Source organism: Panthera leo, chromosome C1 (genome assembly GCF_018350215.1).
Source record: "Panthera leo isolate Ple1 chromosome C1, P.leo_Ple1_pat1.1, whole genome shotgun sequence".
Lineage (NCBI taxonomy): Eukaryota > Metazoa > Chordata > Mammalia > Carnivora > Felidae > Panthera > Panthera leo.
In genome coordinates this window covers 75,415,507-75,530,986 of record NC_056686.1, presented here as the reverse complement: position 1 = coordinate 75,530,986, position 115,480 = coordinate 75,415,507, and the positions used below count along the sequence as shown (strand labels likewise).

The following is a 115,480-nucleotide window of genomic DNA, read 5'->3' as shown; positions in this document are numbered from 1 at the left end:
GGCCATGGCCACTAGAGGGCTGCCCCATCTCGTCTGGAGCCCAGGCTGATTCATACGCAGGGAAGACAGTGGGACTGTTTAAAATCCAAGTCCTGCTGGTCCCTGGAACTTCATGAGAGCCTGGGTTTACAACGGTTGATTTTCATTGAGACAGAAGGTTGGAAGGTCTCCCACGCACTGACGATGGCTGGAAGTGGCCTAAGAGGTGGTGATAAGTTACGGAGTGCTGGTGTGGGTGCCCAGGCCGCCAGGGGAACAGGAGGGCAGGAGGAGGAAATCTCAGGTTTGAAGATATCCTGGTCGCGGAAGACAGAGAACTTGCACAGTTGAACCGCAGCCGGAGCGGATGTGTGTGCCCATGTGCGTGAGTGTGGGGATGCATATGGGCGGTACCTGTGTATGAGTGAGTGTACGTGTCGATGCATATACGTGCATGCGTGAGAGTGTGGATGGGTGAGTATGCGTGTGCACGTGTGCGGGTGTATACATGTATGTGTAAACGTGTGCATGCCTGGGAGAGCGTGGCACATGTGGGCAGGCTTCCAAGTGTCTGTGTGTGTCTGCTCCGCAGGGGGGGAATGTTCATGTTTGTTGCTTGGCTGCAGCCCAAAAGACAAACAATGAGGTGAATGGAAATGAACTGGAGTCTCTGCTTCAGCAGTGATTAGCTCCCATCAATTCTGACCAAGAGGAGGTACAACAGGCACCAAGGAGCAAACACTGGGAAACTCAGAGACCTGGGTTGTGCAGGGGTCTGCAAAGCCACTCGGCAGCGTCCTTGGACAGCAAAGCTCTCCTCTGGAGCCTGGAGCGGGAGACGGGTCATTCCTGCCCTCAGACACAGATCTGTGTGCTATTCCATCCTGGCCAGTGGCTCTTCGGTCTGGCCTTGGTCTTACTAAACATCACTTTACTTTCTGATGGGTGGACAGCTACCTACCTCACCTTCCCCTGGCAGTTTTCTCGTTCTCTTTGTCAGGCTGGCCTCCGTCTCTTCCCAGAGATGAGGTGAGAGCCCTCTTTCCAGCTGCTCAGAGGAGCCCGGCTTCATGCTGTGTTCGCACTTAGTCAAGTTGCCTTGTCCTCAGGCTCCCCTCTTGCCACCTGTCAGGGGTTGGAAGCAGAATAGTGAAGGCAGAAACACAGACTGTCTGGTGGGTTGGTGAGAAGGAGTTGTTCCTTATCTCTAGACCTGTGCACATATTTATGTGTGAGCGAGTGGGAAAGGTGGTGGTAGGGAGGGCATTAGAGGACCCTGGGGCAGGCCTTCAGCCCTCAGAGCTGGGGTCCCTGGCTGTGGGTTCCCCGAGGCCCAGAGACACTGGTTTAGCTGGGGACATGAGTGTCTGCCAACCTGCTAAAGTGCATGCCCTGTCCTCACACAACAGGGTCTTTCCTGGGCTCTCACAATCCCTCATGAGCACGTCTCAGAGGGCGTCAGGCCCCTCAAGCAGCATGGCTATAAGAATTTAAAAAAAGCTCTGCATACCCAGCAGGTTCTCCTTATGCTTGTATACTTGGGTGTGTGGGGAGGGTACTTCATCATTCATTCACATCCTAATAAATCTAGAGTAGTTGCTTCGTAGAAATCACTTATTGGGTGCCTGGGTGGCTCCATTGGTTAAGTGTCTGACTTCAGCTCAGGTTGTGAACTCAATGGTTCGCAGGTTCCAGCCCCGCAATGGGCTCTGTGCTGACAGCTTGGAGCCTGGAGCCTACTTCAGATTCTGTGTCTCCCTCTCTGCCTCTCTCCTGCTCACATTCTGTCTCTCTCTCTTTCTCTCTCAAAAATAAATAAACATTAAAAAAGAAATTGTTCATAACACTTCCAGTTTGTTTTTAGTCTTTAAATAGTTCCTGTTCTCATTTGCCCCCTCAGGGCACAAGTGGCCCAGTCCTGATTTTCTTTCTAATGCAGTTCTTGTTTTATAGTTCACTAGATTGAATAGCTGTGGGAGTTCTCAAGCTTTAATATTAAAAAAAAAAAAAAAAATCTGAGGAGCTTGTGTTATTTTTTTTCACTGTTAATTTTTAACATATTTTTTTTTTAAATAAATTCTAGGGGCACTTGGGTGGCTCAGTTGGTTAAGTGACCAACTCTTGGTTTTGGCTCAGGTCATGATTTCACTGTTTTGTAAGTTCAAGTCCCACATCAGGCTTCATGCTGGCAGCGCGAGCCTGCTTGGGATTTTCTTTCTCCTCTCTCTCTACCCCTGCCCCACTCACGCTGTCTCTGTCCCTTTCAAAATAAATAAATAAACTTAAAAAAAAAAAGTAAATTCTACCCCCAAAGTGGGGCTTGAATTCACAACCCTGAGCATTGAGATCAAGAGTAGCATGCTCTACAGACTGAACTAGACAGACATCCTGAGTAGCTTGGTTTAAAGGCAGATTTCTCAGGCCCCGTTTAAATCTATGGAATCAAAATTTCTGGAATGAGACACAGGAATTTGCATTTTACCAATCCCTCCCCCACACCCAAGATCCTAAGTTAGGTGATCCACAGAACACATGCTGTGAACCACGGTGTGGAAGGATGCTTGGATCCATTTTTTTTTAATGTTGAGTTTCCAGAGTCTTTATATATTCTAGACACAAGGCCCTTGTTGGTTGTGTGATTTGTAAATCTTTCCTCCTAGATTGTAATTTGTTTTTTCATCTTTTTACAGGGACTTTCACAGAGGAAAAGTATTAAATTTTGATAAGGTCCAATTTGATGAGGTCAACTCTGCTGAGCCCTAGGTCCCAAAGATATCTTCCTGTGTTCTTTTCTAGAAGTTTTGTAGTTTTATGTTTACATGTAAGTCCATGATCCATTATGAGTTAATTTTTTTTTTAATGTTTATTTATTTTTGAGAGAGAGAGACAGACACGAGCAGGGGAAGAGTTGACAAAGAGAGGGACACAGCATCCAAAGCAGGCTCCAGGCTCCGAGCTGTCAGCACAGAGTCTGATGTGGGGCTCTAACTCACAAACCGTGAGACCATGACCTGAGCCAAAGTTGGGCACATAACTGACTGAGCCACCCAGGCGCCCTGTGAGTTAGTTTTTATATTAGGTGTGAGGTTTATGTCCAATTTTTCCAGCACTAATTATTGAAAAGGCTGTTTCTCCTCCATTGGATTGCTTTCATTTCTTTATCAGAGTTAGTCAGGGACATATTTGTGTGGCTCTAGATCTGGGTTCTTTATTCTATTCCACTGATCCATGTGCCTATTCCCTCCACCAGCACCATGCTGTCTTGATACGGGAGTTATGCATTAGGCCTTAATGTTGAGAAGAGTGGTTTCTCTCACTTCATTCTAGTTTTTCAACATTGTTTTGGCTATTCTTTTTTTAAGTTTATTTAATTTATTTTGATAGAGAGCATGTGTGTGAGCGGGGAAGAGGGAGGGAGGGAGGGAGAGAGAGAGAGAGAGAGAGAATCCCAAGCAGATGCCATGTTTTCAGCACAGAGTCTGATGGGGGGCTCGATCCCACGAACTGTGAGATCATGAACTGACCCGAAATCAAGAGCTGGATGCTTAACCGACTGAACCACTCAGGTATCCCTGTTTTGGCTATTCTGGGGCCTTTTCCTTTCCAAATAAATTTTGGAATAAACTTGTCAAGGCCTACAAATTAACTTGCTCAGATTTTGATGGGAATTACATTAATACTGACCAGTTTTAGAAAAGGACTGTATTTTTTTTTTTTTTTTCTTGCACCAGAATTTTGGGAGAGCAGGGTTTCACCAAAGCAGTTCTGAAGTCTTACCTTGTTAAATGTTTCTTGTCTGGGATATACTTTTACTTCCAGTCACTACAATCTCTTGTCTGGCTGCAGAGAAGAAACCATGTGGAAAAACTGGGCAGCTACAGTTGGTGCAAGGTTCACCAATAAGCTTTGGTCCAACCTAGAATCCTAGAAATTAAGCATACTCAGTGCTCTAAATTGTCTCTTTAAGGGCACATTGTAGCTTCTTGGGATTCATCTGCTGTCTTTAGGAAAATGGAATAGAGATATCTTAAGAGAAGTAGGTTGTGGGATGCCTGGGTGGCTCAGTTTGTTAAGCTTCCAACTCTTGATTTCTGCTCAGGTCATGATCTCGTGGTTCATGGGATTGAGCCCTGAGTTGGGTTCCACACTAACAGCATGGAGCCTGCTTGGGCTTCTCTCTCCCTCTCTCTGCCCCTCCCCACCTACTCTCTCTCAAAATAAAGAAGTAAACTTCAAAGAAAGAGAGAGAAGTAGGTTGTACTTCTTGAGTCTGTGAGGTCCAAATGTTTACTTCATTCACTTGATCCTCACCTCTGCTTTGCCAGAGAAGGAAGATTGAATGGACTTGAGGGGTTACTGGGAACATGCATCTCACCAGCACCACCAAGCACTATTCCAAGGGTGCGAGAAGATGTGGTGACTCAAAAAGAGGATGGTTTTGTGGAAGGTCTTTTTTTTTTTTTTTAACGTTTTTATTTATTTTTGAGACAGAGAGAGACAGAGCATGAACAGGGGAGGGTCACAGAGAGAGGGAGACACAGAATCTGAAACAGGCTCCAGGCTCTGAGCTGTCAGCACAGAGCCCGACGCGGGGCTTGAACTCATGGACTGTGAGATCATGACCTGAGCTGAAGTTGGACACTCAACCGACCAAGCCGCCCAGGTGCCCCTTGTGGAAGGTCTTTAAACTTAACCTCACACTCTGCAGTGCCTGCTCGTGCGCTCTTCCCATTTCTTATCCTCCCGGGAAGCAGCTGTCAACATGCGATCCTAATGTTCTCGCACCCTTTTCCTCACATCGCTCTTCCCACCGCCCCCCCCGCCCCCCCAGTCACACCCTTCAGTTCTCCAATCGGTTATTTGTAGCCAGTGACTCAGATGTTTGGCACGTTAACGTTCATTTCAGTTAACAGCAGACGAAGTGAACCCAGTTTCATTTCTGTCCTCATCTAAAAGTTGGCCCCAGACTAGTTCACAGAATCTCTGCAGTTTTCCTTGGCCGGTGTAAGCTACGTGTGTCCCTTTAGTGATCTGATTGACACTGGCCTTTGTGGTGGATGTCACATCCAGAGAGCTGCAAGGACACACTTGATAAAAGGGACTACTTACCTGGAATTTACCCTCAGAACACCATAATCTTGACAATGACAGTTTTGTGCACCTCCAGTGCTTTGAGGGGTTCTTCTAATTCTGAGTTGTACAGAGGCAATCAAAAGATTTCTTGAGAATCACTAACTCCCCATGTGGAATGAGAACTGTACGCAGTGAAACAGTTAATTGTACCGATAGCATCTAAATGTGGTATCCACACAATAAGCTTCAAAAAGCGTCCAGTGTGTCGTAACCTAAAATGCCCCTATCTTAGAGAATTAGCAATACCCTTAGTCGGATCTGGCTAGAGAAATGACTTTACTGAAGCCTTAAAACCTCTTTGCCAAGTTCTCCCCCCGCCCCCAGTTTTCTTTATTCTTTATGCCTTCCCTACCCTCTTATGTCTTCTGCCATGTTACATTGGGATGGTTCCTTCTACATGCAAATGGTAACTGATGTGGTCATTGGGTTCCATGTCCCTCAGTAGTTCCCTCCAGGAACTATGTGAGAGCATACCCAGGGCCTGAGGGCTGGAACACAAAGAAAATGAAGGTGGAGTGTTGCTGAACTAATCCAAGAGCTATATATTCTTTCTGTATTTTTTCCTCGGTCAATGAGAGCACACAGCTGCCTTGCTTAAGGATTACAGAAGCTTGTAAGGCTGGGCTCAGGGCTATGGAAACAGTAATACCCATGGGACTAAGGCATCCATTGTCTGTTCTTTGCTAAACTCACTTCCATCACCAATGCAAACATTACGGTCATCCTCTTTTTCCCCCATCACTTCTGCCGATCACCACCCCCCCCCCCCCCCCCCCACCATCACCTCTTCCTAGGCTGGCCAGATGCTTCTGCCATTTGCCGGAGGAAGAGGGGATATTTTTTGGTATGCACAGGAGAGCCCTGGTTTCCTAGTTACACTATTCTGTCCTTCCTTGTCCCAAACTCCTTCTACTAACTGCAGAGAGCTCTCAGTTCACAGGGGCTGCTGCTTTCAGTGCTTGCTCCCTGAAGGAGCATGCCTAGCTGCTGTTTGGGGGATGGTATCCTCCACTGACATCTGCATGGACTCTGTCTTTGTAGGCTGCAGGGATGTGAGGGATGAGGTTTTTAGAAGAGTGGCTTTTCTGATAGGAAGGGAGAAGCTTCCAGACTGCATCTAACCTAAAACAGGTTTTCCTCTCTGAACAGAAGTCATCGATGCTTCCCGTGTTGCAGTAACAGCAACCACGACCGTCCTAGCTGCTGCTGGGTATGGGTTTGAGTGTTGAATCCCCTTGGGCTCATTAGGGATGTGGGGCTGGGAGAGTGCAGTGGGAGGTGGGGGCCACCCTTTCGCGTTGGCTCCATCTACAGAACGTTTCCCGAAGATCCCTTCCTGCTTCTATAATCTTGGCAGAACAAAGCGGCCACTATTTCTCTTTGCCGAGCCCTGTCTGTGCTCAACACCTCCTGTGCCCTCTCTAATTTCCCTCTTCCTCACGCAATCCAGCTGCCTGTTGAGGCTTCTCTCCCTGTATTTACAGCCATCTAATCAGCTGGTAATTTACTTTCAATCAGTGCCAGATTGTGTTCCTCAGATTCATATCTCTTCTTTCGTTTAGTGAGGAAATGATTGCCTTTCCTTTTTACCATTCGCTTTACATATCAGCTGCCATGTTGTGCTGATGAGTAGTCCCTTCAATAGGAAGGGATAATCCGACATTTCAAGAGTGCATCTGTCCAAAGCTGTCCAGGTTAAGACTTACATCACAGGTAAGTTCAAATACGTGGGACTGGGGGAGAGTCTTTCACGGCCAGTCTTATGGTCAGTGTCTCAAGTTCTTGAGTTGTTAGTGGCAAGTGTGGTTTGGCAAAAACTTCTTGTCATTTAATCCCAGCTGGGAATTAATTTTCTGGTAGGCTGCCTGTCAGGACCATCCAGAATGGTTAGGGATGGGGGAAGGGCGGTGCCGGGCTGTGGCCGAAGTCCTATCTCTTAGATTTTAGCTACATGAGGTTGAAGAGGCTGCCTGCTAAAGTTTGAAAAACTGCAGGCCAAGAATAATAACAGATTATTTGTGTGGCTTGTGAGGCTGGTTGAGTCGTGTGGAAGAGAAATTAAATCGGGAAGATGAAGAGAACAGATGAGGGTACAGTCAGAGACTGAATGAAGGACAGATGGGCTGAGGGTCAGTTGAGGTCCACCCACCCACTTTCCCCTCATACGTGTGTTGGGATGCTTTCCTGGATGGGGGCATGTTCTCAAATATGGCTGAGTGGGTAATCTGTCTTACCTCTCTTCTAGGGGAGATTCTCCTGTGGGACAGGATGGGGCTGGAAAACCTTCACTTCTTACCCACCCCTCCAGCTTCTTGCTCTTGAAACCATCATGCCCTTTCTGCCTCTTGAGCCTGAAGATCTCTTCCTCTTCCCAACCCTGTTAACATTAATAATTATTAACTATAATAAATAATATATTGGTAATATATTAATTGGTAATATAATTATTGGTAATATATTAATAAAATATCATATTCTTCACATTATATTAACGTGTTATTAATAATAATATATTAGTGTATATATATATATATATATATTTTTGGTCTTGGTTTTAAATGGAAGCTTCTTCAAGTTGCTTTCTCTACCTCTGAACCCTCCAGACCCTGGTCAGGTGCTCCACCTCTGTGCCCCTAGGACCCTGTACTCATAGGTAATGTGCATCCATGTACCTTTTTGTATCCCTCATTAGATAGTGAGCCTAACATGAAAGCCAGAAGGGATGTGTATAGTACAAGGTCTAGCACATTGTGTCATCTAAATAGTTGCTGAGCTTGGTTATGGAGAAGCAGCCAGGTTGGTACATCCTGTGTCTAGAGGGCAGGGAAGGGCCCTTCATAAGTCAGGTACCAGTCACTAAGAATATTTCCCATGCTGGGCACAAATATTTTCCATGCTGTTCCCTTAAAAGACCAGAGTGTGGTTGGAAATTGATGGTAGGGGGTGCTCAAGAAGCAAGAGAGTGATCAGTTACTGGGAGGATCTGTCTTCAGAGTTTAGTGGCCTAGCCACCAGGCTGGGGTCTAGGGTCAGGGTGCTTCTCAAGGAGAGGACTAACAAGGGCATGAGGGAATAGCAGGCCCCCAGCCTAGACCTGGTCCTGAGAATAGGCACCAGAGGAACACCAGGCAGCACGAGAGCCCTCTGGCTACCACTGGGGGCATTGGATCCTGGCTGAGCTTAGCAGCAGAAGTGGATCCATCAGTTTTCAGATGTGCTAAGGCCCTGGGGCCAGGGAGGGGACTAAACTACACAAAGTCAGTTAAGTCCTTCCTACTTCTCATTCCAGAATTGTCTATAAGGCTTAATAAAAATCAGATTCCTATGCTTCACCTTACAGTTACTGAAATGAAAATATCTGGAGGTTAGGTCTCAAGTCTGAGAATCTTGAGTGGGATAACAATGGGCTCTGATGGAGTGAACTAGAGCAGGCAGAACCAGGGGAAACAAGGCAGTGTTCACATTAGAATCAGTGGGCAAACTCTCACATCTTTGTACTAATTCTGACTGTATTAGTTTGCTAGGTCAGCTGTAACAAAGTATCACAAAATTGGGTGACTTACACAGCAGAGTTCCAGAATCTAGAGGTGCAAGGTCAAGATGTCAGCAGGATAGGTTCCCTCTGAAGTCTGGGAGGAAGAATTTGTTCCATGCCCCTCTCTTAGCTTCTGGGAGTTTGCTCCCAATCTTTGGTGTTCATTGGTTTGCAGATGCATCACCCCATCTCTGCTTTCGTGTTCATATTGCATTATTCCCATGGGGTGTCTATTTCTGTGTCTAAATTTCTCCTCTTTATTGGAGATGAAGATATCATTATTATTGGATTATGATCTCCTTTTAACTTGATTATCTCTATAAACACCCTATTTCCAAAAAAGGTTACATCCTGAGGTACTGGGGATTGGGGCTTCAACATATCTTTTTTGGGGGGACATAATTCAACGCATAACACTAAGTGGGAGAATTCATTGAGGAATAGTAGAAAGGGAGTAGATTCTCATCAGAGAGTCCAAAATTTTTGACGAAGGACCTCTTGGCTGCTTCTGATATGGTCTCAAAACTCTTAAGATACCATTCAGAAAGTTTCTGTAAAAGAAAAAGAAAAACTCACAGGTATAATCAAAAGATCCAACCATGAGAGATAAATAATTCTCAAAAGTAAAATTCTGATGACGTAAGTGAAAGTGATCCTGAAGGAATTATTGTGCCTGCAAAGAGAGCTCTTTGATGAGTTTTCGTCATAAATGGTCATTGGTGGTTAAAGAAGTGTTGGTGGAAGGAGTACAGTCAACAAAGAATATAACCTGTAAAAGGAAGCTAAGAATGAAACACATCTAACAAAAATGCTAAGGGAGGGGCGCTTGCATGGCTCAGTCATTTAAGTGTCAGACTCTTGATTTTGGCTCAGGTCATGATCTCACGATTGAGGCTGAGCCCCACGTCGGGTTCCACACTAAACATGAAGCCTGCTTAAGATTCTCTCTCCCTCCCCTTTCCCCCTGCCCTTCCCCTCTTCTGCCATGTTACATTGGAATGGTTGTCATGAGGGGAAGGAATTAGATTTGCTCTGTATGTCATTGAAGAACAGACTTATGGCCAGAGGGAAAAGGATACAGAGAATATTCTTTGTTGTTGTTGTTTTTTTTAATGTTTATTGACTTATTTTTGAGAGAGAGATAGAGCATGAGCAGGGGAGGGGCAGAGAGAGACGTACACAAAATCCCAAGCAGACTTCTGGCTGTTAGCGCAGAGCCCTATGTGGTGCTCAAACTCACAAACCATGAGATCATGACCTGAGCTGAAACCAAGAATCAGATGCTCAACAGACTGAGCCACCCAGTGCCTCAATACAGAGAATATTCTGGTCACTGATATTTCCTAATGATGCAATGGGCTTCCATGTGAGGCAGTGACCATTTAGGGGAAGACGGATATAAGTTGTCTTCTAGCTCCTGCCAGAGTACTTGGCACAATCATACAAATTTGTGTGAGAATTATGTTAACAATTCCATCATGAAAACTTGTACACACCCATAGGACTTTCTCCAGAGTTACTCACCTCTAATCCACCTGCTCCACATTTCTCATTCATCAGCATCCTGGGTATCTTCTTGTTTGGTTCCATATTCTTTATTCTCCCTCTTGCACTTGAGACTGGAAAACTTATTTGGTCTTCTTTTTCCAGGTCTTAACCTTAACTTCTCATTCAGATGTGACTTTCTTTATCTGTCCTTTGACCCTTCAGACCACAACTTTGGGCAAAAGGTACCACAGTTAATGATCTTTCCTCACCAACAAAACAACACGCAATTAAATTGCTATTCATCTGACCCCATCTGATATAGGAAGGGTATAGAACACTGGAAGACTCCTTGTCAGGTCTGCATAGAAGAATCTTACATTAGGAGAGAGGCTGGACTTCATGACCACTAATGTCCCCTTTTATTTTCAGATGTTATGATTTTCTTATTTATATTTGTCACTGCTCACAGGATGGGCAATAAATAGAAAGTTTTCAGTGGTTCTTTGTCAGTGGTAATGTTCTTTCCAAGAACACCACCATTCAATAGGTCACATATATGTAGAGATGCTTCCGCTCTTTGATATTGCCACCAAACTACCTTCAGCAGGTCATAGGCAGCTCTTGGAGCAGTGGAGATGAACTAATTCTTCCTCATTTACCTTCTTGTCTGGTGTCCTATGAGACCAAAGGGAGCCTATGAAGTACAGCCAGCTACAGAGGAAGAAGGGGTACGGTTTGTCATGGAGCAGTGCCATGCTGATGGCCGTATGGCCAAACCATGGCTTTGGCCTCCTTGGCGCTCTGAGCTAACCAAGATTCAATGCTGTTTGAAGGCTTGTGGGGAGGAAATTACAGCCACAGTTGTGTTGATCCTGAAATGATTCAATTCCGTGGAAAGTAGCAGAAGGCTAGGACCCTGGCCCATAGATATCCATGAAGGGATGGTCTTATTAAAAAGACCTCAAATCTGATCAATCATATCGCTCCACCAATACTCTCCAGCTGCGCCTACAATAATATCCAAACTCCATATCAGTACTTAAATGGTCTGATTTCTGGCCCTGTCTCCAAACTCATCAACTTATTCTAATTGCTACCTCTTGAAAGCAGAAACTACTTCTGTGTCCTGCTCCATCTGCAGTGTTGAGAACAGTACTTGGCATATACTTTAATAACTATTTGTTTCACAAATGGATCTAGACTCTACTTCCAAAGAACTTTACTAAGTTTATATAATGGAATCTCTCATTACTAAATTCTTAAGAATAATCCCTTTTTAAAAATTCTATCCTCATATCCCCATCATGCTTTGGGGATGAAAAACATTCTTTTGATTAATAATAGGAGAGTTGAAGAAGTGAAGAATAATGTCCTCTCTCGTTCAAACTCCTTGGGGGAATTTGGTTGGGAGAATGGAATTACCCAAGTTGGACTCTGCCCAGCACACCAGGCTTAAGTTATTGGGTAAGAGTACATTAGATAAATGAATTTTGGCAGCTGACAAAATATTCTCTTCATGTGGAAGTGAGTGACCTTGGATTTAGTTTCTTTTAAAGGCTGGCTTTCTCTGGCAGGGGCAAGAGATGATACTTTGAAGGAGCCATCATTTTGCAGTAACAGCAGCAGTACCAGGAAATTTGTGGGTGATTGTAGAGCATCCATTATCTCAGCATCCATTAGGGTAGGAATGCAGTGGACAAATCTGCTTTTCGTTTGCCTGTGTTTAGCCCCTTCGCTTGGAGAATCACCCATGATTATAGCTGAATGTAGTCCAAGATTCATGAGTGCTCTGAATCAGATACCTATGGACAGAAAGGAAACCATTTATTCATTCCTTTCTTTTTTCTCTGTTTTTCTTCCCCCATTTAATTGTCCCACATTGTCAGTGAATGAGTCAAATGTTCAATATTTTTTTCCCCAGAGACTGCCTTTGGCAAAGCAATGCAGTGTATCATACTGTTTCTAAACTAGTTCATCATGACATTCTGGGATTTCAATAGGACATCTTTTCTGTGTCAAGCTGTCCTAGGATAGCTCATACCCCTTTGTTCACTTTTGACAAGATACGTGGAAGCCAGGGTTATAACATGGCAGGATGAAAGGGAGAAAGTGGGCAGATGAAGGGTGTATGCATTGGGAGGGGAGGGTGCAGACAGCTGAAGGAGTGGTAAAAGTCGTCTTTGTCTGAATAGTCCATATTCCAGCAAGCCCCCAAAGCTGGAAAAGAATTTAAACACTGGAGGGCTTGAGGTAGTTATATTCTCTGCTAGTAAGGTCATAAGTAATCACCTTTATTGTGAATCCAAATAGAGTATATGGTGCCAGTCACTGTGTGATTTGGAGGAAACCACCCCAAAATACCTCCTCCACCAGCTGGTTGAGTGTTTATAAGCTCTACTCACATCCTTTCTTTGTGTGAAAGTCCTATCTCTCAAAGTCCTTGAGAAAATGCTATCTCACCTGCAAGGGGCAGGTCAGTTAACAGGATCAGGGATGGTTTATTTAGTCAGAGACAAATGCAATGTAGGAAGTTTGGAAAGGGGTGGGAGAGGTAGGTCAGCACCAGCAACTGCTCTCACAGTGGAGAGCTCTGGGAAGGCAAGACCAGCAATAAAAGACACTGGTTTGGGGGAACAAGTGAGGTGAGCCACAGAATAGTGGCAACATGTGCGAACTATGAAATATTGCTCACTGCTTCCCTTCAAATCTCACACAAGATCATCTCTTGTGTGCAGTCTAATGGGAACCATGCAGGGAAGGGAATTCTGGGAAATGTAGTTCGGCTTCTCCAAGTTGACACCTATCAAGCCACCATTCCAGGTCAGCTGATTCCATATCCTGTGGCCTTTCCATAACATCATGTTGTCCCTTTCCAAATGGACTTTTAAGTTACTTGTTCAACCTTTAAACCCATGAAAGACATTTTTCCTAGTTCCACCTAGTCTGAGTATTGATACCACAGGCCTAGAGGAGGGCTAGCTAGTGGTTAGGGGGCAACATGCATGAGAAAGACTAGGAGGTTAGCATCTCCTAGAATAGATCCAACAATAGACTAAACTCCAGCTGCAAAGGAAAAGGGTCTCATCTGTGGGGGCGTACGCAGTAGGAGTCAGGCATTTTGCTCTTCATGTACCTCTAGCCCTGCAATACCCCCTCTCACACAGCCACCCCCCCAGGGGCAGTTAGGCAGTTTCTGTCCTGCACAGAGAGGTCCAAACAAGGAGAGGGGAAGGAAATGGCTGAAATAAGCCCTGCTTCTCTCACCAGGCTCAGAGACGCTTCAGCCTTGAGGAATGAAAAGTTTTCCAATGCATGGGCCTGGAGGAGGCAACTTTTATGGTTTGCACAAAGGCACTGGACGTATAGTTGTGCCCCTTGAATCAGTTGCCTACAGATCACAAGACTTTTCTTTTTTACCTTTGGGAGAGCCAAGCCAGGACAGTCTCCTGGACTTCGCAGACTTCCCACAACTAGTTCAGCTCCTGTCCTCCCTTTCTGGAGCTTGGGTGGATCTCCATTTGAGGGAAGGAGCTGAGATGAAGAAACCAAACAAATACTTGCACACTGGTCATTTCAAGGCATCAAGACAACGGGACCTTCATCATGACTTTGAAGAATTTCTGCTTTCCCTTTTGAGGGTCAGCAGAGCATTTCAATAAGAAAACTGAGCTTGAGGGACGCCTGGGTGGCTCTGTCAGTTAAGCGTCCAACTTTGGCTCAGGTCATGATCTCATGTTTCCTGAGTTCGAGCCCCGCATCAGGTTCTGTGCTGACAGCTAGGAGCCTGGAGCCTGCTTCGGATTCGGTGTCTCCCTCTTTCTCTACCCCTCGCCTGCTCACACTCTGTCTCTCTCTCTCTCAAAAAGAAATAAACATTAAAAAAGAAAAAGAAAAAAAAACTGAGCTTGCTATAGAAGGATTTGGTGTGTGTGTGTGTGTGTGTGTGTGTGTGTGTGTTATAGGAACTGAGGCAATGCAAGTGCATTTTGTTTTGTTTAATTTTTTTAATGTTTATTTATTTTTGAAAGAGAGAGAGTCAGTTGCCCCAATGCAAGTGTATTTTGAAAGAACCAACTTCCCATCAAGATGGAAGGCAGATTGTTGATTGATTTTGGCTTTACATACTCCATGAGCTTGTATAAGGGGAACATGCCTTATCAGGATGCCCTGATATCTACTTAATATCTACTTAAGATGATTCTTTCCTGCTGCCTGTTGCAGCTCAGTTCTGCCTGCTTTAGTACTTCCAAACTTTTGCTCTGATGCCCCTCTGAGCTTCTGCTTTGATCCTCATATCCTGGTACCCTCCTGGTAATGGTGTTGTGGGGTGGCTAACTGGAGTTGGTTTTTGGACAATTCTTCATGTTTTCTTTTTTAAAATGTTATTAATTTTGAGAGAGAGAGAGAGAGACAGAGACATAGAGCATGAGCAGAGGAGGGACAGAGAGGAAGACACAGAATCCGAAGCAGGCTCCAGGCTCCAAGCTGTCAGTGCAGAACCAACAAGGAGTTAAATAAATCGAAGGGCCACTGTATAAGGATGGTTCATTGTGTCTACACCAGAGAGTCTTTAAAATAATGTACATGTGCACGTTAGCCAGCTGGTGCACCTCTTCTTGACTCTTAGAGCAGAATCTGGTGTGGGCCAACTATACTTCTATAGGCATTATCTGTATAGTTATACAGGCATTAAAAACTTCCAGTATTTCACTTGATGCTTAAAAGGAAATATGAAGGGGTGCCTGGGTGGCTCAGTTGGTTAAGCGTCCTACTTCGGCTCATGGCATAAAAAGATAACGAGAAATTTAAAGGTAAAATGTATGATATGGAGAAGATGGTAAATGCTTTGTAGAAAAGTAAAATGAGGAAGGGTTTTAGGTTGTACTGGTGAGGGTCCAGGAAGGGAGGGTGTGACTCTTCTAGATGAAGATTTCCTGAAGACTGATCCATATGACATCTCTTGGGTCACGTAATATTGTTATCTTCATTTTACAGGTGAAGAAACTGAGGCTTAGGATATAAAAACTATCTTGCAAAAATTGATCTATTAGCTATTCATATGGTGGAGTCTGTCTCTCCCAGAAGTATTTGCTATGGACTTCTTCCTAGCTGTAGAATGCAAAGCAGTTGTACACAGTTAAGAAATTGTAACATGAGGGATCAGCCAAAGGCATGAAATAGAGAAAAGGTTACATTTCCTATGGCTCCTCTCATCACAATGGCTTAGCCGACCTGCTTACCCACTCTTCCTCTTTTTTTTTTTTTTTAATTTTATTTTTTAAAATTTACATCCAAATTAGTTAGCATTTAGTGCAACAATGATTTCAGGAGTAGATTCCTTAATTCCCCTTACCCATTTACTCCATCCCTGCTCCCATAGCCCCTCCAGCAACCTTCTGTTCTCCATATTTAAGAGTCTCTTATGGTTTGTCCCTTCCCTGTTTTTATATTATTTTTGTTTCCCTTCCCTTATGTTCATCTGTTTTGTCTCTTAAAGTCCTCATAGGAGTGAAGTCATATGATATTTGTCTTTCTCTGCCCAGTCTTCTTCTTGAGCTAGGATCAACCTCTGCATGATGCTAGGCAGGGTTCTGTGGCCATAGAATAGGTTTTAAAAAGAAATTTCAGCCAATTAAAAAATTTGTTTTAACATTTATTCATTTTTGAGAGACAGAGAGAGACAGAATGTGAGCAAGGGAGGGGCAGAGAGAGAGGGAGACACAGAAGCTGAAGCAGGCTCCAGGCTCTGTGCTGACAGCTCAGAGCCTGATGCAGGGCTTGAACCCACGAACCGTGAGATCACGACTTGAGCCGAACTCAGACGCTTAACTGAAGAATCCACCCAGGTGCCCTTGGCCAATTTTTAAAAGTTATTGGATTGTTTAGAGCAGTTTTAGGTTCACAGCTAAACTGAGCAGAAAGTACAGAGAGTTCCCATATACCCCCTGCCCCCACACATGTACAGCCTCCCTGACTGTCCACATCCCACCAGACTTTTTATTTACAAGGTTAACTCCTTCCATGTCTTGCTTCTTTCTTGTGAATTAAATCTGGGCTGCAGATTCAAATCATATCACTCCCCAGATGCTGAGTCCCCCATGCATACCTGGACGGCCATATCTGTTGGGGGCTTGCCGCTGTCCCTCATAGATGGACGTACCAGAGCCTGTAGAGGAGGTCAGAAGGCACACAGGGGACACAGACAGGTGGTCGGGTTCCTGTGTGTTTGCAGGCCCATGAGCCGTTGCAGGTCTGAGGTCATGCCTGCTTAGTAGCTCAAGTCACCTTCTCCTCCTGTCCAAGGTTATGATTTCGTTTCTAGGAATTTCTCAGCCCTGGATTTCCCCTTTTGCTTTTTAGTTTCTCATCCTAAGTTGGCTCAGCTTGTCCTCCAGACTTGCCTGAAAACTCCTTATTTAATGTTGAGCCTTGAATAAATTCTCATCTACCACAGAGTGCTGAGTCACAGTGATGTCACAGACTTCCAGCCTGGTGGGCTTGCCCCATGGCTGGCAGGAAGCAGCGGCCAGCCAGACACCCACACCTTCGGGCAGAGCCACTTCTGAGAAGCAGTCGGGGTGGAAATGTGTCATCCGCCAGGCGGGTGGGAGAGAGGCATGAGGGTGGGAGTGACATCATGCCTGCTCCTGCTGGATTTGAGGGGAGGTCATGCTTGAGCTTGACTTTTGAGGGAAAAGGAGTTGAAGTCATTGACCAGCTTTCTTTACTTGAGAGTCTGGGGAGGAGGTCACACTGGGGTTTACCTTACTTGAGAGAAGAAACAATGGGATCGTGCTGCGTGTCCCTTACTTGGGGTCCAGGAGTGAGGGGAGAGGGTACAGCTAATTAGAGGCTGGGGAAGTTACAGAGCGTCCTAGCCTCCATGTGGCAGTTTGCCTTCCTCCTTGAAGAGCTTGCTTATCTCTGGGAAAGAGTCTGAGGGGAGGACACCTCCTGGGCAGCACAAAGCTTGGCTAATTCTGCTGCTCTGCTCAGGACACCCAGGGCCACGCTAGGACTTTCGAGGGCCCTGTTCCCTTTTTTCCATCATGGGCACTTTCCTTCATTAAAGAAAGAATTAAAAATTATATATATTATATATTATATTATATTATATTATATATTTTTAAAATATTTATATTGGAGAGAGGGAGAGAGAGAGTGAGCAGGGGAGGGCACAGAGAGAGGGAGACACAGAATCTGAAGCAGGCTCTAGGCTCTGAGCTGTCAGCACAGAGCCCCATGTGGGTCTTGAACCCACAAACTGTGAGATCATGACCTGAGCCAAAGTTGGATGCTTAACCGACTGAACCACCCAGGTGCCCCTAAAAATTATAATTTATAACTGTGTTGGTATAAAGATGAATATAATCCAGGCTAGAACCATTATTATATAAGCATTATGATACTCGTTTTCCTTAGAATTTTAAAAGAAATTAAGATTAAAATATTTTTGTGGGCCTCTATTTAAGTAGATAAATTGGCCCTAGGGTCAGGGCTCTCCTCACCTTCAGAAAGGAATCTGCCCCCCTCCCCCACCAATGCCCTCACTTTGCCGATAGGAGATGCCCCAGCGGGGAGTGGACTCACAGAAGCCCACAGAACCGCACCAGCCTCCACGTACAGACAGAAGGCGCAGTGAAGAAGCTGGGTGGTCCATCAGGATGCAGGCTTGCTTAAAAGGACTACTTTCAGGGGCGCCTGGGTGGCTCAGTCGGTTGAGCGTCCGACTTCAGCTCAGGTCATGATCTCACAGCCTGTGAGTTCAAGCCCCGCGTTGGGCTTGGTGCTGACAGCTCGAAGCCTGGAGCCTGCTTTGGATTCTGTGTCTTCCTCTCTCTCTGCCCCTAACCCACTCGGATTCTGTCTCCGTCTCTCTCAAAAATAAACATTAAAAAAAAAAACAAAACACAAAACTTTCAGGTAGTTGTAAGAGCTGAGTTATTCATCCAAGAGGAGATACTAGTCATTTCCTCAGGCAAAGGCAGAGATCAGAGGCATGATTTGGAAACAATGTCATAGGTGATCAACCAGTGCAGGGGAAACCATTTAAGGTAGGAGTGATCACATAAATTATCCACATTCATTCACTCATCTCATTCAACAAATATTTATTGAACATCATCTATGTGCTAAGCTCTAGGCCTTGGGGATACTGACAAGTTCTGGCTTCCGTGGAGTTTAAATTAATACTATACACCGTACATTTGAATTCTCCAATGTATCTATTTATAACCACAGGAAAACCGGCAGGGGGTACTTATGAGTCCTGCTGCCCCCTGAGGCAGGATTAGATTTACTAAATTGAGTTCTCAAAAATGTGAAATTGCTCATTCATTTTGCACTGCCTCTGTCCTAGCATCTATTAAACGTAGATGTTTAAAATACACTTAAAAATAGTGTAAGTAGATCTGTCCTTGTTTTTCCTTTCATACTGAGACCCAAAAAATCTCCAGTCCCACCCCACACAGGCTGGGTCACATAATAGTAACTCTGTCAGAATAATCTGCTGAGACCCATAGTTGCCATTTCTGTCATTGACTAACCTCTACCTCCACTTCTAGGCCCAAACCCCAATATCCACCCAAGTCACTTTGAAAATAGAAGATGGCTTTTTCTTCTTTTCCCTCTAAGTATCTGCCAGAACCAGAGGAGATGAAGAAGTCATTGCTAATTAATGAAGTTGCCAAATGTCAAAACAGAAATCATTCCTGTCACTAAACACAACTAGAAGTGAAATGTGTGAGCAGAATTGCCTAGACAGTTCATCAGCTAATCCCAGAAGAGCTGGGAGATTCAGGAGCAGAGGAAGGTTCCTGCTGTGACACTAAGGTATGAGAAGTGACTGGCAGCGGGGGAGGAATCGCACAGCCAGGAAATGGCTTTTTTTGGAAGAAAAATTACCTGAATCATTTCAACATTGAAAAAAAATGTAAACAAACCTTGGCATGGGGAAATATCCTAAACAAAAAAAGTTAATACATACACAGACAATAAGGAAAAGTGTGGTACCTATGATATGGCTTAAATACACAAACCGCAAAACCCAATCCCCTTCCCAAGGATGGAACCACCAGGTCACCCTGCCATTTCTGGACCTTCCACCTGGCCTGAGTGATGAAGTTCACCCCTGACCCTTACTGATGGAGGCTGTGCTCTCTATGGGAGAAATCTATGAGCCTCCAAGACCAGCGAGAGGAGAAGGGAGGATGTAAGGGGGCAGGACTCTCACCCCTCCAGGGAATTATCAGGCAGAGTAGGATACTAGACATTTGTCCAGGCTACACAGAGATGTACCAAGCCCTTGGAAGCCACATCGCTGATGCCGACATGTGAGGCTTGGATGGAGTCACTCTTCCTAGTTTGTATATGTAGTCACCCTCCCTCTCTCCCTCTCTCCCTCTCTCCTTCTCTCCTTCCCTCCCTTCCTTCCCTCCCTCCCTCCCTCCCTTCTTTCTCCCTTCCTTCCTCCTTTCCTTCCTTCCTTCCCTTCCTTCTGTGTAGGAAGTCGTATATACAGAGTATATAGAACATCATTTAATCTGTTTTAGTTGATAATAAAAATCTTTCTGGAATTTCCAATTCACCATTAGGAATTATTTTCATCAGATATGACAAATATTGACGTAGAAAGTCTGGAGACTAGTCTGAATTGGCAAAGCCTTAAGAAATATCCTGAAAGTTGGTTATGAGAAATTCTCAATTTACAGTCACTTTCTTGAGAGTTTGCATTCTCTCTTAAAAGTCAAAGGCAGAAGAATTTCTGATTAGCTAAAGTTTCTGGTTGTTTAGTCTCTGGTGGAAGCTTTCCTTGCTCTTGTCCTTTCTTCTTTTCTAGATACATAGGGTTAAAATACTAGGAAGAATTAAAGAGGGGAAAATCCCCCTCCTATTTATATAAACCATCCACATATCTGTCTGCAAAATCATCTTCATATACATAATTATCTCTGGTTGAAACATTTTATCTTGATTAATTAAGGCACTTCAGCTGCTCCCAGCAGCAGGAAAGAGTTTCTGGAAAGGACTCCAAAGTCACTTGGCCTTCTTTAACAGCTCTGCTGTCCACAAGTCTGGACTGGCAAATGCTTACCACCGCTTTATAATTTTTTTATCTCATGGAACAGAAGTGTGGCAGTTACATACTTCAAATTACTTCTGTTATAACTGAACACTACCTACATAATTAAGAACCTCAACCTGAAAAAATCCTTTTCTTTTTTAAATGTCACAGATATTCACTGTAGAAAATTATAAAATACAGAGAAACAAAGAGAATAAAGATCACCTATAATCACACTACTAAGTGATCAATTTCATAATATTTTGGTGAACATCCTTCAAGTATTTTTTCAATCCATATGATTTTTTTAATATTCAACTGAAAGCTTACATTCTAATAGGGATGCTTTTTTTTTGGCCACTAAAAATATATCACACACATTTTGCCCATGCAGTTAAGTATTCATATGGAATAGGACATTTAATGTCTATGTGGTTCTCAGTTGTGTAGATGTGTTATAATTTATTTAATAAATCTATTGGGAATTCCAATTATATTGTTGTCATTTTTTTTTCACTGTTGTATATAACACAGACATGGACAGCCTTGTGCATAAATCTTTTCAAGAATCCCTAATTACTTCTTTATGGCAAATTCCCAGATATGGAATAGCTCACTGACAGGGCTTAAACATTTTCACGTCTTTTACTAAAAGACTGAAAAATGGATGCATACATTTATTCTCTTAAAGACTTTTGAGACTTTTATCTACATCTTCAACAACATACCATCTTCAAAATAAAGCTTTACTAATTTGGTTGTTGAAAATGTGAATCTCATTTTCATTGAAATGTCTTTGAATACCAGTGAGGTTGAGCACTGTTTTATGCATTTAATTGGCCATTTGTTTGTGGGCTCTGGGGAATGGTCCATCATGCCATGTACTCAATTTCCTACTGTGATGGTTATCATTTACTGATTGGTCTGTGGGTAGCTAATTGTTTGTTCTTTTCCACTGTCAGGCCATTTCTAAAGTTGAATTTTATGGCAATGTTTGTTTTACATGCGTCCTTTCTGTCACCTTTTCTACGACGGTCATGGAAAATGAACACATACTAAAAACTGGCCAAATTACTTTGCTTCCAAATTTGCAAGAAATCTTTCTTCTTCTGAGTCTACTCATGTCATTACTCTGTTTTGAAGTTTTGCAGTGGCTCCTTTTCACCTTTAGAATGAAAATGAAACTTACCAGAAAAAAATGACGTAAAAGATCTAGCAGCAGATCTCACCACTGTTGTGCTGTTCAATACTGTAGCCAGGGTAGATCTTCCGTGAAGTGTTCTTATCACACACATAGAACAATAATAAATAAGATGGCAGGAGCAAACCCTTGGAGGCGATGGAGGTGTTTAGGGCATAGATGGTGGTGATGATTTCACAGGTATATACTTACCTCCAAACTTATCAAGTTGTATTGATTCTGTACAATTTTTTGGTATGTTAATCATGATGTGGAGAACAAAGGCAAAAGGAAATGTAGTAAAATTAAATTTCCTTAAAACTTGCAGCCCATCGACAAATACTTGGGACAGGCAGAGTAGGACATTCCTCCAGGAACTCCCAACTGTCTTAATGCTTTTCTAAAGGCAAAAAGCAAGCTTAGCTTGATGATAGCCAGGTCTCCAGGATCCTGTAAGGCCTCTCTAGCCCATGAAAATCTTTTGGGAACTTATTTGTCTCTACCCCAACAGAAAAATAGCAGCTATTTCTGCCCTTGGTTCCTATTCCTGTGCCTTAATAAAACCACCTTTTTTGTACCGAAAATATCTCAAGAGTTCTTTCTTGACCATTTGCTCCAGGACCCCACATTAAATCACATTGAAGCATGCCTCAATAAAGTCATGTAAAAAATACAGTAGCCACATGCGGCTATTTAAATTTAAATTAAAAAAAAGAAAGAAAATTAAAATTCAGTTCTCTTGTTCAATAGCCACATGTTATCTTGTGGCTCCTGTTTTGGACAGCAGAGGTATGGAACTTTTCCATCTGGATAGCACTGATCAACAGATTTCACTTTTTCCAGTCCCTAGGTGTGCTCCCTTCTACTTCTCTGAGCTGATGCTTAGAAGGCCCTTCTCCTTTTCTTTGGCTAATTTCCACACATCCTTCAACATACAGCTCAGATGTCACCTGCTCTGGGGAAGTGTCTCCTGACCACTCATGTCTAGAGTCTGGATGGCATGCCCTTCTGTGGCCCACAGAACTCCGGCCACAGCATGCCCACTATTATCAGCCACAGATGTCAGTTCATTGGTCCACGTCCCCTACCAACACGTCGAGGGAAGAATACATGTCTTCAGTTCCATATTCCCCAGGACCCAGCATAGTGTCTGGGAAACAGACAAAGCTTAGTGGACCATATGGACTGCCCACCATTTGCCCCAACCTGTGCAAATGCAATGGGTTATTCTTTAAAATTCTCAAGAATTAAAACACACACACAAAAAAGTATTCAAGGAGCAGCCCATGTTTTAAAGAATAGTACAATGATTAACTATAATAATGAAATACATGGGTGTTCTTTATGAGCTGCCTCACAAAAGATAGTTACAATGGCAATATGGATCCTTTCTCTTGTTAGAGCTATAGACAGAGGACCTTTATACTTGAACACATGTGTATCATTGGAACAATTTCAAGTCATATCCTCTTGAGAATTTTCACCCCAAAATAAAATACTATAAAAACTTAACTGTTATTATTAGCCTTCCAGAGTCTCTCTGGAGTCTTCATCTCATTTTCCTTCTAAAGTTACAGCATGTTGCTGGCAGAGTGTGCATTTTTGAACAGCAGGCCCAGGATACATTTTTCCTTTTAACTAAAAAAAAAAAAAAACAAACCAAAAACCAAAAACACAATTAATATGTATTTCTTAGAGGAAAAAAATTAAAAATACTGATACATATAAGGACTTAAGGAGAACTCATTCATATCCTACTACCAAATGACATATTCTGTTTGCATTTGGCATGTAACTTCCCCCAATTTTTAAAATCACAGATATATGTATTTTTATTTCTTGCAAAAGTGAGATCATACTGTACTTTGATTTTTTTCGATGAACACATCATGAATGTTAATGTGGCAATAAACATGCCTGTAACATAATTTTTAATGTCTATCTAGTGTTTTATTCTATAAAGGTACCATTTCAAAAAAATCACTCTGTTTTTTGGAAGCTTGGATTATTTCTGTCTCCCCCCAACCCCCCTTGTTAATAGTGCTGTGATGGATGGTTCTCCTTCTGACTAAATGTTTTCTAGAGATCTGTAGATCTGAATTTCTCCAGTGCAGAAATAAAGAATGCCCTTCCTTTGGGGTTTTAGAGTATGATGGGCAGAGGTGAATATAAACCTGCCCAGGATGACCTAGGAGTAAAGCAACCAAATTAATGGGTCCAGAGTGTTATTTTGAGGTCAGTGAGCCACTGGTAGTGGGTTCCCTAGAAAACAGACTGAGGCAAAACTTACCTGCTCATGCTTCTTTGGGAGGTGCAATGGCAGGGTTACAAAAATTAGAGAAAAGGACAATCAAGGCCGGGAAAGAGGAAAGTGAATACTGGTTAATGGGTTGGTCACAGCTTCATGATACAACACAGCCAGTCCCTCGCTAGCATGTGATGCTCTAGCAGGGCATACCAAACAGCTGAGCATAGGGATGATCCATAGGAGGAACGAAGGGAGCAGAATATATTGCTAGCACCCTGGGGTCTCCTTTCTGTCTTTGGTTCAAGTAAACCCCACGGGGCATGAACTCCCCCCACTTGCAGGTTGAATCACCTGGTCCCTCTGGACAGCAGCTGCCAGCACGATGTGATGCTCAGAGGTGCCATGCTTCCTCTGTGTCTGAAAGCGACTGGAGGAGGGAGGGGCTCCCAGGCTCTGGTCGGGGAGAAGGCAGGTGACCAGAGATGCTCCCACTGTGGCAGGCTCACTGGGGTCCAGCCAGATTCTAAGCCTCACCCTGGGGGGAGGCAAGGGAGTGAGAAATACACTAAGAAATGGTACCAGCAGAGGAGGGGGGACGACCTCTAGCTTTTCAACCTGTAGTTTTCCCTGAAGGCCCATCAAAGGCCTCAGTTTTGAGAAAAAAAGGATTCTATTGAGTGCTGTCCGCAGGATACACCAAGTCCCATTCTCCCCAGGAGGTAGGACAGGAATGCAATGTTGCAAAGAACGGGAAAAGGAAATTAAGTTCTGTGGGCAGGAAAGCTCCACCTTTCCTCTGGGGACAGAAAAAGAGCAAGAGGTCAGACGGGGACACTTGGCTAAGCCGAGCCACGTCCTCTTCCACTTCTCCTGGTCTGGACCATCCAGCCCACATGACTCAAGCAGGCAGCCTGGGCTCGCCCAGGAGTGGGCTTCAAAGAGGGTGGCAGATACAAAGTGTGTACATCCTCGTGTGCCCTGAGATCAACCAATGCTACCTCCAAATGACCAAAACCTAAGGGGCAGGGGCAGAGGAAGGAGGCGAGTTATGTCGTGAGAATTACACTCAGAGTTCAATTGAATTGAGTGGTTTCCTTTATGACTTTCCAAACTCTCAAGAGGGCAAATTTCCTGCAATTAGCTGGGCTATTAAAAAAAAATGGCAGCAAAGCAAAGGAAGAAACTAGGGTGTGAAAGAAGAGGAAGAGGCAGGGACAGAGAATGAGTCCTCTGGGTGGTTTCCCTGAGGTGTCCTAATGCCAAGGACAAGTTCAAGCAACACATTGTTCGTGAGTCTCATTATGCACAGCCAAGTTTGCTCTGGGCATTGTCAGTCTGCCGATGCTTGGCTTCTCCTTGCAGCTTTTGGTTTTCTGCAAGACCAGATGGTAGTGTTTTCTTTTTACAAGGATTTGAAAACAGGGAGGAAATTCTCAGATACATGTAGTAGGATTATCCGGGCTTTGAACGTAAAGGAGGATGGGTTGAAATTCTTTGCCCTTTCCCATTGCCTGAAGGATAAGCCCAAGAGCTCCCGGGCTTGGGTGACACGGGCAGGGCGCATGCCAGTGGCTCCACCATGTCTCTTTATCTTCACCTTTCATCAGTGCCATGATTCATGATTCTTCCCTGGCCCTAAGCCCTCCAATGACATTGGGTGGTCTTGCAGGTTTCTGTGCCCGCGCAAAAAGCTCTTTCCCCACAGTCTTCTCATTTTTGCTTGGGGGGTCACATGCGTCAAGACTCAGCTCAGGTTCACTCCCAGAAAGCTTTCCAGTCACCAGGTGAATGTGACTGCACCCTTGCCCTCACGTGTAACATGAGCTCTTGTGACACATTATTGCTATTGAATACTTGGTTGTCTTTTCCTATTGGATTAGAAAGTGCTTCAAAGCAGGGATCATCTTCATTTTTGATCCCTCACCACCTAGAAGAGAGTCTGCTACCTGCAGTGTGCTCGGTAAATGTGGTTAGTGGAAAAAGAGCGTGTGTTTCCAGAGTACTGCACTTTCACACTTGCTACACCACTCGTCACGTGGCCCCCTGGCACTGCTCACCTGTGACTCTCCTGGGATGCACCGGCTCCTTGAGGCCAAAGCTACAAGCTTACTGCCTTCAAGACAATGCCTAGCATGTCCAAATACGAGTTGGCTTTTGGAAAATGTACAATACTGTATGGTATTTCTTCCATTCCCCAGAGCTCAGTCCACAGTCATCATGATACTGGCAAAACTCCTGAGTGCAAGCACTGAGCTGGGCACATTGTATGCATCACACCCTAAGCATCACAACAGCGCTTAAGGGGGGTACCCCCTACCTGCTGCCCATTTTACAGAGGAGGAGACTGTGACTCAAGGAGCTAAGTGATTTTCTCCAATATACACATCCGGACAGTGACACAGGTGAGAGGTCAATTCTGGTTTGAAATCGGATGCTACGAGGCAGCAAGACTTTTGGCTCTAGCCCTTACCCCCTGTATTTCCAACTACCTGTCAGCATTTGAACTCCTGGAGAAAAGGGAATAAGTCATTGCTCCCTAACTCCATCCATGTCTCCTCACAGTCCAGTAACTGCTGCAGGATATAGCTAACCATCCACTTGGCTGACTATACATATGATTGCATAGTCACCTCATTGTATTCTCTTGCTATTAAACCTTAGGTCATATCATAGAGGCCCTGCAAATAGCTATGACTTATGGCTGAGGATACTGGTAGAATTTCAAGAGCACAGATTGTCTTTTATTTATTTTTTTTTTATGTTTATTTACTTATGAGAGAGAGAGAGAGAGAGCACGAGTGGGAGAGGGGCAGAGAGAGAGGGACACAGAATCTGAAGCAGGCTCCAGGCTCCAAGCTGTCAGCACAGAGCCTGACGCGGGGCTCGAACCCACAAGCAGTGAGATCATGACATGAGCTGAAGTCAGTCACTTAACCAACCGAGCCACCCAGGTGCCCCATCTTTTCTTTTCTTTTTTTTTTTAAGATTGTTTTCATTTTTAAGTAATCTCTACACCCCATGTGGGGCTGGAACTGACCACCCTGAGATCAAAAGTCTCATGCTCTACCTACTGAACCAGCCAGGCGCTCCAAGCACAGATTGTCTTTACCTTGATTGAGACCAGGACTGGTGATAAACTGTGAAAATAGATTTACAATTTAGCAAGGACAGAATTTGAGGTATTATCAGCATTGGGATACATAACATTTTAGTATTTCATGAGAGGGGCCAAATATGCATGTTTTTAACATACACAGAGACCAAAGAGTTTATATTCACTGTCCCAAGGTTATGCATCAGGTAAATGGACAGAGAGGATTTGAATTCACGCTGGATTCCGGGGCTTGTGTTGGAAACATAGGTCAGACCTAGATTATGGTAAACCTTGAAACACAGGCTAAGGTCTACAGACTGTATGAAGAAGACAGCAGAAGGTTTTGAGCAGAGGAAGCAGTAAGATCAGAATTACATTCTGGAAAACCAGTCCAGCAATGGAGAAGAGGAGAAAGCAAGGATGGAGGGACAGCACCCTGTGGAGGCTGCTGCCAATAGTTGTGCTTAGATAAGGTTGCTGTTCTCATATACATGCAACCTGAGATGACAGGACAGGAGGAAATGCCCAGAAGGCTGCTGAAGTGGGATGCAGAGAGCAGTGGTAACCAGGGGCACAGATCTGGGAGCTGCTATAGGAAGGCAGCCGACGTCGCCCTGAAAGTCGAGGTCACTAAGGGTTCCTGGGAGGACCAAGGGGGACAAAGGGCTGAGGATGAAACTTGGAGATTTGGCACATTCAGAGGGTTGGAGAAAGGCCAGGTAATGTTGAAGACAGGAGGCATAGTCAGGTGCAGCCCAGAGCAAGGGCTTGTAGCAAACTGGCTGATGAAAGAATTTAACAGCAGACACCAGCATTCCTTTTAACGGAATTGTGCTGAGAAAATCTTGGACAAGCTGCCAGGGTGGAAGAGATGAGCGAGGAGGTGGATAGAGGAAGGCGGCGGAAGAATAGAGAAAGTTAAACTGCCCAGCTCTGGAGGAGGACTTTGAGCTTGGGGGTGGGGCAGAGAAGAGCGGGGGAGGGGTGGGGGTGGTCGGAAGAATTCCGTGGACAGGCTGAGGGCTTTTACAACTATGAGGCTGGAAAGTGGCTTGCATGGCTCTCCTGAATGCTCTGCTCTCTCCCCAAACCTCCACTAGAGTCTCCAAAACGCACCCACCCCTGGTGTATGTGTTGGGGGAAGTCAAGGACCAGGGCCCACTCCTCTTTCAGGTCTGGAAGGGGGATCCAACACTTGGAACGGTGAGGTGATGCGCGCAAGACATTCCACAGAAACAGAGGCTCAGAGCCGGTGGCCTGAAACCATAAACATACCGAAATTTGCCAAGGTTTTGGGGGAGGGCAAGGGGCTGCAAAGGGCGTGGAGTGGAGGGTATAACCAATTTCACCCAAGTCTTAAGACCCATTCCGACTGCAGCTGACCTCCGCGGTACAAGCTTATGACGGAAGGAAGGCATGCCATTGAAGAGTTATTCTTTCCGGATGAACTGAGCACGCTGGTGGATTTTACGAGAGCGAACACGAGCGAGGGGAGCCCGCGGTGCGTAGTTTCACGATGAGTAGGCTGGAGGGAGGGCACCGACCCGAGGCAGCCTTCCACACCCTCGGTTCACATCGGCCCGACGGGGCAGGCTGCCCAGCTGCGAGTCATTAGTTTACACTGTCTGCTGGAGCACATCTCTGGGACTTTTCTGGTCCCTTTGCTCGTGAGTAATTGTTTCCTAGAAAACTTTCCCCAACCCTAAACGTCCCTCCTGAGCTGAAAGGATGCGAGGTAACAAGACAAGGCTGTTGCCAAGCAAGGGGTGGGCGGCTCCCTGGGCGGGTGGGTCGGGAGGGGAGGGCAGGCAGCTGGGCTGGGGCGGCAGAGAGGGACGTGGCTAGCGGGTCGCCCCAGGTCTCTCCACTTTTCCACACGGACTCCGATGAGACTTTTCCTCCGATTGCTTTAAGTCACAGACCAGGGATGTGTGCGTGTACACGTGCATCTCCCAGCACCATACGAAATTTTGGGTGACATTGGGAGAGACATGGGATAGTCAGGAAAGTTTTGTGAAAGCACCTTGCTTTAATCGTCAAAAAGTCGACGGTTAAAAAGAATATTTTTAAGAGCTGTGCAATTTATTTTTGTGAACTCTACTCACAACGTGGGGCTCAAACTCAGGACCCCAAGATCAAGAGTCGCATACTCTACCGACAGAGGCAGCCAGGTGCCCCAAAAGTTGATGATTTCTTAAGATGCAATTCCATAAAATGAAATGATGACTTCCTTGCAGTAAATTCATAACCAACTCTGCCAGGCTCTCCCAGCTTGTCCAAAAAAAGAAGAAACAGAGGAAAGGGGTGAAGGAAATATTAGCTGGCTCAGTTTTCGGGTTTTCTTTAATAATCATTGGATCTGCTAAAGGATTGTGTAAAATTTATGTGTTATTTGGCTTCTGTGGATACTGTATTTATTATATACAGTTGCTAGTGAACGTTAGAGTGTCAGCGAGAGGTGGTGCTTAATGGTTGAAGAAACTGGTGTGGATAGTGTCACAGATTGTGATCTTCACAGATGCCACAACAATATTTTTTGTTCCACGTATTCTTACAATCCTGACACACCTCTTATTGAAAGGTGGGGTGTGTAGTCCCTCTCCCCTACTCTTAAACTGGGCAAGATTTACAACTGTCTCAACCAATAGAATATGGCAGTAGTGATGTCACAAGAGTAAGGTGATACAGCATCCTTTCTGCCTACTAGAATAGTCTCTTCGGAGCCCTAGGGTATCACATAGTGCCTCTGACTCCCTTGAAGCTGACAAGCTGTGTGAAGGTTCAGGCTATGTGGAGAGGACCAGCTGAGGTTATAGCCAACAGCCAGAAGCAAATGCCAGAGGTAGGAGTGAAGATGACTCCAGATGATTCTAGCTCCCAGCCATTGAGTCTTCCCAAATGAGATTCCAGACACTGTGGAGCAGAGATATGCTCTGCTATGTTTGATATGTTTTTGCTATGCCCTCCAAATTCCATACCCATGGAATCTGGGAGTACCATGAAAGAGTTGTTTTAACCTACCAAGTTTTGGGATGGCTTGTTACAGGGCAATAGTAATTGGAACACGTATGAAACCAGGAGCTCTAACTAGTCCCCGAATCCTCCTGAGATACTTTGTTGGAGCATAGAGTTTCTTGGAACACTATTTGAAAACCTCTTAACTAACCAATCTTTAAGGGCTCCAAATTCTCTGTTTCTAATAAAGCTGGAATATAATAGCTTTATCAAGAAAGTGAAGTATCTTGTCTAGAGTAATGGATTGAATGGTGTCCCCTGCAGTGGCCAAGGACAGGCTGTCCCAAGATGGGCCACTTTGGCATGAAGATTATTTTCAGTTGAAGGGAGTTGAGACCCTGCAGGCTCAAGAGAAAATTTTTGCCCCTCCTTTAACTAAATAGAAGAATATAAATTGCGGTCTTTCCCAGAGTAAGGGTTATTAACAGATAAATTTTATCTGAGTGACCTATCTATATGGCAGAGCAAACATCTAATTACTGAACATCTGCTTGTCTTATTGCCCTGTGAATGGCATTCCTTCCCTTCAAAGTCCCAGACCTCTATCCTCTTCTCCTTAGTTCATGATGACATACAGATCTCATTTTTCCTGACTGTCTTTGGAGTTTCCAGTCTGTGTATTCCCTATACATACGCTATCAACATTTTTTTTTCTTCTAAAATTTTTTTTTCTCGTATCAATTTGATTCTTAGGCCAGGGACCTGGAAGAGAACAGGAATTCTTGCTCTTCAACATCCTCAGAATGATAAAGTCCTAAGCATTTGGAAATAGGGTCTTTGCAGATTATCAAGACGAAATTATTAGGATGGGCCCTAATCAGTATGATGGAATCCTTATAAGAAGGGGAAGTTTGAACACAGAGGTAGACACACACAGGGAGGACGCGAAATGAAGATGAAGGCAGACATTCAGGGATCCATTTACAAGTCAAGGATTGCCAAAGATTGCCAACACACCACCAAGAGACAGGAGAGAGGCGTGGAGCAGATTTTCCCTTACAGCCCTTAGCAGCCACCAACCCGGCTAACATCTTGATCTAGAACTGTAAGGCGATATATTTGTCTGTGGAAGCCACCTGTGTGTGGTAGTTTGTTATGGCAGCCCTAAGGAAAGTGTGCGTCCCAGAACCAGTTTGGACAGGGATGATGTCCCTTCACAGCCCCAAGGCTGTCAGTTAATAGCCCTGTCCAAATGTTAGAGTATGATTTTTTAAAAATGTTTATTTATTTTGAGAGAGAGAGAGAGAGAGAGAGAGCAAACACGGGAGGCGCAGAGAGAGAGGGAGAGAGAGATTCCAAAGCAGGCTCTGCGCTGTCAGCATGGAGCTCCACAGGAGGCTTGAACTCATAAACCATGAGGTCATTACCTGAGCTGAAACCAAGAGTTGGACAATTAACCGACTGAGCCACCCAGGCGCCCCCTAGAGTATGATTTAACAAAATTACTCCGCAAAGACCATATGAAATCAGAAAGGAATCCCAAGAACCTGTGCAATGAAGATTGAAGAAACGTTACAAAAAAAAAAATTTTATAGCAAAATCACTGCTAGAAGTTTCTTATTTTTTTCATAGACTATGGAGGAGATATAAAACATAAAATTTACATGCTACCCCTTTTGTGTCGCTTTTCCCAAGATCTATTATTACCTGATAACTGCTACTAAGACACTTTGTTTTTAATGGTGATGTCTAGATGTAGCTTGAGTTGAAATAAAATAAATTCCTTGAAAGATTAACAAATTAAAGAGAGAGCCCATTTTCTACTTGTTCCCAAACTTTCTAACAGGAATCCCTAAATCAAAATAATCAGAATGGCCAATTTGGTTTACATTTGGTAATATTACCTTTGCTTCAGGCTGTGTCTTTTATGCAAAATATTTTAACTTTGAAAAAACTGTCATCTATTGTGGGCCCAATCTTATATGTGGTTGTATGTTGCTTTGTTCAAATATGAAATGTAAAGTATAGCCTGCATTCAAAGATTTACACACAAAAATAATTCAGTCTTTCACTTTTTTTACTACTTGGATATTTAGGATAACATTCAAACTTAGATTTAGAAATATGGAGGCCTATGGCCATGTAAGTACCCCCACTGAGTCAAAAATTGCCTTCAGTGACTTTCCTCTTACATACTTCTGCACCCAAACAAATATGCTTATATCTTACTAGCCTGACCAACAGTGAATGAATTTATTTAATTCCAGTGTTTATCTCACTATTCTGTATAAATGAAAGGACCAGAAGATGGGACATTAGAAGGTACCAGTGGATAGTCTTTTTCGTATGTACAAATTGCACTGAAATCACCAGCTGTATCTATTCTATTGTATTTCTCTGCTCTTGTGTCCAAAATTTCTCGAGCTCACACACAATCTGATGCCCACATTCACAGGGCCTCTCCCCAACTCAGAATCCTTCCTAGTCTCAATAGTCTTTCTCCAAAGGACTATCAGTTGATCATCAGTAAAATAACGAGTCATAGATGACTATAGAAAAATACGTTAAGTGACAAATTAGCTTCAAAAGTTACCAATCACGGTTTTTTTATGTATAAGTGGTGTATTCACTTTTCCTATAAAGGGCTTCCATAAGCCTGGTGTGTACGTGGTTAACAAGGGGAGGCATCCTAACCGAGAACCATTCTGATTCCTTTAAGTAACCACGATCATGACCATAAAAGTATTTACTGAAAGCTGGGCTGGACAGCAATTGTACAATCTGATCTGGCAAATGCACAGAAATTGCACCCCAGATTACATATTAATGTGCTAATTGCCCAAATGAAACTCCAGGGGCACCTTAGGTAGATGCAGTGCAGTGAATTAAGGAAGGAAATAATTAGTCACAATTGCAGAAACAGGCTGGACACGCAGTGGAAGGATCCAGGCAGCCTACTTCCTGCAGAGTACAGAGAGCCTTGGCAACACAACATGCAAAACACCAGAGAAATGCAAAAGATAAATATGATTTCTACAATCGATTAAGGGACAAATCTCAATTTTAAATTACAAAAATGTCTTTATTTAAGTTATTTTCCGTTCCTATGTACTACATAGCCAAATAACACTAAGACATTTTATCGTGAATTTGCACTGTGACAAATCAACTTTCAAGCATTTCCTTGACAATCTTAGAGGTTTACCAGCATTTGACACAATCTGAACACATAGAGACAGTGAGAGAAAACAAGTCGTAGGAAGAACAAACAAACAAACAACAACTGAGTGAGCACATAAGGCATTATGAGTTTCAACCCCAGTAAAGATATTCATTGAAGAGGCAGGATCAGGTGGGAGAGAGACTAGTATTCGGCAGAAAGCCAATTTATACCACGTTAAAAACCATGCAGAGGAACTGTTACTTAACATGGCCAACAAATTAAGCTCTTCAAAGTACCCTTTTTCAAGGTCTTCTGATTAAAAAAAAAAAAAAAAAATTCCTTGGGGGCGGGAGGACACTCTTTCCTTTCCCCAGAATGAACTTCAGGATGTTAACTTTTGTCAGTGTGTGGCTCTGGGAGAATGGAGTAAGAGTGGACACCTAGTTTGAAAGCTAGTATGAAATTGTATTAGAAGCATGTCACTGAGGTCTAAATCTGAAAAATCAATGGCAGGTCTGGCTGAGACTGTCCAAATTTTCCTACAACGTGTCTGAATAGACAAGAAAAGATGAGAATACCTTACGGACTCTCGAGGCATTCCCCTCACTGCTCACTGCTCTGTTTTGTTCCTTTGTTTTACTAACTTAAGGCTGCTATTGGACCCTACTGTGAATTATTGAGATCCTACCAAAAATGTGAACTGCTTGACCAGCGTGGTCACTTTCAGAATTAATAGAACACGAGTTGAAATTATATTAAAATGTATCTTATGTATTCACTACTAAGTACTGCTGACCATTTTCATAAAGATGGATCATGAATGTTCACTGTTTAAGTAAATACATCATTACTATGGATCAGGTATTTGGCATGAAATTAGAAAGTAAAATAAACTACTTATAAATGGACTTTTAAAAAAAAGAATTAGAAAAATAAACAACAGCAAAACTCTTCTTGGGGGAAATGGTAAGAAGAGATGTAAAGAATTTGTCTTCTCTTTCTTAATATCAGAAATCATAAGATAGCATATTGCAAGAACTTGGGCTTTCCTCATACCAAGTAGCCCAAGAAAGAATCCAGGAGGTTTAAGATGCTCTTTCATGAAGACGGCTTGAGAGGCAAATAAAGTGGAACCTCTGAATGAACAAAATACTCATAGCAGGCATATTTTCCAAGGCTTTCCGAAAACGCAGTGCCTGCTGAACAGGATGCCATGTGAATTGTTCGAACTCTTTACAGTAGCTACATAGGAAATGTAACAGCAGGGAAGAGGTGCGTGAACGATAAGAAAAAATTTACAATTGTAAGTAACAGGTTTCACTGTATCAAGAACATTTATATTAAAAATGCTGTGTTAAGAACAAAACAAAACAAAAACCTAACACATGACTAGTTTCTGAGGTGTGGTCTCCTTAGGTGTGAGTTCCATTGGGATATACTTATATGCTCTGTTTCAACCAGACCATCACCAGACAAATAACCTGTTCGATACTTAACCATTAAAACTGACCAAAAAGCATACCCATCATGGGCGTCAAGCAGCCATAGGAGTTATGATTACATATGGTGCTTTTATATTTACATAAGCAGTTTCTCATGAATCCTATAGAGGTTGGAGAAATAGAGCTAGTTTGTTCCTTGTTAGCAAGAGCACTTGTAAAATACAGAAAGGGATTAGGTAAATACCCCTTTTACACTGAGTTGATCCATTAAAGGACTTTAGAAAAGTCAGCAGTTCGTTTACCTGAGTTTCCCATTTAAAGGCTAAACGTAATTGAATACTTTTTGCTTATAAATGTGAACAAAAAGTTACAATATTAAGAAGGGCCAGAGTCAGAAAATTGAGACTCAAGATGACATTTGAGACTTTTGAATTTTTATAAAATCTAATAGAAACATCTATGAATTTTCCTTCTTAGTTAAAACATAAAGTCATAGAGCAATACCGATTTACTGGACGTTATTTAGAATTTATGTTTGGGGTTAGCCTGTGACATCATTAAGAAAGCAGGTCAAAGTCTCTTGGAATTGTGAACAAATTATTACAAGTGAGAAAACTACTTACTAGTGCCTTACTTCAGTTATGAACCCATATGAGATTATGAATTAACACCAGATAAACACTTCAGCATAAATATGATTTTTAACCTGAATAGATCCCTTTTGAAGGGTGACATAGAAAATAACTATAAATTTTGTCCAGAAATATAGTGCACCCAGTGTTTTACCAGTAGTTATTTAAGCTTACCTTTCAACAGGGTATTTTTGTTATGCTCGGCCATGGAGAATCTTCCAGGTCTTTTGTTTGCTTAAAACAAAATAGGGCTATGTTTCTAAATACAACACATTGTTCATAATCAGGATCCTAACCATATTCTGGAATTGAATATTTTATCATACAAGAAATATAACCATGTTACTATTTTAAACATATCATTTCAGTTCCAGTGGGAAATAAATCAGTTATACAAAATCACCATTTGAACACTTTAACACAGAGCAGAAACAGTAAAGCACTGTGGACTATGTGATTTCATTATTAAACAAATGAAAAGCATCTCTTTCCCAAATCCTTCACTCCATGACATCTCATAACATTTAAAACACGATTGAGGTACATGTATCCGTTGAGGAGTTTCTGTAGTTATGTTCTGTATACGACTCGAAGCAGCACTGAGCAAAATCACCAGGACCAACGAGCAAATTCTAAAAGCAGTGTTCTGAAACCCCCAAATCATCTTCCTATTTTCTTGTGCTGTTAAGTCACAAAACTTTCTTAGATCAGACTAGAGTTCCGGAAACAGTCCATATGAATTTACTACGTAAAACAAAAATCCCGTGATTGGTAATACTGTTCCTGGATTGAGGGCACAAATAGTCTTTTCATTTTCCTGTTCTAACAGAGTAAGAATCAGTGATGGATTTTGCCCAAGATGCATACTATGTTGGTTTAAATACAAAGATAAATAAAAGCTCTGCTGACCATCAAGCAAAAATTATTTGAGTGACATCCGCTTAGCTATTTATTCGCCCCTTTAAAACAAAAGTAAAAGAACCATTTTAGATGAGATGCTTATTTTAAGCCAAAAGAGAGCAGAAAGTTCCTGTGCTTGCATCACTGGCATCTGCAGCAAGGGCAGGATTAAGGGAGCTCCATTTCTGTATATATGGGTATTTTGTGTAACAGGCAGAATCTGAATAGATGACCACCCCACACCGCCCAGGGCAATCAGGGCGCCTGACTACAGTGCGCCAGCCCTTTAACAGAGTGCTTTTGCAGCGATTTTTTTTTTCCATCTGATGTACCCACATATCAAGATATCAGAGATTATTAAATTACTTAAAAACCAGGCTTCTGATTCTGATTTTTAAATTTAATTATCTATTTTAATTAAAATAAATCTAGCTTCTCTAAGGTTGCTCACCAGTACTACATAGCAATATTAAGATTAAAAGGCGAGGGGCGGGGAGGGCCTCTGTGTTTTGCTTTTAAATGATATTTTTGAAACGTCGTTGAAAACGCGGATCAGTTAGATTACAAATGACCAATTCGAGTAAGCCAACCATGGAAGATTATTGTCTTCACTCACAAAATCCTAGCCTAAGGTAACTTTCACTGTCAGGTATATGAAATAACATAATTTAGGGTTCTTTTGGAGAGGAGGAGAAATTTTAAAAACACTCGTCTGTGACAATGCACTTATGTGAATTTACACTCCAGAGAAAAATTTTCTGTAGGATGAAGGACTTGGCCAATGGAGAAGGCAGCTGGTATTATAATAAACTAGCTGAAATTCCTTGGTACATACACAATGAAAACAAAACAAGGACTCTGTACAGGTGTAAACAAGCTAAAAATGACCTTGGCAAAATGACTATTTAAAAAATACCAAAAGCATGCAACTCAAAATTCCCTCCCTTTCACAAGAATGGAAAAAAAAGGAAAAAAACAAACAAAAAAAAAACAAAAACAAAAACAAAACAAAAAACAGATGGAACCACCTGTTCCTGTCAGTAGAAAACAATAATAGATACATTAGGTTCCAGGACAAATAAAACTTTAAAATATTAATGTTGAGAAAATACAATTAAATTTTTATTAAAAAATACATACTCCTTGCTCAATCTCTGTGTACATTTTGTTTTGTGTGAAAGAGAAAAAAAATAAAATAAAATAGGAAAGGCATTAAGACTACCTAATTATTGATACTGTATTTGGTAGAAGCATGTGTCAGTCAAGCTCTAAAGAAAAATAAGTTATTCTGCTTTCATTTGTTCCCGGACATCAGAAGGCAGAGTTTCAAACAGAGCATCTTCGACAACTAACCCAGCTCGCTTCAGAGCCCGGCAGTCGCCCAGTTCAGGCGGGAGAATTTCAAAGTGATTGCCTTTAACGTCTAAGTAGGAAAGAAATAACAAATTTCCAATTTTCGGGGAAAGTACAGATAGGCTGTTTTTCCCAATCTTCAGAGTTTTAAGTTTCTTGCAGAAGTAGAGTTCATCCGGAAGGCTCTCCACTTTGTTACAGGTGATGGAAAAGTACTGTAAACTTTGTAGAACTCCGATTTCAGGTGGGATAAACCGAATGTCATTGTAGGATAAGTCCAAGTATCGGATTTTGTTGCATAGGAAGAGGTGGGAAGGGAGCACCTCTATTTTGTTGTGACTGAAGGCCAGGCGCTCCAGGCTGGTGAGTTTCTTGATATGCTCCGGGATGTAGGTGATGCTGTTGTGCCACAGTTTGAGCACTGTCAACTTTCTCAAGTGCTGGAAGCTAACGATTTCTTCTATAGATTTCAGATTGTTTTCTTTGAGGTCCAATTCCTGGAGGCTGAGCAGACTAAACACGGCATGGGGAATGCGCTCCAGGTCGCAGTGGACCAGCTCTAGCTCCGTCAGATTGGTCATCTTCTTTAAATTGTTGAGCATCACCAGCTTGGTGCCGTCGTTGTGTATGCACATCTTCTGCAGATGGCTGGACACGTCCACCACGGCCTGAGGGATTTTGGAAACGTTGCTTTTGATAGAGAGAATTTTAAGGCTTTTGAGATCCCGCAGAGACTCAAGAGTGACATTTTTGGAAATATCGTGACTTAGAGACCCAACCAGGTAGAGCTCTTCCAGATTCCGGAGCCCATACATCCAGGGCGGCAGCTCTCTCATGTCATCAAACTTGACGCTCAAGACCTTGAGGTTTTCCTTCAGGAAAGAGAGCGCTGCACTGTGGATTTTGACTGAGCACTGGTGCAGCGAGAGCTCTTGGAGATTGTCTAGCTGCGCGATGGTGGCTGGTATCATTACGTTCTTAATGATTTCAAGCTTTAAAGACTGCAACTCTGTGATTTCAAAAACCGTGTCTGGAAGGCCAGAGAGCATGATGAGAGGCAATTCTAGCCGGTTATGGGCATTCGTCTGGAGCTTCTGCCTCAGTTTGTCAGGAGTCCACTCGTTATTTAAGTTCAGCTGCTTTAATTTGTTCTCGCTCACTTCAGATAGGAACACCGCAAATCTCTTGGAATACAGAGGGTCATACTGATCTATCATATGAAGCATAAAAGCAAAGTCATTTTTCACATCGGGAATATCATCGATTCCAGTCTCCTGCCGGACATACTCGAAAGAGTATTCCCGGAGAGAACGATAGAACAGCCAGTATAAGGTGTAAAGGCACGTCAGTCCATAGATACTCACAAAACACAGATAGCAAAAGGACAGTTTTGAGAACAGATGGGCCATGGTATGATTACAGGAAAAGTTTTTATATCCAGTCATGTCCTGAATGTCAACGTTACAGTCCACTGTAAATTGAACTTTGGAAACCAGGGCGCTATTATAGGCAATGATGATCAGGAACTTTATAACCTTAAGTACAGTCTGGCGAACATACATAGCATATAGGATATCACCTTCTTCTACATGCAGCCTGAACTTCTTCACCTTCTCAAATAAGGCCTTTGCCTGCTCACCTTCCTTCTTATCCAGTGCTCCCGCCGTGGACTTGTCGACCACAAACTTCTCGGGAATCGACTTTAGTGACTGAGCGTTGACCAGGCTGCCTTCCGGACCAGACTGGATGGTGTTGGACCTGCTCATGTTGTTCTTCCTGTTGTCCTTTTCTTCGGAATCCTCCCCAGACACTTCAGATAAAGCCCGGGTGGTCCACGGAGAGTCAAAACACTTACCCAGGATCGAGATGAAATGTTCTATTTTGGAGCTGGAGCCAGGGAATTTGAACCAGAAGTTGCTGCAGAGCATGAAGACCAGGGTATGGATGAGCACAAGGTAAGGGAAATACTTGGCATACCAGTGGAGGGCTCGCTCATAACACATCTGGTTTATGAAACTGTACTGCTGAAGGTCCAAATCTGTCTTTAGTCCTTTCATTTCCACAGTGGCAGGGTTAGCAGGAGATGGTTTAGGGGGAGGCAGTGGGGTGGTGCTGGCAACTGCCTGAGAGACATTTGAAATGGAAGAGTGGTTCTGAGAAGGCTGAACCCTTTTTGGAAGGCAGATTATCTTGTCTTGCATGACCTGAAACACAGAAGTAATATTTTCAAATTATATTATTCAAAGAGCTTTGATAATGTCATTAGTGTGGAGAGGGCAGCAGTAACATCCAATAAATGTCCATTTCCTTTGCCTGGAGAATACAACGTTCGATTCCGGCACCAGGATTTTATCCTCAGCCCACATGGTGGGAAACTGAAATATCTGACTTTGTTCAGCATGTGTAAGTCATGACATAAAACACAGCAGTTCTGCTAGGACTCAGAACAACTCACAACAAAATAAGTATCTAAAGAATATTTGTGTGTTTTAAAATTTTGCATTTCTTCCCTCACTGGAGCCTGGGAGAATCAATCACTGGGAAGTACATGCCCTTATCAGACTCAATCTTTTCTTAAGTATGATTTATGCCCAACATGGGGCTTGAACTCATGACCCCAACATGAGGAGTCACATGTTCTCCTGACTGAGCCAACTAGTCACCCCTTATCAGGCTCCATCTTGAATCGGATGGCTTCTGAGATGACATAAACTTGTGTATGAGAATTAAAAGGATTGGAAGGAGGGAACGTGGAAGAATTTGTCTTTATCATTTCCCCTTTACTTTCTACCCATATCCCGGACTGCATGCACAGGAGTGCAAATGGTCTTATTACAATGGGAATTTACTAAGCTTTTATGAAAGCCATTTCATCTCTCTGCAGAAAGATATGGAACAATACAGAAGTGTTCCACAGTAAAATAATTAGGTTTAAACTTGCTGGCTTTTTATACAAAATATTACCTCAACAACTTTTATTCCTGTACCAATACTTCAATTCATCGAAAAAAATATTAAGCCCTAAAATGTCCAGTAGCCCCAGACATTGAAATTTGGGTAAGAGATAGTGCGTGCATACTTTCTGAATAGGAGGGAATGTAAGGCAGCGTACTCTTTGAATCAACCAGGAGGAATTGTCCCTACGAAGAAGTCTATGTAGGTGGAACTCTTTGAACAACAAGCAAACGGTGTAGAGGGAGAATAACCACCCAAGGAATCGACAGCAATAACATGTGGGATTAATAATGCAGGGAAGATCTATTTGTACTGTAAGATGTCAAATGGCTGGAAAACCATAGCATTCAGTGATTCTGCAACAGCAAAATACTTAGTGATTTTGGTCATAAACAGCAAAGCCTTTTCTATGGATTATAGAAGCAGAAACTGAATCTGTTGCCAGTGAGCTGCTGTGGCATGGGGATGTGACCACGCATTGATGGCATGGGAGATACAGGCCACCGGAGAGAAGTACGAGGTCTGACAATGGAGTGGAGCATCCAGCACTTCGCAGAGCGCCCAGTACAAAGGAGAACACCAGTATGTATTTGCTGAGAAAGTGGGTGAATCCAGAACTGCCACTGGTAGTTCCAGTTCAGAGTTCCGTATGTCTGGGTGTGGCCCATTGCTCTCCGAGGGATGAAGATATGGATGGTGATTATAGTGGGTGACAGCAGAAAACTTCTGCTGTGTTTAATATGCAACTGACCCTATTCTAAGAATGTCACAGGTAATCATTCTTTTCATTGTCACCTTAATCTGATGAGGCAGGTACTCTTATTATTCCTGTTTCACAGATGAGGAGAAAGGCACAGAAAGGCTAAGTCACTCAGGCCACCTGCACCCAGAGCCCACATTCTTATTTTATTTTACTGAATTTCTAGAATTAAACAAAAAAGATACCAATCTGACTTTATTGTAAGTAACAAATTACCTTATGCAAATTATGTTTTGGGAAAAAAAAGGTTACTTCTTCAATACCCTGTGCAGGTAACAGTGAAAGAATGAGGCTAGGGAGAGAGAGGAAGTCTCTCTACAAGAGTTATAAAAGTTCTGTCCTGGAACACCTGGGTGGCTCAATCGGTTAAGCGTCCAACTCTGGCTCAGGTCATGATCTCACGGTTTGTGAGTTGGAGCCCTGCATCAGGCTCTGTGCTGACGTCAGGTTCCAGGTGCCTGGAGCCTGCTTCCGATTCTGTGCCTCCCTCTCTCTCTCTGTCCCTCCCCTGCTCACGCTTTGTCTCTCTCTCTCTCGGAAAAATAAATAAACATTAAAAAAAATTTATAAGTTATGTCCTGGGAGATAAAGCAGGGAGCAATTACATATTATGTCAATCAAAAGAAGCAGGGAAGAGGGAAAATGGGTGATGGGCATTGAGGAGGGCACTGCTGGGATGAACAGTGGGTGTTGTATGGAAGCCAATTTGACAATAAATTATACCAAAAAAAACCCAAAAAAGCAGCAGGGAAGAATAAATGGGTCTGCATTTTACCAGAATTTGGTGGCTACAGAGGTGTGGGAATGGAGTGGTGGTCTTCGAACATTTTTATCACTTACCCAGGTCAGGGAAAAAATTTTGAGTGTGCCCACCCGGTATATTTATTTCTATTCAAAATTATAACCATAAAGTCCTGTCAATTCATATGTGAAATATTAGAAAAGCTTAATTCCCTTCCCTTTAAGCCTAAAATAAATACAGGCATACCTTGAAGATATTGCAGGTTCAGTTCCAGACCACCACAATAAAGCAAATACTGCAACACAGTGAGTCAAATGACATTTTTGGTTTCCCAGTGCATATTTACACTATACTATAGTCTATGAAGAGTGCGAAAGTGTTATGTCAAAAAGATACGAACCATCATCTGAGCTTTCAGCAAGTCATAATCACTGATCACAGATCGCCATAGCAAATAATAATAATAACGGAGAAGTTTGAAACCTTGCACGAATTACAACGTGACACCGAGACCCAAAGCAAGTAAATGTTGGAAAAGTGGCGCCAACAGACTTGCCCAACACAGGATTGCCACAAATCTTCCATTTGTGAAAAACACAGTATTTGCAGAGGACAATCAAGGGAAGTGCAATAAAATGAGGTATGCCTGTCTAAAAGTTTTTGTTTTTATCTCACTTTTCAGTGGAGCATCTTTTGCACTTCTGGGGGGTCAAGCACTCCACCTTGGAAAACCCTGGGATCGAAAATAGGAGGAAGCCTAGAATGCCAGACTATCCTTAAGGAATACAGAAGAGAGACAAGTAAGCAGTTCAGTTTGGGGTCATGTTCTGGATGTTTTCCCATTAGTGGTCTCACTGGACGCTGTAACGGTCTGTGTAGTAAGCAGTAGGTGGGGGCCAGAGCTGAGCAGGGAAAGGGAGCGCTTCCCCGAGGACCTTCCCCAAGAGGGACACATTTGAGCCGGTATGTTAATAAGGCATTGTCAGTGTTGTGATGAAAACACAGGAGAATCCATTTGTGAAAGCAAGACCAGTTAGAAGGTAAAAAGGTGGACACCTTCTTCAGTGCTAACTCCCTGCCAAGCAACCAGCAGACCCCATTACTGTCCCCCTGCCCAGTGCTTCCCCAGGCCTGTTCCTAATGGTGGAAGATGACAGACCTCTGGAGCTTGTGTAGGGTTTTAGGATATGCAGGGCACGAGAGGGTGCGGAGCTAAGGGGGCAAGGGTGGGGTGAAATCCTGCTGTGTTTCCCTCAGCAGGATGGGAGCTCCATCCTCCTGGGGCTACCTATGGTCACACAGCAGGGATACCGTTTTAGATTCTGCACAAAGGTCCCTGACTGGCTAACATCTGCCATGCCAGGGAGGCAGGTCATATTCTCTCCCTTCTACAGAAGAAGAAACCCAACTGAATGGAAGTGACTCACCCAAGTTCACATAGCTAGGAAATGGTAGTGCAGGAATTTAAACCTGTCTTTTGTTTACAGACTTGTGTTCTTCTAATTCCACACATCTTCCCATCTCACCCAGCTTCTTCTTTGAGGGCGTCACAGAAAACAGCCCAGTTGATCTCCCCAAGTTCCTTTCAGCCTTCTGATGCCCTATTTCTCTTTCAATCTTCACAAAGACAGAATTTTGAAAATGTGCCTACTTATTAAATCCCAGGAGGGTAAGGATGGTGTTCTATTTTTCAGCAGCTGTTAACTATTCAGAAGTGAGCAGAGAGTCAAAAAAATACTGGTGTTCACTTGCTAAGAACAATAGCTGCTGGAGCTGCTGAGAGAACATTTCAAAAGAAGACTCCAGCAGAGATGCAACTCAGAGGAGAATTCCCAAAGAATGTGATGGCAGATTGCCTAATCCAGGAACCTGGACTGAAAAGGATGAAAAGGAACAGGGCAGGTAAAGGAGTCCAACAGTAAGAGCATGAAGACTGGAATAGTAAAACGGCCACAGGCGAGAGGAAGTTACCCCCGCCGTGTTTAATAGACATAGTATTTGTGAACATTACAGCATTGAGAAGAACCGGAGAAGAATCTATATTTTCAAAGGTACAGTAAAAAAGGGAAAGACAGACAAAAATAAGGCAGCAGCAAAAACAACAAATGGTAAAGGGTGTTTTTGTGGTATCTTTTGTAAAAAAACAGCAGCTTATAAGAACTTAAAATTTTTTGTTTCACCTTTCTTGCTCTTTTGAGAAATCTGCTATTTAAATCTACATACCTCTCTTCTCTTTACCTTTATCCAGTAATTTAAAGGTTAGAGCACCAAACAAGCCTTACCGAGAGGCTAGAACACAAATTTCAAAGGAATATCAGGGTCTCAGGCTGCTGGTGCAGGACTAAGGGAGAGCACCTGGGGGGTGGGTAGGGAGAAAGCCCTCCACGAAACACTAAGGCTCAGACCATCACCACCAGCTTGTACACACACATCACAATGCAGAGGAAGGCTACCATTTTTATTTAGGAGCAACCCTCAGAATGCCTTTGGAGGAAAAGGGCTTGAGACCAGGAGCTACAATGTGTGTTTGTGAAGGGAAAGAGAGACTGGAGGGGGAAGAAATGGGGTAGGGGAAGAGAAAAAGATTGAAAAAGCAGGATGAGCAAGAGAATCCAACTCAAAATATAGCAAGGTGACAAAGTTACTATGCTAAAGGTGGATATGAGAATAATTCTTGAATAAAATCATCTATATTAAGGAAAATATCTAAGTTAGCTTGGAAACAAGGAGGAGAGGGACACAGAATGTGATCACTGAGAGCAAAGGTCAGGTGAAGCCATGGCAACAACAATGGCCAACCCTACTTTATCTGGGGATGAACAGGTTTGGAGGTGGGAAGTGGTGAGTCAGCAAAGCAGAGAGGGGCTAGAATCAAACAAAATAGGTCAGGCAACATGGCAGGAGGCTGGAGTATATGCTCATTATTTCTTTTCTTTCTTTTTACATTTAAAAAAAATGTTTATTTATTTTTGAGAGAGACAGACAGAGTGTGAGCAGGGGAGGGGCAGAGAGAGAGGGAGACAGAGAATCTGAAGCAGGCTCCAGGCTCTGAGCTGTCAGTACGGAGCCTGAAACGGGGCTCAAACTCACAGACCACGAGATCCTGACCTGAGCCGAAGTCAGGAGCTTAACTGACTGAGCCACCCAGGTGCCCCATATTTCTATTTTGAGATATAAATACCTTTCAATCTTCCCTGAAACTTTGGTATAATCTGCTACAGACACACACACACACACACACACACACACACACACACACACACACAGCTTTTGTGAGTAAATTTTGTAAAAATCACAACAAAAAGGAAGATTTCATGCCTGGATCCAAACTGTATAGATGGGGAGAATTTGCCAGGGATGGTAATAGTCTATCATCTAAACTGTTTCCACGGAAGTAGGAATGAGAACCATAAGAACCAAATCCTTCCAGGAGTCTGTAGAACTTGGAGAGGGTCATGGGGCTATGGACTGCAATTTGATCCATTAGGCTCTGGATCCCAAGGAGAAGCTGATATCTAGGTGATAAAAATGTATACTATGACCCTCAAGGTCTTGCAATTAAAGAACCTGGAGGAATAAAACTATTCATGCAAAAGTCTTCCATCACTGTGATATCTAGGAAATAGTTCTGGAAAAGAAACCTAAAGGTTTCAGAAGTGGGCTCAGTGAAATTTGGATTCATACATTCCCACTGGTAAATTATTTTGAGATAACACAACAGCTGTTTTTGGTAGGGGGAAGGAACTCAGTGTGTTTTCAAGAGAAATAAAGTAAACATTCAGGCCGCCTTAGGAAAGGAAACAACCCATCTAAACCATGCTGCTCATATCTAAGAAAAGAATCAAATATTTAACATTGTAATTGTCAAATTTATATCCACAAAGAGTGGAATTAAGTGGAATATTAAGTGGAATATGTTGAAATACTTTATCATCTATTGAAATGCCCTGCATGGTCAATGGAAATTGGGGCCTTTTAATAGTAATTTTCACTATTTTAAATCATTACTGTTCATTCCTCCATCTTTGATTGTATGATATACCTTTGATAATAGCAATTTGATTCCCAGTACTTTGTTAGGATTATAGCATCTACTGTATAATGTAAAAATAAGATCTACTTAACTTACACAATTTCTAGAAAAGCAATGCAGTACAAAGCAGAACCCACCTGTGGTAACAAGTTGAAAAAGTATCATATTGGCATGAATGAGACACCAAAAGAGCTGAGGGTAAAAGCAAAACAGAACAAAACAAAACCACTTAGCTTCAGAGAAGCTGCTTGAAATAACAAAGAGCAACATGAAGAAGGGCCAGCTTATCTATTACATGCCACAGATATAAATGGCATTGATGGCAGTGGGGTAGGGCAGACAGAACATGAAAGTGGAGTGTTGCATGCGTGCCCTCAGGAGAGGTCAGCCATCTTGGAGTATCTACTTATGCCAGATATTATGTGAGGAATATAAGAACAAGAAGTCCTTCAAGGTTGGGGCGCCCGGGTGGTTCAGTTGGTTAAGCATCCGACTTCAGCTCGGGTCATGATCTCACAGTTCACGAGTTTGAGCCCTGCATCAGGCTCTGTGCTGACAGCTTTGGATTCTGTGTCCCCCTCTCTCTCTACCTCTCCCCTGCTCACACTCAGTGGCTCTCTCTTAAAAATAAATAAACATTTAAAAAAAAAAAGAACCCCTTCAAGATCAAGCACAGCAGAAAGACAACTAATCGGTAATTGGTGTGGTAAGTGCTCAATCTCATGCTTGTCTTTCACGATGAACTTTAAAATCAACTTGTCTAGATCCAGAAAACAACAACACCTTGGTGGCATTTTTATTGGGACTAAATTACATTTATAAATTAATTTAAGAAGAACTGACATCTTCATGGCATTGATTCTCCTCCTTCATGGTGTGTTTTCATTTGTTTTCATCCAATTTTATGCCTTTCAGGAGTGTTTTACAGCTTTCTTCACATAGATGTTGGATACTTAATGTCAAGTTATGCCTAAATAGTTTTATTATTCACTATCATAAATCTTTCTAATCATTTTTTTAACACTTTTTTTCTGGGAGAGAGAACATGAGAGAGCGTGTGAGTAAGTGGGACAGGGGCAAAGGGAGAGGGAGAGAAAGAGAGAGACTCTTAATCAGGCTCTATGCTCAGCATGGAGCTCTACGCTGGGCTCAATCCCATGAACTGCGAGATCATGACCTCAGCCGAAATCAAGAGTTGGATGGATGCTTACAAACTGAGATACACAGGCACCCCATGAATACTTATGTTTAACACAGAAGGTAGAGTCCTCCTTTCTCCCTTTCTACCCTTGTGCCATTCCTTAGTAAGCCCTGCTAAGTCTGGTGTACACTCTTCCAGATCTATATCTGTGTATTTGCATATATATGACATATAAACACATGGGATCTTACTATACAGACTGTTCATGCACCTCGAGCTTTTCACTTTCATTATACGTCCTGAAGACCTTAACACATTGGCACATAGGGCTCTACCTCATTTTAAGGACCACCAGAATTCATAGTGTGGATATGCTATAATTTAAAAACATTCCAATGACCACATGCACTTAGGCAATTTTTCTATTGAAACCAATGCCAGCGTTAAAAAATTATGTGCCATCTGACTTTACACGGCATTCTGTAAAACAGGACAGAGAAGTTGTGGGCAGTTGCCGGGGGTTCCCTGCAGAGTTTCAGCACAGGGGAATTCCTTAGGGTGTTGGGATTCCTCTGTATCCTGCCTGTGGTGGTGACTACAAGAATTTACACACCTTTTAAAACTCACATATGTATCTTGTTCTGATAAAGAGTGCATTCTTGAAGATGGCAATGCTAAATGTGTCTAATATTGACAGTGTCCCACCAGCTTTTCTTTTTTAATATTATTCTTTAATCTACTTTGCACCCCTGTCTGTGATTTTATTTTTTGGGTATGTCTTTTATGGATTAAAAAAAAAATCCAAACAAATCATTTCTCTCTTTTTACAAGTGAATTAAATCCATTAATTATTTTGCTCACTCATATTTGTATATTTACTGGTCTTTGGATTTATTTCTGCCTTCCCTTGCACTGTTAACATTTTCCACATCTCTTATTTGCCATCCTGCCTCAGCTGGGTTAGTAAGGTGTAGACTGTATTTCTAGAAAGATACTACCTATAATTTCTTAGAATATACACTTTTAAATTTTTCACTATTGCAATCCCACTCCAAGCACGTTTTAACTACCCACTGAACCATCGCATTTTGTTATTGTTGGGGTTTTACTTTTCTTCTGAAACACACATTTTAAAAAATGACCTAGAGGTGATTGTGTTTATTTACATATTTATTAAGTCATGTGCTCACCAGTTTTCTTAGATCCTGTATCTTCTCTCTGGGTTCATTTTCCTTTTAGTTGAAGTATATCCCTTAATAATTGTTTTAATAAAGGTCTGTGGATAGAAAACTCATATACTTGTATGTCAGAACATGTCCCTATTGCTTTCATTCTTTTTTTTTAATGTTTGTTTATTTTTGAGAGACAGTGTGCATGAGCTAGCGGGGGAGTGGCAGAGAGAGAGGGAGTCAGAGGATCCAAAGTAGGCTCTGCACTGTCAGCAGAGAGCCTCATGTGGGTCTCAAACTCACAAACTGTGAGATCATGACCTGAGCCGAAGTTAGATGCTTAACTGACTGAGCCACCCAGGTGACTCTATTGCTTTCATTCTTGAATAGTTTCGTAAGTTATAAAATTCTCTGTTGGCAGTAATTCCCCTTCAGCACATTAAAATACTATTCCATCTTCTTCTGGCCTGTATTTTCACTGCTGGGAAGTCTGCTGTCACTCTGCATTTGTCCTTTAGTGGGCAATCTCCTTCTCTATGATAACTTTTAAGATTTTACCTTTAATACCAGGCCTTCTACAATTTCACTTTCATTTTGAATGTGTGTGGATTAATCCTGCTCAATATCTATAGCTAAGGACTCAACTTTCTTCAATTTTGGAAAATTTCAGCAAAATCTCTTTAAATATGACTTCCACACTTGCTCCATCATTTCTTCCATTTTTTCCTGTAATTCCTATTAGAGGTATGTTAGAGTCTCTCAATCGATCACCCATGGGTGTGTGTGTGTGCTTTTTAATCTCTGCCTCTCTCTGCTGGGATCTGGGTAAACTCAGAATGCTTATCTAATTCATTACTTCTTTCTGCAGCTGAGTACAGTCTTATTTTTCATATTTTTAAGCTCAGTGACTTTTTTCCTCCCAAAACTTCTAAATTAAAAAAATATATATTTATTTTGATGGGGCACCTGGGTGGCTCAGTCGATTAAGCATCTGACTTGGTTCAGGTTATGATCTCCCTGTTCATGAGTTTGAGCCCCATGTCAGGCTCTGTGCTGACAGCTCACAGCCCGGAGTCTACTTCAGATTCTGTGTCTGTCTCTTTCTCTCCACACCTCCCCTGCTTGTGCCCTCTCTTTCTCAAAAATAAATAAGCATTTAAAAAAAATTATTTTGAGAGAGAGAGTGTGAGAGTGAGTGGGGGAGGGGGAGAGAGAGAATCCTAAGCAGGCTATGCTGCCAGTGCAGGGCCCAATGTGGGGCTGCATCCCGAGAACCATGAGGTCATGACCTGAGCCCAGCAGTTGGATGCTTGACCAACTGAGTCACCCAGGCTCAAAATTTCTAAATGTTTTATAGCCATTTGCTCTTATGTCATATGTACACATTTTTTAATTGTTATGTCTTTATCTCTTTGACCACTGTAAGTATATTTATTTGAACTTCACTGTTTGTTTCAAAATTTAGTTTCATCTCAGGTGAACCAGTATTCCAAAGGCTAATTTTGCTGAGAGCCTTTTCTTAGCATAGTTTTCTTCCTGTGCTCTGGGTGGTAGGCTGGTTGGGAGATGAAACTGTTTCCCACCATCTCTTGTGCGCTCTTTTGCGGTTCCCTGCACCCAACCCCCAGCCCCCCAACCCGCCATTAGGTCTTATCACGGTATTTTGACGTTCCGCTGTAATGTCAGGATCCTATGGATCCGGTCAGGATACAGCAGGCAGGCTGGCTCAGCTCCCAGCTGGAGGCACAGTTTCCTCAGAAGTGTCGGTCCGCCATCCAGTTACTTGCCATTCTTTTCAGCTTCCTTTTGGGAGTGGGGGCCTTTGGCTTCAAACAGTGACCAGGCTCCAGTCTCTTATCTTGCTCGGTGCATTTTTAGCTCCCCTTGCTGGCAGGAGCTGAGCCCCTGGCTGCTACTGCCTGCTTTTGGCTAACAGCCTGGCAGCTGCTTCAGCCTCACTCAGTATTCTGTTCCTGCTCCACACAAATGTTGGTCTTGTTTTTGAGTCCATGTATGCATTTTTGTTATCTCTTTTTACACTTTATCATGGCTATACACACTCAACAGAGGGAATGTTTTGAAGAATAACACTTGCTTTAGTATCTTTTCCAGAAGGAAAAGAGTGTATGTGCATTCTAATATAAAAATTTAGTCTTAAGACTAACATTATGAAGAACCACATTGCTCGGGTAGTGCCAAACAAGGCACATCTATGATGCCAAATTCCTCTCCCCACCAAAAAAAAAAAAAGGCTGACTTACTTTATACATCTCCCACTGTCACAGCATACGAGAGTACTTATTTTCCTACAACCTCAACAATTAAGTACATTACTCTTTTTCTTTGTACTATAACCCAAAAATTATTTCTCTGGTTTAGACTTTAAGTCGTAGTTATGACTATGTTATCACTGAAAGAAGTGAGAACATTTGATGCATGTGATAAAAAGGCAGGTGTCATTCCAATATGCTAACTTATGATCCAGACATATTCTTTAGATTGTGGTTGATTCTTCCTTCCTTCATTTGCTTTTCCTCCATCTTTTTTCTTTTCTTTCCTTTCCTTTTCTTTCTTTCTTTCTTCCTTCCTTTCTTTCTTCCTTCCTTTCTTTCTCTTTCCTTTCTCTCTCTTCTTTCTTTTCTTTCTTCTTTATTTCTCTTTTCTTTTTCCCTTTCTGTTTTTAAATGTTTATTTAAAGAGGGGGGAGGGGCAGAGAGAGTGAGACAGAGGATCCAAAGCAGACTCCACTATGACAGCCCAGAGCCTGATGGGGCTCCAACTCATTAACCATGAGATCATGATCTGAGCTGAAGTCAGAGGCTTAACCGACTGAGCCACCCAGGCACCCCTGTGGTTGACTCTTTAAAGAGATAGTGCTTTAACTGGGTTATGCTCTAGTTAGTTAGACGGCAGCCACAGAAAGGCAGATGAGCCAATATAAAAGTGATTAACTTTATCCTCTCTCCGCTCCGTAGGTTCAAATACAGTTGATTCCAAAGGGTTCTACCCTGCAGCTAATCATCCAAATTCCTCCCATTCTGACAGATCAAAACAATCTCTGGTAACCCAAGAATGACCTTGCAAGAAACAGATCCTAAAGACCTATTCCTCAGACTTGTTCAGAGATACTAGGATAGAACAGTTTTAGTTTTATCAACTAAAACTTCTTGAATATCTACTCTATGCTAAGTATCACAGGGAAATCAAGGAGACATAACCAAGGTTTGCTCTTCTAAAAGTAGTTATAATCCAACGGGAGTGACATAAAGAGTCATATAAAAAGTCAAGCAGGGGTGCAAATAAGGCAGGATCTACAGCAAATGAACGGTGTGGTAAGTACAATGAACACTCAGGCTTGGCGTCAGCGGGGAAGGCTTCATGGGGTTGGAGCACCTCCATCTGCCCCTCAAAGCTACTGGACGTGGTGGTTACAGGAGGGTCAAGTCAGAACCTCGTGGTTGCAGAGGCAGGAATAAAGGATTGCACTTCGGAAGGGAAAGAGAAAAGATGACAAAGGTCGAGTGCAGCTCTTCCTCTCTGAGGCACACTACCTCCTCCTTGGAGAAGGGATGGAGAACCAAGGGAAGGAAATGAATTTTCACGTCTCTAAGTCATCAGTGAGCGCACACACTTACTCCCCCAGAAACAAGGTGCTAGAAAATAAAGAAAACACCTATTCTCAAGAGATGCAATATTTGCCTCTGTCAGTGACAGGATTCACTCTGAAAATGCAGATTTTGTTTCAGGGCTAACTACTGAAAATATTTTCGGTACACACAAATCTTGGTGAGAAAGAAAAGGAACTGAAAAGGTGGAAAAGATGGTTCTCAAGGGGGGAACATCTAAATGCTTTCTTTCTCAGCAAATGCCTTGTTCACAAGCCCAGAACGTGTGTATGTGGGGCGGTGACCGCGGCAGCACAGACACAGGCACCCCTGAGCGCCACAGGCAGCAACGCTCTCACCAGCACAAACCAGGTCCCGGTCTCCAGGGGAGTTGGGGACGTGTGGCTGCTGCAAGGGTGTGAGGTTCCCGGCCTGCTGTGCGCAGGGCACCGGCCTTCTCTTCAAGGATGGCGTTTAAGACTTCTCTCGTGGACAGGAAATAATACCCTGTGTATGGAGGAAGTATACACCCAGATAGTAAGAGGAAAAAGAGGGGAAAAAAAAAATCCCAACAACACCAGCCTTAAGCAAATTGCCCAGTTTTAAGGTGTTTATTAAAAACACAAAAGGGTAGAGTGAAATGCCTGTTTTTATCGGTTGCTCATTTTCTCAATAACCACAGGAAAAGGAAAAGGGAAAAAAAGGTCATCCTCTGGCACCTCTGAGGCATAGTTGAATTTATTTTATTTGAGAATAACTCCAAGGGATCAGAGGGATGAGTGATTAAAATTTGGATATCTGAGTTTATGAATTCTCTCGGTGGTAAGGTACAGCAATAGTACACTTGCTAAAGGGTTCATCTGTACACGAGTGAATCCCTGACAGCAAGTACATCTTCTCAAGTTAAGCATTATCAGAAATGTCTAAGCTTGAGGGAATTAAGTGCCACTAGTCTGGTGGAAGAATTAACCACTGAAAAAGTTAAAGCCTCATTTCTTGAGTCATTACTATACAGAACAAGGGTATACAGTTAAACAGAACTGGAAGTCTTTCAAGCCCTGGTTTTCCCCCATCATAGCACCTAAGGAAACCTGGCATAATTGTTTATTATCATTTTACCTCCTAGACCAAGAAGCTCTTTAAAAGTGGGCTCCATCCTTATTAACACTGCCTGGCACAAATTAGGTACGTAATAAATATGAGGCAAGTAGACAAACACATGTTCTCACCTAAGGAAAACAAACTACAATGGCAAGCACACGCATTTATAAGATCAGATGCCAGTGAGCATCAGGAAATACTTGGCTTCTAGCTACTTTCCTCTGAGATGAAACAATTCATTTCACACATCTTCCAAATTGCCAGGTGATGTCTGCCTAGTGATTCATAAAGCTGGAGCTAAGTGCTTACTCATTTAAGATACACAAAGAAGGGGCCAAGATTTGCGAGGCACTATCCCTTTATTCCCAAATGAAAAAGAAACCATCACGCCTCCATTAGGATCATGTATACATTCGACACTTCACTTAACAAAGGTGATTCTCTTACCACTGGAAATACAGACATACTGACTTTTTGAGGGAAGGATGACTATATACTATCAATGTTATATATTTTTAAACCATTGATTAGCCTGAGACTTTCCAGCCATCAAGGATGCTCTCAATTTCTGTATCCTAGTTGTATTTACCTTGTGTTTTCTTTTCCCTCTTTGAGGTCAGCTGCTCTAGGATACAAAAGGAATTAGAAAAGAAAATTCAAAAATGAAGGAGTGGGTCCGATTCAAAACTGCTTTCATTTTGCTTCATGGCATTTTCCCATAAGCCAAGTGGACTAGTGCATTATTTGATCCACTGCAATTCAAGATTTAAGTGGAAAGTATTCATTTTAAAGCCAAAACCATGTGAGAAGATTTAGTGAATATAAAAAAACTGTGGATAAACATTAGGAACTTACAGTTAATGATTCATAATGGAGACTGTTTCAGTTGCTTGAGAAATTTAAAATATTTATAATTATGCTCTTGAAATAATGAAGGGAAAGCTCTTTTTAAAGCAATCTCCAGGGACTGAAATCCTAGTTCTGTACTCAACATGACTTATCCCTGGACACACTGCAGTTCTCTGATAAACTGTGAGCTGAAGGAAGAGGAGAGAAACTGGGGGGGGGGGGGGGGGGGTCCAAAGAGAAACAAATCCTCTGGATGGTCCACACAATGTACAACCAGTATAAAGATGCAGAATTCTAAACAATGGAAGCATCCACACACAAACAAAAAACTGTTTTACTAAACAAAAACTAATTTACTCTAATAATCAAAGAATAAATTGCACATCAAATGAACGATGTCAAGGCTGTGGTCAATCTATGGGAGGGAACTGATGGTATAGTTTACGAGAGAATGCCTGTGCCTTGTTGTGACATCCTGGAAGGCTTGCCGGAAAGGCAAAAGTCAAGGCAAGTGTTACTCATTTAGGTGTGTTGGATAGTAAGGAAAAAATTTTTTTTTAATCATCATGCTTTTTGGAAGCTAACCTATCTGGACTCCAGAAATATCATTAATTTGGATAAGAAAGGTTCCATACATTCCAGGCAAATGGATCTTTTACCATATAGGATGAATCTCAGTGATGGGTCTTTTTCTGACTTATCTAGGTGGTTGACCTCGGGGTAGAACTCAAGATTCTCCTTTGTTCCTCCTTCCTTCTTTCTAGGAGAAATGGGGTTAGTAGAGATAGCTGCATTCAAGGAAAAGTAGTGAATCTTGGTGCTCATAAGGGGTGAAGGCTCTGAGTTCAAGTGGCATGAGCTCTCAAGATGAGTTCTTCTGGACTCTCTTTAGAGCTTCCCTTGGGGGTCACCACTTTGAAGTCTCTCTTCTTTCTTGAAGCTGATGTGATATGATGGCTCTGGAACTGCCTCTGTTGGAAGCGGACCATCTCCTCGGAGGGCCTGGGGAGGATAGCTCAGACAAGTTCTCCCCCTGGCTTTAGGGAGAATCGACAATCAATCTCCTACCTCCACTGTCCCGATCTCAGTGTCTTCCTTGCCCTTTCCAACTCTGGACAGGCAGGGATTAAAGTGCAGGGAAAGAGGATAAGGCAGCTTCTTGAGCTGCCCTCCCCCTCCTCCTACCCCAGATCACATAGCCTTCAGTGGTTAGGCAAAGGAAGGCCTTGTGACTTATCTGAGGTCTGGCTTAGCTCACCAGGAGATTGATATAGTGAGTTTGGGGACAGAGTGGGGCTTTTATCAAATGTTCTTTTATTACATGTTCTTTTTTTTTCTTTTATCAAATGTTCTTTTGCCTGGTCTTGTCTTCTGTCCATATAGCTCCTGTAGGGTCCTCTGGGAGAGGGAAGAATTGAGAATTTGGTCCTTTCTCTTAGACCTTTCTCAATCTGTTTGCCAGAGACCCAACTAATCACACCTAGGGCTGAAGGAAATGCACCAGATGAAGGCATTTGAAGTCTACAGTTAAAGAGACTAAAAAGAATACATTTCTATTTTACCACCATTTTTTTCACAATAAACTGTGAAATGGAAATGATGCCAATTGAATAAAACTGAGGCTCATTGAATAAAACTGAGGCTCAGAAAAACCATGTGTTTCACCTAAAAACCTATGGGAGAGTTCATGTTTTCCGTTAAAATGGTGATGTAATTGATGGCCTGTTTATTAAACAGAAGATTTGTGGTTAATGGTGCAGAATTTTTTGTTTTGTTTTAGTGTTTACTTATTTATTTTGAGAGAGAGAGGGAGAGAGAGAGAGTGAGCAGGGGAGAGGCAGAAAGGGAGAGAGAGAATCCCAAGCAGGTCCCTTGCTCTCAGTGCAGAGCCCGGTTCAGGGCTCGATCTCACACACCGTGAGATAATGAACTGAGCCGAAGTCAAGAGTTGGACGCTCAACCCACTGAGCCACACAGGTGCCCTGATAGTGCAGAATTTATAAAAATATAAAACTAAATGACTAACCAGTATGATCATGCACAAAAGTGAACTAGAAGGATATGTTTCTACCATATTTCCTCATTTTGCCGTAGGCATTTCTGAGCCCAACATCTCACACCCACATTTTAATTTTTTTCCCTCTTTTTTTAAAATTAGGTTTTAATTTTAATTCCTGTTAATATACAGTGTTATATTAGTTTCAGGCATACAATATAGTGTTTCAACAATTCCATACATCACCCACAGTAACTATATTTTAAAAGTTAACATAGGGGCACCTGGGTGGCTCAGTCGGTTAAGTGTCCGACTCTTGATTATGGTTCGTGGGACTGAGCCCCAGATCAGGTTCTGCTCTGACAGCGTGGGGCCTGCTTGGAATTCTCTCTCTCTGTCTCTCTGTCTCTCTCTCTCTCTCTACCTCTCTCTCTCCCCCCCAAAAAACGAAAAAACAAACAAACAAAAAAAAAAACTTTAAAAAGTTAACATCAATATCGCAAAACATAAGCTAACATATTTGAACTTAAAGTTACACAGCTTTAGCTTAAGGTATCAGTGCAAAGAATCTCACCAGCTCTTACAGACTAATATATTTTGAGTAGGGAGACACAGCTCAATTTAAAAATAGCTGACCCTAATTTGCCAGTTAGCAAAGTTTACTTCTTAGAGAAAGCTAATGTTTAGAACTTGCTATTATTACCTGATGAAAACTCACTATGCATATTGAAAAGCCTTTACTCCTTTATTCTTTAGGAAGAAGAAGTGCTGTTAAATAAAAAATCTAAGAGTCTTTATTTGCTATAATCTTCGAAGGAAACATATAATTAAATTTTACTTTGCCTCACAAGTCTTATTTTCTGTAACACAGCATAATACTTTCTTCCCCCAGGAATATAATTTAAATCATCCTATATAGAATGTAGACAAACTTGATTTCCCCAGGTAGACTTAACTGTTTTTCCTGCTTTGTAGTCATTGTAATAACTGGTCGTTGAAATATGACCATATAGCATGCACGCATACACACACATGCACATGCACACACACTGCAGCAATTATCTTGCGTTTTAGAAGGATGTACGTGAATGTTTATCTTTGCAAAAGTTTAAACACCTTCAGAGTCAAGAGCAAGTTTTGTGTTGTCAGAACTTAGCATGTAACACAGCACAGCAAACAAAACGGTAGAATGAAAGTCTGTTATTTTGCTTCTTCAACTATTCCTTAAGGAGACGGAGCCTTAATTATTTTGTATCCCCCATAGTACCTAACACAGTCCCGGGCACCTAGTCAACAGCCAGTACTGATTTACTTGCAGTTTCATGGCAAAAATTTCACTGAACAAAACACTTCTCCCTATCACCACATATACTCAAATAGGAACTAGGTATTAATCTGTCAAGGATGTTATAGAAGAGATTTCTATATTGGATGGGAACTTATATTAACTCACCTCTAAATTCTCCTCTAATTCTGAAATTCTATTTTTATTTTTTAGAGAAACTTAATTAGTGTGGGACTACAAACTTCAAAGAACAGAATAAACCGATATCATGGAAGTATCACCGTTACTCAAGAACCAGTAAATGTTAATTTTTAAAACCCCCTGAAAGACTAACGTATACTAAAGAGTTAATGAATATAAAAAACCCCTCAAAAGTCCATTTGAAAACTGGTTGTTTAGAATGAAGAAACCATTTTCCCACAAAACAACATGGAGGTTTTTAGACTCTTAGGGAAGCTCATAAAATCCAATCCCTAGGTAGAAGGTCAAGTATTAATATTTTTTGGAACTTAATCACTGCTCATAATATGGTTTACTTTGGGATGCTGGCAGTATACTTCTCTGTACAACATCTGAATAAATGGGCAATTGTCTAGATAAGAAAAACCTGGTTTTCACCATGACAGTCAACTACAATTGTATTAAAAAACCACCACACATGCCAAACATAACAAATTTTCAGTCTGTAAAATATACTCCATTGGTCTCACTGGATTGACTCTATAACTTGCTCTGCTGAGGTGCCTCAATTTCTATAAATTTCTTTGCTCTAACAGCATGCTATTTTTTTCTATACAAATTTTGACTCTAGTTTTCTAACACATGAAGCCACATAACCACCTATAAGTCAGGGTGTGTTGATCTCTTTCTAGCCCATTATTGCAAAACATCCTCAAAGGACTTTTTCCCCCCAAGTTTGTTGCTCAGACACAGAGCCAGTCTTACTTCTTTGTCACTGGGTTTATGCTAATTATTCTAAGGATTGTGCTCCCCAGTCTTACCCAGTTCTAGAAGGCTGTGGTTACTCTCTGATATTACTAAAGGAAAATTATTTGCTACTGGCTTCTTTTTCTACTTTTGGGGGAAGATCTGATTTTTATCACCTCCTTATTAATTACCCCACACAAAACTTTCCTCTGTCAGTTTTTGGTTCAGTTTTAAATTGCAAGTTCATATAATTGTTTTTATTATTATGACAGTCACTGAGTCCTTAGAGCTGCTGAAGCATATTAATGCATCCACTCAACACATTTCTTGAGTGCATGTCAAGTCTAAGACATGCAGGTGGGCAGCACAAAGATGAATTAGACACGCACCCTGCCTTTTAGCAACTTGAAGTCTTTTAGTAACTTGAAGTAGGCGTGATGAGATATGCTCTTGACATTTTCTGCCACACACTGTGGCTGAAGTGTCAACAAAGGGTCATGCTAATTGCTTTAGCAGTTCATAAGGTCCTAGCTTCCAAATGCTGTAGGATTAAATTCTTTGTCTTACGTCTGATGTCGGAGTCGACTTAAATCTGGAAGCGTCAACCTAAGACATGCTATTCGCAGGAGCACGGTGCTCCAAGGCATTAGTGGTAATGCTCACTTTAGGTTAATAGTGATGTCAAGCCTTATAAAGAGGATCCAAGCAAGAAAAACTGCAAGAGACCATACTCCCTGTTCTCTCTCTGTACCTGGAACACTGTCCTCCTCTGTTTCCTGTCTGGCATTTTCTTCCTATAGATACCTACACACCTCCTTCTTTCAGTTCCTTTAATTCTGCTCAAATGGCACCTTTTCAGAGAGGACTTCCTTGACCACCCTATTTAGAGTAGGACACTTGTCACTCTCCTAACATGGCTTTACTTTTCACAATTCACTTATATCTAATGTTGCACTTTAAATTTTTCATTTTTTTTTGCCAGGGACTTGTCATGTTTTATCACCACCTAACCTCACTGCTTGGCACTATTTATTATATGTAGAGAACAAAGGAACATTGTTTGCATGACACATGGATTCTTGAGCCATTCACTTTCTGGAAGGGCATCTCTAAGAAGAGAAAACTCACTACTTTGCATGACATTTTCAGAAAGTTCTTGACTTTTTGAGAGTCTGAGTTTGTACTCAGCCCAAATCGTCTTTCCTAAAACTTCTGCTATTGGTTCTATTTGGTGTTCTAGGACACACGGAATGGTTTAAGCCATTTCAACTTTCCACAAGGCAGCCCTTCAGGTGTCTGCTGTCTATTCTCATGTTCCCTTCAATCTTCTCAACTTTAGGCTCAGTGTACTTCCATCAGGCCTCAGACAGGGGCCGTGGGTTCCTCTCTTGTACTGGTCACAGTCTCTGAAGTTACGGTGTGAAACACCCACAAATGAGTATAGTTATCTCTGTGATTCAAAGGTCTCAGCTCCTTCCCACGGCTGTTGGATGCTCACTGTACCTTAGCACATGGCAAAACATGTCTCATCTACTCTTCCTTGCTCACTCACCCCTTCATTCCGCAGGATGGGTTCTGGTGAGCACTCACACCTGCCTGTTACTGCTCTCGGTCATGGGGATATAGGATAAATCTGACAGATGAGGCATGGTCTTATGGAATTTATGTTACTAGGCAGTTCTTCCAACTAGATTTTTGCTTTTGAAACAAAAGGATGATAAATCTTAGAGTTAGTGATTCTTCTATTTGTAAAACTTGGAGTTAAGAAATTTCCAGCTTATGAAATCCAATAGAAATATTTGTACAGAGACTTAGAAGTTTATAACTGAAAGAAAGAAAAAGGATGAGATTTAAATGGAGCACCTGACTCATATTCTATAAAGAACATTTGAATAAATTAGTTTATATAGTTGGGGTGGGCTGAATGTGTGTGCGCACGCACACGTGTATGCGTGTGTGTGTGTGTGTGTGTGTGTGTGTGTGTGTGTGTGTTAGGGAGAGGGGAACCTCAAGGGCAGAGGCTTGAATTACCCATATTCTTCAGTGCACAGTATATTATCAGTTCACGCAAAGCCCCTTTCTTCCTCCCTCCTCTCTCCCCTCCTCTTCCCCCTCCATCTCTTTCTTTATTCCTCTGTGCCATTCTAGTCCCCCCCCCCCCATGTGAGCACTTGTCATATAAATTTTGGTATAAGTTTATCAAATTTCTCAAAAAATCAAGCTGGAATTTTATTAATATTGCTTTTATTTCATAAAATAATTCATGGGGACTGGACCTCTTTGTAATATCAATTCTGTGCTAAGGGCACATAATATCTTCCCCTTAATTAAAATTGTCTCTTATGTCATTTACTAGACATTTTAAAGTTTTCTGTGAAGTTACCGTGTATCCTTTGTTAGCTTAATTCCTACATACATGATAGGTTTGGTGCTATTTTGAATGGTATCTTATTTTTTTGTTAAATCTTCTAGTTGGGAGTGTTTTATTACATATTTTAAAAAGTGAGCACAAAACAATAATACTGGGTAATTTTTTTTAACTATACAAAGGCTAAATGTTCCCAAACAGAAATTTTAAATATAACAAAAATGTAAGAGTTTATAAAGAAAACATTACCACAGAGGGAGAAGGCACAGCAAGCACTCTTTAAACAGAGGACTCCAGATATAAACTAGAAATTTCCTAGCCTTACAATTAAAATGCCGTCCCAGTGGTAGTCAAATCTTTTGATCTCAGGGCGCTTGTGTGGCTGAGATGACCCACATGTCATCAGTGTGGTGTCCTCAGTGAAATGGAAGAAGGGGACTTGAAGAGGAACCAAGTGAGGGCAGGGGAGGGCTAGTCAGTGTTTGGCTGGGAGGATTAGAGGACTGAGGAGGGTCTCCAAGTTCAGGACCCTGATTAGAAATACAAGATCATGCCCTCCATATCAGAGCAAACCTACTCAACAGAGACCTTTAAACATAGGTCTTGGTGAATTACAATCCAGGCTCAACAACAGAGACTAAATCTCCTTTGCTTCTTATAGGAAGAAAAAAAACCCCACAAAAAATCCTAAAGCCTATCAGTGCTGTGCTATTGAGGGAAAAGGTGTATTATTAAACAATCAATAGGCAACACGATCATAACAATCAATAATAGTGAGATAAAGGGAAATGTTCCTCCTTCACTGACTAGCATTGGACGGCATTAGACGATCTAAGAAAAGCATTTAGATTCATACCCCATGTTAAACCCAAGAAGATGAGGTGAAAGGCACTTATATATTATTCTGGTGGCCAGGGATTCACTGCATATTCAGTTGTCAAGGTGAAAGATGACAAGAGTCATGTTCTAGGGAAGATCAAAAGTATCAGTCTGAATAAACCACCATAACAAGGAAGTCCTAACTAAGGCATATTTTTGTTACTTAGATGTAACAGGGACTTTGAAATAGTGCTTCTCTTACAGGACCCACCACCATCTTACAGAGATGGGAAAGGGTGCTCTTTAAAATTATTTTTGCCACCTAATGATTTCTGTTTATATTCCCCAAAGACTCAGAGCAGAATGATGACATGAGGGTACAAAGAAACTTCATAAAACATGATCTTAGATGAGGGTTTCATTTCAAGCCTACCCATTAGTGCCATCTGCTCTTTCACCAGGACTCTGAATTTCACCAAACACAACAGGCTAAGTAAGAATTTCTGAGTCTCCATTTTTAAATTCAAATTTGACAAAAGAAAAAGATCAACTAGAAATCCAGACAGTATGGGACAGAGAATGGGGGAAGGAGACAGAAGCCAGAACTCAGGGCACATTATTAAAGTGAACTCTTTTGAAATCATTCTGGAGTCTACAATTTTTACCACTTGTACTTTCCTGGGAACTGCCTGTGAGCATTTTCACCTGAAGGCCATTGTCGTGCAAATGACATGGACGGCTGTAACTCAGAGAGGTGGAACTTACCTTCAATATGTACCAAAAAATCAAGGTGGGACTCAATTCCCACCAATAAGCCAGATGTCCCAAACTCTTCTCCAGTGTAACTCTGCTGGCCGGACTGCTCCTGGGGATTGGGTTAAGTCCCCGAGGATTTTTTTGTAGGTGCTTTCAAGTCATTGAAATCATTCTCTTGGCTGTTTTTTCTTTCCTAATTCAGAAAGCAGGAAATGTCTTTCTTGTGTAACAGTCACAAAGCAGTCCCCTTGGGCTTCCAGGGGGCTTGTTTCTTCCAGTTCCTGTTTCTGGTTTCTAACTACTAACTCTATATTTGGAACAGCCTGCCTGGGGGCTGTTTTGGATTTGGTCATAATAAGATAACCTGGAGTCACTGAGCAGAGATCTAAAGCAATCTTATTTTTCCAGGAAGCAATGTGTTGACCTTTCAGGATTTGTTCCATTTTATTGAGTGTGTTGAGTTTTTGAATAGCGTTGTTTATAGCAAAAAGTTGGGTGTTTACACTACTGGTCCTTAAGGGTGTATGACTATACAGGAATAGGATATGCACAGTCTCCCGGTTCACAATGAGTTTACATTTGCTTCTTATGTGGACGGATGTAATCTAAGGAATGCTCTTTATACATTCTCTTATTCCATGGCAGCCTTGAAAACAGCTACTTGCTTGGAAATGGACAAATATTTGTCAGAAGAGTAAGACCAGAGTGTTGACGACAATCCTTTTACATCAGGGCAAAAAAGAATGAACACTGATAACAACTTATTGATAGATAACAACTTCTTCCTTTCCCCAATAGTTTCAAAATGCATAGTGTTAAACCTATATGAACACAATATTATAGGAATAAACAGATAATCAACTTGCCACTGGACAAAGCCATTTGAAGAGTCAAAGAGACTCTTACCACCACTGAGCACTCTTGTAACCCTACCTTTGATTTTTTTGCTTTGTCATGTTTTTGAACCATAAGAGTAACTTGTTTTGTAAATAAGATCGGAAAGAATTATCACACTTTCATTTTACAAAGGGAAACCCAAGGCATAAAAACACATTTTATGATAAGATTTTATGATTATTTAAATTATTGCCTTGGGAATGGGAAATTTGAGCTTCACAGAGAACCTTTTGTTTATGAAGTTATCAGTCATCAAGTCAATTTCAGAGGATTATGATATCAGAACTAAAATAAGAGTGCAAATTCTCCCCCTAAAGAATATTACTTTCATGTGTAATATGGATATATGAGATGGTTTTACTTTAATTTATACCATATTTTATTTCTTGTTTCTTTAATGTTTACTATAGGTTAAAAGTTATTCTTTCTTATAGTACGTGTACAGTGAATCATCTTTTAGAAAATCTAAAATGTAATTCAGGAAATTCCTTCTTTTTCTAACTTTCTATTTTCCCTTTTGGTCATTTTGCCTTTGTTTTTATACTTAAGATCCTGTTTCACAAGCCAAAATTTGGCCATATGATCTGTGCAGTTGTAATGCTTCCATACCATTCCAGAGCAGTGTGCACAGCGTTCGTGAAAGACCCATTCTGGAGAATCAACAGCAGTTTGGAAAATCCACTGTATCCCTCTTGGCTTTGGGACAAGTCACCTAACCTTTCAGATAAAAATTCTCATCTGAAAAATGGGACTAATTTACTTTTACAGTTTCATTCTGGGAGCTAAAATACATGCAGATTCTAGAACAGGTTCCCTTATCACGGTTACTCAATGCAGATGCGATTAGCATTGGAGATACGACAATTCCTCTGCTATGCAGGAATGTCCCACCCACCATGAGACGCCCTCTATAACGCCATTGATACTCATCAATGAGGGCTTTGTGAAATGATCATACTAAATCTTTTGTTTGTGCTGATTTTTCCTTCCACTCCTTTAAATATATATATATATATATATATATATGTATATGTATATGTATATGTATATGTATATGTATATGTGTATGTATATGTATATATACACATACACACACACATATATGTGTATATATAAATACACATATACACACATACACACATATATACACACATATGTGTGTATATATACATATATATATTAGTTTTGTATATTTATTCATTGAGACTGAGTTCAATTTTCATTTCCTCAAGTTCCTAACTTCCAGCAGCTGATATGACACCATGTTTAATGCTCTTGAAGTCTATCACCATTGAGGTGCTTACATGCTGAGTGGCATTGCTTATGGATTTCTATGGTCTTTTGACTACTAGCAATCTGAGGTCAGGGGCTGTATTATATTTCTCTTTCAGTGTCTAGCACTCTACACAATGCCTGACATATTGTGGGTACTTGGGGATGTTGTTGAATCAAATGGTCCACCTCCTACGAATTCTGAGACTGGTAACCTTCATATTCTGACACAATCTTCCTTTGAGGCATTTCACATTGTTTAGAGCCTTGACTTCTCAGACTATACTTCCCATATCTAGATAACTGGGGTCCGTTTTCTTCTAAAGACTATGAGAATGAAACAGGCCTGTGTGTGAAGGGACCAGGTTAGGTCAGTATCTGATATGCGGTGATGCTGGGTGGGGTGCTAGGTGGGGAGTTCCAAGAGCTACAGCACAGCAGAAAGATGCAACAGGGCTGTGCTCCAGGAACAGGATTCTGACCATGACACAGGAACAGGTGCTCCAGTTGTGCTTGAACTCACTTGTCCCTTCTGAACTTGCTATGGGTGCACTTCTTAAAGGATGTTCACTGTAGATATTTTCATCGGTTCTTGCTCTTGTTTTCATTTTGTTCCAGGTTAACTACTAGTTTTTATGGATAGTCTGTGTGGTTTCTCTTTTCTGCATTTCATCCTGCCATGGGATATGCCAACAAGAGAAACGATTCCAGGCCCTGCCATGGTAAGAAAGTAAAACAGACACAGAGTCCTCCTGCTGATCTATGTCACCTCCCTCTGTGACTTCCCAAACTGGCCATTCTAAATATTTGCCCTTCTCCTCAAGGACCCTACTCCAGGCCTCCTTTCTTGCCACATCCTATGGCCTCCCGCACCCTCACAAGCTCTCTCCAGATGTGTTGCTTTCTACCTCACAGAAGCTATTAGGTGCAAACTCTCATCTTTCTGTGCCTCGCCCCTGCCCCTCCAACCAAATGCATCTGTAGCCATCATTCCCATTGTGGTGGAAGATGCCCCCTCCCCCCAAATCAAGGGTTGTCCTGCCACTGGATCCTGGATCCATCACCTCCTCCTCTGTGAAGATGACCATCCTTCACTTACCCTGAGCTCCTTCCTGAGTCTTCTATCTAACTTCTGACTTAACAGGTCTACTTGGATATCTAACATATAACTCAAACTTATGCTCAAAAACAAACTTTTTCCAGTTGTTCAGGCCTAAAAATTTTAGTCATGATTTTTTTTCCCTCATACATCACATTCAATCTTTCAGCCAATCTTACAGCTTTTCCTTAAAAATATATCCAGAACCACTGCTTCAATCCTGGTGCAAGCCATCTGATTCATGTCTTGCCTGGATTTTATTGCACTAGCCTTCTTCTTCTTCTTTTTAATGATTTTTAAAATTTTTATTATTTATTTTTTTCTTTTTTAGAGAGAGAGCATGTGAGTGAGGGAGAGGGGCAGAGGGAGAGAGAGAATTGTTTTTCAATGTTTATTTATTTTTGTGAGAGAGAGAGAGGTAGAGAGGGATGGGCAGAGAGAGATGGAGACACAGAATCCAAAGCAAGCTCCAGGCTCTGAGCTGTCAGCATGGAGCCTGATGTGAAGCTCGAACTCATGAACAGTGAGATCACGACCTGAGCTGCAGTCCAAGGCTCAACCGACTGAGCCACCACGTGCCCGAGAGACAGAATCCTAAGCAGGTTCCACACACAGTGCAGAGCCTGACATGGGGCTCAATCCAACGACCCTTGGCTCATGACCAGAGCCGAAATCAAGAGTTGGAGGTTCAACTGACTGAGCCACCCAGGTGCCCCTGCACTAGCCTTCTGAAATTAGCCTTCTAAACCTCCCTGCTTCTATCCTTGCCCCCTCTACTGTATTCTTAACAACTAGAGTGGTCTTGTTGAAATACAAGTTAGATAATGACACTCCTCTGCCTGAACCTCAAAACATGTTCCATCTCACTCAGAGCAAGGCCCAAACCTTTACAGGGACCTACAAAGCCCTGTGTGATCTGCAACTATTGCCTCTCAGGCCTTATTCTTCTACTCTGTGCCTAGCTCACTCTGCTCTAGCCCACTGGCCTGGCTTTCTTCAGCATGCCAGGGACATCCCTGCTTCAGGCTTATAACATCACCAGGGGTCCTTCTAGGTGTATCTCAACATTCGGACTTTAAGATTATCCTAACACTCATCTGGTACCAGAATCACTTAGAAAGATCCAGGATTAAAATCACAGCTTGCCAGCAATGTGGCATCAGGCTTTCTACCTTTGGAGGAACCTTCTTAACTGTCTGTGTGGGATCCACACCCTGCCCAGGACCTCGTCTCTCCCCAGGCCCCTCCTCTCCAGATCATCTCAGGCACAAGGAAAAGAGATCCACTGGACATGGGGGTCTGCATTTACCCTGGCTTAAAAGGCTTATTATGCTCCAAAGAGACTAATCTCTGGTGTAACTCAATAGATACACTTTCTGTGTGTCAAGGGACATGCCCTATTATAGGTGTCACCACAATCACAGAAGTCCGGTGGTGTGGCTTCCTACCAGGCATTTATCATTCTTTCAGTCCAGATGCAGTTGACCAAACAGTAGTCATTTATATCACAAGCAACGTTGCCTAGTAACACAGCTAACATTCTACTTTTATCAGGTCTCCAGGGAAACAGAGCTAGAAAGCTGAAGAAGTCAAATGTCAAGTTCTCCTGGAGAAGGGCAAGGAGTCTGTGAACACTCTGTCCATGTGTATTTTGCTTTTGCTGTTCCCTCTGCCGGGGAGGCTCCTCCCTGGACATCTGCACGGTCTGCTCCCACACTTCCTTCATCAGAAGTCACCTTCCCAGTGAAGGCTTCCTACGTGAGAATTGCAACTCCTAATATTACCTGCTGACACCGTCCACGTATGCTGTATTTTCTTTTTCATTGTCCTTATTACCTTCTAATATATATAATTTATGAGCTGGTTTTGCTTATTTTGTTTTCCCATAGAATTTAAAGTCTATATGGCTGGGGTATTTGTCTTTTTTCTCCTGCACTGATAATTCTTAGCACCTAGGACAGTGCCTGGAACACAGTAGGTTCTTCAACAACTACTTGTTTTATTTATAAATGAATGTATGTCTTTTCTGTCTTTCAAATTCTGAATTTTCACTGGTATCCTTTTTTGGGGGGTAGAGAGAGGCCAAATGTTTTCAGCCTACAAATACAAAGGGGCATGGTGTTAGAGATTAACACGCAGGCCAAACTGCCTGGGTCTCAGTAAAGGTTTTGCCACTCACCTTGGAGGTTTCCCTAATCTCTCAGTGCCTTTGTTGTCTCTCTGTAAGTGGGGATAATAATAGTACCGATATCTCACTGTTGCCATGAGGATGAAATGAGTTAAAATATGTGTCAAGTATTCAGAAGAGTACCTGTCACTTAGGAAGCATTATGTGTTAACCATTATTAAAATCAAATTTTAAAAGGCCTTTGTTTCCACTCTGCACCACTTCTAGATATTTCCCTTTCTTCCAAGTTTTTCTTCCTCTCAGCTGATCGACTGACGCCAGTCTTTAATTTCCATTCACTTTTCCAACCACTCGAACTATGATTTCGAACGACCCGGGTGCTACTTGTTTCTCCTTAGTCCGTGAGTGAGTTGTATGCCTGCCATCGTTGACCACACGTGTCTTGCCACTCCCTCCTGGGTTCCACCTCTCCATACGGCTGCCCCTTCTCAGTCTCCCTCAAAGGCACCCCTTTTTCCTTTGCTCACACTTTGGTATTCCTGACGTCATCTCTCTCTCCACATTCTCCCTGGTGACTCCATTCACAGGCATGGCTTCAACTCTCACGCTGATGACACCCAGTGAGTGCCAGCCCTACTGACAGTTTCCCAAAGGTGTCATGTTCTTCCTCACACCCATGACTTCAAGCTTTCTGTCTCCTTCCTGGCATCTTTTTCTACCCCTGGCTCCATCTCCCTTAATACAGTTGGTTCTCCAAGTTTTAATACAACCATCACCTTTTCTCTCATTCCCAAGCCACGGGCCCCTCCTCTGCACTCTCTTAGTGATTTATGGATGCCCCTATCATAGTAGAACACTTGATGGCCAGTTTATTTAGTTTTATACAAATATATATACATATATGAAAGTGCAGTGAATATGTTTTGGGCTCCCTTCCATGACTACAAACACCATACACAAGTAGAGCAGGACAACTAGTATTTACATGGCTGAAAATCATACCACCAGCTCTTTTTAAAGGTTTCAACAGCTTAGTGTCTTGCTCTGGCTCCCATTTTGATGTGAGTCTAGGCACCTACCTGCAGAGTACATCCGAACACACCGATCATCAGCATAGCTACCGAAAGGTAGTCGGTAAACACATCCCACCATGGTTTCAGCACACGGAAGGCAGGCTGCTGCTCAGAGAACTGCCGGAATTCTGTCACCGGAATCATGTTTCTGAGAAAGGAAAGGCTGTGAATTAATTTCTCTTCACGTACAACACACCACATTAACAGCATTTGACGTGCTGCTTCAACCCATGAGAAGCAGTGACCTGAATTAGTCCAGGAGTTGTCAAGGCACCTTGGTGTTTTATGAAGCCATTGAATAACGCCACTGGTAGAGGAAATAAGCCCCACACGGAAATGGCAAATACTTGACTATTATCCCATAAGTGGGTTGCCTTTGGCTCCGCATGACCAGAAAGACCATGGCCAGAGCAGACCATTATTTCCTGGACCCTCCCTTCCCCTAAACAAAACATGAAGATGCCAGAAAGAACAGAGCCCAGCCTTTGAAACGCTTCTGTTATTTATCTTCGCATCCTGGGTTGCTGCTTTAAACTATTTTAAATGTAATCTCAGCATTGGTTTGTGTTAATTATTTACTAGTCTCTATTTGTAAAGCATTTACTTGCCCCCTGGGAAGGTAGACTGCTTTGCCACCTGGTCCTGGTCTTGTAAGATGGAAGGACCTCATTGGCTGTGGTTGTGGTTGTGGTAGGGGGAGGGGATGGTTTGCAAAGGACTTCACTCTTTCTTGCTTCCCATTTTTTGTCCCCATGCTTTGTAAAACATTCCTTTCTTTTCTTTCTTTCTTTTTTTTTTTTTTTTTTTTACTGTTTATTTATTTCTGAGAGAGAGAGAGCACGAGTAGGGAGGGACAGAGAGAGGGAGAGAGAGAATCCCAAGCAGGCTCTGCGATGTTAGCACAGAGCCCCATGTGGGGCTTGATCTCACGAACCCACAAGATCATGACCTGAGCCGAAATCAAGAGTCAGACGTTCAACCAACTGAGCCACCCAGGCATCCTGTGCCTGTGCTTTTGACTTGATTTCTTTTTCTCTATTTTCTGTATTCTGCATATTTCACCATGAACCTCACATTTATCCTGATTTTCTGCTCTGAGAAATGAGTTGTCCTTGGAAACGCCTATCTCTATCTCAACGACAGAAGATAAATGAGTAGGATGCAACTGAGGCTCCAGGAAAAAGGAGAAAGAGACACATCCTTCTTAGACTGTGTTGTCCTTTCTCATGGCTCAGTCCCACTGCCTTTCCTATGGTCCGGGACTTGAAGTTCATCAGCCTGCTATGTGAGAAGGAATGTTCTATTCTTATGGCAATAAGGGCAGCCAGTGTGGGACAAAAAGAAAATTTCTCTCCCTTTTGCCACCTTTGGATCCAAGAATCTAGCTCTCTGCACCTGTCCTTATTACTCAGTCCTAATTACAGAGCAAGAGCAAGGCTGCGTTTTGCTGCTTATTCTCCCAAGCCTTGTTTATTTTGTGGATCTTCCCTTCCCTCATACTGAATTGAGGGCTGTACAATAAACAGCCCAAAGCCAAGCCAAGCCTCCTCTTTGAGTTCACAGGTGGTTATCTTTGGAAACGATTTTAATTATCCATTCTGTCTTGTTGCTTTAGCTGACTTCCTAAAGCGGCAATCTGTCTTCCTTCTAGGCTTATTCCTTAACACAGTGTTGAAAATTTCAACTGCCTGCTGCCACTCTCATCTGTGACCTGCCTACTTGACATCCGTGCAGCATTTGACACGATTTTCTCATTTTATCAAAACACGACTTCCCTAACTTCATTCTGTTACTACCACTAGGCTGCAAGCTTCTTGAAGGAAGAACCTATATGCTATGCACGTGTGTTCTCAAAACATATGTTGCAGGCAAGCCATACAAGCTAAATTAAGAACTTTGCAGATTCCTAGTGTCCTTGACATTTCAGACTAGTTCATATTTCCTAACACTTCATGACCGCTTTGCTTCCCAGTGAGTCATTACAACCTCACCGCCCCAAGTGTTTCCTACTCACGGTTGGGCCAGTGACAGTCACAGAGGCTCTAACTCATCTTAACTTCCGAGTTCTGCTTCCAAAGCAGGCTCTGCGATGTTAGCACAGAGCCCTATGTGGGGCTTGATCTCACAAACACACAAGATCATGACCTGAGCCAAAATCAAGTCAGACGCTCAACCGGCTGAGCCACATTGTCTCATTCCATTTTGCATTCCCATCACTGACCACAGCACCTGGCAAACAGGAGCTGGGCCTGAACAACTGCTGTTGAGTAAGTGAATGACTGAATTCAGATGCTTGTTCATGGAGCTCTGCTCACCCAAATGAGATTGGAGGTGACCCCAGCCAGCTGCAGTGACAGTGCTAACGAGGGCAGTATACCTGTGTGCTAGTCCACATTCTTTGACAGATTTGGTGGTTGTTTCCTTCATGGTGAGTTCCTGTACACCTTTGAAGGAACTGGGCTTATTCTTTGAAGTGAGGACCAATCTCAGGAATAAAATGCACCAATGTAAAGCAGTGGCTTTCAAATGTTTTGATCTCAGGTCACTTTCACCCTCTAAAATGTAGAAGGACCTCAAAGAGCATTTTTTTAAATTTATTTTTTATTTTTTTAATGCTTATTTATTTTTGAGACAGAGGGAGACAGAACATGAGTTGGGGAGGGGCATAGAGAGAGGGAGACACAGAATCTGAAACAGGCTCCGGGCTCTGAGCTATCAGCACAGAGCCCGACACGGGGCTCGAACCCACGAACCGTGAGATCATGACCTGAGCCGAAGTCGGACGCTCAACCGACTGAGCCACCCAGGCGCCCCAGGGAGCATTTTTTTATGTGGATCACACCACTTAATATTTACTGTATTAGAAATTTAAACCAAGAAAGTTTAAATATATATACTAAGTTAAAAATAAACCCATTACATGTTGATTATAACTAGTCTCCAAAACAGTAACAAAAAAAAAAAAAAGAAAAAAAAAAGAAAGAGAGATAGAGAGAGAGAGAGAAGCATGGCTTTCCACTTTTGTAAATCTCTTTAACATTTGGCTTAATGGAAGATAGCTAGATTATCGCATCTGCTTCTGCATTCTGTCTGTTGCAATGTTATTTTGATCGAAATTTATGAATCCAATAGATAGGCAGTTGGAAAATAGAGTATCTTAACAGCCTTTTCATATAATTGTGGATATTAACTTTTGATATCAAACTGACCTAGTTAGTTGCAATATGGAATCTGAAAACTATATCAACAAACTTTTCAAACTTCATGATATGTTGGTATTTGGTTATCTGGAAAATATTGGATTGCTGAGTTATGCAGATCTTCCAAATGTTGACAAATTATGTAAAAAAAAATCACATTCATTAATATCATTACTGCTTTCATGAGAAAAGTTTTAAGGAATGGGATTTTTTCCAAAATTCTAATCACCACCTGAAAGTTTGAAGTTTGTGGTAGCAAATGGTATCAGATGTTTTCCTTAAAGCATTAGGCTCACTTAATTCATTTCAAGAAAATATCTTCCACAGGCTAAAGTCTGAGTAATCAGTTGTTTTATTCAAGTAAAAGTGACATAATACGATAAAGGAGCTAACTCAACTTTCAACTCAAATGAGGACTTTTCCTTGAGACAACTGCTGTACTGTGGAATGTACCAGAAATGCTTTATGTATTCTTCTCCTTCATCATACAGCACATTAATACAGTGTGTAGCTAAGGCTTATGAGTTATTTAAATAATTTTAATGCATCAATGAGGAGACTAAATAAAACTGGCATTTAAGTTGTAAGTGTATGCTAATGAAGAATGTAATCACCACAGCATAGTCTGATACCTCTATCTTGGTTCGTGCTAAGGTGCATTACCCACCACTGCTTTGGCACCATAAGCGAAAAAGGCAAAAATAAAAAATAAAAAAATAAAAATAAATCTGAGCATGACAAAATAGTTTTGACCTTGTGGACTCCCGGTTTAGGCCACCAGGGTTCCATCAACCACACTTTGAGAAGCACTGAGGTAGAGGCTCACTGTTCTTTCATCGACAGCTCTTGTTGAGAAAGCAAAGCATAGGCACTCAGAAAAGGCCATGTTCTCTGAGTCCTTGGCTACATTGCCTTCACAGGCATTAGTCTTTTTAATGTGGAAAATAAAGACAAACTAAGGAATCTAAGAAACTTAAATAGTATGTACTGCCTCCCCATACTGGCACAACCTAACTAAGATGGGTTTTTAGAGAAGCTGCCGGCCAAGATGACACAGCCCTTTTGTTAGAGCTCTTAACACACTTCACCGCTTTTGGGTAAGTGTATGTATGTGTCCATGTTTATGGCCAGGCCATATATGCGTGTACACACATACTCCACATGAATGTACATACACAGATCTACCCTACACACACAGAGACTTTATTATTTTAACATATCACAGGGCTCATCCTTGTAATTATTTTTGACACAACAAAAGGGTGGGGATAAAGAAGTTGATTAAACAACTCCAAAAACTAAAGAGAGAGCAGATGGACCTTGTGCTTGCTGATTGAAAACAAAAATTTATTTTGTATTCTTCTTTCAAAAATTTCAGCAGCTCTGAAGACCTGCATTATCAGTGGCTACCCTGGATTTCTCTTTCATTACTATTGTAGCTTCCAATGGATTTGTTACCATTTCAAGAGTTACTGTTTCAAGCTCAGGGAGTCACCACTGAATCAACTGCTTGGGTTTAAATATAGTCTTTTCCCCTAGAGATCAATCAGCATAATTTTATTTCTATTTAACTTTTTTCTATTTTGGAATTTTGTCCAACTTTGATTTCCAACTTATTATGTAAGAGCTTAGTTTACCTAATTAAAAAATGCCTTTGGAAATATGGCATTGCATTTCAATCATGAGATTCTGGAGTCCTAATTAAAATTATATAAATTCTACATTATGTTATAGAGCTGCCTCTGTGCCCTTTTGCAGAAATCCATGTGCATTTCCTTTATTAGAAATATTTATTTCCGAAAGTCATTTTAATGGCTTTATAAAATTTACTTCTCAGAACATCATATGATATAATCCTCTGGTAAAGAATATTGGTAAAGTTAGTTGCAAACCCAGAGTTTCTTTCTTTCATTTATTTGGCTCTTCCTGAACAATCTGTCCTCCTCCCTCTCAGGAGAGTTTTATTATTTTCTCCAGAATTAATTACACAGAACAAATTCTGCTCTATTAACCCTTGGCTCTAAGAATATGAAACCTACTCTATTTGATTCAAACCTGATTGCTAACACTGCTCTCCAATGCCTATCAGTTGGATACAGCCAACATTTGCTTTGTTCCACAGTTTTTTGGCAGTTGGAAAATGGCATTACCTTTAGACAGACATCATTCAAGGGAACAAGAGCCAATTCCAAATTACAGTAATGTGGGAGTGAACCATTACAAAAATGAATTTAAAAGTTCAATAATTCCTGGGGCACCTGGGTGGCTCAGTCGGTTGAGTGTCTGACTTCAGCTCAGGTCATGATCTCATAGTTCATGAGTTCAAGCCCTGCATCGGGCTCTGTGCTGACAGCTCAGAGCCTGGAGCCTGCTTCAGATTCTGTGTTTCCTCTCTCTTTCCCTTCCCCACTCATGCTCTGTCTCTGTCTCTCAAAAATGAATAAATGTTAAAAAAAAGTTAAAAAAAATAAAAGTTCAATAACTTCTGAGCACATGCAATATGGATTCTACAGAGAAGAAATCCACATATATGCTTCATCTATGTTGCTAAACCTATCTAATGGCCAATGCTCAGGCCTCACCTATTTGTTCTATGAGCATATAAGCAGCATGGGCATAATCTGACCATCCTTTACTTGACTTTCAAGACGCCATAGCTGTTAGGTTTTCCTCCTCCTTCCCTGGCTGTTCCTCCTTTAACCCTTTTGCTGTTTCTTCCTCTTCTCCTTGACCTCTGACTTTGGAGTGCTCAGGGCTTAGTCTTTGGACCTCTTCTTTTCCCAAAGTCATTCATCCTCTGGCGATCACATCTAGTCACAGTGCTTTAGTTTTTTTAAATTTTTTAAATGTTTACTTTATTTTTGAGAGAGAGAGACAGAACATGAGTGGGGAAGGGGCAGAGAGAGAGCAGGAGACACAGAATCCGAAGCAGGCTCCAGGCTCTGAGCTGTCAGCACAGAGCCCAATGTGGGGCTCGAACCCACGAACTGTGAGATCATGACCTGAGCCAAAGTTGGACACTTAACTGATGGAGCCACACAAGGTGCCCCTAGTCACACTGCTTTAAACAGCATCCAAACTAAACACAAATTCAAACCTGAATCCAGACTCATGGACCCAACTGTCTACTTGACATCTCCATCTGGATATTCACCAGACACATTAAATGCGGTATGTCCCAAACCAGCTCCAGGTCCCTTCCCTTATTCCTATTTCCCCCAACCCCACACAGCCCTATTTTTCTTGTAACTTTCCTATCTCTAGGAAATATGGCAACTCCATCTTTCCAGTTGCTTAGGCCAAAAACCTTGGAGTCATCCTTGATTCTTCTTTGTCTCTTATATCCTACATCCAATCTACCAAAACATATTGTGCTCCTTTATGGTCTGTCTCCTACCAGAATATGTTTCATGAGGGCAGGTACTTTCTTTTCAGTTCTACTCTATACATTGACGTATCTCAACTATTTAGAAAATAATGCTTGACATATAGTAGGCACTCAGTATTTGCTGAGTAAATAGTGGATACATGGTAATTTTAATGAAGAAAGGGAAGTACAATTGCCTTTAGCTTTAGAAATAATCACTGTAAAGGCAAAGGGTGTCTCTGGATAATGCTATGGGAGGAAGATCCCATGGTGCAAGGCCAGGACATCAGCTGGTGTCCTGAGGCTACTGTGGAAAAGGAGTGCAAGTGAGGAAGAGCACAGAAATACTTTGATTTATTTAGGGATTCTTCTCAGCTGTACCCAAAGGTTCCATAAATCAAAATAAAGTCCTCAAGATATGCTCAAAACAACAATCATCAAAATAAAACAAACTTCTTTTCTTCTAGCAGTGCAAAGATGGAAATAAACGAGAAAATGCCAAATTTTCCAATTCCTAAAAATGATACCCTTCTCTCTTGGGAGAACGTGACTCTAGATTGTATTTTATTCTGTAGTTGTGGCACACATGACAAAATATCTCTAGAAAAGTCCACCAAACAAGATCATAATTACATGGTTCTATAGAAATATATCTAATTAAAAGGAAGTAAGAAATGAGTTATAAAATTTTAGAACCTGAATGGCACTTCAGAGGTCATCTCATCCATAACTCTCATTTTAAGAGTGAAAAACTTGAGTTGACAGATTAGGTGACTCATGCCCAAGGAACATGGCCAACGGTGAGCCATGACTTCTAACCAAACCTTACCCCATACAGCTCCTAGTTAAAACTACACATGATGACTCAAATGCAAAACAATTAAAATATACTAGGAAACAAACAGTTTAAGTAGAAGTTCTCTGTATTCAACTTCTCTTTTCATATCCCTATTTGATAGCAGGAAATTTCTAAAAACCTATTATTAATACATTTAAATGATTCTTGAACTCTACTGCCCTTACAGCCCCATAAAGCAAGAACTTTGCAGTCAGAAGGAATCGAAAGAGGCAAGTGAAACTTGGAACCCAGTGGATACTTCCGTATTATTAACTCCTTGCATATTTCCACAATGTCATACATTAAATTAATGGCCCAATCACATTATTTCAAAAATATTCAAATTGAGCTTGCCCTTTTTTCTAAGGGTGGTAGTGGTGGTGGGAAGCAAAAATTACTCCTACCTAGCAATTCTCATTCTTAAAGAGAAGATATCATATCTTCTCTTCCTCATTATACCTTTCACATATTAAAGAAAAATCCCTTTAATCATTGTACTTCAGGCCATATATCTCAAGGACTTTGCTTCACATGATAGTTTCCACAGTTACCTATACTGTAGCCAGAAGCTTTTGAATCCACTAAAAATTTAGTATATATGATGATCAACAGCGGATTTTTTTTCTCTCACAAGCACAGATTACCTTCATTTACTTATGCACTTGCTGTAGAATAATGAAAGTGTAAAATATGTCAGGTCCTATGCTAGGGGAATGCAAGTGAACAAAACAGAGGACAAGGTACCTGTCTTCACCCACATGGACTCTCATGGGAGAATGTGTATTAAAGAAATTCCTATAAAAGCATGAATTGTAATTGATCTGCTTTGTAAATGTGACTGATTAGTGTTCCCTGTGCCAGTGGTGCATTTAAAGAGGTTATTTCTGTTTCACTGAAGCTGGAGTGTATATCTTGTTTATCTCTGTGTCTTCTAGAAAACAACACAATGCCTTAGAGTGGACCTTCAATTCCTATTTGGTAAATCAAACCAGGTCCCCATATACCAGCATACTCAAAGATACACACACCCATTCAAGCATTTTGTAGTAAAGACCAAATTCTTTCTTCTATTATTATCCTGTTATAAAGTTTGACATTGCAATAAATGACTATTACCATTAACTATTCACATTATAAATAGTGATTATTCAAAGAACATGCACTATGAAGAGAGTGAGAAGAAGAAAAGAGTCAGGAATAATTTATAATTTCAAAGTTAAGGATCATTGAAATTTTAATGCACAATGTTCTGTCACTGGTGCTAAAGAGGATGTGTCGATCGATAATGATTTCTTAGGTTTAGCTTGTATCCAATGGCCAACTTTTGTGACTCCCTTATCAGAACATTGCTCTATTAAGAAACAAGAGACAGAAAACAGATCCAAACATAATAGTCTTGTTTATGATATAATGGTTTGGAATAGTGCCCTCCTAAATCTTAGTGAGATCTCAAAAGAAGGCTTTGCTTTCTTTGGGATTTTCTGTCCAAGAGCTTCAGCTTCATCTATATGACACTAATAATAATTTAAGGTTTATTATGTGCATTTCAAGTAAATTTGGATTCAGAAACATTTTCTAAAATGAGACTAACTTGTGATCTAACAGTCTCAAAAAGCGATCATAAAGGATATCAAGGCCTTACTCATCTCTGTCATTCAGAATTTACTAAAAGTCTCTCCAAGAAACATGGCTCCAGCTCCCTGCATCCCACTGGCATTCTTGGTCACCTCTGTTTCATGTCATTTCTCTCTCCCTTAAACCAGAAACAGTCTTGCAGGAGGCACACTGTACATGTCAGCCTCCACCCCTTCCCTCACAGGATTCTAAACCCTTGAGAAGACTGCGTGTTTCCCCTCCAACTCTTGATATCATTTATATGTGATTGAGAAAAGATTTCAGTTCATCTTATCAGTCCTGACATCCAAAAACTAAGTCTAGGATTCAACTGAGCAAATCCATAATGACTGTTTTGAACACTATCTTCTTCCTTCAATGGACAAAAAGAAATTTATTTCCAGTCCAGTTTTATTCCCTGAGCCAAGAAAGCACAAAATAGTTCTAAGCAGCAGAAGCACCATGAACATACAGTGCAGGTCAGAGAGTCCAGACAAAATGCATGTAGGATCAGTGGTAGGTCTACCTGGAAGGCAACTTTCTTTCTAACAAAAGGAAAGCAAGGAGAGGATGGTGAAGAAGACAGGATGGCTCCTGCCCTTCAGAACATTAAAGCTGAAGGTTCCTACTTAGTTTTCACTTTTTGGAGTTTAAAGTAGTCTGAAAAGGCAGAGGCCATCTTCCATTTCGTATTGTTAGCTCCAGGCCCCAAAATGCTCCATAGTTTTGAGTTAAATTCTTAGCAATCCTATGGGGGAAAGTTGCCTTGTCTGTTCCAATAGGCAGTTTGGCTGTTTTACAAATACTTTTCATAAACATAGATTGATACTTTTATTTTTTTTATTTTATTTTTTCAATATATGAAATTTATTGTCAAATTGGTTTCCATACAACACCCAGTGCTCATCCCAAAAGGTGCCCTCCTCAATACTCATCACCCACCCTCTCCTTCCTCCCACCCCCCATCAACCCTCAGTTTGTTCTCAGTTTTTAAGAGTCTTTTATGCTTTGGCTCTCTCCCACTCTAACCTCTTTTTTTTTTTTTCTTCCCCTCCCCCATGGGTTTCTGTTAAGTTTCTCAGGATCCACATAAGAGTGAAAACATATGGTATCTGTCTTTCTCTGTATGGCTTATTTCACTTATTATATTTCATTATATTCACTTATATTCACTTATTATATTATTCACTTACTATATTTCATTCTTTCTCATTGCCACGTAGTATTCCATTGTGTATATAAACCACAATTTCTTTATCCATTTATCAGTTGATGGACATTTAGGCTCTTTCCATAATTTGGCTATTGTTGAAAGTGCTGCTATAAATATTGGGGTACAAGTGCCCCTATGCATCAGTACTCCTGTATCCCTTGGGTAAATTCCTAGCAGTGCTATTGCTGGGTCATAGGGTAGGTCTATTTTTAATTTTTTGAGGAACCTCCACACTGTTTTGCAGAGTGGCTGCACAAGTTTGCATTCCCACCAACAGTGCAAGAGGGTTCCCGTTTCCCCACATCCTCTCCAGCATCTATAGTCTCCTGATTTGTTCATATTGGCCACCCTGACTGGCGTGAGGTGATATCTGAGTGTGGTTTTGATTTGTATTTCTCTGATGAGGAGCGACGTTGAGCATCTTTTCACGTGCCTGTTGGCCATCCGGATGTCTTCTTTAGAGAGATTGATACTTTTAAAAACAGTCAGCAAAAGTGCAACAGGCAGCTGAAAAACTTATTATGAAAACTTTCCCACTAAGCTTGCTTGCTTTTTCTTCTTTTCTTTTTTTTCTTTTCTTTTCTTTCCTTCCTTCCTCCCTTCCTTCCTCTTTCTTTTCTTTTCTTTCTTTCCTTTCTCTCTCTTTCTCTTTCTTTCCTCCCTCCCTCCCTCCCTCCTTTCTTTTCTTTCTTTCTTTCTTTCTTTCTTTCTTTCTTTCTTTCTTTTCTTTCTTTCTTTCTTTCTTTCATGGTAAGATTTAAAAGTTCCAGCTATGTTAAATCTAACAACTAGGAAACAAAGTAACACTGCTCAGGAAACAAAAGATTGGGACTTAAAGTGAGAGACTGAAAGACTAATAGATTTGTAGTATGAATATTTTTATGGCCTTTTTTATTAAGCTCATCTTTGCAAGAATCTACCATTTAAAATCTCTCTTTATAAAAAATGTTTATTTATTTAGAGAGACAGCATAAGGGAGCAGCAGAAAGGGAGGGAGGGAAAGAGAGAGAATCCCAAGCAGACTCCATGCTAATGTGGGGCTCAAACTCATGAACCATGAGATCATGACCTGAGCTGAAATCAAGAGTTGGACACTTAACTGAATGAGCCACCAAGGCACCCCTAAAATTTCTCTTTTAAGAGAAGATTTTACAACAGTAAAAAAAACATTAACTGTTAATCCTCTTAGGGGCTTTTCAAAAAGGTTGTTTTGAAAAAGTCAGCTCTTGGTTTGTCTTTCCTGTTGGATGTGCTCAGTAAAATCCACGATGGAATGAAATCCAGGCCCTCCAGCCACCAGGAAGAAACAATTCTACATAAAGAAATTAACAACCACCATACTTTTGTCAGAATATTAAAATGGATGTGAATACACCTAAAATTTGAATATTAGGTTTTTGTTCATCCAACCAATAAATATTTAATGCAAGGCTTTTTGCCTATAGGAAAAATATTTGTTGGGTTTGGCTCTAAATTTAACATATTGATTTAATGGCCTATCTTTTCCAAGTTAGACATTACAGGACTTCCCTCTTTCAACTCTTATTTTCTCAAAGCAAAGCTAAATAAAATCTAACACGATGATATTCAATACTAGAGGCTCACATTTTAGAAACTGAAGGAGGGAATAAAAGTTTCTTTATATGAAGGCTCTAGGAGAACATGGTCAAAGGCTACTTGCCTCTCGGACCTAGAATGTGCCAAAAATTTAAATGAAAGAAATGCTTGGAAAATATGAATCAACTTGTTAAAGTACATCTGTTTCTGAAGATAATAGTCTTTAGTTAAAAAATGAAAACAAAAAACTACCCCCCCCCCCCAACACACTACCAGAAAGAAATAGTGAAATGAGGTGGTATACATTGCATGATTACAAAGGTCAAGTGATCTGTGTGGCTCTCGAAAAGTCACTATGAAGGAGATTCAAGCAATAGCAGGGCCTTGTGGTGTTAATCCTAAAGCTGGAATGTTCTTCCAACCCCCCTTGCTTTGCAGATTCCTATGCATCCTGCAGACCTCGGCTCTAGCACCATGAGCCAACCCTGATCTCCCTGACTGGGTCAAATCCAGCCCGCAGGCTCTTGGAGCACCCTGGACTTCTGTCATAGACTCCATTTTCCACTCATTTGCATGGTTCTTGGATTAATGTTGGTCTCTATTGTTTTCCCATCACCTAACAGTCTTCGGCATGTCATAGGTGCTCAGTATAGAGTCATCAAATAAATGAATAATTAAAAAGAAAGTTATAATACCAGTCTAAGTGTGAGACCTAGACTTATTCATTTGAATACTTTGTCAGCAAAAAGAAAATGGTGGTGTGGGGGCAGGGGGGTGGGAGGAATAGAACCCATTAGCCAACTTGGAATAAGACCCAAAGCAGTGCCCTCTTTGTAGACAAACTATAGTATTTTGAAAATCGTTTGCTTGCAGTTGCTAATTTTAGAAAGAAAGATGGCTTGGGGCCAAGGAAGTCTTCCTGAGAAAACTATCTCAAAGACATTGAGAGCCCTGCCAAATGCGTTTTCAAAAATGGCAGAAAGACCTAGAAAACAAGACCCTGAAGCCCCACAATCTGTCAACTTGCAGGGTGCCATTTAGTTACCTAAAGTTGCTTGGCAGTTTTATCAGCAGGATGAAAAGGTGGACTAGGGATGCTTGGAAGGAATAAAATTAGTTCAGTGGTTGTTGAATTGGGAGGTTTTATGTAGTGATCACCAACATTAAAAAAATGAGAAGCTGTGTAGAAAGGTCACAGAAATTTACCTAAAACCTTAGATTTAGTTGGAAAGAGCAAGGAAGAAACAAGAAAAAACTTACATTTAAAAGTCAAACATTTCAAAGCTGACAGACCGTCAGAAGTTCTGAAGTAGGGGCGCCTGGGTGGGTCAGTTGGTTGAGTGTCCAACTTTGGCTCAGGTTGTGGTCTCACAGTCCATGAGTTTGAGCTCTGCGTTGGGCTGTGTGCTGACAGCTCAGAGCCTGGAGCCTGCTTCAGGTTCTGTGTTTCCCTCTCTCTCTCTGCCCCTACCCTGCTCGCTTGCTGTCTCTCTCACAAAAAAAAAAAAAAAAAAAAAAAAAAAAAAAAAACAAAAAACAAAAGTTCTGAAGTAAAGTGGGACTTAGAAATGGGTGGATGATCTTTTAGGTGGCTCAGGTCCAGGGGAAAATCAAGGTTTATGGAACAACAACTGTGGGGATTTGTTTGTTTTCGTTCCTTCTGTAATGTTTGATCCTATTTTCAGATGACCCCTGTTAAAAACTTAACAGACTAATGTTTTAGGAACCTAATAAATGGCTACATAGACATAAATTTAAATTGTTTGGGCAAAAACAAAATAAATATCCATTTCAACAAAGAAACAGAAATTGGTAGAAAGATAGGTTGGTTCATTTCTATGCCAGTCCTTAGATACAAACAGAGTCTGTGTTGGGACACTTGTAGTCAAAGAGGTAGAATTTGGGGAAGTGAGGTGGAAAAAGCCATACCATTGTGATTCGCCCTTGGTCTTTCCCCTCTAGAAACTGAGAGAGGGATGAATTATCATTGGAGATACCTACTTCAGAAGCACAGTTTCTCAAGGCTGGATGTAGTGTCTTTGAAAGCTTTAAATCCCTAGCACCTATCACAGTGCCTGGCAGCTTTATTCATTCTTTCTGCAAGTCCTAGAGTAGCTTTAAACTGCGAAGTACTGGGGCGCCTGGGTGGCTCGGTCAGTTAAGCATCCAACTTCGGCTCAGGTCATGATCTCATGGCTTGAGCCTCACGTCGGGCTCTGTGCTGACAGCTCACAGCCTAGAGTCTGCTTTGGATTCTGTGTTTCCTTCTCTCTGCTTCTCCCCAGCTCATGCTCTCTCTCTCCCTCTCAAAAATAAGTAAACTGCAAGGTATTGAGCTCACTGATGTGGACATACCAGTGAGTAAGCCAGATACAACCCCTGTCCTTATGAATCTTACATTATGGTGGAGAGACAGACAGAAGTAATGACATACAACCGCTTCATCGCAGTTGTGATAGTCTGATGAAGTGGACGTTTAGGACACTGATATTTACTGAGGTACCTGAGCTACTGGGGGCTTGGGAAGTGGTGCCTGCACAGAAAGATGAAGTGCAGGTAGGGACAGTCATCTAGGTAAAGTTGGAGGCCAGGGCCAGAACATTTCAGGCACAACATAAGGTCTATAATATGACGGCTCTCTGTTCCCACTTTAAGGTGTATCATTTTGCCTTCCATCACTCACCAGAAATGATTTGTTTCTGTTTATTTTGAACCAGGTTAGAGCTGATATTTTCCATGTCTGAAGACACAGGGTAAGGGTAGCCTGAGCTGGTCCAGATTCTGAGGCCAAGTGGGCAACTGACATGCCAAAAGGCACCAAGACTCACCAAGTCTTTTTCTAAAGTGTACATAAAAATTCACCCAAAGCAACCTTTTTGTAGAGGAAGGTAGACCTTCTCAGCTTCACCTTGTACCTTGCTGCTGAACTGCCTTCTAAACACATGAACCAACCCACCACTGGATCTCTTGAATCATCCTCCACACAATGCCTTCACTCTCTTGTTAACTGTCTAACGATGCCCCAAAGTTCTGGCTGGGTAGGCTATGTTCGGTATTGAATTCACCAAATTCTCACCACAAATAGCAAACATTCTTCTAGAATCTCAGTAGGCCAGTCATGACCAGTGAGGGGGCTGCTGAGTAACTTCCTGGAACTGAGCACAGGTGGCAAGCATGAAAGCCTAGGGCTGCTCTTGTCTCCTGCACCTGTCCAAACATGTGCCAGCCTGCAGTGTAGTCACCTCACTCAAAATCCATCTAAGCTAAGCGTGCACTCTACCACTGGGCTACACCCCCTCCCTTCAAAATCCATCTAGAATTCCCCCTCAGGAGCTGACTTCCAAGTTACACACAAGAAATTCAGTCTTTGGTCAGAGGATAGTCTCCTATGGTCTACTTATTTCCTCCTTTTCTTCTTTCCCTTGAATATATCCTCCTCCTTTCCTTTTCTTTCTTCCCCCTCCCCTTGATCTCTCTTCCTTCCCTCCCTCTTTCAACATTTGCTATCCAACTATTATGTGTCAAGAACTAGGGATAAAATACAAAAAGAAGCTATAGTCAAATGTGTGGGCAACAGATCTGTTAAACAAGGAGATTCAAAATACGGTATCTTTCCTCTTTGCTCCTCAGCTTTTTGTATGATTTCAAACCCAAATGGCTTGTGAGCCAGACCAGCACTGGGAATGATGCATGCCAACTAGCCATTTAACTCGGGCATGTACTTTGCCAAGAGGCTTTCCAGACGACAGATATAAAACCAAACAGGAGATTGCCCTGGGATGAGGTAAAAATGAAAACAGAAATAAACAGGTGCCTTAACTTTCACAATCTGAAGTTAGAAACAGAATAGATTGGGACAGATTTTTTTGATGAATCCCTTGCTATACCAACTCTTACAACTTGCTACTCAAAACCTAAGACCCAAATAAATTTGGATAAGAGATACTATTTGTTCAATATTTTCATCCACCATGTCTTTTTAAAATTGAGATATAATTGACATATAACACTGTATTAGTTTTAGGTGTATAACATGATTTGATATATGTGTCTATATTGTGAAATGATTGTCCAAGGAAGTTTAGTTAATATCCACTAACCACATGGAGTTACACTTTTTTTCTTGTGGTGAGGACTTTTAAGATCTATTCTTTTAGCAAGTTTAAAATATACAATACAGTATTGTTAACAGTATTGTTATAGTTCCCATGCTGTACATTACATCTCCAGGACTTAATTATTTTATAACTGGAAGTTTGACTCCCTTCACACATTTTGCCCACCCCTGCCTCTGATAACCACCCATCTCTTCTCTGTATCTACAAGTTTTGTTTTGTTTTAGATTCCACATGTAAGTGAGATCACACAGTATTTGTGTTGCTCTGTCTCACTTAGTTCACTAGCATAATGCCCCAAGGTCCATGCACGTTGTTGCAAATAGCAGGATTTCCTTCTTTTTATGGAAAAATAATATTCCATTGTATGCATATATGCACCACATTTGCTTTATCCACTGATCCAGCCACAGACATTTAGGTTGTTTCAACGTTTTGGCTATTGTAACAATGCTGCAATGTACATGGGGGTGTAGGTATCTTTTCGAGTTAGTATTTTTGTTTCCTTCAGATAAATACCCAGAAGTGGAATTGCTGGATCATATGGTAGTTCTATTTTTAATTTTTTCACGAACCTCACAGTTTTCCACAGTGCCTATATCAATTTACGTTCCTACCAATAGTGCACAAAGGTTCCCCTTTCTCTATATTCTCTCCACCACTTGTTATTTCTTGTTTTAATAATAACTGTTATAACAAGTGTTTTGATAATAATTATTATAACAAGTGATAGATAACAAGAGGTGATATCTCACTGTGGTTTTGGTTTGCATTTCTCTGATGATTAGTGATGCTGAGCATCTTTTCATGTACTTATTGGCCATTTGTACCTTTTCTTTGGAAAAAAGAACTATTCAGACCATCTGCCCATTTTTAATAGAACTGCTTTATTTTCCTATTGAATTATATGAGTTCTTTACATATTTTGGATATTAACCCCTTATCAGATATATGATTTACAAATATTTTCTTCTATTCCATAGGTTGTCTTTTAATTTTGTTGATGGTTTCCTTTCTTATATAGAAGTTTTTAGTATGAGGTAGTCTCCACTTGTTTATGCTTTTGGTGTCAAATTCAAAAAACCCTTGCCAAGACTGATGTCAAGGAGCTTATCTCCCTTCTTCTAGGAGTGTATGGTTTCAGGTCTTACATTCAAGCCTTTAACTCATTTTGAGTTTATTTTTGTGTGTGGTATAAGATGGTGGTCCAGTTTCATTCTTTTGTATGTCACTGTCCAGTTTTCCCAACACTATTTATTGAAGAAACTGTCTTTTCCCATTGTACATTCATCCATTATTGCTTAAACTGGCTTTTTTTTTGTCCTCTGGTGAGAAGGTCCATAGCTCCTTTCTAATCCTCAGTGGGATTTGTAATTCCCCCAAATACTTAACTACTATACCAACAGGACCTCATCTATCATGGCTACAAAAAAGCAGAAAACATCTGTGTAAAGAAAGTAGCTGCGGGAATTAAACTAGAAAAAAAGTAAGAACATGAATGAGTCAGCATGAGGGTATAACAGCTTTAAAGGCATCAACTTCAAAGAGAAAATGAAATTATTTGGGTTGCCCTAGTAACACCAAGATAAAACGTGGAAGTGAAAATGCAAGATTTAACATTAAGAAAACCTCCTTCAGCACTGAGGTCTCTCACTCATGGAATGAGCTTTACCATGGCAACAGGCAAAAAACATGTAAACAGATTAAAGAAAGAGAATATCCAAGGGAGTAGAACCATAGTAATCAGGACTAAGCTAATCTAATAAACATTCTGTACCTTTCTTTTCTTTAACTCCCAGAATTAACTCTCAAAGGGTCTACAGGGATCAAATGAGACTTTCTTCAGTGACCTGTGATCTTAAATGACTTTAGAAGTTCAGCTATATGTATGATCTCCAACCCACTTACTTTTCTGCAAACGATATGGAACCTCCACACATTCTGAAGCTCTGGTTTTATTATAGGAAAAGACAAACATAAAATAGGTTACATTCTGCATGCCCAACGTCTACTTTTTTGGAGGTGATCCATCCCTGGTGATTAAGCCAAGAACAGATAGTCATATTAATGTAGTACTAGAGTTTTAAAGTATTGCTTTAGAATTACAGTGATTAGGGGCACAGCACTCAAGTCCAAGTGCCTGAGTGTGAATCTTGGTTCGGCCACTTGGGATCAGGATAACAACGGTCAGGGTGCTTAATCTTTGTTTTTTCTTTAAAAAAAAATTTTTTTTTTAACCTTTATTCATTTTTGAGAGACAGAGTGTGAGTGAGGGAGGGGGCAGAGAGCGGGAGACACAGAATCCAAAGCAGGCTCCAGGCTCCGAGCTGTCAGCACAGAGCCTGATGCGGGGCTTGAACTCACGGATCAAGAGATCCTGACCTGAGCTGAAGTTGAACACTTAACTGACTGAGCCACCCACGTGCCCGTTTCTTCTTTAAAATGGAGAATAGGATAGTATCTTCCTTCATAGGATGGCGGGGAGGAGTGTGTAAGAGGTAATTGTAGCAAACAGTAACTGCAGAGCTATAGCACTGCTACTAATTCGAGCAATAAAGCGAACAACCAAATTGGTAAGTGCGATCGGGAGTTTTACTACTCAAAATAAGAACTCCTTGGTGTTTGGCGCCTTGGTTCTAACTCAAGGTATCACACTAAAAAATAATTCTTTATAAAAACAGAAGAAACAGAACTTTGAATCATTTCAAGTAAAAGTAAAGTACTTTCAAAGTAAAAGTACAATAACATTGAACACTTAATATTATTGTGTCTATTAACCACCAGGCATTAAATGTGTTATCTGTGGACCTTCCACATTATACCCATGAGGTAGTATTATCTTTGCTCTACAGATGAGGAAGTGTGCAAAGAGAGATCAAATAATTTCTCAAAAGTTACACAGGCTGTGAATGGCATAGCAAAACTTCCCATTCAGGTCAAATTCCAGTGCCCAAGCTCATTCCACTTCATGAGAGAAATTATTTCAGTCTCTAACAACTTCCTTTATGGGAAATTCGTCTTGTCATCCACTGGCAACAACACCTATTTGAGGCATTAGGTATCTGAGGACTGAATTCAGGACAATCATATTTGTGATGTGCACACTCTGGCCTAAAATCTGGCACTGAGAGAGAAATCCACTCTGAAGTCAGATCTCCTTAGACGTTAGAAAGGACTCAGCTTCTCTCCAAAAAGGTGTAACTGGTAAGAGACTTACCAGTCTATCATAAACAGCTAGGAAAGACATAATTTTACCAGAGCCACAGAAAGCTTTTAATGTTTTACTTTTGACTATACCTACTTTTCATTTGACACTAACCCCTTGGTTTGAAAATGCAGTCCTCAACTTTATACTGTTCCAAACTCTTTCAGGGGGAATCTCCATGTTATTTCCAGGAACTCAGAGCAGCAAAATAGCAAGAACCTTCTGTACTGAAAACTTGAATACTGGGAAATGTATACCAAATGAAAATAGAAGGACAGCGGCTACTTACTTCCTTTTCATTGTTCTTTTTCAAATTAATTTGGTCAACACACTTAACTACTCTTAGATATTAACCATCACTTGCCCCTATAAAATTATCAGGATTTCCCTTCCCTGATGTTCCAGCAAAGTGTATTTGCTCTACTGCAGTAAGCCCACAAAGAGAATTGGCTTTTCTTTTTTCTTTTCAAATTTTTTTTTTTAACGTTTAGTCATTTTTGAGAGACAGAGAGAGACAAAGCATAAGGGGGGGAGAAGCAGAGAGACAGACACACAGGATCTGAAGCAGATTCCAGGCTCTGGGCTGTCAGCTCAGAGCCCGACCACAGGGCTCAAATCCACAAACTATGAGATCAACTACGAGCTGAAGTCAGATGCTTAACCGACTGAGCCACTCAGGTGCCCCTCTTTTTTTTTTTTTTTTAATTTTTTTAAGTTTATTTATTTATTTTGAGAGAGAGAGGCACTGAGAGAGAGGGAGAGAGAGAATCCCAAGCAGGCCCTGCACTGTCAGCATGCAGCCTGATGCAGAGCGTGAACTCATGAACTGTGAGGTCATGACCTGAGCCAAAAATCGAGAGTCGGATGCTTAACGGACTAACTCACCCAGGTGCCCTGAGAATTGGTTTTTCTAAAACAAAATGGTTCCAATATTCACTGTCTTTTAAAAATTATGACTCTGGATTTCTGGCTTCCCCATTCAGGTCCACAAAGTTTCCAGAGGCAGGGGACAGAAACTACCTCAGGTGAACTTCACGTGAACATTGTCGTGGGTACCTAAAGTCCAGCTAATGTTCGATGTTGAGACACATGCATACATAGTGGACCACTCTGAAGTTCCAGCTCTCCTAGGGTCTCATCTGGCTTATGATGCGCTTTCATATCAACCTGCCCTCCAGGGCTCACATTCCCTTAGCTTCAATTTTCTCCATAAACACCAAACACTGTCCTGTGGACACTGCTATTACTGCTCTGCTTTCTACGTTACCCCAATTCCTTTGTCCCAACTTTCCAAGTCTCCTCGTTTTCTAGTTTTCTCCAGTATAAGTAATCCTGATCAATCTGATTGGTCGGATATGGGGTTTCAGTGAGAGGGAGATGACACCAAGGTTTTTGACTTGAGAAAGAATGGAACTGCCATTTGCTAGGGGAGAGGGAAGCCACAGCAAGAGCGGGTCTGGGGAGGGGGCGATGAGCTTGGTTAGAGATGTGTTAAATCTGAGCCCACTATCGGACATCCAATGGGGCTCCATTAACAGCTGGATACATGAGGCTCAAGTTAGGAAGATCTGGGCTGGTGATACAAATGTGGTAGTTATCACATGACAGGAAGTGGGTAAAGCCACAGGGCAGGATGAAGTCACTTAGGAAGTGCATGGAGAGAAGAAAACTACCTAAAGACTTCCGGTAGCAAGGAGCATTTTCCCACCAGATGTGGGACTGAGTCACTCACTTCCTTAGGTTTCTGTGCAAATGTCCTATTATCAGATGCCTTCTCTGGTCACCCTATTTAAAATACTAATCCTAACTGGCTACTGCCAGTAGCACAGCAGCCCAGCACTCCCGTTTTCATTCTAAGTTACTTTTCTCAACAGCATTATCTTTGTCAGATGCACTACACTGTATTCACTTGTTTCCTTGTGTTATTGTCTGTCTCCCCATTTATAAGCTCAGTTCCATAATAAACAGGAGCTTTGTCTTGTTCATTCCTGTCTCCCAGTGTGCAAAACAGTGCCTGGAACATAAAAAGTACTCAATAAATAAAGACGAGTGTATGCTTATTCTGAAATTCTTCCAGTTGTTAAAAATGGGTAACAGAAATAGTTCCGTGAATACCAGAATTTAGAGTTAAGTGCACTTCGTTTTGGGGAAGAGAACCACCAGATTTCTTTTGCAGCACTCTGCATTTTCTCATGCTATCTGCTCTCTGCTTAGGGGCACAGGGGAAGCATAGAAGGCATCAAAGGCCCACTGAGAGATTGATTAGTAGGCTAAAGAGCAAAATCTTCTTTTTCTGCTTTGTTGAGGGAGTTGGGAGAAGACAGGAGTGGAAAAAGAGGTGTTCTTGGCCTGATTTATTTTGAACCTTGGGTTCCTTTATAAAAATATTAGTATTATGTTTGGGGCGCCTGGGTGGCTCAGTCGGTTGAGCATCTGACTTCAGCTCAGGTCATGATCTCACAGTCTGTGAGTTTGAGCCCCACATCGGGCTCTGTGCTGACAGCTTGGAGCCTGGAGCCTGCTTCAGATTCTGTGTCTCCCTCTGTCTCTGCCCCTCCCCTGCTCATGCTCTCTCTCTGTCTCAAAAATAAATAAAAACATTTAAAAAAATTAAAAAAAAATTAGTATTATGTTCTTTCCTCTACTCCTATTTCCTGCCTAAGCTACCTTCCAGGGACTCAGGTAAAGGCCACAAAGAAGGGAAGAAAAGTACCAGCCGTACAATAGTGATCATTGATAATTTGGGTCAAAATACTCAGTGGCAAATGACAGCAATGCACAAGCAAAGGAAAATGTGGGAAGTTATGGTAGATCAGAAGTAGAAAAAATCAGCAATGCTGGTGTCCTTTAAAAAACCAACAGGATACTGAATTTGGTGTATTCAGGAGCCAGAAAGTTAAACTTTTTAAATATTATAAAAAAAATTTTTTTAATGCGTATTCATTTTTGAGAGACAGAGAGAATAGAACATGAGCAGGGGAGGGGCAGAGAGAGAGGGAGACAGAATTCAAAGCAGGCCCCAGGCTCTGCACTGTCAGTACAGAGCTCAACGCAGGGCTCTAACTCGCTGACTGCGAGATCATGATCTGAGCCAAAGTCAGACACTCAACCAACTGAGCCACCCAAGTGCCCTGAAAGTTAAACTTTAAAAAAAAAAAAAAAAAAAAAAAAAAAAAATTATTATTTATTTTTATTTTTGTTTTTTAAACTTTTTTAGAGAAAGAGAGAGCATGCTCATACACAAGTGGGGGAGGGGCAGAGGGAGCGAGAGAATCTTAAGCAGACTCCATGCTCAGCACAGAGTCAATGTGGGATCATGACCTGAGCCAAAATCAAGAGTCGGACCCTCAACCGAAAGAGCCACCCAGACACCCCTAAACTTTTCTGTAACTAGAATTACTCGGGTCTCTTCCTGGGGTTTAAGACTCTTTTAAGAGGAATGTGGAAAAACATTAGACACTTATTTGAGAGCCACAAATTCTACCTTCAAAAGTACATCCAGATTCAATTGTTTCTGACTCAACTCTACTGCCATTATCCTGGTCCGAGCCATCATGATCTCTCAACTAGATTATCCCAATAGTCTCATAACTGGTCTCCCTGCTTCTACCACTGAGCCATACAGATTAGTCTCAATGGAGCAGCCAGATGATCCTATTAGAATGTCGGGTTTCTCCTCTGCTTAAAACCCTCTAAGAATTCCATTTCACTTAGAGAAAAAAGAAGTCAATATCTTTACAAAAAGCCTATAAGGTCCCCTGCCATCTGCACCCCTCCCACTTCCAATACCAGTATCAGAGCCCTCTCTCCTTGACTCTCGCTTTGCTCCAGCAGCACTGGTCCTTCTTGCAGCTTCTTGAACGTCCCAGGTTAACTCCTGCCTCAGGGACTTTGCATTTGTAGTACTCTCTACCTGGAATTCTCCTCTTGGTGATATCTGCCTGGCTCAGTCCCTGGCCTTCTTTAGGCCCTGCTGAAACTTACCTAGATTCCAACCAGTTTTCATCATCTCTGTCACTACCACTCTGGTCCAAGCCTTCACCAGCTCTTGCTTGGATAACACAGCAAAGCCAATTTAGTATCACAAGCCAGGCCCAACCCCAGCACTCCGTGCCTCCTGTCCTGCCTTATTTTTCTTTATAGCATTTAGCCCCTCTGAACATACTACATATTTTTGTTAATTATGTGTTTCTCTTCTGTTTCCCCCCACTTGAACATAAGTCCCACGAGGGCAGGAATTTTTGCCTGATTTGGACACTATTTTGTCTGTAACGTCTAGGAGAGTGTCTGGCCCATATTTGTCACTCAAGAGATATTTGCTGAATGAAAAAGTAGTGGAAACAGAACCTATACAGAAATATTACATGAACAGAGATAAACAAAGGAATTAATGAGTCTAACAGATGAGTCAAGAACCTGGAAGCATATGGACAGACTGAGGTACCAAATACAACAATGCTTCACCTCTGTGTATAAAAACAGACTTCACACTGCTTATATGAGACGTTTAGGGCAGACCAGAAGAACCTGTTATTAAATGATTGAACAGAAGGCTCTAGAACAAAACTTGTCAGTTGGTCATGCCATGGAGATGTGAAAATAGGTAAGACTCTCTGGAAGCAGAATGCTAGTAGAGAAAGCCCTCTGTTGCTCCACTTAGATAGAGCCTAAGGTCTGAGCCAATGTCACTTACTGAAACAGCAGAAAACGTTATGTGTTTCCAAAAGGAAAACACATGGACTGATATGAAATTGGAAACTGCCAATAGGAAACTCTGTTCACAGAATCCGGGCTGAGCCAGTCTTGTGAAACTTATTGTATTAGAACATCTTGGGGAAAACAAAACCCTGGGTAGGTAGAGCAGTGGCTCTCAATGTTGGCTGCACATTGGAATCAGCTAGAAAGCATTAAAAATACTAACACTTGGGTCCAAGTAAGTCAGTATATCTGGAGTGAGATCCAGGCACGAAGTTTCTCAGGTGATTCTAATAGCTGAGTAGCTGAGGCTGAGACCTATCTCTCTAGAAACGTCTTTTTTTTTAATTTAATTTTTTAAATGTTTATTTAGTTTTGAGAGAGAGAGAGAGAGAGAGCGAGCAGGGGAGGGACAGAGAGAGAGGAAGACACAGACTCTGAAGCAGGCTCCAGGCTCTGAGATGTCAGCCCAGAGCCTGACGTGGGGTTCGAACTCATGAACCCATGAGATCATGACATGAGCTGAAGTCAAACACTTAACTGACTGAGCCACCAGGTGCCCCTAGAAAACATCTTGATTCCTCTTCTTGGGATAAAACGTAAACCGAAGCATCAGATGAAATCTTAAAGAAAAATCAGAACTTTCTCTGGGCCTATCAAGGCAGAATTCACTTAAAATGACTTCAGTACTCTATGAATTTATATTTTATAGCTGTAAGGAATAAGTTAATCACGTCCTTAGCTACTACATACCTCAGACCCTCTCTCTCCCTGGATCACCACATCAAGACAGACAGGCTTTCCCTGCAGCCCCCTTCCCATGAGAAATACATGCTACTGGATTTGCAAGGGTCTTAGACCATAAGGGCAGTGTCCTATTTTGGAAGCCTGTGGCTGAGTATTTTCATACGCAGTCCAAGATCAACACCTTCCCTACCTGCTCTGCTCACTCCTTCACTCCCCTTCCTGGGTTATTTATACACCCATCTATCTCCCCTCCCAACTATAAATCCTGCATGGGCAGAGTGTAGCTCATCTTGGCACACCTCGCCTCTGACCTGGTTGTCTGAGCAGTAATGGTTTTACATGACAAGAAGGCAATGATTTGCCTCTCCAGAACATTCTCTGAATGTAGACGATACTTCTAAACTGTAAATAGAACTGCAATCTATTTTTATTTTATAGGTGTTTTACTTTAGAATAACGGTGAGTACTGATCTTACCTGGCAAAGATCTCTGTATGTATAAAGGAAAACTCCACTTCCAACATAATATGAGCTAAGGTTTACTGTGCACCTAGACAGTGTCTGGCACTTCACATGTGACATATTATTTAATCCCCAAACATTCCAAAGCTCTAGGTACCATTAGCTTGCTCTTACAGATGAAACTGAGTCTTTGGAAGGTTAAATATCCTGCCTGGCGTCACACAGTGGTAAGCAGAGAAGCCTCAATACAACCTAGGGAATCTGTTTTTAGAGCCAGTTTTTCAAAGTCACTAAACCTAACATTCCATGGACAACAGAAACAATAGAATTGAAAGTTGAATTCCTTCTAGATTTAATTTTGGAAATGTTAGCAAGAAAGGGTGTTTTCCTCTATAGAAAGATTTCTTTAAAAATGGTAGTGATATCACTTAAAATTTCCTATTAACTTACATTATAATGTCAGAGATTTTTTAAAATTTATAATATACTCAAGGTGTAATATCTCCTCTGTGTATTATATTAGTGTGTGTTTTCTTTTAATTTCTCTTTGCTTTTCCATTGGCAGTGGCTCCTAACTCCCTGCCTTTAAAACTCTTAGCTCTTCTGTCTCTTGGTCAAACACTTAACTTTAAAGAATTTAAAGGGTAAAATCTACTTCATCCAACAGCTAAGTCAGAGTATGGATAGTCCATTTTCCTGTTAGAAAAGTGCCCATTTTCAGCATACTGCATATCTGTATTTTTAATAAACATCGTTCATCTTGATAATGAATAATATACAGGTTCAATTTTTATATCCACAGCTTGGTTTTAGAAAGACAATGGGGATTTCTTTAATCCTGTTCATAGGTGACTCTAATATAAAAACAGTGATGGTGCTTAGGTATAATCTTTTTTTTTTTTTTTTAAAGAGAGTGAGAGATCAGAGGAGGGGCAGAGGGGGAGAGAGAGAGAACCTTAAGCAGGCTTCATGCCCAGTGCAAAGCTCAATCCAGGGCTCAACCTCACGGCCCTGAGATCATGACGTGAGCCGAAATCAAGAGTCCGACACTTAACTGACTGAGACACCCAGGAACCCCTAGGTAGAATCTTTTTAAAGGTGAGGACATAGCTGTCTATTTTTAAAACACTGTGTTCCTCCACCTTCCTCACTTCCACTAAATAAATTCTTGCTGTGAGATGGTGGATGGCTGTTTTAATACATCATGGAGGTTACAAATTTTCTAACTTTTTAGATTATATTCTAAAAACAAATATATTTTACAATAGGCTTCATTCCAGGTTTCCAAGCAAACACACCCAAATAGATTAATATATCAGACCCTTAGACTGTTTTCCAATGCTATACACTGCTTATGATGTCACACAAATAATTTTGATTCAGTTTGAATATGTCAACAGGAAGAGGTCTGGCAGAAACATAAAAATTCTAAGCAAACTAATTCGGAGACTTGGGCAATTCCATTACCAGAAATGTTAGTTAAACCAAACAGTAGTGTGGCCAAAGAACATCAAGGAACACCACTGTTCTCAAGATTTGTGGTTCCCTCATATAAGGGATCTATTCTGCTTGTATTTGGATATGGCACAAGGGGGCTTTCGGAAAAGCATAGCATATTTCGATTAAAAAAAACCTCTCAACACAGCTGGGTAAACGTAAACATGCTCTCAGGCATATGCTTACATTCCTGAGATTCACCATAAATATATTTGACCTTCACACTGATAACACGCCTTACTGTCTCACCTACATTTCTGGTTTTGTGTATAAAATATTCTAGGGGTGCCTGGGTGGCTCAGTTGTTTGAGTGTCCGACTCTTGATTTCGACTCAGGTCAGGATCCCAGGGTAGTGAGATCAAGCCTTGAGTCAGGCTCCCCACGGAACATGGAGCCTGCTTGAGATTCTCTTTCCCTTTGCCCACACCTCCTGCTTATGCGCGTGCAAGCACTCTCTCTCTAATTAAAAAATAAAAATTAAAAAAAATTCTAATGTGATATGGTCCTTTGCGCATGGCTCCAGTTTGGGTGTCAAATTTTCTTCTCTTCTATAGCAGACTAGACCCCCTAAAATTTTCTGCAGAGGCATGCGGTCATATTAAGCATCTTCCTTCTAAACCACAATGGCCACTGCTTACTGAGCCCACTAGCATCCTCAGGTGGACATATAAAGATATGATATGCTCCTACTCAGGACACCGGCATGATTTTAATAGTATTTTAATATAAAGTTTAAAGGTAGTTTCTATAAATTTCCTTCTCAGTGAAGTGATTACAGTTGCTGTGCACATCTAGGGTGATATAAAGTTCTTATTCCAAAACAATATATGCCCACAATAAAACTAATAAAAATATTCCTGTTATTACCTTATATGTATATATTACCTCTTTGAACATCTACATTCCCAGAACTCTAAGTTTAGTAATAAACAACCACGTTAATCTAAAAAATAAAAGTCATCTCTACTTTCATTTTGTTCAACATGATGTACTGGTTACAATGCACATTTTACAGCTAGAAATTCATAGTGGGTTTGAAATCTAGTTCTGTGCCAACCTCTTTAAATTATGTGCACTTAGAAAAGTGCCTGGCAGTAAATATGACAATTATCAACCTCATTATTTAATTAAGAAAATATTAGCTAGGCTTCTCTCTTGGGAAGATTCTGGATCCTCAAAAATCCTATTTACTCTGTTTCTTTATATCTAATGTTCATAGAATGTGCCTAAAAAGTACTCCCAAATTGTGGTGACCTCTTTAAAACATTTGCTAATTTTTTCCCTTGCCTCGAGATTGGCCGGTTTCTGTGGCACCTGGGTGGCTCAGTCAGTTGGGCGTCCGACTTCGGCTCAGGTCATGATCTCAGTTTGTGGGTTCTAGCCCCACATCCGGCTCTGTGCTGATGGCTCAGAGCCTGGGGCCTGCTTTGGATTCTGTATCTCCCTCTTTCTGCTCCTCCCCTGCTCATGCTCTGTCTCTCTCTGTCTCTCAAAAATAAATGTTAAAAAAAAAAAAGGCCAGTTTTTTCAAATCAACCATCTCTAATTCCATTTGTTATCTGTCCTTGTTGTATGATATAGTGAAACAAAACCCCATGAAAATGCCAACCTGCCCCAGTTCTTGAAGTAGCTATCTGCAAACGCAGAGGTCTCAGGTGTACAAATCTGCTAGATCCTCCATAGACTATGTGGCTTCTAGACCTTAGCACCTAGCATCTCTGGAGTATGACACAGAGTTTTAGGAAACTCTTGAGTTTAAGAAGATCTTAATGATAATGATAAGGTCAACTGAGTGACTGAACTTAAGAACAAAGGCCCATCCCTACCCCATACCTTCAGGTAGTTACACCTGCTAGTGTGAAGAACACAGCACTTTGGAAAGGCTGTTTGTCTGAGTGCTCTCATCTATGAACACAGCTGCCTTTCTGAGGTCTACAGCATGGTCAGCAGCTGTGCTTCTATGTTCCTTGTGCCTTCGGCTATAAGATAGCAGTACCATTGTGGGAGAGATCACTTATTGCCTTCCAATATCTAGTCTCTCCTTTTTACATAAATAGAGAATACCTGTTCCAACCTCCTTGCAGGCAGGGGTGACCATGTGTTTTAGTTCTAGCCAGTGAAATATAAAGAGAAAAAATAGTCAATTCTGAGTTGTGTCCTTAAAAGCAAGGAGTTTACCCTTAACATATCCCCCTCCCCTCTTCTAAGCTGGGATGAAGGTTTAGTATTCAGGATCTTCAACCATGCCAGTGAGGGATACACGATAGCAAGAGTGGAACATCAAGACATGTGGAGGATGAACTCTTGACATCATAGATCCACATGACTGTGTTCCTACTATGAGAGAGAATGTCCTTTCTTGTTTGTCACTATTAGGGATGGAGGAGGCAGAGATTTTGACAGTACTTGCATTCATAACTTAACTCTTTAGTTGCATGTGACACTGCTCACACTGGAGGAGGTGAACGCATGCCAGCTAGGGAGTGTGAGAAGTCATAGGTTCCACATGGCATATTTTCCAGGCACACAGGCTTCACTCAAAAGATTAAAAATTTTTTTTACATTTATTTATTTTTGATAAACAGAGAGAGACAGAGCAAAAGTGGGGGAGGGGCAGAGAGAGAGAAGGAGACACAGAATTGGAAGCAGGTTCCAGGCTCCAAGGTGTCAGCACAGAGCCCGACGTGGGGCTCAAACTCACAAACCGTGACCTGAACTGAAGTCGGACGCTTAACCGACTGAGCCACCCAGGTGCCCCTCTACTCAAAGATTTTGGATGAAAAGAAAATGTCACATTGAAACCAACAAGGGTGTGGTTTAATGTGCATTTTAGAGTTAAAATACAAGATAATAAATGAAATTTGGTGCTTCAAACAATGCTTCTGGCTCTACTCCAGATTTATGAAACGAGCTGAAAGTCTGAAAGTCTGATTTCTGAAAAATCTCTTCTATCCCGAGGGAGGCTCTGATGGACAGTATGAAGAGCATTACTTGTAGAAAGAACATTAGACTGGACGTTCAAGGTTCTAGACCAAACTCTACTCCTGACTATACTGTATTAGACCAGTCCTAGTGCCCTGGTGATTGTTACAATAATAAAACAGAACCACATGCCTATATGTTAAGCCAATACACACTATTAAACACACACACACACACACACACACACACACACACACACACACACAGACTAATGGGTTGCATGCATGAGGGATAAAGATGATGTAGACATGATCTTGAAAGGCAGTGAGATGTGAGGTATTGTAATCCTGGCACAATGACGTCTAACTGGAAGCCTTCCAGAAAAGGGCTGCTTACATCTTAACACCTATTATGAAGCTCTTTGGTAGAAAAATTCTACAACTTACGCAGTACTCCTAAACAGCTTTCTATGCTTCATTATTAAATATGAACACACCATTACAGATTACCAGCCATCTCTGGGGAATGCCTCCAACCTGAAAGACAGATCTAAACACATAATCAAGAGTGAATGAACACACAGAAAAACCAAAAGCAGGAGAAACACACAAAGCAGATTGTAACAGATCACATTTAAAAGACTCCAACCTATATTTAATATTCTCAGAGCACTAGCAGAAGATACTGTGTCCATAAACACATCAGAAGAAACTTGGAAATTAAAAATAAGATAATAAAAAAGTCAATCTAAGGGTTAGATTGCAACTGGAGGAAATTCACTGTAAATTCAAAAAGGCAAAGGGAAGAAAAAACAGAAATATAGATTCCAGATCTGATAGCTGAAAACAGAAATCTTATTTGTAAAGAGTCTGATAGCTGAAAATGGAAATCTTATTTGTAAAGAGTAAAAAGATAAATGAGCAGGGAATTATTGCAAGAAAATTTCCCCAAACTGCAGGATATGAGACTCAATATTTAAAAAGGCTGACTAAAGTGTCCAGCACAATGAATGCATATAAATACCTGTGCCATCAAGAGATTTCAGAACTTTAGGCATAAAGAGAAGATCCTAAAAGCTTCTGTGAGAGAGGAGGTTAGAGGGTACATACAAAGAAACAAAATTCAAATCAGCATAAGAATTTTCAGTAACAACACTGAACACCAGAAGATAATGGTTAAAAAAAAAAAAAACTTTAGAATTCTTAGTGAAATAGTTTTTTGTTGTTGTTTTGAATGCAGGGCTCGAACTCATGACCCTGAGATCAAGACCTGAGCTGAGATCAAGAGTCCGATGCTTAACTGACTGAGCTACCTGGTGCCCTCAAAAGTAATTGTTAATTTAGAATTCAGTATCCAGCGAAACTAACTTTCAATTCTGAGAGAATAAATAATAGATTTTAGACTCTGAAATGTTTAGAAAACTTACACTCACATGTGCAATTTAAGAAATAAAACATGTACATAGGGGGAGAAGGGGAAAAGAGAGAAGCAAACCGTAAGACTCTTAATTATAAAGAACAAATGCAGGGTTGATGGAGGGAGGTGGGGGTGGGATGGGCTAGATGGGTGACGGGTGGGTTTTAAGGAGGCACTTGTGAAAAGCACTGGGTGTTGTATGTAAGTCACTAAATTTTACTCCTGAAACCAATATTACCCTATATGTTAACTAACTAGAATTTAAATAATAACTTGAAACAAAAAAAAGTACAGAGGGATGTAAAGGCAATTAAAAAATCCCTCTCTTAAATCCCAGCTTTAGATATTCAGCTGCAGACTTGACATTTACCATTGAGTGTTTAATAGGCATTTCAAAATCAATCAGTCCAACAATCCTTCATTTCACCCCCAAATCTGCTCTTCCCACATCTTCTACATTTCAGTTCCTCTGGTCCAAAACCTTGAATTCTGACTTTATTCTCTCAAATCCAGGTCTATTGTGTCTGCAAACCTACCGGTCCCACCTTTACAGTATCTCCAGAATAGGAACATTTCTCATTACACTTATTGCTAGGACCTGGGCCACCAGCAGATCTCGTGTGGTTTACTGCAACAGCTTCCTAATAGTCTCCGTGCTTACCTGCTTGCCTCCTATAACCTAGTCTCTTCTCTGCCTCTGTTTCTCAAAGTGTGCCTTTTCAGGAAATCAGTAAGTTCAAAGAATACTACACATTACCTGCTTTTTTAATTCTCATTTTCTCATGAGTATACAAGGGAGTTTTCTAGAAGCTACATGACATGTGATAGTGAACAGACTGAATGTCAGACACTGAGGAAATTGTAAAAATGTAAACACTGTCATTTTCTCTTTTTTGGGTGAAAATATAGTTATTTTCATTAGAAAATGTTCTCTGTGTTAACATGTAGTGGCTTTATTAATGTTATTTTAAAATAAAAACTTAGTTTTAAATTCCTAATATGGTAAATATCTACAGATATAAACCACACAAAGCTCTTTGTCTTTATATAATTTTTTAACTATATAAAAATTTCAATAATTTTTAAAATTTTTTTCCACTTTTTAATTAAGCTTTTAAATTCCAATATAGTTAACATACAGTGTTATATTAATTTAAGGTGTACAATATAGCAATTCAACAATTCTATACATTATTCAGTGCTCATCATGAAAAGTGTAGTCTTTAATCCCCATCACCTATTTCACCCATCCCCCCATCCACTTCCCCTCTGATAACCATCAGTTTGTTCTCTAGAGTTAAGAGTTAAGAGTTAAGAGAAATCTGTGCTTTTAACAATCCATACCCTTCATATGTTTGGTAGCTACTGATGAAGAGGACAGAACCCTGGCCTATGAGCTTGGAGTCCTGGATTCCTATCAGGGTCTCCATGATTTGCTTCATAACTTCATTTTATTTTTTAAAATTTACATCCAAATTAGTCAGCATATAGTGCAACAATGATTTCAGGAGTAGATTCCTTAGTGCCCCTTACCCATTTAGCCCATCCTCCCTCCCACACCCCCTCCAGAAACCCTGTTTGTTCTCCATATTTATGAGTCTCTTCTGTGTTGTCCCCCTCCCTGTTTTTATATTAGTTTCCCTTCCCTTATGTTCATCTGTTTTGTCTCTTAGAGTCCTCATATGAGTGAAGTCATATGATATTTGTCTTTCTCTAATTTCACTTAGCTTAATACCCTCTAGTTCCATCCACGTAGTTGCAAATGGCAAGATTTCATTCTTTTTGATTGCAGAGTAATACTCCAGTGTGTGTGTGTGTGTGTGTGTGTGTGTGTGTGTGTGTGTGTATACACATACCACATTTTCTTTATCCATTCATCCATCCACCGATGGACATTTGGGCTCTTTCCATACTTTGGCTATTGTTGATAGTGCTGCTATAAACATGGGGGTGCATGTGTCCCTTCGAAAGAGTACACCTGTATCCCTTGGATAAATACCTAGTAGTGCAATTGCTGGGTCGTAGGGTAGTTCTATTTTTAGTTTTTTTGAGGAACCCCCATACTGTTTTCCAGAGTGGCTGCACCAGCTTGCATTCCCAAATAATATTTTAAGAGTGAAAGGCCCTGAGGCCAAAAAATTAGCTAAGGGCTTCTCTACACTGCCACCAGAGTGATCCTTTTAAAAGTCAAGTCGGATTTTGACCCTCATTTCCTCACAATCCTCTAACGGTTCCTCATTTCACCTGAGTAGAAGTGGACAAAAATAAAATCTTTTAAAAAAAGGGGGGGGGGGCGGCTGCTGGGGCATCTAGGTGGCTCAGTGGGTTGAGTGTCATGACTTTGGCTCAGGTTGGGATCACATGGTTCCTGAGTTTGAGCCCCACATCGGGCTGGCTGCTGTTTGTCTGCGCAAAGCCCACTTTGGATCCTCTGTCCCCCTCACCCTTTCCCTCCCCTTCTTGCATTCTCCCAAAAATAAATATTTTAAAAAGGGGAGGGTTCTTCGCTGGCTCAGTCGGTGGAGCATGTGACTCTTGATCTCTGGGTTGTGAGCTCAAGCCCTACACTGGGTGTAGAGATTACTTAAAAATAAATTTTTTTTTTTTTTTTTTTTTTAGAAGAAGTGGACAAGATACTCCACGAGCCTACAACATCCTCATTTAACAACTACTACTCTCCCCCTTGCTCAGTGCCCTCCTCTCACTTTGGCCTTCTCACTGTTCCTCCATCATGCCAAGGATACACCTTTGTACCTGCTGTTCCCTCTGCCTAGATTGCTCTTTCCTCAGATGTGGATGGCTCCGTCCCCGAGTCCAGGTCTTCGCCTTCCGAGCCATATTTTTAATTGTTTCCCTTTCTGGATAATTCAATACATGCAAATATTCCTTGTCCCCCTGTGGTAGTACTGTCCCTTACCTTTGCCATGCACGTATTTGTTTATCTTACCTCCTCTGCCACAGAGTAAGTCTTCAGGGATAATGGCTGGTTTTTAATCTCCTCAAAGGATAGCAGGTCTGGTGGTTTGCACCCAATATAGTCTTAAATGAAAAATACATGATCTCAAGGGATTATCTGGCTAACCCTTCAGGCAAGACCATATTCAACCCATGACAGAGAGCCCCAATGCTACTCTATTTTTAAAGTATCTTAAAGACCCAACCTTTATGAAAATTCGTGTAAAGGCTGATGTCTTGATGTCATCCTCATTCCGCAGATTAAATTTTTACCTCTTTTGAGAAGAGATGTATAATCACTCTTCACACTCACTTGGAGACCCCTTTATACCCTTGGAAGTAATTGTAACATTTCTCCTCATCCTCTTAATCTGAGCTGAAACATCCCAATTCTTTTCATTTTTTCCACATAGATTCAGTTTTTCAATGTTTTAATTTAATCCTCTTTGTGATGGTCTTCTGACTTCCTTCCAAATTTTTCATCTTCCTGCTTATTTGTGTAGTCCTAAATTAAACCGTAAGAGCTAGTGTGGCGTCAGAGGTTCCTAGAGTCTGCTTTTCTTTTACTGCATCCTGGGTATGCTTTTAAAATATACAATACATTGCCTTGTAAAAGAAAAATTGTTCCTAATCTGTTTGTCTGATATAACTTGCAACCTCCTCCCAGAAAGAAATGTGCTCTCGATACAATGCTTAAGTAGTTGAGTCTCATGAACTTTAATGACATTAAGACTTGTTCTGGGAAATCAGTTACCACCCACACAGTTGACCGGCTGTCAACCACGTTTAGTAGCCTTTAACCAATATTATTTTCTTCTGATGTTGAATCTAATGCTTTTCTAACCATTCTTTTCTCCCATAAAATGTCCCTACCAAGAGCAAATCTTTAAATTAGCCTACAAGGGAGCTTTTCCCTTTCAAGAAGTTTGTTACATACTAACAATGAAGTCGGGGGTTTTTTTGTTTTGTTTTGTTTTTGTTTTTAGTAAATGAAGATATAAGTAATCTTGTTCTATAAAGGGAGAGACAATAAATATTTAGGCTTTTCAGGTCACATATAATCTGTGTTGCATATTCTTTTTAAAAAATTTTAAACAACCTTCCAAAACGTAGAAACTAATTTCAGCAAGTGAGCCAGATAAAAACAGGTTGCAGACCTCAAACTACATGGGTCACAGTTTGCCAATTCCTAGTGGAATGGTTCTTGAAGTTTCAATGGAGACTCAAAAGAAGCAGAGCTGTGGGCAGCCTCTGGATCAAGGACCCTCAAGTCATGTTTGCCAATGAGATCCTGTATGTTTCTCTTCCTGAGCCTTGGAGTTTTTGCTGCAATTTAAGCACTTCAATGTGAAAGTCTAAAGGCCATCGGAAAGGAATCTCACCCTCCGAGACTTAGATAACTTGTCATCCAAGTTGAGAGCCTGGAGAGCAGTTTGGGCCCTAAGAATTGGCTGCACTTGGGGCTGAAGTTAAAATAGAACTCCTCCCCAGAATGAGGTTAGAGAGGTATACTGACACAAAGGATTCCCTAGAAGAGAAGTCAAGGGTAGAACCCAAAGTTTCTGTTTCATGTTTGAAGTTTAAGGATTTCTATGGCCAGTGTTTTGTGTTTGACACACTCCATGGCTGAATGTCTGTTGTTTTACTAAGAACAATCAAAGCCCTTAGAAAGAAAGTTGAGGATGAGCAAACGTATGCATTGTTAAGAAACAAAGTATCCAAAACTTAGAAATGAGACAAAGGGAAGGCAGTACACTCTTTCAAGGTAATATTAAAGAACTGTTTAACTGGCTCACCCAAAGGTTATTTAGGGAATATAGCTTTCTTTGACTTGCTAATTATTGCTGATTCAATTCCAGACTTGTAGATTTTTGTCCAGTAGGAAACAAACAAACAAACACTGGTGTGTGTGTGTGTGTGTGTGTGTGTGTGTGTGTGTGTGTGTGTGTTTTAATAGCCCTGAAGGACTCTACCTAATTTTTGTATCTAACTGAGAAATGTTATTCTAACATTCTTTTTTCAGATAGTTCCTTGAACGCTCTTTGAACCAGCTGGCTTCTTTATTAAGAACCTGAATAATTCCTCGACATGTTCATTCTATATTAAGAGTCATGTTCAACTTTTTGAAAATTATCCTTTGACAACATTCACAGAAGCCTTAAGTTATTTTGTGTCTTGGTTGCAGTGGGTTTGTGCATATATTTACATTTGTCTAAAAGTTAAAATTGCATGTAGGAATTTATTCAGGGGTTTTCTGTTCATTTGCCTGTATCTGGAAGTGGTTATTTATAGTGTTCTGCTTTTATGGTGAGTGAGTCCTTTAGGCCCCTATGAGGCATTAGCTTCCCACTTGCTCAGAACATCTCTAAGAATGAAGGTTCAGTGGTTGCAGGAGTTCGTCTTTTGTGTGTTAGGAGAATACCTGTTTAAACAAATAGATTCACTTTGAAAGGAAGGGAAAAGGGAAATCTGGGTGATTTCACAAGGGTGTGAAGAGAAAAGGTTAGGGGAAATTTCTGCCAGGTCTTGGTCTGACAGTGAATTAAAAGAATAGTACTAAGTAGACTGAACGGGTCCAATTTACCAAGATAGTCTCTCCATCACCATCCCATGCAAAAGAGCAGTGCCTGAAAAAAATGTTAACCAATGAGAGGTATTTTACTTTCATAGGTGACTTTCCCTCTTTCCAGAGAGAAACTAACAAGACTGTAGACTTTCAACTGAACGGAGTTCACATTTTTTAGGCAGAAGCTAATAAACACTTACATACTTCTAGACTAAGGGAATATGAAAAATATCCCCCTCCACCCTACAATAAAAAGAGGAAAAAAATGCACAAAAGGGAAGTTTGGCGTTAATGGGTGGTGTCCCGGTCACTAAGGATAAGGAACCAGAAAATATACAAATAATTATGTAGTCAGTCTTCAGCAGCCTTTTCATATTTCTTAACCAGAACTGTTATTCCAAAATTTAAAGAGATTTTAGTTGCACTTTACTAGTGCTTTGCAAACTGTGGCTGAATTATATTAAAATTCAAAATTCAGTGGATACTTCTGATGATGAATACTTAGACAAATTAAACTATCTTGTTAATTTTCATTAAAGAGCCAGTTAAATGCCTCAGCCCTGATTTTATTCTAATTTGGGATATGATGCAAAAATTATACTCATTTACATCAAACTCATTTACATCAAAATTTTAAACACACAGTTGCATACAACCCAACAATTCTATTTCTACATGCATCTATCCAACAGAGAAATGAAAACCTATGTCCACACAGAAACTTGTATACGAACATTCATAGGAGTATTTCTCAGAGCAACCTAAATGTCTAGCAACTGATAAATGGATAAAGAAAATATGGTATATCTATACAATATTGTTTGGCAGTACAAAGGCAAGGACTACTGATAGATATTACAACATGGATAAACCTCAAATGTATGCTAAATGAAAGAAGACACTCACAAAAGATCACATATTGTAGGATACCATTTACATGAAATGTGTGCACAATAGGCAAATCTATAGATATAGAAAACAGATTGGTGTCTTTCGACAGCTCAGGAGGAAGAGAAGTGGGAGGGTACAGTGGGGAGTGATAGCCAATAGGTACAGGTTTCTTTTGGGAGTGATGAAAATGTTGTAAAATTAGATTATACTGAAGAATTCCGTAACTGTACTTAAAAACCACTGAATTGTATACTTTAAGCAAGTATTATAGTATACAACATATCTCAATAAAGTTGTTAAAATGTATTTTAGCTTACGCATGATTGATATGTTCTCTGATAAGATGTATATTTAATTGGAAGTTACTAAATTCCTTGTATTTGTCTCACAGATCAGATCATTATTTACACTAAAAGTTTAAGTGCTTGTAGATATGTTCAAAATTGAATTATAACCATTCAATGGTATAACCATTCATACAACCATTATAACTATTTCTCTAATGATGGTTGTAAATTTTAGGCAATGCTACAATAATGTGAAACAATGGATGTTGTATTTCTTTGATATATATATATTTTTTAAATTTTTTTTAATGTTTATTTATTTTTGTGCGAGAGGCAGAGTGCGAGTAGGGGAGGGGCATAGAGAGGGAGACACAGAATCTGAAGCAGGCTGCAGGCTGCAGGCTCTGAGCTGCATGAGATCGAGCACGAAGCCTACCTGGGATTGTCTCTCTCTGCCCCTTCCCTGTGCACACACATGTGCATACATGTGCTCTCTCTCAAAATAAACGAACATTAAACCAATTAGATAATGAATAATCTTTGACAAAGTACTATCATGTGATAATTTAAATTTACATATCATATATACAAACATAATTTATTCTTCATAACATTCAAATAATGATTATAAACACTGTTTTATAACACGTTTTATAAAGTTAATTTTATCTCAAAAAGTAAAGTTTCCCATTTTAAATACTGTCATCCCCAGCGCTTAGCTTATGCGATTTATATGATAAATAACATATACTGAGATACAATTACTTTTTCAAAGAGCTTAATAGATAACTGATAACTGAGAAAAAAAAATTATTATTATTTAAAGTTTATTTATGAGGGGAGGGGAGACAGAGTGAGAGAGAAAGAATTGCAAGCAAGCTCCATGCTCAATCATGAGATCAGGACTTGAGCCGAAATCAAGAGTTGAACGCTTAACTGACTGAGCCACCCAGGTGCCCCGAAAGAAAAATTAGTTTTGAGGTGACCTTTTCTCACTATGAGGCTGTAAAATCATTTGCTTACATATCCTACCCGGATAGCAAGTTATTTTTTTCTTCACCCAGCCCCATGTATTATTTCAAAAGCGGCAATTAGCTTTTTTGCTTTTGTACTGCTTTTTGGTATTCCTAAATTATAAATAACTGAAAGCAAACAAGCGGAGTAATAAGAGATTCCTGGCCTCTAGAGATATTAAAATTCTGACATGTTGTATAACTTTCCGATTTAGTTGTTAGTAAATACGACTACCAACAATATGGCTTCTCTTGTCACTGAGCATCTGTATTCTCATATGACATTTTATAATTGTTCTTTTAAGATTATGTTCCAAATTTGAAGCAATAAAGATTTTTTATACTCAGGACATATGTGATACACACTAGACAGTACCCAGGTGGCATCAACGGTTTGCTCTCTCTCCTACAAGCCAGATTATGGCATTCATAAGTAATAGAGATGCTAGCAATCATTAGCTTTAATTGATTTGCTCCCTAAATCCTTAATTAGGTCAACAGTAGGCTGCTCTGTTTATTGCAATCACATTATGGGGAAAGCTATCAAGCAGAAAAAAAAGTCAATAGGTAAGATGTTATTTAAAAAAAAAATTATTTTAGAGACAGAGAGAGCATGAGTCAGGGAGAGGGAGAGAGAAAGAATCTCAAGCAGGCTCCACGCTCAGCATGAAGCTCAACACAGGACTTGATCCCACAACTCTAGGATCATGACCTGAGCACAAATCAAGAGTCAGAAGCTCAACCGACTAAACCACCCAGGCGTCCTGATAGGTAAAATGTTATTAATGTGACTATAATGTTAGGTACACTCTCAGGACAAGTAAAATCATCTACATGTTTACGTACAAGGGTTGACTGAAATAGTGACTGACAACATATTTACTTCTAAGCTTTTTTGGTAAATTTTGAATACCTGCAATTCAGTTAGAGATTAGTGGGGCACTTATTGTTAGTTGCTGCTTTGTAGATTCCTTAGATTATGGAATCTTCTCTTCTTTTTTTATTTTTTTGAGAGAAAGAGAGCATGAGCAGGGGTGGGGGAGAGGGAGACAGAGAGAATCCCAAGCAGGCTCTGCACTGTCATGCAGAGCCTGACGCTGGGCTTGAACTCATGAACCATGAGATCATGACCTGAGCTGACGTCAAGAGTCAGACACAACCAACTGAGCCACCCAGGTGCCTCTGGAATCCTAATTTCTAATCACAAAGTTTATAGGGAGAGATATTTTTGCTACATCCTTTCTAATCTTTTATGTCTTTAATTTTTTCATCACTATTGCATTTGCTAGCCTCCTGTATAATGTGGAGTGGGGATAAGACTTATGCTTGGAAACCAGCTACCCAGTGACCCAGTTAATTGCTGACTGTAAGTCAAGAGCCTAGTAACCTTTAACGCACATTTTGTATTTGGTCTCACAATTGTATCTGACCATCCATTACTTTTATAAAATGGCCTTAATAAGAATGAATTTTCAAGCTGACATACCAGAAACCTTTTTTCTTATATGTCAGACTAAAATAAAACGTTAACAAATACACTATTCTAAATACTGGTGATACAGAAATGAACATACCCAAACAAAACTCTGGCATATTCGTATGGTAGGCTCGTTTATTGTTCTTCAAGATATAATCGTATGCTTTCCTTAAGTATATTTTATTGCTTATTTTTGACTATTTCCTTTTATTTTATTTTAATTTTGCCAAACTCATTTCCAATCCTTGCTTCAACACCAAGCTACTCTATTCACCATGGAGCCATTTAAAGAAATATCAGATACATGTTTTCTGTTATGCCATCCAGATTCGTAGATAAAATGCCTAAGCCCTCAACTCCAATCCAAAGCCTAGACATACCTCCGGCTAGCTCCTCAACTTTAACCACTCTCTGATTACACAGATCCACATAGCTTTGCATTAACTACAAAGTTGTGTATGCTGGACAGTATTTCCTAACTTTGCTGATAATAACATTATCCTGGGCCTAAGGTCAAGGGAAATAATACAAATTAGCCTGATGGTGTTTTCCTAATGAAGCTATTCTCACAGTTATTTTGAAAAAATCAAGGTGTTATTAGATTAATCCTCTATAATATTTTTTTCCAGAAGTTGGATTATATTTTTCCCGTTTCAAAAAAAAACCCAAACCATATTTAAAGTGGCTTCAATTATCTAAGCCTCAACAATATTTAAGAAAGACTACTTAATTTGTATTGATGCGACAAGGTCTTCAAATACACAGAATGAACTCATAGGACTCATGACCTTTCATATATTTAGCTTATTTAGTGACATTTGTCCAGGATTTATTTTGGAGTCCTGACTTCATATTTTGCTCCTAATTTCCAATCACACATAGAATTATTTCCATATACATATTTCATGACCCTAAGAAGGATAACTTCTAGTTACACTATCAAATTTCATAATCAGAATTTAAAGCAATAGAAAGGGGAAAAGATACATCCCCAGCTGGTAGGTTAGAAATGTTCCTGTCACATATACCATATACTTATCCCGTGACTATATCTTGAGCAGCTATGTCTCAGGCACTGTGCAGGTGCTGTGGATACAGACATGCACAAGGCAGATATGGCCTCTGCCCTGAGGGAGGCTTCAGTGCAGCTCCAAAAATCAAGAGAAAAGATGCTGAAAAATAAATATATTACTGGAGGTTTGAGGGTGAAGGAAAGGAAAAAGAACACTATAGTCAAAGCAAAAGCTACAGGTGATGAGGATGAGTTGTTTCAGGGGAAGGGAGCGTACAGAGCCGATGAGCTCCAGATGCTGAAAGAAGTCAATATACAAAGAAGCCAAGCTCCTCTAATGCTCGTGGCTTCTGAGACTGAACACCAGAAGCCCAGTCTATGATCCCCAGGGAACTGGAGCAAGGAGCAGAACACGAGAAAGCCAAGAATGACTTCAGAGCCCCACTCTCCCATGAGATCATGACCTGAGCTGAAATCAAGAGTCGGACACTTAACCGACTGAATCACCCAGGTGCCCTCAACTGAGAAAGGATTTGCAATGGGAGGTATATGGGCTCAGGAAGGAGGCAGCATTTAGGCTGGGCCTTGAAGAAAATACAGCTAGTAGAGATCTGGTCAAGGGTGAGGTATGTGGTAGGAAGATACTGGGATTGTCATGGTGCCTTGAGTGATAAGCAAGGCTGAGAAATCAGGAGAGGCAGAAAACAGGAAAGTGTGTTTGCCAAAAATTACAAATTCCAACTCACTGAAATATGGCTAGTGAAGTTCTAAAAAAAAATATGCAGAATGGAGCAAAGAAAAAACTGTGTTAGGTGAGCAAATGTTTTTAAGTCAGGACTACAAAAAAAGGATGTGATTCAAAAGTTAAAGATGCTAAACACTTGATTAGATATTTGTATAGTTGAAGAATGAATCACTGATAGCAATGACTAATCACTAGGTGCATGTAAAATATACATGGAGTTAAATACAGCAGAAATTTCAAACAGTGCTAGGATACAGGGGTGTTAATCCTTACCACTTACTGAACACCTACCAGGTGACAGGAGCTGTCCTTTATATGGATTGTTACACTTAGTCCACAAAATAATCCAACTAAGCAGGTTTTATTAACCTCATTATACATAAGGAACCTGGGGCTCAGAAAAGTTCCACGGCATGAATTAGTTTACACTCCTCCTTGACAGCAGAGCCAAATTTTTGGCCAGCTTTTCCCATCTTGAGGCCATGCTCTTTCCCCCATGCCAATCTAGACTGATTTATATTTTAAGAAAAATTAAGTGGATTCAAGGATACTTCCATAGTAATGTCACCCTCATTGGTTATGGGTGCATTTCATATAGCGATCTAGGGCTGGAGATACAGCCTGCACTTCAGGGATGGAATATAAAAACTTGAGAGTGTATTGCAGCCTATCTGAGAACATCATTGTCAAGTGGATGAGAACAGCTGATGAAAAAGAGTAAAATGTTTCCTTAAGTTCTTAATCAGTCATGCAATAGAGATCAATGGCAAGAACACAGGTTTGAGAAACAGAAGGCCCTGGATTCCAAATTTGAAGTCTACTCTATACTAGTTACATGGAAAACCATAGACAGGTGATTTTACTTCTTTAATCTCAGTTTCCTCATATAGTCATTACGGCAAATTAACAGTAAATTTATGTAGAAATAAGAAAGGCCGCTTTGGATAATAAAAAAGTACATCATTAAGGCTAAGGAGAGTTGGCCTCATTCAGGCATTAAGTTAGCTCTCTGGTCTTGGGCAAGTCACAAACTCTCTTCTGTAAAATGTAGACAGTCACCATCTCCCTAAACATTTGTTGTAAGAATCTGAGTATAGTGTATGTTAGGTACCTAGAGCAGCTACACTATAGCAATGTACCATATTAAATCATTAACACAATGCGTGGAAAAATATGTATAACTTTCCACCCTATTTGCTTCTAAACTTGGGCTATATTATAATGTTATTGGTGACTGTAACTTAAAAATGCTACAGACTATTGGAAAATCATAAAAACAACTCGGTAAAAATTGGGCACCTCAGGAATTTTTAAAAATTGCTAACTTTGTATTGTTTTAAAAAGAGAAACTTCACATAAGTGGAAAATCATTCAGTCTTTTCCCTTACACTCTCTAATAAGCCCTCCCCCCCCCCCAAAAGCATTCCCTTCTAAAACATGCCATTAAACAAAGTACTTAGTCAATCTGGGAAATAAGAGAATAGTACTGTTAACAAAGACTTTGATAATTTTGTTACTAAGAAATCGTTAAACGTGCTTGCTATCTCTGATACCATTGTTAAATGGTAGGACTGATCTGTGGTCAATCCATCATGTGAACCATCAAAAAATATCCATTCTTGAAAAGCTGGTCCCACCCCTCAAAAACAAACTGACCTCAAGACAGGATTTAAATGAATCACTCCAAAGTAAATCGGGGTTACACTCTTGGTCTTCATTATTTGAGCAAGTCAGAAGAAATGCAAATACTAGATTAGAGTTGTATACATCTGTGTCCACACATCCAGCACATGGTTTATCGATCTGAGCAAATTTGGGGAAGTTCAACTTACATTTTGGGTTTACAAAAATAATTAAAAAATGAAGAAAAAAATGTATACACACATAAGGGTGATTTTGCAGTGTTGTGCTAAACAAGAGGGTTACCATCACTTTGCCTCCTGTCCCATCTAGATGCCATTTTCCTGACTTGTCCATGAAGTAGCCTCATGGATGCCTTAGGACACCACTCCATACCTGTCTGGAAATGTGCCCATTGGTTGAGGCTCCATTTCTTACATTATAAGAGGTATGTGACTAATTCCTCCTCCATAAAGCTGCGACCAATAAGGTCACTCAAGCCTCCCCTTGTCCAGCATTTGCACTCCCACAAAGATTCTTATTTTTTTTACTTTAAGGAGGATGGGGACTTGCAGGTGTTTTTCTAACTGGTTTGCCGAGTTTCAGATGCTTAAAAAGAATCTGAAACCAAGTGAAGTTTGGTCTTCACACTTTGAAATATCCGTCCTGGGACGTGGGCTGGGTGTCTGTGGTTATTCAGAGCTAGGTAAGGTGTGAGCTTTTGAAGGAACTATAATCTGATGCACACCGGCAGGCGTAAGGTGGGGGAGGAAAGAACTGTCTGAGCAGCAAAGAAAGGAATTGGAGTCTACAGAGCACATCCTAAGGTTCCGGTGTTGCTAACTCCATCCCTAACCACCTCTCTGCTGGGAGGGGAAGGACCGGCGACCCTGGCTTGGGTCTCAACCGCCGGCCTAGACACCTGGCCCTCCGGATCCGGCTAAACCCTCTCTCCCCTCCGGTCCCGCAAAGGGGCAGGCGCCGCGCTCTCGTTCGCGTTGGACACCATCAGACTGCTCTCCCTGAAAGTGCTAACTTCAGGGGCTTGGGGAGAGCAGACCAGAAGGGCCAGGCTGTGGGGTCTCCGGAGGTTTTCAGGTAGGGAAGAAGGACGACCGCCCCGGTGGTGGCCGCCTTTCCTCCTCGTCCTCCACCCCCGGTGCCCCCACCCCCCACCAAGTCCGCAGGACCTGCGGCGGCCGCTCTGTGCTCGGCGCCAGGCTGGGGTCCCCGGCCCCGCCGCTGGGGCTGGCGTGGGATGGGTGGGGTAGGGGCTGGCGGGTCCCCGAGCCCTGGCAGCGGGTGGCTCCAAGGACCACACAGTGGGCAGGCGACCACATATTCTGCGCGCCCGAGAGCGGGAGCAGTCAGGGACGCGAGCGAGGCGGGGCGAGCGGTGGCTCCCGCGCACCTAGCGGACCGAGCCCCCCGGTCCTCGGCGGGCCGCCCCTCTCCATCCCTCCGCGGTCCCCGCCCTTACCTCTGGGCGCGAGGGTGCCGGCGGGGAGGGCGCTGGGGAGCGGCGAGCGGTCTCCCGGTCGGACTCAGCGGCGGCCAGCGGCAGCGGGGTCGTCGGCGGGGCCGCTGCTCGGGGCGAGTGGCGCCCGGAGCACTGCGGCCGCGGCCACGGCGGCGTCTTCCTCCTCGTCCTGTTCGCGGGCTCCGAGCCGGGACGCAGCTACCGCCCCAGCCCCGCAGCCCTCCTCCCCTCCGCCTCCCCGGCCGCGGACGGAGCCGCCTCCAGCGCCGCCCCGCGCGCAGCCGGGCCAGCGGCAGCCAGCGCCGCCCAGCGCCCGGCCCCGGGGTCGCCGCCGCCGCCGCCCGCCGCCGCCCGCCCCGCGGTCCCAGCCCCGCTGTGACGCAGGCCGCCGTGCCCGGGAACTTCCTCCCCTGCGGAGACCACCCCGCGCCGGGACTGGTCGGCAAGGCTGCCGCCGGCCGCCGGAGGCTTTCTTCTCCAAGTGGGAAACGAACCCTCCCGCGCTCTCCCGCGGGGCCGCTCCGGCCTCCGAGGCGGCCACCTGGCGGCCTCTGCCCGGGGAGCGGGCTGCGTCTAATACCTCCCCCATCGCTAACTGGGCGCGGGAAACCGAGGCTCTTCTGCGCTCTGTGGCCACTCCACTGCTGCAGCTCCTCCCCTGGGTGTTAGAGGGGAGCAGCTACCACTAAAAATAGCCCTTCTGGCAACTCCCCTACTAGACTGGGGTCTGGGTAGGGATAATCCCTCCTCCTCGTCTCCCGCCCCTCGTGACAACAGAAGGACCCCATAAGAACACAAGAATGGGAAGGGGCGCACTGAGGGAGACGGAGGAGAAAGGTTAAAGCCCGTATCCGTGCACCATGAAGCCCACGAGCCCCAGGACACCCGGCTCCTCTCCAGCAGGAACCCCCATGTTCCTGGACACTGACAGCTGGGCTCCCCTGTCTCTCAGCAGTAGGTTCTAGGGACGCTGAAATTGAGCGCTCCGCCTACAATTGTGAGCTGTGTATAGAAGAGTTGACGGTGCTCGTCAAAACCACCTGTTGTTTAAAGAGTATAGGGGAGGGGTTCTCCCTTACTGATTGATCTGAAGCATGTTTTTCTTCTCGTTCTCCTCCCACCCAATTTCAGGATTGAAAAGCAAAGTCTGTCTTCTTAGAAGTTGACAACTATCTGTATGGAAAATCTTCTGCCCAGTGAAAAATGTACAGACAAGATTACTAAGTTATATAAAGTCTCCAGGGATGCGTTAGTAATATCAGTTATTCTAAGAGTACCTAAAATTAACCCATTGCTCTGTCCTGGCAGTCAGGAAAAGGCTGATGTTTCTAATTGTCTTTCAGTAGTTGATTTGTTCTTACACAGGAAGGCTTAAGAGAGCAGGTATTTCCTTTTACCCCATTTCTATTTCCAAGTCAAAATGAAAAGAAAATTTGTCCAGAAGCTGTTCTCTTAGCTTTTAACTATTTTCCCCCTACTTGCTTGGAGAACTATCACACTTTTTCCAGCTCTTGTACTGTTGTGGAAGTCAACCTTAAACCCTTGTAGGCTTTAGATGACTCTAACAACAGTCTTAATTCACCTAAATCAACACAAAAGTCTAGGAGAAAGGGTGGGGCCTTTCTCCTAGATAGCAGGTGGAAAAATTCCTGAAAAGTTCCTCTGGAAAAGGCAGAGTTGACTGTGGCAAATTGCTAAAATTGTGAGCACCTTGCAAACTACCAGATATTATCTGAGGTAATTCCGCCTCTTAAATAGCTTACCTGGATTTAAATACTCAATGAGGCGAGTACTCTAAGGGCACAAACCTCCCATCCAGGGCTTCATTCTGCAAGTGCTTTCTGAGCATCTCTGTCCTCCTGTACCATTGTCACCCTGACCTCAAGCTTAGGAATCCCTGAAACGCTCCCTCATTACCCAGTGGCAAGGAACTACTCCACTCTAGACGTTGGACTGGGGTGCACCAGGAATAAATCCCTACTCTTCCTGTGGGAGTTATTGCTAATTTTATATTTTTCCATCATCGGCAATATGGGTATGGGTGCTGTGTGAATTAGATAACATGCTTAAAGCAGCAAGAACAGTGCCAAGCACTTTATAAATATGCAATAAACGGTAGCTGCTATCAATGGTAGCTTACAATAAATATGTGCTTACTGTACTCTTCATAGACCTGAAATCAGAAGGATGAGGAAGAGCAACAAGATTTGGAGATGGGACATGAACCCTGCAAGTTGAGGCTCCTGCCTCCCCCAGATGCTTAACTACAATACTTTTGTCTGCTACCTGCTTTTTAATAGGGTGCATTGGGTAGGTCTACATGCAGTGATGTGATTCACATGCACTCTGAAGTCTGAGAGGCACTAGTCTGCAAACCACTATGTTATCCTGCTTAGGTCACCTTTTCTTATTTTAGAACACAAACTCTAAGTCTGGTCACTTGCCT

The 115,480-nt window shown here is 41.4% G+C and overlaps 1 protein-coding gene across 2 annotated transcripts; it reads right to left on the bottom strand.

The window, feature by feature from the left end:
- Window positions 1–37,035: 37,035 nt before the first annotated feature.
- On the bottom strand, window positions 37,036–113,262 carry LRRC8C (leucine rich repeat containing 8 VRAC subunit C). Of its 2 annotated transcripts, XM_042952703.1 has the most exons (3): window positions 113,035–113,262; window positions 68,147–68,288; window positions 37,036–39,369 (listed from the first exon to the last, which is right to left on the bottom strand). In XM_042952703.1, the coding sequence occupies exons 2-3, from the start codon at window positions 68,282–68,284 to the stop codon at window positions 37,096–37,098; spliced, it is 2,412 nt and encodes an 803-aa protein (XP_042808637.1). In that variant the 5' UTR covers window positions 68,285–68,288; window positions 113,035–113,262; the 3' UTR covers window positions 37,036–37,095. The 2 variants fall into 2 exon arrangements, with proteins under 2 accessions (XP_042808637.1, XP_042808636.1); XM_042952702.1 differs by lacking the exon at window positions 113,035–113,262 and having other exon boundaries at window positions 68,147–68,924.
- Window positions 113,263–115,480: the final 2,218 nt, after the last annotated feature.

Coding starts and splice junctions, on each gene's coding strand:
- LRRC8C (XM_042952702.1), bottom strand. CDS start 68,350: ATGCTGTTAATGTGGTGTGTTGTACGTGAAGAGAAATTAATTCACAGC. Junction 39,370..68,146: donor TGTTCGGATGTACTCTGCAG/GTAGGTGCCTAG, acceptor TCTGTGTTTCAG/GTCATGCAAGACAAGATAAT.